The sequence below is a fragment of the Prunus dulcis genome, chromosome 2 (genome assembly GCF_902201215.1).
Source record: "Prunus dulcis chromosome 2, ALMONDv2, whole genome shotgun sequence".
Taxonomy (NCBI): Eukaryota; Viridiplantae; Streptophyta; class Magnoliopsida; order Rosales; family Rosaceae; genus Prunus; species Prunus dulcis.
Genome location: NC_047651.1, coordinates 15,174,373 through 15,316,304, shown reverse-complemented (window position 1 = coordinate 15,316,304; position 141,932 = coordinate 15,174,373). Strand labels below are relative to the sequence as shown.

The 141,932-nt window shown below is 36.7% G+C and overlaps 14 protein-coding genes and 1 non-coding gene across 33 annotated transcripts; 4 read left to right on the top strand and 11 right to left on the bottom strand.

Annotated features, from left to right (window-relative positions):
* Positions 1-2,532: 2,532 nt before the first annotated feature.
* Positions 2,533-5,259, bottom strand: LOC117619452 (SPX domain-containing protein 3). The gene is made up of 3 exons (XM_034349416.1): positions 4,904-5,259; positions 3,758-3,923; positions 2,533-3,104 (listed from the first exon to the last, which is right to left on the bottom strand). The coding sequence occupies exons 1-3, from the start codon at positions 5,150-5,152 to the stop codon at positions 2,728-2,730; spliced, it is 792 nt and encodes a 263-aa protein (XP_034205307.1). The 5' UTR covers positions 5,153-5,259; the 3' UTR covers positions 2,533-2,727.
* A 1,656-nt stretch (positions 5,260-6,915) lies between these two features.
* On the top strand, positions 6,916-17,423 carry LOC117617842. 11 transcript variants are annotated; one of them, XM_034347430.1, is made up of 18 exons: positions 6,916-7,894; positions 8,173-8,712; positions 8,794-8,913; positions 8,992-10,986; positions 11,066-11,182; positions 11,347-11,529; positions 11,614-11,676; positions 12,171-12,242; positions 12,341-12,604; positions 13,578-13,697; positions 14,346-14,405; positions 14,866-14,906; positions 15,101-15,178; positions 15,276-15,360; positions 15,501-15,664; positions 15,785-15,848; positions 16,609-16,696; positions 16,796-17,423. In XM_034347430.1, the coding sequence occupies exons 1-15, from the start codon at positions 7,049-7,051 to the stop codon at positions 15,627-15,629; spliced, it is 4,713 nt and encodes a 1,570-aa protein (XP_034203321.1). In that variant the 5' UTR covers positions 6,916-7,048; the 3' UTR covers positions 15,630-15,664; positions 15,785-15,848; positions 16,609-16,696; positions 16,796-17,423. The 11 variants fall into 11 exon arrangements, with proteins under 11 accessions (XP_034203321.1, XP_034203320.1, XP_034203317.1 ...); XM_034347429.1 differs by having other exon boundaries at positions 16,585-16,696; XM_034347426.1 differs by having other exon boundaries at positions 15,769-15,848; positions 16,609-16,663.
* A 329-nt stretch (positions 17,424-17,752) lies between these two features.
* Positions 17,753-20,958, bottom strand: LOC117618624 (putative pre-16S rRNA nuclease). 5 transcript variants are annotated; one of them, XM_034348278.1, is made up of 7 exons: positions 20,845-20,958; positions 19,436-19,822; positions 19,282-19,341; positions 19,070-19,182; positions 18,777-18,845; positions 18,302-18,353; positions 17,753-18,124 (listed from the first exon to the last, which is right to left on the bottom strand). In XM_034348278.1, the coding sequence occupies exons 2-7, from the start codon at positions 19,727-19,729 to the stop codon at positions 17,987-17,989; spliced, it is 726 nt and encodes a 241-aa protein (XP_034204169.1). In that variant the 5' UTR covers positions 19,730-19,822; positions 20,845-20,958; the 3' UTR covers positions 17,753-17,986. The 5 variants fall into 5 exon arrangements, 3 of the variants coding, with proteins under 3 accessions (XP_034204169.1, XP_034204171.1, XP_034204170.1); XR_004584478.1 differs by having other exon boundaries at positions 18,016-18,124; positions 18,283-18,353; positions 19,011-19,182; XM_034348279.1 differs by having other exon boundaries at positions 18,016-18,124; positions 18,283-18,353.
* LOC117618623 lies at positions 20,614-24,330 on the bottom strand. The gene is made up of 2 exons (XM_034348277.1): positions 23,708-24,330; positions 20,614-22,485 (listed from the first exon to the last, which is right to left on the bottom strand). Exons 1-2 carry the CDS (start codon positions 24,233-24,235, stop codon positions 20,941-20,943), a joined length of 2,073 nt encoding a protein of 690 aa, XP_034204168.1. The 5' UTR covers positions 24,236-24,330; the 3' UTR covers positions 20,614-20,940.
* Positions 24,331-25,055: 725 nt separating this feature from the next.
* LOC117617669 (protein transport protein SEC16B homolog) lies at positions 25,056-33,432 on the bottom strand. The gene is made up of 14 exons (XM_034347146.1): positions 33,210-33,432; positions 30,967-32,959; positions 30,285-30,605; positions 29,511-29,627; positions 29,270-29,392; positions 28,996-29,157; positions 28,625-28,750; positions 28,391-28,525; positions 27,905-28,032; positions 27,695-27,803; positions 27,321-27,620; positions 26,602-26,733; positions 26,196-26,494; positions 25,056-26,089 (listed from the first exon to the last, which is right to left on the bottom strand). The coding sequence occupies exons 2-14, from the start codon at positions 32,773-32,775 to the stop codon at positions 25,558-25,560; spliced, it is 4,293 nt and encodes a 1,430-aa protein (XP_034203037.1). The 5' UTR covers positions 32,776-32,959; positions 33,210-33,432; the 3' UTR covers positions 25,056-25,557.
* An 11,645-nt stretch (positions 33,433-45,077) lies between these two features.
* LOC117618816 (zinc finger protein ZAT9-like) lies at positions 45,078-46,738 on the bottom strand. The gene has a single exon (XM_034348551.1). The coding sequence runs from the start codon at positions 46,488-46,490 to the stop codon at positions 45,315-45,317; it is 1,176 nt and encodes a 391-aa protein (XP_034204442.1). The 5' UTR covers positions 46,491-46,738; the 3' UTR covers positions 45,078-45,314.
* Positions 46,739-55,724: 8,986 nt separating this feature from the next.
* On the bottom strand, positions 55,725-57,522 carry LOC117619186 (zinc finger protein ZAT9-like). The gene has a single exon (XM_034349075.1). It carries the CDS (start codon positions 57,439-57,441, stop codon positions 55,960-55,962), a length of 1,482 nt encoding a protein of 493 aa, XP_034204966.1. The 5' UTR covers positions 57,442-57,522; the 3' UTR covers positions 55,725-55,959.
* Positions 57,523-69,881: 12,359 nt separating this feature from the next.
* Positions 69,882-71,404, bottom strand: LOC117619535 (putative expansin-B2). Its single transcript, XM_034349516.1, has 4 exons — positions 71,169-71,404; positions 70,929-71,041; positions 70,605-70,792; positions 69,882-70,343 (listed from the first exon to the last, which is right to left on the bottom strand). Exons 1-4 carry the CDS (start codon positions 71,356-71,358, stop codon positions 70,016-70,018), a joined length of 819 nt encoding a protein of 272 aa, XP_034205407.1. The 5' UTR covers positions 71,359-71,404; the 3' UTR covers positions 69,882-70,015.
* Positions 71,405-79,257: 7,853 nt separating this feature from the next.
* On the bottom strand, positions 79,258-80,352 carry LOC117617255 (cyclin-U2-1-like). 2 transcript variants are annotated; one of them, XM_034346558.1, is made up of 3 exons: positions 79,963-80,352; positions 79,810-79,857; positions 79,258-79,715 (listed from the first exon to the last, which is right to left on the bottom strand). In XM_034346558.1, exons 1-3 carry the CDS (start codon positions 80,235-80,237, stop codon positions 79,451-79,453), a joined length of 588 nt encoding a protein of 195 aa, XP_034202449.1. In that variant the 5' UTR covers positions 80,238-80,352; the 3' UTR covers positions 79,258-79,450. The 2 variants fall into 2 exon arrangements, with proteins under 2 accessions (XP_034202449.1, XP_034202448.1); XM_034346557.1 differs by having other exon boundaries at positions 79,810-80,345.
* A 7,279-nt stretch (positions 80,353-87,631) lies between these two features.
* Positions 87,632-91,071, bottom strand: LOC117617254 (transcription factor UNE10). Its single transcript, XM_034346556.1, has 6 exons — positions 90,791-91,071; positions 90,037-90,682; positions 89,778-89,885; positions 89,335-89,400; positions 88,024-88,362; positions 87,632-87,879 (listed from the first exon to the last, which is right to left on the bottom strand). The coding sequence occupies exons 1-6, from the start codon at positions 90,889-90,891 to the stop codon at positions 87,796-87,798; spliced, it is 1,344 nt and encodes a 447-aa protein (XP_034202447.1). The 5' UTR covers positions 90,892-91,071; the 3' UTR covers positions 87,632-87,795.
* A 2,167-nt stretch (positions 91,072-93,238) lies between these two features.
* On the bottom strand, positions 93,239-95,536 carry LOC117618238. The gene has a single exon (XM_034347838.1). The coding sequence runs from the start codon at positions 95,534-95,536 to the stop codon at positions 93,239-93,241; it is 2,298 nt and encodes a 765-aa protein (XP_034203729.1).
* Positions 95,049-95,155, top strand: LOC117620432. The gene has a single exon (XR_004584769.1). It is a non-coding gene; the product is annotated as a small nucleolar RNA R71 (small nucleolar RNA).
* Positions 95,537-98,759: 3,223 nt separating the features above from the next.
* LOC117617252 (F-box protein At5g51370-like) lies at positions 98,760-102,780 on the top strand. The gene is made up of 2 exons (XM_034346554.1): positions 98,760-100,146; positions 101,935-102,780. The coding sequence occupies exons 1-2, from the start codon at positions 98,924-98,926 to the stop codon at positions 102,206-102,208; spliced, it is 1,497 nt and encodes a 498-aa protein (XP_034202445.1). The 5' UTR covers positions 98,760-98,923; the 3' UTR covers positions 102,209-102,780.
* Positions 102,781-103,371: 591 nt separating this feature from the next.
* LOC117617253 (protein transport protein Sec61 subunit beta-like) lies at positions 103,372-104,831 on the top strand. The gene is made up of 2 exons (XM_034346555.1): positions 103,372-103,503; positions 104,376-104,831. The coding sequence occupies exon 2, from the start codon at positions 104,379-104,381 to the stop codon at positions 104,628-104,630; it is 252 nt and encodes an 83-aa protein (XP_034202446.1). The 5' UTR covers positions 103,372-103,503; positions 104,376-104,378; the 3' UTR covers positions 104,631-104,831.
* Positions 104,832-110,610: 5,779 nt separating this feature from the next.
* LOC117617516 (CCR4-NOT transcription complex subunit 1) lies at positions 110,611-130,068 on the bottom strand. Of its 4 annotated transcripts, none has more exons than XM_034346917.1 (51): positions 129,757-130,068; positions 128,371-128,668; positions 128,010-128,238; positions 127,546-127,885; positions 127,332-127,445; positions 127,105-127,233; positions 126,821-127,012; positions 126,542-126,736; positions 126,200-126,337; positions 125,977-126,099; positions 125,635-125,885; positions 125,063-125,166; positions 124,434-124,528; positions 124,121-124,357; positions 123,160-123,348; positions 122,901-122,985; positions 122,742-122,809; positions 121,741-121,886; positions 121,516-121,624; positions 121,256-121,402; positions 121,087-121,134; positions 120,876-121,004; positions 120,543-120,776; positions 120,321-120,461; positions 120,046-120,131; positions 119,862-119,967; positions 118,689-118,784; positions 118,215-118,367; positions 117,541-117,720; positions 117,269-117,447; positions 117,030-117,165; positions 116,817-116,942; positions 116,603-116,647; positions 116,319-116,396; positions 116,000-116,116; positions 115,294-115,420; positions 115,114-115,214; positions 114,909-115,046; positions 114,729-114,812; positions 114,274-114,420; positions 114,060-114,191; positions 113,928-113,957; positions 113,695-113,841; positions 113,539-113,600; positions 112,945-113,098; positions 112,655-112,846; positions 112,460-112,564; positions 112,122-112,256; positions 111,517-111,750; positions 111,042-111,146; positions 110,611-110,948 (listed from the first exon to the last, which is right to left on the bottom strand). In XM_034346917.1, exons 1-51 carry the CDS (start codon positions 129,853-129,855, stop codon positions 110,799-110,801), a joined length of 7,185 nt encoding a protein of 2,394 aa, XP_034202808.1. In that variant the 5' UTR covers positions 129,856-130,068; the 3' UTR covers positions 110,611-110,798. The 4 variants fall into 4 exon arrangements, with proteins under 4 accessions (XP_034202808.1, XP_034202809.1, XP_034202810.1 ...); XM_034346918.1 differs by having other exon boundaries at positions 114,909-115,034; XM_034346919.1 differs by lacking the exon at positions 123,160-123,348.
* Between the last annotated feature and the right edge of the window lie 11,864 nt (positions 130,069-141,932).

Sequence of the window (141,932 nt, the reverse complement as noted above, 5' to 3'; positions counted from 1 at the left end):
TTCACTAGATCAGTTGGGCATTGGCGACATCTATGCACCAACGTGAGGGGGAGTGTTGGCGTGACTTGTGGATATTGACTTACTTTCCTTACACACCAAGAATTCCTTTTATAATTGTAATTGATTTACTTTAATTCCTGATTTCCTACTGCAAATAGATTTAGGAATTTATTATTTACTTGCCCATTCAGGTTTTGTTGTATTATAAATATGACCTCCTACAAGGAGAAGAATACACAGAAAATTTCCACAAACAAATATTCTCTCATAGTTTTCATATTTTAGCACCCATAACCACCAAACTGATCTTCCCACACAAACCCAGTCACCGCCTTTCAATTCTGATCTCCAGCCGTCTTAACCCAACACTTACCCCGGCCATGCGAGACCCAGTTGCCCCACCCTCTATCGAAACCCCAACCTAGCCACAGCTCCCCTACGAGATCCAGTCAACCAAGGTGGAGCAGCTTGGTTGGTAGGCTGGAATGTGGAGTGGCGTTGTGGTTATGGAGTGGGAGGAAGAGAGAGATGAGCAAGGATGAATCTAAAAAATGGGTAAAGGAGGAAAAAACAGGAGTGTTAAGGGTTGTGGGCCCATTTTTATTTTCATTTTTTAATTCTCACATAAAATTGAACTAAGGTTAACCATAGGACATGTGTTACCTTTTAAGGATGATAAGCATACACCTTTGGTTAATTATTTTTCTAATGCCGTTAATGTGGTGAGTAAAAATGCTTTCATTACAATTTAGTATCTAAGCTAAAGTAGGGATGGCAACGGGCCGGTTAGTGGCCGGGTATGGCAATACCATCCCCGACCCCGCTCCCCATCCTCAGCCTAGTTCCCGGCCCCATCCCCAGTATGAAATTTCGGGGAATCCATGTCCTCGTCAAGGGATTATATCCCAAATTCGGCCCGAATCCCCGATTATATATTTAAAACAATATAAAAACTATCCATTCATATTACACTTCAATTTCACCTTAAACTATCATTAACTCAATTAAATTGAACTATAAAATTTCACTCAACTACTCAAATTCATCTCAATTCAATTTGACAAAAATAATAAAATCATATAATTTTTTTTGAGAAAATGGGATAAAAATTAATGGAAATAATACAACATATTTTTTTCATTGACAATTCATCATCAAGATGAATGTCCTCACTCAATGGAAAACGAAAAAAACTTGCGCAAGAAAAGGATATGTGGTTGTACATATAGCTGCTGTATTAAGCGGCCATGCTACTTTAATAGACTAATTTAACTTAACTTAATATTATTTAACTAGTTATTTATACATTAAAACTTTTTAATTGTTATATCTATTTGTTAATTAAAAATAAATACATTATTTATTTGGTCGGGTTTGAGGATGGGGATAACAATACCATCTCCGGTCCGTCTCCGATCGAGTATTTTTTTTTAAATATGGGATCCCCTTACCCGCTCCTGTTTTCCCCTTATATCTCCCCCTGTTAGGGCAGGAGACTCGATGGGGACTCGACCCGACGGAGATTTTTGCCATCCCTAAGCTAAAGTGACTAATAAACTATTAATATAGTGATACTTCTCAAGATTTTATTAGAAGATATCCTAAATTTGGACTTCATCATTCCAAACAGAAAGAAATAAGAAACATAAAAGATGAAGTGCCCAGGTAACTTTTTAACATCACCTTATTACACTATCTTCCTATCTCAATATCCATTTGCAAAATCTTCCCCTATATAGGGCTCTTTATAGCATGGACTGATTTTGACTATTGTTATTTTCATCCCACTTGTCATTCATTTGAGGATAAACTCTAGTTCTATTATCTCATCCAAAATTATATCTTACAAGCTCTTACTTTCTTCTTTGTCACTCATCACAAGGCATAATTTCCTTTTTATATTTAAACACATTATTTAATGACAAGTTTCGTTCTTTTCAACTTTATTTTTTGCTTAGTGTGAGTATTGCTATGAGAACTATGCCACTATTTGATTCATATTTTGAGGTTGGGTGATATATTGTGCATAAAAAATTGTGATAGTATGATGAAAGATTGCAATGTTTTGCTTAAGTTTCACTAGCTAAGCAAGTGCCACTCAAACATTCATTTTCTTATCTCTTATCCAAAAGCATTTAGTTGAAGAAATTGAACGATACGAGAGATGAGAGCTGATAAATCTACGGATTAATGAGTTTAGATGGTTGTAGAGTGGTGAGAGGATAAAGTAGGATTACTTTATTTTTCTTCGTACTCCAGTCATTCAAAGTCTTTTTGCAGAAGGGTAAACTTGACATTAAATGAGTGAATGGGAAAATATGACATATTGGTGGAATAACAACACTCCCCATTTTTGGGCAAGTTTTTTTTCTCCCAATTGCTAAGCTTGTTTTTTTTTTTATTTTTATGTTCCAACCATTATGAATAACAGTCATCATGTTAATCAAATTATTATTTATCCATGACTCTAAATGATTTATAATATTGAATTATCTTCATATATAAAAATGAAAATACTAATCACTGAGCACATTAATCCTTCTCTCCTTTGCTAACCCAAGGGTAGCAGATATGCTAAAGTATATGACCATAGTCTGTTCCCCAAAAAAACACAAAAATAGTATGATTATTTTCCAGTTCCTGTGCTATGTATTTTATATATATATATATATATATAAATAATATTATACCCAATTTGTCTGCTTAATCAATTCTAGCTACTATAACTTAGACAATAGGTATAGGAGGGCTGAGTTGGAACAACTGGATGAGATCATTGTCTGCAGGCAAATTGAGAGGTGGCAGAGAATACTGGCTGTAAGTGGAGCTGCCTCTTCTAATCTCTTGCATGGTCAGCAGAGCTGCAACTGTGTTCCTAAATATTCCTTCTCCAGCAACTGTTATGGCTTCTTTCACTTCTCTTTTTCTCTCTTCTTCTTCTTCCTCCACTGGGAACACTGCATCTATGGTGTTTTCGCATTCCTTGACAAGCTTTGAGATGTTATCAGTTGTAAAAAAGGGCTGCTCCAGAATTTTTTGAATGAATGGCAGGCGCAGTAGAGCACCTGTTCTCTTGTCATACTTCTTCAATATTTTAGCCAATCCTACAAAACTCAAAAGATAGTGTAAGTGTGTATCCAATCATGAAGGTAAAATTTGTCATCCCACTGTGGCTTTACAAGGCCTGGTTTTAACTGAACTATATATATATAACTAGTGAATAGTAAATGTTAATCCCATTACGCCTTGAGATGGCGATGACCTTGAACTGCTGTTAATTGGTGTAGAGAGAGTTTTATCTACAACACGAATTATGCTACAAACAGTCACCCATGCACATATGGGCGACTGTCTCTAGCTATAGCATCTCTTTTTACAACACTCATATATCATGTCGTCGTGTTGATTCAACGAGTCAACAATAAAACGACATGTGAACATTATTGGTAGGACCCATTTAAATTTGAATTCAAAATTTTGTAGGACCACATGATAGAAATGATATTGGTCCCACCAATACTTTGTTGTGAGTATCTATAACGGTCCACATCAATCAACGACTAGCCAGTTATTCATAAACAAGTAATGCTACTATTTCGTTAAGTGTAAGTACTTCTTTGTTAGAAAAGTCTAAACTTAATCAAAATTTTAAATTGACGGAATGAAATTGATTGGAGCTGGATTGTAACTTCTTCAAGGTTTGCTGTATGAGTATTGGAGAATGAGGAGCTAATTAGCTTCATCAGCCATGGACTACCTGTGTAATTGATATTGCTGTAGTTCACCAAGAGCACCATTTCGCCGTGGAAATCAACAATGTCTTTCCTAACTTTTCCCACTTCTTCTTCATATATAGCCTTTGAAGGCTGGCTTCCATTCGAACCCCATCTATCAATCACCTTTTGAATTCTCTGCTGTAATTCCTACACATATATCCTGCAGTTAGTTTTTTATTACAAAATACTCTTCTTCTAGGATAAAATAAATAAATAAAACTATTCAAAAACTTCCATCCAAAATTGTAACTAAAACTTTTAGCACTTATCATTTAGCTTCTAGCAACTCAACTTGAACATTATATTAATTTTTTTCTTCACACACATGATTATGTCCATGAAACTAAAATGAAGTGCTAATAACACTTGCCAAAAAAGATATTTCGACTCTATACTAATAAGTCATTTTCAACCCTTTTACATGAGTTGGACCCATAATATAGTGGAACTAAAGTGATAGATTTTTTGTAGGACCCATAAGAGCTTCTTGATCTTTTTGTGTCACGTTTATAAAAAAAATCTTAAATTCTAATTTTTTTTAATATAAAAATATATGTGTTATATTTACTGATCATGCTCACGTCATTTATACACATGTAATTTACAAGTAGATGAATCTTTATATTTATAAAGAATTTAAGAAAGAATGTCATTAGTAAATGCATAAATTTGTTAACATAATTACCAATTTTCCTTTATAAAAAATGAAAATAAAAAGTAATCGTCTTTCTTGGAGACATGTTTCCAACATTCTAAGGGCAAGATAACTAGGATAAAATTCTTAATTGAGAATTTAATTGCTTCTAGATGTTAACTTAAGACACTTGGGATTAATTTTAAAACAACGTTCATAGTGGGACCCAGATTTGTAATTTATCTTAAACTTTGATCTTAGCAGCCTTGTTCTGGTAGCCGGAAATAGTCCCACCTTTAACCGAGTTATCCTGACACAGTCTATACCGAGTCAACTCTACTGAGTCAACCAAAACCAGGCAAACAAAGTAATGTTGGTCTCTCACTCAGACAAACTATGTATGCATTATTTAAGACTACACATAGCAGATCCCACTAAAACCTTGTTTGGAGACAGCAGAAAAACTATAACACAATCAAGAACAAAAGCATACCTTATTCCGGATAATGAAATCCTCCTCCTGCTCCACAAAGAAAGCATTGAACTTGTCAATCTCATTGTTCAAGAGGTACACAAACTCAGCCTCAAACTTGCCATACTCCAATGATCCATTCAACAACATGGGCGCTGCAGAAGCAATCAGCTTCACAATCTTCTTCAAATGCTTATACGACAAGAACTTATCACGCCAACCGGGCAAAGTCCCCTGCATTTGCTGCTTCAATCTCTTCCCAAACTTCATTGAAAACTTGGTCTTGTTACAAAATTTAGTTGTATTTTCAGACCCAAAAAACCAAAAACCAGAAAGAAAGAAAAAAATTATGAAACAAAATTTGAGAGTGTAAAAGAGTGAAGGGTTTGGTAGTGGGTAGGAGGAGAATTGGGAAGGTTTTTATGAGGAGGAAGGTTGGTAGAATATTAGGGAGCATATGCTTGGCGTGATGAAGTGGCTGTTGGAAAAAGGTATAAACGAGTCGCTGAGTGAAAGAATTCTTGAGCATATTCGGTTTACTGTGTTGGGTCATAGTTATGAAGTGTTATTATTTATGACCAATAGGACATTGACTCACTCTATTATTTATTTTATATGAAGGTATTGTGCCAAATAATATACCATGATTATTGCAGCAACTAGGTCATCAAATCAAGAGGATGCACTACAATGCATGTGATTAGTGCCCTAGAACTTGTGAAGTGGGGTCCATGTTATAGTTGTAGATTTCTTATTGGTGCCGTACACTTTTTGAAAGTGGGTCCAAGTTATTGATCGTAGGGTTTGAGATGAGACTAGCTGTCACTTTAGAATTGTTGGTTCTCAACACCAACAAAGAAAAACAGTAGTGTGGGGGAGAAGGGTTTTGAGGAGAGGATGATTCTTGGGAATCTTCCGAGGATCAAGTATGGAAAAGGAAATAGGGACTATTCTAGTAATGTGACTCTTTTGTTGTTGACCTTGGCAAGTTTGTGGTGAGATAGCATGACTTACCCCTATGAAAAGTTGATTTCTACTATACCAACCAAGAGTGTAGCTCACAAACGTCGCTATGGTTTGGGACTAGGGTCACAAGGTTTGAGCCCCGTTTGGGCTAAGGTCTAATAATTTGGGCTCGAGAATTGAGACCAATACGTAGTGTTGGAGACTTTGTGCTTGAGGTCCAAACTCAAATGGTCGGGTTTCGCGCTTGGAGCATGATACTGAAGCTCCATACTCAAAATGAAAACTAAATGCCACTAGATATTCTTCAACAACATAAGATATAACATTCGTCGTTAATGTATGAAGTGTAGGATGAAAATACTTTCTGCAAATTACATAGTCTTCCATGATACTTTAAAATTTTGAGATGTGCATGAAAATACACTAACCCATACAAATACCAACCATAACCCCTAATCTTTTTGTCCATCAGTGAAGCCATGCAAATACTAACGAAATCCCAAATTCAAAAGCCTAGCTAGGCCATTTTGCCCCAATCTTCAATCTCATCAATGCCATCATCTTTGATTTATCTTCTTAAGTGGACAATTTTGTGCTATTTCTCCTTAAGAGTATTTTAAGATGGGTGCACTGAGTTATTTATCATATACTTTACAAATGTTCAATATTATATAATCAACTAGCTTCTGGTCTAGTGTTACTTCTCTTCTCAATATTGAAAGAGTTCTCAAGTTTGAAATTTCAAAACCTCTATTGATAAAATAAAATAAAAACATTATATACCCTTTTTAGGAACATAAAAATTATGTCGGTAACAAAATTCACAAAATGTTTTATTTAGATAAAATTCGCTAAGCCCCTAATTTGGATGAACTTCATTGATAAACTAATGTGGAATATGACTTACAGTGTAAGTGAAAAAAGGTAATTTGACCCAAAAATTTCATTGGAAATAGAAATTGTTTTTGGTTGAAAAAAATAGAAATTTTTAGTGTATGATCAATGATCGTAAACTTAAATTAGGCCTCCGGGGATTGGTGATTGACAGTTGACAGTTGACTGTTTACGCACCGGAAAAGTCTACCATCTGTCTACCTGAAAACTCAAACTCGTCTCGGACCCCCGAAACCCGCATTTCACAACCCGAAATTCCCTCCCAATTTCTCTCGCCATTTTCATCTCTCTCTGAACAAAAAAAACATGTCGAATCGAAACCCTAAATCCCCTTACGATTCGCTCATGACTCAGGACCAACTCATTGACTCGCTCACCTCCCACGTCTCTCTCTACCATTCTCACTCCAATACCTCAGACCTCAAACCAAACCCTAACCCTAGGTCCGCAATTCTCAAATGGTTCTCATCTCTAACCGTCCACCAGCGCCAAGCTCACCTCACCGCTGTGGATTCGAAGTTCGTACGGATCCTCATCCAAATGCTCGGCAAGCTCCGCACCAATAGCCATGGCTTCTTCATCATCCTCCCTGACCTCCCCTCAGGTGACCTCCCCACCCTATGTTTTAAAAGGTCGAGTGGGCTTCTGTCTCGGGTTTCCGAGTCGAACGAGCTGGAGAGGAGGATATTCGAGTCGACTCGGTTGTTTGCGTCGAGAGAAGGAGAGAAGATTGAGGAATGCTCGTGTTCAGTGAAGGATCTTGATACAGTGTCGGTGAGCGAGGGTTTGGTTGAGAATGTGGATAGGTTTGTGGCGGTGATGGATGAAACATCAAATGGGGGCTTCTTGAGAGGTGAAGAGAGTGACTTGGGATTGGATTGGGTCGAATTCAAGTGGTTGAAGGACAAAGGGTATTACAGTATGGAAGCATTTGTGGCGAACCGGCTGGAGGTGGCTTTGAGGCTGGCGTGGCTGAGTTGTAGTAATGGGAAGAAAAGAGGGGTGAAGCTGAAAGAAAAGATGAGTGCTGCGGGCTTGGCGGCCAATGTGTATTGGAGGAAGAAAGGGTGTGTGGACTCGTGGGGAAATTTGGATTTAGCAACAAGGAGGAATGTATTGACTTCGGTGTTGGGAAAATCAGCGAAACCTTTGGTACATTTTCAAACTTAACGTTTTATAGTATTAACTTTTTTTTGGACGATATTGTGTAAAAAATGTAATAGATTCTGAATGATTGTGTTGATAGATTAGGTTTGAGTTATTGTGTTAACAAATTGGTAATAAAGAAAGGTTTAAAGAGATTGATGCATTAATATCCATAAACTGGAGTTCTCAAAATGGAAAATCTTTATACTGCAGGTCACAATCCGGTGTTTGATTTTTCAGATATTTTTGTTATTTTAGCTTGACGTAGTTCATTTTAAATTTAGATTCTTGAGATTCTGAAGGGGACAAGTAGTGAGGTGGGGGATGAAATGTGGCTCTTCAATACAGGAGTAGAACAGCCATTGAGGTACAACCATAATGTATCTACGCGAAAGACTGTTCCAAAACTTGTGGCTGACACTGAATTTGGGTCAAGCATTATCCCTGCTTCTCTTTCTGGGGAATCTGCTTCCCTAGTCGGTGCCTTTAATAATCTCATTTTGCTTCAGGATATAGTAATGATGATATCCTTATGTCGCCATAGTGAATATGATAAAGGGAAACTCTTCTATAGCACGTTGAGTTCAATTTCTACCATTTCTGATTTTATGCTAAGAAAAGTACGTGGATTTCTTATGGTTATTTTGCTTGACTGCACAAAACTGGAACTTTTAGCAGAGGGTGACAAATCCTTACCTAAGAAATCAAAGGCAAAGCCTAGTGCTTGTAGCCGAAAAAGTAAGGGGAGGACCCGCAATATGAAAAGGCCAAATCCTGGTCGTAGCCCGTCTGCAGATGATTTTTTGTGTGAAAAGTCTCTCAAGGTACTCTTTTAGTTCGCTGATGTTCTTTTGGATGCACCACACATTTTGTGGATAGTTTTAATTGCTTCAGTGTTATGCCAGGATCTTAATTGTACATTGGCTCATAAAGAGAAGGTAGATTCGGTGGAGTCCAAGAAGATGCATGGTATACATCAGGAGACCGAGACTTTCAAAGAGGCATCATCATCAAAAGATGAAATGGTTGTTCTAGTTTTTTAAATTTGGATCACATTTCTCATTGATGATTTGAATGGTTTGTAACTCGTAGCTTGTCATCAGGATCGTGCACAAGCACTGGTTGTTGCAAAAGCTCAGACTGCTGCAAGGAAGGGTAGGAAAGATAAAGGAAAAAACAAAATAACTGGTTGTAAGAATGCCGTTGATGTGAGAAAATTTGAAAGATCAGTCATGGAAGCTTCTTCTTCCTCTGTCATTCCTGAAGATTACACTGCAAAGTGCGATCCCGTTTCTGGTGATTCAGCCTTCCAGAACATCACAGATTGTTCAGCTGGTTGTAACATCCTTGTGACAAATTCGATGCCTCCTGATTCTGCAAATGGGTCGACTAAGGATGAGGATGCCGCCCAAAGCATTCAAGAAAATTATGTTATTGGTTCTAGTGCAAGTTTCTGTCGTAGAATTTCAGAAGAATACCAGTCATCAGACAATATTACTGAAATTCAAATTAAATCCACCGGATCAGAAACTGGAAATTGTGAAATAGTTGGAAATGTAATACCTTCTGTGCCTGTGGTGGATGATAATGCTTTCAGCCATAAGGATATTGACTTTCAGAACACACGTGTTGGTAAATCTGATGTAAAAGACGTCTCGCCAGACAAAGCAGTAAGAGCTGCTGATATTAAAAAGGAAGCTATTCTGTTTCAGGACCAAGAGCATGGAAATCCTATATGTGATACTGGAGCTTCAAGTTCTTTCGAATGCCTTCCATATGAGTGGCCTGGTGTAGCTTGTGCCTATTTTCCACCTGTCAACTCACATCTCCCACCTGCCACTGATCGATTGCATCTGGATGTTGGTCATAACTGGCAGAATCACTTTCGCCAGTCTTTTCTACCCACGATACATCAGGCGAGAAGTTGTCCAATTCAAGGTGGGTGTAATCCAGTTCTGACTCGACCATTGCCAATGAGTTTAGATTGGCCTCCAATTGTTCGAAGGGCTCGCGGATTGGCTCTGTCCCGGACCTGTAATTATGATTCTGGATTCTTCTCAAAGAAGCAGTGTAGTTTTCCGCAGGGTTTTTCCACCCACAGTGTCCAGATTAATACAACAATGGACATCGAAAGGAGGTATTCTTGGGATTGCACAGACCTGCCTGATCCAATAAGGGCACATGAACTAGCAGATGAATATGACAGCCACTGGATATCAGAGGATGAAGTTGAGGTGCAAGCATTTTCTGGGGTAGACTATAATCAATACTTCGGTGGTGGTGTGATGTACTGGAATCCTTCTGACCATCCAGGGACGGTTTTCTCTCGCCCCCCTTCCCTTAGTTCTGATGATAGCTCATGGGCTTGGCGTGAAGCTGACATGAATAGGGCTGTCGATGATATGGTTGCATTTTCTTCTTCATATAGTACAAATGGTTTGACTTCACCTACTGCTTCTTTTTGTTCTCCTTTTGATCCTTTGGGATCAGGAAACCAAGCTCTTGGCTATGTTATGCCGGGGAATGAAGTACCAGGCAAGGTGCTACATTCCTCATCAACAATGACAGACACAGCAGCAGATGAGGAATCATCTGGATCTTTGGCTGATGTAAGTGGTGATGTCGAAGGGAAGATAGGAGATTCACTTCCTTATCCCATTTTGCGGCCAATCATCATTCCAAACATTTCAAGAGAAAGGTCAAGAGAGTTTAAGCGTAGTTATGATCGTAAAAGCCCATGTGTTCCTCCTACTAGGCGAGAGCAACCTCGGATAAAGCGGCCGCCATCACCCGTGGTGCTTTCTGTTCCACGTGCTCCCCGACCACCTCCACCCTCTCCTGTGAGTGATGCCAGGAAACACAGGGGCTTTCCAACTGTTCGATCTGGTAGCTCCAGCCCAAGGCACTGGGGTATGAGAGGATGGTTCCATGATGGAGCTAACTTGGAGGAAGCTTGTTTGCGCATGGATGGTGCTGAAGTTGTTTGGCCATTAAGAAGTAATAATATTTCTGGCCGCCCGTTGATTCAGCCTCTTCCTGCACCTTTGTTGCAGGATCGACTGATTGCTATTTCTCAACTAGCTCGTGATCAGGAACATGTAAGCATCTATGTTATGAGCTTAAATTTACGTTGAAGTTTTGGAAGCCCTTTCATCAGATGGTATTTTCATTGTACAGCCAGATGTTGCATTCCCCCTACAACCGCCTGAGTTGCATAACTGTCCTATGAGGAAGGCGTCTCTTCCTTTGATGCACAGCCTTGTCCACGATGATATTGATTTTTTCTGCAAGCAGGTAGAATAGTTGATCGGTCATCATTTGTTTTTATCCCTTCTTACTGTCATCACTAGCTTTTATTTTCAAGTTCTCCAATCAAAATGTTTGTCAAATATTTGTAGCCTTGACCCTCTTCCATGTGTTGTTACATTCTACTGAATGTTTGATATGATGGATTGAAGGTTGCTGCAGAGAATATGGCTAGGAAGTGCTACATCAATTGGGCTGTCAAGCGGGTTACAAGGTCTCTCCAGGTGCTTTGGCCCAGGTCCAGGACAAACATATTTGGTTCAACTGCAACTGGTTTGTCACTTCCAACAAGTGATGTGGACCTTGTGGTTTGTCTGCCTCCTGTGAGGAACCTGGTAAAGTCTTTATTGATCTAATCTCTCATTTACATAGACCACTACTTTCATGGAAAAAAAACTTACGTGCAGATATATTTGTAGGAACCCATTAAAGAAGCTGGGATATTGGAGGGCCGTAATGGTATTAAAGAAACATGCCTTCAGGTATGTTGTACATTACTGTTGTAGTGGAAGACAGTTCATGTGATTCATTGTGTCTATTGGATGTCTGTGTACTGAAACTGATTGGTTTTTCCAATTAATGAAGGAAATTATGTTGTACACTAGCTTGTCACTGTTCCAAAGCAGTAGATGAACATTATTTTTCTTTATGAGCAGTTTATGGGCTTACAAGCTTAATGTGCATGTATGTACACTCAAAGAGGCTGCATAAACTTGGACACTTCACTCTGTTCCTGTTGGATCATTTTGAATCCTAATTTGTTATTAAACTTTTCATCTAATTTACTTCCATGTTTTTTACATCTTATAATAGAACTTCACTATACCGGACCAGTTTTCCTGGATGCATCCCCATGAACAAATAAACATTGTTTTGGTTATCTGAATTGTTCCCTCCTGTTTAGTTGTTACAGTGCCAATTGATACCTATAATTGTTTTTCCTGTTTCCTGGGTGACACTTATTTTGATGTTCCAGCATGCCGCCAGGTATCTCGTCAATCAGGACTGGGTAAAAAATGATTCGCTCAAGACTGTGGAAAATACAGCTGTAACTCCTGTTCTTTTAAACTTTTTGTTTTTACTTCTCTTTCATTTAAGCCTCTGTTGTTTTCATGGATTTTCTTACTGTTTCCTCTTTGGTCTTAGATACCTATAATAATGCTTGTGGTGGAAGTTCCCCGTGATCTCATTGCCTCTTCTGCCTCCAATGTCCAATCCCCAAAAGAAGAGCTACCTCACATGTCGGGCGAGCAAGGCAGTCATGTGAATTCTAGTGTGGTTGTTTTAGAAGAATCTGCACTGCCTAAATGTTCACAGATAAATTATGATGTTACAAAGGATTCAGTATCAGTTCGTATTGACATCAGTTTCAAATCTCCGTCTCATACAGGACTCCAAACTACAGAGCTGGTCTCTCTCTCTCTCTCTCTCTCTCTCTCTCTCTCTCTTGTGTGTGCGTGTGCATACATGTATTGCATTTTGTGTGTGAAATATAGCACTCTCTACTTCCATCTTCTGATCTTATTTAACTAAAGATGTCTACAGAGGCTGGCTCAAGTATTCTCTCATGTTGCAAATTAATGAGATGTAATGCTAACAGCTTCTTGACTTGTCATTAAAAATACCGATGTTGGACCTTTATTCAATAAGTTAGTTTGAAATATTTCAAAGAGTGTCACCCAAACACACAATATCCCTCTGTCAAAGATATCTGTCGTCAGAATGCCAAGTCTTGCTGGACAACACCTAAGTGTAATAAATTTCATTAGATTGTTGCATCTGTGCTAAAATGGGCCTTTATGTTTGTTGATACATAATTCCGGGGTAGTTTCTTTCAAATTACTATTTGTTCGCAAATCCATGTCAATTGTGTGCTAGTAGGTTAAATTATGCTTATTTGACATTTGTGGTTGGGGTCCTTTAGCATCCATTCTGTGCACGGTCCTTTTGGATCTCAGGGATGCCCTTTTTTTTTTCATTCTCTTGAGGCATTTAATTATAGTTTAAAATTTTATTATCCAGAAGTATGCAACCATATTTTGTTGTTGTTGTAGGTCTCTTGCATATTTGTTGCGTATGAGAATAAATTAAATGAAACTTTCATGCCACTAAATATCTCTGTTATTCTTACCATTTTGGATAGTCTACAATTTTCTTTTCTTTGTGATTTATCCCTTAGGTTTTTCTTTAATATATATTTTTAATATAATTTATTGAGGCGCTTTTGTTGGCATTTATGGCTCAAGTTGAAGACTATTATATGTTTCATTCTTTATATCTTATTTATGCACTTTTGTTGACATTCATAGCTCGTGTTGAAAACTATTATATGTTTTATTTATATTTTATTTATCTTTTATGAACTGTAGTTGGTCATTTGCAGGTTAAGGATCTAACAGAGCAGTTTCCAGCTGCTGCACCTCTTGCTTTGGTACTGAAACAGTTCTTGGCAGATCGTAGCCTGGATCAGTCTTACTCTGGTGGCTTGAGTTCCTATTGTTTGGTGAGTAATGCTACTTATTCCAAGGCTTAATATTAAAAAATAATTTGATTTGAAGTTTTTGATTTCACCATGTTCCAGTTGGGACAGATGTTATGTGGAACATTGTGCGTTCTCAATGAATGTGCTTTAATACTTCTTTTTAGGCAGGCTGCTAGTAGAATTGAGATCTCTAATGCTTCCATAAGAAAGTATTGAAAATTTGATGCTTTAATCTGGCAGCATCCAGATTAAGGCCTAAATTATAATGCATTATGAACGTATAGAAAGTGCAGTTTGATGACCAGTCGACTAACTCAAGTATAGGAAGCATAAACATGACAAGAGTATTCAAGCAACACGTTGCACGTATTGGCTTGTCAGTTTTTCTTGATCCATGTCATTGCCTAACTTTTAAACATAATGCACGTAACAACCTACTGTCACATGCTGTTATTGACTGTTGGAGAAAGGTGAACAGTTGCATTGGCTCCTCTTAACTGTTGTGTTTTGTAACCAGTGATTCTACATAAATATGTTTTAAATTTTGGAAGTTGGCTGCTGTGTACCTGGATTTTGTTTCTAGACATCTCTCTTGTAAAAGAAAAATGCAAATAGTTCAGTATGTCCTTTACAGTAAATAAGTTGTGCTTCTCACTCTTTTTGTTTCAGGTATTACTAATTATACGTTTTCTCCAGCATGAGTATCATCTTAGCCGACCTATCAATCAAGTAAATCTCGATTTTCAAGTCTAAATTTGCTTTGTTAGTATGTTATGTTTTCCCTGGGATGATATATTCTACAAGTATTGTGGAGGACCTTTGAACACCATAGACATGCATCAAATTAATGTGTGACATCGGTAATACCTTGTTTTTTTTCTAATTGAAGATCCAAGTAATGTGCATAGATTGAATGTTCCTCTCAGTACTGTTCATTATTAAAGTTCTGCATGGTTGCATTTAATTGAGGGCCTCATTTTCCTTAAATCTCAAGAGAACCCAATTGTGTGCATCACTTAGAAATGGAGGTATCCTTTGCATTTTGTATAGATGTTCAAATTTCATGTGGCTGGGTTAAGTTCAAATTTCTCATTCAATCTTGTTCTTTTTGCCCTTTTTTGTTTCTCAGTTTTGCTGATGATTATTACTAGATTGCTTTCACTTAACCGCTACATTAATAATCTTGCAGAACTTTGGAAACCTTCTGATGAATTTTCTTTATTTTTTTGGGTAAGCCAACCACTAATAAGGATTTTTATTTCTTTTTCTAATGATATAGGAGTGCAAGTGCTTCTTGGAATTGACTTTACTATGAGGGAAAAATTGTTTAGCTTATTCTAATATGATTTAAATTACATAGTGATTGTTTGACGTTTGATCTCTCTCTCTTTCTCTCTCTCCCTCCCTCTCTCTCTCCCTTCCAGGAACGTGTTTGATCCTCGCCAAATGCGTATATCAGTACAAGGAAGCGGTGTTTATATTAAGAGGGAAAGAGGTTGCAGGTAATACTATCACCCTCTGTTTTTGTTATTCGTGCATGACAGATAAATTTCTAAAATTTCATCCATTGTTTATATCTTGATATTCTACTCCATGTAGCATTGACCCAATACACATTGATGATCCTCTTTTCCCAACTAATAATGTGGGGCGCAATTGCTTCCGGATACATCAGTGTATCAAGGTAAGCTGTGTTCTTTTTGGATTAGTTATCCTGATATTTTCAGGTATATTCAATGCTTATGTGATAACCTGGTGTTTGTCTTTAGCTAGCCGCTACATATGTCTGTTTCTTAATTTCAAGACTATCGTTGGATGATGCAGGCATTTTCAGAAGCATATTCTATTTTGGAGAATGAGCTTGCTTCTCTTCCCAGTGATGATGGTGATTTATGTTCAAGGCCCTCATATAGAATGCTTTCTAAAATCATCCCGAGTATTGATCTATCATAGCGATGCTTATTGTGGAAAGTTGTATGCCTTTGAAGGTAATCTTAGAGTTTGACGTTTTCTTTTGCTTCACTTTTTTTCTTTTGATTTTTCTCTTTTATTGTGGATAGTGGGTGTGAATTGACAATTTCAATCGGATTAGTCTTATGTTAATCTAGGGGAAATCTAAATCATTGATCAAGCTAAGGTGTTCTTTTGGTGAAAACTGGAGGTTGCAATATGGTAAGCATCTTTGGTTTTGATTCTCTCTCTCTCTCTCTGTCTCTCCCCTTTGTGGACTGTCTTTGACCTAAATATTTGTGTACCAACATTTGCTATCATTTTTCTTAAATTTGAAGCTTTACCACCTCTTTGCTTTGAATGGTTACATCACAGACAAACCCTTGAAGATGCAAAATGACTTTCCTAGGTGATACAGAGGTTTTAGAACTTTATTGATGACTAAAATTTTAGTGGATCTAACAGAGGTGGAAAGTTTTGAAGTTCCAAGTGGAATTCATTTAAAAATAGAAATTTTCAACAGTAGAAAGATTATTGTTGCTTGGTTTTTAGTTTTGAAGGTGCAACATTTAGGCTTTAGAAAATGGTATTGCATCTTAAAATGGAGTTTGTGTCAAGTTGTAGTGACCCTAACCTACTAATTCCATGTTGGGTTTGTGGCGTTTTAACTTGTTGGGTTGAAAACTGCGACCCCTAATTTTGGGCACCAAGCATGATTAAATTTTAGTTAATTATGTACGGGTAACCATGTAAGTTTACTTGATTTTGTTCTTTTATATTGGAGGTTTTCTATAATGGTTGTTTCTGTTTTACTTAGTTAAGCAATTTTCCCACACATGCAGTGTCTTTCCCCTTTTCGTAATTGATTTCTTTTGGTTTATAGGAAATTTCTTATTTTTCTTGCTAAATTTCTCTGTATATGTTTTTTAGTAAGATGGATCTGTAATTTTCACCTCAGATTGCCTCCCACACTTTGGTGCAGATACGAACTCTCCTTGTTACGGTTCTGCTACAGGGTTTGTCCAGAAAAAAACAAGGTTCAGCAAACCGCCAAATCACTATGAATTTTTGTATGCCTCCCATGCAGTTGTTTATCGGCTGTACTCTTATGATTAAGGTATTCTTTAACCAAAATGTAATTAACTAATCTTCACTTTTTACTTTATCAGTCACAGGTTAGGTGCAGCCATATTGTCGTTAAAGACTGGATTTTCACCTATCATGCAACTGTTCCAAGTTCACTTTTGTAGCCGAATTTGCTTGATGATCTTGACGTCATGTGATTGGTAGTTTCCTGAGATATAAACCCCAGAGTGGTGAGGATGGCCAATAAAGCTGATCTTGTGGAGGGGACCAGGAACAACCTGAAAACGGGCTCATGTCCGATTCTCCATGTTAGCCCTCAGGCTCGATTCTGCAGGTCACTGCACTGAAAATGAACATTCGAGCTGAAAAAATCTTAAACCAATTGTACACATAGGTGTATAAATCTTATACCAATCGTACATATGTTTACATCAAAGTCAGGTTGATATCATCTGACTAGCATATATTTTGTGTACTCATCAAAAAACAAAACTGTAGATTGTGTGTAGCACTAGAGAGAGGTCGGTCAGTAGTTAGATGATTATACTTTGTGAAGTAACAGAAATGTATTATGATTAGGATCATAAAAATATTCAACTGTACTTTGTGTGTGGCGATGTGCTTGAAATTTGTACACCGCAAAGATTGTGGATACATTTTGAGTTCAGTTGATAATTTTTTCTTATATGCGATGATTTTGGTTTCATGAAACTGGAAATTGCTTTATAGAAACCTCCATTCTTTTTGGATGTCTTTTCATTTATTTATCCATCACGAATGTAAATTCCTTCACTGAATTATGTTAATGGAATTTCTGATCCTTGGATAACCAAGGTGCCATGAAATGTGGCTAGTTTTGTTGTTGTTGAGTACAAGTGAAAATCTAAACTACAAGGCGGGAGGGGGTATTTTCTCACACTATGCATTCTCACCTTTCTTCCTGCTTATCCCTTCTCATTTTAATACAAAAATACCTGCGCATTTTACCTTTATAAATTATATGCAATCACTTCTAGAAAAGATTTAGAAAAACAAATAGGTGATAATAATGAAAAAATTCGTATATAATGCGATATTTACAACAGGAGAATGCCCCTCGAAGGATTTACATATTTGCATATTGCTCACTTAATGACCAACAAAAGAATGAAGGAAAGTAAAAAAGAAAGATTAATCGCAAATGGGATTGCAAAACCATTGCCTCTTCTCTCTTGTTTATGCTCCTCTTGAAAATGTGTTTCAAAGAGTCGGGTTTTACTGTTAATAGTGAATGGTTAATCCTCATAATCTTCGGGGTAAAAGTCAATATCTTTAGGAGGACCTCTTCGAAGTTTGTCCTGCAGATCCAAATTCTTGGGTACCACAAGCTCAGTGCCCTCTCCCGACATGGAAAAATATCTCTCCAGCACCATCTGCAACCAGAAAAATAACAAAACATACTTCAATTTATATCCTGGATTGCTCCTAAAAAAAGAACAGAAAACTGCATTGCTCCCTTCTTATACATGCACCAAAGACGAACAAATTTATAAAGCTTTAAACACTTAATAAGACAACGTATCGCACAGACATTATATTTTCTTGCATACCACGGCAGCGTAGGCATCGACTTTGCTTTGCCGATCAGACTTGCCGAGGCCCCTGAAAAGAAACTTGATCTCAGGCAAGAAATGGCAAAACATCCTACATTGGGTGCAAAAATAAATTCACAGAAGGAAGCATAGAAAGAAGATGAAGCACAAGACTCCTAATCTGATGAACTAATACCCCTTCAGTTTTGCACATTTTCTGACCTAAAGGTTTTCACGCCTCACAAAGAGTTAAAGAAGTCCAATTCACAAAGGACGCGAATTTATGGATAAATTTTGTTTGTTTTAATATCATAATGAGCTCATGCTGTGTTCAATTTTGTTTCCATTCACATTCTAAACGCCATTTTACAGTTCAAACCAAACAGAAGCTACCCAAGAAACGAAAACATGCATTATAATAATCGATAGCCATCTTTAAACAAAGCAAAAAGTATTCAATCATTGAAAAAGGTGATTTGGTAGAAAGGATTACACGTTAATCATGCGATCCGTGGCTTCGATGGACGTCCCGTTTTCATCCTGCAGGTATACCCTCCAACCCCTGCAATTAAAAGTTCCGGTGAACATTGCACTATCTCAAGCACACACAAAAAAACACACTAGAGTCCTCGTATTTGAATGAAGCAAAGCATCCAAAACAAAGAGACCATAAATTTTCATTTGAAGCAAGCAAACCAAAAAGAAAAAAAGAAAAACAGATACATACATGTAATACTTGCATATCTACATTGCATTGTATAGATGACCAAATGCTTGATTTTATACCTCTGAGCAGCACTAACAGCAAGCCTCCCAGCAACGCTACGAACTTTGTTGGACTGAGGCGTCTCTTTCCCATCACTCGATTTCGGAAGTCCGACTATAAACTCATCTGCCTCCTACAATTTTTCTTCTTCATTTAATTCTTTAATCCCATATTATTACCAAAAACAAAAGAAGAAGATTATAAGTTTAAAAATAAGTAATAATTTTAGGACCTGCTGCTTTGCAATCTCAAGGAGCTGATCCTCAAGCTTCTGCCCTCTCAAATTCAACACCTAAACACAATGAAAAACGAAATTAAAAGATATTTTCAAAGAATAAAAAATGAGTTGTTTTGAAATCAGGGGCATGAGGTTGGGGGATAATTACGGTGAGAGGACGAAAGTTGAACCCTTTGCTAAGAGCGAGGCCGGTACGTGACATTCCTAAATCTACCCCTACGCTAAACCCGCCTCTCCAATTGGGGTCACGCTTCCGGCGGAGGGCATTTGGAGGAATTTCATCAGTGGAGATTGCACTTATTCGAGGGCCGTTTTTACGGTTTTTGGTGAGAGGGAGTTGAATGGACGTGGAGGCATTTCGGACTTTGGGAACGGTACCGATTGGGAAGGGAAGGAAGAGGTCGGTTTGTGCCGGTAGAGCTGCCAGTCGCTGACAATACATTTTTTAGCGCTGGAGGGAGAGGGATAACGAGAACGCAGCGTTTTAAACTTTGTCGAACTCTCCCATCAAAACGGCTCGTTTTGTTGGATCTGTCTTGAAGACATGTTAAAAAATAAATTAGTAATTTAATTTTTGTTTTTCAACATAACGATGTTCTAATTTCTAACTATTCTAAAGTACCAGAAAAACTTATATGAAACGGAGACAATATTATTTTGTTACCTTTGGCCAATTACGCTATGTGAAGTGAAAAATTTATCACATATGATATAACATAATTAATCAGGGAGTAAGATTAAATTCGGATGCAAGGAGGTGGGAACACCTGTCTTGGCCAACTCCGCAGATGCTAAAGAGACATGTTCTATACTATATGCAATGCAAAAGATTAGTAGGTTATTATTGATATTTATTTTCTCAATGTCGGAATATAATTTTGTATTTATATGATATGTCTTCTTTCCAGTGCCGGAATATGTTGAACAATGTTATAAAACTAAGTCCACACTACATCGTTACATTGGAAAACTAACCGTGCAATGAAACCCCATGAAACAATGCCATACTAAAGAAAAAATAGCAGAAAGGAATATCATTGTCCGAAAAGAATGAAAGTTACTAAATTTGTTCTACCAAATAATGTTCCATTTCTTCAATTTAAACTCACTTAAACTGCAATATTTCATTTGTTTAACTTTCCAACAAGCTATTAACATATACACGGATGCATTATCGGGAGAACATAATCGATGAACATAAAAGACAACAAAGATAATTGATCTGTTCCTGTTTTCATATCATATGCATAAAAAAACTGTTGTTAGATGATTTGCAAATAGTCCATGAGTTTGAAATAAAGAAAAAAATCCAAAAACGGGGAAAAAGGAAAAGAAATGGGAACTTTGTCATACTAAAGAGGCATCACTTAACTAGTCAGCGTACATACATAACATACCCATAGGGCAAAACAGCTAAATGGCTAATCGATAGATGCCAATGAGATGTATATTCAGCAAAAAGGTAAAGACATATGGGTAATTCTGAACGTCCCACAACGAAACATGTGTTATACAAAAGAAAATAACCATTTAGTTCAATGCAAAATAAAACTGTACCATGGCTGAAATGAGTGTATCTTATTCAGTCATTGAAGGGCCTAGCTTAGGACCTCACTTTGCTCAGTGGTTTCCCCAACAAATATGTAACTACATCTATTCAGTTCGCTCTTCTTTCTTGGACTCTGGTTCCTGCATTTGGTTTTCAGCTTTTGGCTGAAAAATTGGATCTGAGGGGGCAGCTCCACACTCTTTATCTGATGCTGTCTGAGAAACTTGCTCGCTTGTGACTGGATTCTCTGCTGGCGCCACAACTGACATACTTATAGGAATGCTTACCTCCTTTGCTTCAAACTCTGATGTTCTACTTATAGGAACGCTTACCTCCTTTGCTTCAAACTCTGACGTTCTACTTATAGGAACGCTTAGCTCCTTTGCTTCAAACTCTGATGTTCCATTCCCAGTGTTTGTTTCTGGGTTCCCAGCTGCTGCACATTGCAGCTGACGTTTGAGTTCCAAGATAACCGCATTTTGGCTCCCATCTTGACACATCGTTTGCAATCCTTGAATCAACTCGAGCTGATTGTGGGTTCCGACTGGTGCAACTGCAGATGCAGGCGCTGGAGCTGGTGATGACCCTTGTGCTTGGGTTTGAGTGAGCACATAAGTCATCAACAATTGGGCCAAGAGGGCCTGAGGATCATTGTCACCTTGCAGGACAGTGGGGGCAGCTGAAGTTGGGGCGGCTGAAGTTGAGGCGGCAATGAAGTTAGATGGGTAAAGTGCTTGAAGCCCCACTTCTCCATACAAAGCACGGTGGCCATGAAACCTTTTAAGGGTGGCTAGGTGCTTTTTACCACTCAAATGACTATCGAAAACCACCTGTGACTCACACTTGATATTGCACAATTCACATATAAAAGGAATCACTTGTTTCGGTTTGGGAGGCTCAACTGGTCTTCGTGATCCTTCATTAGTCCTCATATACTTACCCCCTCGCCCCCCCCTCATCCTACGCTTGAAACCACGTCCCCGAGCTGCAAAGTGATCCCCGGACTTGTTCCCAGGTCCTGCAGAAGCTTCAGAATTTGCCCCAGTATCTTTCTGATCTGTTTCAGTTCTATTATTATCAGTAATTACTTCAGAAGTAAGATTTTCTTGTAAGGGTTGTTTTTCCTCAAATCCCTCAACTTCCACAGGTTGACCAACTTCTGGTTTTAATTCAGTGTTGGGCATTTGAGCATTCTGCTGTTCAGTTTTGACTTTGTTGAGTTTCTGCAACTCCTCATATAACTGCATATATTTTTTGTGTCGCTTTCCATTTTTATGCTGCTCAAGGATTTCAGGAGTGTTGCAGTCAACCCTACAAAGTTCACACCAAGCCATACGAGGAGGTCGCCAGAATGAAGTAGAAGACACTTGTGTTGGTACAGGTAATGGTGCCTGCCCAGGAACCAATGCTGAAGGCGGCTGCATTAAAGCAGCTACACCTTCAGCAGGTACAGATGCTGAATTTAGATTGTTTGATGCAGCACCATACTGTGGAAAGTGTCTACCACCACCCTGGCCACGTCCCCTACCGCGGAAAGGGTGGGCTGAGCCATCTGGTCTAGAACCATGGTAACCAAAATGGCCCCGACCACCCCCTCGGAAGGGCCTATTGCCCCTCCTACCTCCACCTCTATATGGAGTTTGCCCAATCTGCAGAATAGCATTTAAGGATAAAGCAATCCATGTAATGGTTTTATTACTAATGCTACCATGAACAGAAAAAAGTTACAGAAATAATGAAAATTTTGAAATAAAATGCACAAAGATAGATATAAACCAGTAATGACGATAAGACTTAATATATAGAAAGAATGGAAAGTATATAGATGAATTAAATGCTAAAATTAATCTGACCGAACACGTTAAGTGATTTCTGATAAGAGATTGCACAGATTGAAGTAGCAATACATGAATAAAGATTCAACCCAGAAAGGCAAACCACATAAACAACGGGACCTGAATAGAGAAGCTATGAACCAGATCCCTCAGATTCGTTAAAGAATTTTAAAAAATGAATTACACACTAAATTAAAAAGAAAGTATGTTATACAGAGATATCCAATTACATATCTTTTTCTTAAAGCAAAATATCAAATCCAAAACATCGTCAAGGCTACACTAGTTTTCTGAAAAGCATCCTAAGATGCAATTTTGGGGAAGAATGGAAGACGCTGCCATACTTAAGAGAGATCCTGATATATGTCAAATACACTCTCTTATAGAGTTTTTTATTGCTTCAACATGGCATCTCCTTCATGGGATAATAAGGAAAAGCACATACACAAACACACACACATGAAGACACTAAACCACCATCTTGCAGACGAGTCTACCGTTTTACCATGATTGCATCCCCTCAGCAAGTGTTTAAAAGAAAAGCATAAGCACACACGAAATGTCAACTCACATGCATGTGTCCCTAGCAACTTGTAATGAGTTTTTGCTTATCTTCTTGGCTTGGAGGAACGGCCATCAATTGATGAAGAAAACTTTTTTTTATTTTTTATTTTTTTGTTCTTATAAATATGCTCGAGCCATTAAAGAAAATAGAAAGATAAGAGAAGCTTGATGGAAGCTTGATGAAGAACACAAGATAGGTTTGAGGAAATGCCATCAAATTTTTTTCATTTGTTGTACTTCATTGGTATAATTCTTCCTTAGTGAATTTCTTATATCAAATATATAACACATTTTGCAACAATGTTTTCAAACTCTACATATCAAATCAAATGCTAGAAACATGGCCAACTCCAAGTAGATTATAAACACCAGATTCATAAGATTGGTCAAATAAACAAAAAAAGAAACACATTAATTCACAAATGCATAATTTCAAAAATTGCAATCAAAGCCAACAAAGCAAACCCCTTACCGGCGGTTGAGTGGCCCTCTGCGCCGCATCCATGTTCGCAGAAAGTTGCGTCAGCTGCGAAAGTGCAGCCACAGCCGCCGGTATCAATCCACCCGAACCCGAATTCATTTGCTGCTGCTGCTGCTGCTGATCTTCAACAAACCCATGTGCATAATATGCATTCTGCAAATGGGTTTGCCCGGGATCCGCGTTGTGTGGCGGTTCAGGCGGGATTGGGACCCCAGGAGGATGAATCGAAGTGGGTTCTTGATGGAATTGATGTTGGGTGGTGGCGGCGGTGGTGTCGTAGGAATTTCTGTAATCTTGAGTGGGATTGTAATATTGCTGGTATTGGTGGTGGTCATATTCATATTGTTGTTGTTGATGATTGTAGGCATAATAGGATTGATATGAGTGGTCGTAGGCTTGAATTCTTGATGGGTCATATGCTGCTGCTGCTTCTTGTTGTTGTTGTTGTTGTTGGTATTGTTGGTATTGCTGGTATTGGGTGTGGTCTTCTTGAATGGTTTGTGGGTAGGAGTATTCCATGGCTGGCTCTCTCTCTTTTCTTCTGCTAACGGATGCTTCTGTTTGCGCCCTTTATAGTAGGAGAGCTTCTGTTTGGTTTTTTGTTACTTATTCTTTCTTTTCTTTCACTTTTTTTTTTTTTTTTTTCTCTTTTCTTTTCAAGAAGAGGGAGAGGGGACATTTCGGTTTCCATTATTTTATTACATTTTAATAAATTGGTGCTTTTATAATTTTCACATTCCCATCTTTTCATTCTGCACTCATACTCTTGTTTACTTCTTTTTTTTTTTTTCTGAAATATTAATTTGACAACATGGTTGACAAATTTTTCTTCATTTTTATCAATGAGATAATGAATTTGGATTTGGGAGCTCTTCCAAAATCGGGTAGAGTACTAAGAAGTTGAGAAAATGTTTGACATTATATCTTGAAGATAAAATGAAGTAGCAAATCCCTTCTTCCACAATGTTTAAATTTATTTCCTTTTAGTATGGGGTGTATACCTCAAGTGGTTAAGAGCATTTAACATGCACCGGAGGTCCTAAGTTCGATTAAAAGAAAAGTTCATTTGCTTTTGGTGAGAAATGTTTAAAAGTTATTTAGACTATTACAATTCATGAAACTTCGTAGGCTGTAGGGAGACAAAAAGAAAAGGATTGGGACTTTGTTGGGCTTGAGTGCTTTGAGTGCAAACCTTGGTGCGATGCAGACACATGTCACTTCAATTTGGGAGAAAATAAACTTACACAGTGCAGATGTGGTGGGATAAAAAAATACAGGTGCACCTGATCCATAAAGGAAAAAGTATATGATAACAAAAGTTTTAGGAATCACTTCACCGTGTCAAATATAAATCCTGTCATTATTTGTAACAAGAAGAAAATAAGGGTAAATGAAAGGAGAAATCTTAGACAATAACTTTCAGACTCTCATTTCAATGTTATTTATTGATTCGACAAAATTCTGAATAAGATATGTGAATGGGAGAAATGGTATATCTTATATTTGCAATTATGCTAAGCAATTTTCCCTCCCAAATTGGTACAAGGGCTGCTTACTTTCTGTTTCAAGGCCCCTTTCGTTTTCCTCAGGGCAATCTGTTGGCCTGTACAGAATGCCATCGCATGTCCTTTCTGGTTTGAGGACAAAGGCAACATATCATTCAAACTAATTGTTGGTTTCAGGTATATATGTAATTCCTCTAATGGGGTTAAAGGGGCTTCATCAAAAACCTGAACTCCCCATCTGTGTCGTCCCCATCACCGAACTTGCAGAAGGATCAGGTGACACCAGCCCTGTCTAATGCAACCCTTTCTATAGATTTACAACTATTCCCTAACACTTCAAAGTTCAACTTCATGAAGGTCGTCTCCGAAACTACCACCACTTCTTGAAGACTGCAATGATGGCGGACCACTATGCATATGCGACAATGGAGACCTACCAAGTGCTTCTCCTAGAGGTTTTATTTCATTCCTCATAGAAGGATTGCTAGCATGATTAAGGCTTCCACTCCATGATGCTACACGGCGCGATTCAGGGGGAACAAAGCTACTGCCATTTGCCATTTCTCCTGCTCTCTTTTGTACAATGTTGTCCATGCTAGGAAACCGTTGCATAGTTGTCATTGAATATGATGTTGATGTTTGTGGAGTGGGCAATACATCCTGAAATGATTTTGGGGGATTGTTGATGGTCACCAACGGCTCTTGCTCGCTCTCTCCAGGTGTTTGAACTGTCTTCTCATAAGAAGTTACAGCAGTGGGGATGAACATCTTGGGATTGGGACCAACCCCAGGTTTAGCAGATGGAAGAGATGGTGACTGAAATAAGCTTCCTGGGGTCCCACCACCTTTGTTGAATGTATCAACATACCTAAGAAAATTTGAATAAATCGTATGTTAAGAGACATTACACTTCTTGTCGAAAAAATACAATGAAAAGCAACAACGAGAGAGAGAAAGAGAATCCAGGAGTCTACCTTGAGCGAACACCTGTACGTCCACGTGCAGAGAATTGGTTTGAACTGGGTGGGATGGGTGGTATTCCTGAACTCTGCTCAGGGGGCACCGGGCTTTTGATTTGTGGCCCAGCAACTGCATCGAAACTTTTGGTGGTCAGTGCGTCATTTATGTTGTAATCTTGAACTCTATTCGGGAAGGCTGCAGTTGGTGGTGGAGGTGGTAAGGCTGCTTCCTCGGCTGGAGGTTCAGCACCTTCTTCAACCCATCGTTTAAGTTTCTCATCATAGTAGAATTTATTCTTTTCACCCAATTTAGCCTTCAGAAGAACAAAAACAGGACAACTTATGAGGCTAAACTGAGATAATATAATCTCTACGTAGGAAATCCCCTCATTCAAACTTAGTAACAATAATATTTAAGTACCTGCCGATCTGACTGGGATCTTTTGACAAATCCCAGAGTCTTTTGGAATATCTGTGAGCCAAAATTACCAAAACGAGATGTTGATGCCTTTTCTTGTGTTTTAGAAGAGTCCACTTTCTTGGATGCATCAACCTGATTGAACACCAAATAACTGCTGTAAATTTCTTTCTGCCTCTGTCTCTCTTCTCTCTCTCAGTAAAACACAAGCCAGCTACTGAAATCCAGTTTCTGCTCAAATCTAAAAAGAGCAAGGTTCTAACTTCTCATGCATGTAACTGATGTTTTACATTCACATTTTATAAATTTCTTCTATATGTCCATTCACTTCATATGCACGAGCACCTCCCAATAACCCAAAACATACAGTAATGAAAAAGAAAATATAGACGTGCTTACTTGTAACCACAAACTTCGATATTTTATAAGTTTAAATTGTTGATCTCACTAGTAACTCAGAAATTATAAAATTTGTCCAATCCTTAATTACTTATCCAATACTGTAATGCACAATGTGTGAAGCTAAGTGGATTACTAATTTTTTTTGCTCTTTGATTGATTGAACCAGAAGGGATCTGCCTTGTTCAGTAAGTTTGGCTGAACTTCAAGACTGATCACCCCCACCCCCCCAACCAAAATATATATATATATATATATATATATATATAAATTCATGACACGGTTGGTCAAAACAAGGTCTAATGGCAAAAACATTTATCTACCTTTCCCGGGCTTCTCCCAAAATCTGGCTCCGAAATGCTTCTATTGGGGATATTCAGTTGATTGCTCTCAGCACTCCATTCACTTATTGGCTCCATTGATGCTGAAGGCATTAATGAAGACACACCCATTGTTGATTGATTGTTGGATACGCTTGGGCCTCCTGGTTGATGAGCATGGCCTTGTGATGTTGCAGGTACAGGTGGAGGCAGGCCTCCGACCACACGATGAGCAGTATTATCAAATAATGTAAACAATTTTCCCATCAGTTTGGCTGGGGCCAAATTTGTATTGTAACCACCCTGTACAAAATGTCGCTGTAAGAAAACGTATAGACAGAAAGACTTGATAAAGGAACTGAATGTTGGAGAAAAACCTGTTGGTGGGCTCTTATCCGCTCTTCCAGAGATGACACTAACTGTCTCCATGTGTCCAATTCAGGTGCTCGACCATATTTTAAAGACTTTAAAATTGCTTGACAGTATCTGACCAAACATAATGTGTAATAAGCTAGAGGCAGATTAAAAAAACAATCATTTTCAGTCTACAGATAAAAATGGTCTAGATGAACAACACCCATACTTACTTCAGAGCATCTCCAACTTTTCCAACTTCAGCCAGCATGTGGGCATAAATAAGCTTATATGGCTGAAAAGGAAGTAGGAGAAACTGAGAATTTCCAAGAACCCTTGAGTATTCGTACAATTCTGTCCTCTGCCAACATATGCAAAAGGTTGATTTAGTTACAACAAAAAGAACAGCCATAGTAATAACAATAATGAAAACAACAATAACAACAACAACAACAACAACAACAACAAAATAACAATAATAATACAGTGAAACATTTTCTGCTTTCAAACGGTTATGCTACATTCTCCAAAAGCAGACTGCCACATACTTCTGACCAAATACAGAGGAACTATGAAAACAAAACTTTTGGACTCCACAACACAATGAGTAGAACGATCAGTACATGTCAATCATAAGTGTAAGCAAATCATGCATCAGTTAGTGAAATAAAGCATATCAAAAAATGGAGCAAAAACACAGGACTGATAATGTAGACCACCTGGATAGCCTCAGGACTGGCATATGTTCGTGGAAATTTCCAATGATCCGCACCAAGAAGACACAGTCTTGCACTCTCTGAATATTGCTCAAAGTTCGCTTCTGCAACCAAATAACATATGTGTGCAGCAGTGTTCTGCGCAATTGCTTTCCAGTCAGGATAAAACCAGAGAAGATAACACTTTTCGAGGCATAAAAATAAAAGGGAACTCAATCCAAGAAACTGACAAAATACCTGGCCCCTTTCCTTCCATAGGCAATCTCCAAGATGGATGATAACAAGCTCATCATCTGTTGTTCTGTTTGCAGTTAAGATTGCTAAATTCTCTTCCCATCCATCTAACATGTAATTGGCCCCAATCTGTAGTAAGGAAATAATCAATATCTTAGACAAAAATATACAAGGAACTTCAATAACATAGGATCATGAGCATGACTATTACACACATGCCGTTTCAGTGTTCTATTCAGTAGAGAAGCAAAAAATGAATTTGGGCGAAGAAAAAAAGGGAGTCCCAGGTCTAAGCCTGAAGATATAACCCTTTTTCACGACACAAAGAGATAACCCTTTTTTTTCTGCACAAAATAACCGAATTTGTAAATCACCTGTGTATGTTGTTGTGATATATTCATAGGTAGATTGCTATCTGTAGTGGCATTGGAAAACACGTCTGCAGGCTGCCTGGCAATTAACAAGCACAACGTCCTCAATGGTGATCCTGCTACTAACTGGTTTAGAGCCATATGCTTCACAGCATCACCATAAAACTGCATGCAATAATGAACAAAGCGAACAAACATTAGCATAAAGAACAAATTCTGAAATTAGATCAGACACGTTTCCTTGGTGTGTTTTGATAAAAAAAATGTTTTTGATAACCTGATCACCAAGCTGCGATGCAATGACCAGTGCTGGACCCCACAATTGACCTTCCTGTGCGCATTGTAAAGCCTCTTTCTTCCTACCAGAGACAAGAAGCTTCTGTACCTCAAGAGCAGTAGCCTAAAGCAATAACATATATTCATTATGGAAGGTACTGATAAATTTCTATAGCCAAAAAGGAAACCCATAATTAAAAACCAAATTTAAGAGAGAGAGAGAGAGAGAGAATATGACATACTTGACTCTGTGCTTCAGAAGGCAAGTTATGTAAGCAGCACATAAGAGCACCATACTCGTTACTTCTCTTAGCAGAGTAAAAAAGCTTAGCAACAGCTGACTCTGGACTATCAGTTTCCTAATTTTATGATAACGAAAGTGGTTAATAACCATACCAACCGGAGAACTGGTAGATGCTCTTGAATATATAAAGAAAATCTCTGCAATTTCAATCTTCAAATGAATCAATAAATTGCAAGGATTTAGGGTTGAAACAGATATTTTAAACTAAACTAACCTCACACCCAAAAAAAAAAAACAAAAGAATTCCAAGTTCATATGAAATCATGGACTGCAATAAATTTAGGAAGGAGAGGACCACATAGGAAGATAAAACACTAATAACAGGTAGTAGAATCAAGCCATCAGTAGAATTCTAAATTTCTAATGATGAAAACACCAGATTTATGGAATTGCAATTTTTTAATCTATATGCTTATTACACTGCCATATGGTTATTTAAATATAACTGAGGGGCCATTCTGTTGCATTTAAATTTAAGAGGCAATTATCAATATCAATACAAACATCTAATTTGAAAATCTGTCTACTGATCACGCCCCATCAAGAAAGATGTAAAACCAGCATAATTAATGTGATAGAATTAAATCTACGTGCTCATGAAATGCCCAGGTTTTGATATTTATGACTGAAATACAATTAAAATGTGATATGGCGTCCAAACAGTCAAACAGGTCATAAATAAACAGTTTACAAACCAAAAAAAAAAAAATACCTTCAATGCCAGGTCAGTGCCAAAGGGAGATCGAAGTTTTCCATAATATTGGCATGCTATTTTTAGTAAAGAGAAAAGCAACCTCAAATGGTCCCCCTTTCTGAAATCCATGCAAGGAGTTTCGCAGTTTGCAATCTTGTCATCTATCCATTTGTTTAATTCCCTACTTCCAGCATTTCCCCCAACCAAAGGGCCAGGAAAAGATTGTTGGCACAATGCATGGAAATAATCATGACAACCAGTTCCAAAGCTAGCAGCATCAGTTTTGTCTACAACAACTTCCATCAGATTGAGAACATTAATCACACCTCCTACAGAGTCCTTCACATTACAAATTGAAAGGGAAAATAAATTAGGGCCTACTACAGCATTTATGGCAACACCAGACATACAAGTATAAACATGTACGCATCTACATATATATTTTACACACACACACACGCGCACGCGCACGCACACGCACACACGCACACACACACATATATATATGTATATCACGCACACACACACACATATATATATATATGTATATCACGCACACACACACACACACACACACACATATATATATATATATGTATATCACACACACGCACACACACACATATATATATATATATATATATATATGTATATGTAGGTATGTGTCTCAGGAAATTGAACTCAGAAAGTAAGGCCCGACCTGGCTTTGATATGTCATGTTTGCAGGAGAATAACTATTATCTTTCATGACTATAAGTTTCCCACCAAATCCAAAAGTAACTAGGGCATGTGGAGGTCGTCCTGCAGATGACCTCCCCATTCTGGCCTCATGAGAAAACTGACTTCCACTCTGGACTGGCTGCTGTGAAAAATGTACTGGCTTCTGACAATCAAAGTTAGCTGGTGAGAAACTCATCACTTGGTTTGGCTCCTTGGCTTGATTGTGATGCTGAGAAAAGTTTCCTGCAGGATGAAAGCTTTCAAACCCACCAACCCCACCACTGATACCATAGCCATGACTTACCTCTTCATTAAGAGCAATTGATCCAGAAGGATTGAATCCTGTTTGTTGATTCACAGAATTAGCTACATGCTCGGCTGAAAAATACTGGGTTGCATACTGCTGTTTCTCAGGAAAACTAACAGTGTCGCTCTTGGCAACATTCTGAGTATGCCACATACTCGCACTTTGCTGATCATAGGTGCTCACAGATCCACCCCAGTTTGCAACATTTTGTTCATTGAGCAGACTCTGTGACCCATGATTCTCAACATTGGTATTGTGATATTGCTGATTATGCTCCACGCTTGTTGACTGATCAGAAGCTGGAGCAGAAGACTCCAACTGCTTCCATTCTTGAGCAATTGTATCATAGTACCACCCGGGGTACTGGGGATCAAAAACCATATGTGCAGGGTAATCTGTGTTCCCGCAAGAATGCTCATTCCAGTTAGAACCAGTGCTAGTTTCACTTCCCTGGGCCACACTCTGAGAAACAGACTGCGCTGGTTGCTGGAAATAATAAGCATCTTCTTTCTGGTCTGAAAAAACCACATTATCTACAGACTGAGAATTCACATTAAAACTCTCTTGAGTATTTGCATTAATGTTCACATCTGTATTTGTATTGGCACTCACATCATAACCCTCCAACTGATACCATTGCCCAGTATTTGGATCAAACCTCCATCCCGGGTAAAGATTTTCCCAATTCTGACTACCATTCAAGTCCTCCCCATCTAAATCTTGTTCCTCAGTAGCCCCACAAGGCTGACCACCTTGATTCTGCCCGTAACTAGAAGCACCTAAATCAGCAACTGAGTTCTCCAAAACACCATTAGTGACCATAGACTCAGCCCAAGATTTTTCTGTATTACCCAAATTTGCAAATGGGTCTTCCGAGTAATCTCCAAATTCACTGAAAAAATCCGAGTTCCCAGCAGAAGGTTTCAAATCTGAGTTAAACGAACTCCATTGAACTACTTTCACACCAGTTTCCGCCGATACAATACTAGTACTCCCTGCCCCATCTACCGCACCTTCCTCCCCTTTATGCTCCAGTGCCTTAGCCTCATTTCCATCACCGGCTTTATCATCCAATGCACTAGCCTCATTTCTATCATCTGCTTTATCCTCCAATGCCCTAGCCTCATTTCCATTATCGGCTATATCATTCAATGCAATGAACTCATTTTTAGAATCAGGTGTCGGTGACTTGCTTTCTTTAACAACTTCTACAGGGTCCTGAAGTGGATCCAACGATTCCAACACAACCCTATCTTCATGACCCAATTCACCATTAACCCCAAAACCACCATTGCCGCTGATGTCTACTCCTAGAGAACCGGCTTCTGAAATACTCAATTTTGAAAAAGCTTTGACCTCGTCAGGCTCACTGTTTTGTACAGAACTAGGCACATTTCCAGTAAAATCAATGTCGTCATTAACCAATCTGTCAAAGAAATCCTCGTCTGTCTGATCCTCCAACTCAAACGAAGTGGTGGCCATCTAAAAAAACGCAGACCCCAAACCCTCCAAATCAACCTCTCTATGAAATCAAAAACCCAGTTCCCCAATTTGTTTTAGACGACGAGATTCAGTTTACCAACACCACAAAAAAAAACCTTTGAAGAAACAAATCATTCAATCACTGGAAACTTCAGAATTCCCAAAAACTACTACCAGTTATCATCTGAAACCAAATTTATCACAACCAACAAGAAGAAGAACAAAATCAGGGCTCTATAAGTAAAAAGCAAGACAATTGAAAACTCATATTGACTTTTCTGTAGAGAGAGAGAGAGAGAGAGAGAGAGAGAGAGAGAGAGAGAAAGCGTGTGCGTGCCTAAGGTGGGGCTAGTTGGATAAGAAAACAATAAACAATAAACAGAGTACTAAATTGATAAAAATGAAACCTCTGGGTTAAGGAGAGAGTAACTTACTTGTTAAACCCTAATAAATTCTGGTGACGAAGACAGGGAGAGAATTAGAGTCTATTTGAAACGAAGCATCATCCATCTTGTAGAGCAAAAAAGCAGCCTAAAGATCACCGCACCGCACCCACCCTCCAAAGCTTGCATGTTTTTATTAGTCTCAGAGTTCGGTGTGTAAATCTTGACCAAAGAGAAAAACAATTGCCATTGGCCACGTGCCAATAGTGACAAGAGTTCTTTACGCGCACGTGATGGGCTCTACCCCTTCTATCGACAAGAGAATACCAAATTCAATATTTGTGGGGGTTGGTCTTTGTGTTCTGATTCAATATTTGGAGAATGCCAAATTTACCAATTAAGGATTTGGTTGACTTTGTTACCTCTTTTTTACTTTTGTTTTCTTTCTTTGTTCAAAGTGAAAATAGTGTCCTAATTTCTAAATAATTACCACAATTACGGTAATGTGATATGAGGAAAATATGAAGTGCGTTTTGGTACTTTTATCATATTTCCATTTAGTTCTTGTGAATTTGGTCAGAGTTTGGTCATGAATTTGTCTCCGTAGTAACATTTCGTTAAATTAGTGTGAAAAAAATGAAACTGATTAGCTTTTTTAACTGATGTTTTTTATCCCTTTTGATCGTTGTATTTTACCATATTCACCGATTTTGGCATTGTACTTAACTTCAAAAGCGTTATTTAATGTCAAAATATCCTACATTGGCTTTCAAAAATAAATTTAGAAGCAAATTGACCGAATTATAAACAGGGCGGAGGAAGGGGAGAGAAAAAGGGATGATAAAGGCACTTGGGAATGAGGTAATAAGTTGGTAGAGGATAAGTTCTACATTCAATGGTACATTAGGACTTGCACTCGATTTTTCAAAGTTGTTTGCCACCTTATTAGATATCGTCTTCTTTTTTTTTTCTTTTTTTTTCTATATTGGTCTTTTCTATTTTTTTTTTCTTTTTTCTTTTTTTTGCTAGGCAATTTCTTAAGGAACATTTCTTTAGGGATTTTGTTTCTTGAACATGCACGGAGACAAATTATAAACGAACTGAATGAAGAGTTTTTATCATAAATAGTCAAAATTTACTTCTTAAAAATATAAATGTCCGTTTTTATAAAAAAATTTAAATATAGCAAAAAAATACGATTTAAAATACTTAAATGCTCTTAAATGTAAAACCGAGATAAAACCCAAAAAACCAAACCAGCTCTTCATTTTCAATGTTCTCCTTCTTGGTTTGGTTGCTACTTTTTTAACTTGTTTCTTCATTTCTTTAACATGATTGGAACTAGGAATTTATATATACATTAATTTAGGCGTCTTTGATGGCTTGATTGGGTGGTATAGTGCCAGATATTTGATAATGTGCGTTTTTGATGGCTTGATTGGGTGGCATAGGGCCAGATACTTGATAATATTGCTAACAGTTGCAGCCTCTTCTCTGCTTTCTGCAGTAACCAACATATAGATATAGGCAAGCAAATCAAACATAAGCTTTAAACTTTCTCATATAATCTACATGTTAGAGTTAAGCTGAGATTAATTAGTAATTAGTTAAGGCTGTTTGTAAGGCCATGTGCTATCATGTGAAGTGGTTAGAAAGTCAGAAAAGCTAATCAACTTTAGTGCTTAATCAGTAAGCAAAAAGCTAAGAATTTATAAGCTTACAATTGTACTGTTCAGATTTATTGAGAAATATACAGAAGCTTTGATTTCTATTGATCTCTTTCTCTCTCTCTTCCCTTCCTTTCTTCTGTTCTTGGATAATCAAGCCTTCATCTTAACCCAGTTTGTGCTTACTACAATATATATATAAAAATGTTCATAATTTATAAGAGCCAATTTTAACTTGTCAGTTCTAAAGAAAGAGAAACGGGTTGCAACTTTGGTGACTGAATTTGACAAGTCTATTTGCGAGAATTTTGTTGATGTGGCTCACCTATTTTAACATTCTGAAGTTATTGAAGAGGCTATTGGAGATGCTATAAGAGCTTGACCATCAACATTAAAAGTATGACATAAAACATAGTCCACTCTTTTTTAGTATGCTTTGGAAGAGGGGTGTTTACACATATATTTATTGGGTGTATGGGAGTTACGAACCTCTGCCTACATAAATAGAAGTAGAGAAACTCAACCAACTAAGCTATAATTTTCATATATATGTTGTTTTATTATTTGTTTTTGTTAATGAGGTTTTCATAACATAACTTTTCATAATAAATTACTATAATAAAATTCTATGCACTTTAGTAAATTACTGTAATAAAATACTAGAGTTGTATAAAATTTAAAAAAAAGGCAATGTAAATGCCTCTTCATCGTATTCTCCTCTTCTTCTTTTTTTTAACGTAGTTGTGGGCATGTCGTTGGGCAAACCCACGACCATGAAGTCCATCCTTTTATGGGCCTAGGTGGGCTCTGTTTCACTCATTAGCCCAATGTATATCTAACATTTGAGATATTTTCTTGCTTCAAAACTTTGTTGGTTATTCAGAGTCAGACGACAACAGAAAAAAAAAAAGAAAAAAAAAAGAAAAAAAAAAAAAAAGAAAAAGAATTTACTTTGTTAGAATAGGTAGCTTGAATCTGCTTCTTGCCCTTTATTAAGGCGGTTTCCGATCTGAATAAAACAAGGTAGAGTTTTGGACTAACATTACATACGTTACTTTAACATTTTTTGCCTTTAATCTCTTTCACCCTTCACCCTTCCACCTTTATACGAAAATGCACAATTCGTACATGTTGAGACTCGGAATCCCTTCTTTTTACGGCCCTATTCTCTCTCTAACCCTCATTCTTAAGAGTGACAACGAGGCACAATCAAGAGGGTTCGTGAGTTTGTCATTTTACGGCCCTACTGTCATTTATAGCCCTATCCTCGTTCTTTTTTTTTATTTATAGCTATGGTCGTGATGCAATTGCATATATAAACTTCTTATAAAATAAAATTTTACTTCGTCCTCAAACTACAAAAGATATAAATAAAACAAGTAATCGTGTATTTCTATAAGGAATCATACGACATTGTATCGAGAAATGAGAAATATAAGAAAAGAAAAAATGATATAAGAGATTCTATTTCAAACCTTGAACTGAAATCCAACAATATCAGATTCAAAGACAAGTGGGACATGTTGATGAAAAATGACTCAGTCAGTGTACTCCTAGTCTTTTAAAACCACAAATTTGCAGGTGACAGTCTAAGCGCAGCTAACAAAAATATACTAAGTCCAGACAATTTCACAATCTGTTACATCAATGCTAGCATATTTGTTATTTCGAATTTAAAGCATTAGTTGAATTCCTTCTCACAAATTTACACTATCAGTGTATACATCCTTTTCATGTAAGTTTTTCTCCCGAACAATAATCCAAACCCCTTCTAATATAGTACTATTTGCATGTCATCGAGGAATCATTCCTAGAAATTCATTTATTCGATGGCATGTTTTAGGGTGACGACAAAAAAAGAAAAAGAAAAAGAGGCATGTTTTAAGGTGGTGATTATCCTAGTTTAATAATAGTTAGGATATTACTTGCCTCCTTACTGGTAAGGAGATACTCCTCATTCATACGAATCACAATTTGATACATATGCAAAAATAATTCATCAAAAACACAAAAAGAAAAACTTTTGCAGATATCTCACACTACTATTGACAGGAAGTTAGGAACTCCAACTTACCTGATAAAGAGGGAAATATTTTTCTAATAATTATTTATCTCGCTAAGCCGATAATTCTTTATTAAAATCAAGATATATTCTACATCACACAAAAGAATAGGAAGAATATAGTAGTCCACATGAGCAGTTCATAAGAGTCACAACCATGCGCCAAGGTATGGGCAACCAAAGTTAAATGATGTGTTGACTTTGTTGGCTAAGTTATGCCCAACCTAGCATTGGTTTGAAATCATCATTTGTTTATTTTCCACTGTACTGGTCCACTATTTCATCAATATGTTATGATGAGAGCTGGGTTTTTAAATCACTGACCAAACATTTTACATGCACTCTCTCTTGGCATGTAAGAAACCATGACTTTTGGAGTTGCTTAAGGGTCACAACAGTCATCAGCTTTGCACCTTTTAAAACGCCCAAAAAAAAGAAAAAAAAAAAAAAAAAGGAATTGGTCATATAGGCCCAGATCTATCATTGAAAATCCTTCTTGGAATTAAAAGCCCAGTGAAATGTCCAATCAATTTCAATGGAATAAATACCAGAATCGAAAAAAGTGAAACACAGGGAAAAAAAAACATATAGGAACAAGGGAGATACATATATGTTTTGTTTTTTGGGTAAAATAAGATGCATATATGCTTTAGGCTTTGTCTTTGGTTCGAGTTTCATTTCTCCCCCTTACTTTCACAAAGATTATGTAAGAATAGTTCACAAAACAACAAAAACGCACGAAAAGTTACATTGATCGCCACTAGATTCACTTTGCGGCATATTTTGCATATAAAGGATATTCAAGATTCGTTATAAAAATAATAATTAATCTCATATAGTGCCGACTCACATAGCAGTTGACTTTCAATTTGAATCTGTCATTTATGTGTATGTGGACGACTTTAAACTGTTGATTAGTAGACGATTTATTATAAAAACCACATGTACGAACGGCTATTAACCGTGTCTATGCAAAATAAAATCCCAAGGACATTTCAACAGTGAGCAACTGTTTGTCACAAGTTTCCCACTTACTGTCCTAAACGGTGGCATGATCTTGTTGTTGATCTAGCTTTATGGAAAATTCATGGAACCACAGGTAAATTTGTAAGTGTCTTAAAGGACAAAGAAGACAAAGGGAAATCCAAAGCATCTCTCTCTCTCTCTCTCTCTCTCTCTCTCTCTCTCTCTCTGTGTGTCTAGTGAGTCAGTGGGTTGGAGATCACATGCGAGACACACACCACTTGGTATGTAGTGTGAGGCTTTTGAGTGCCTGTGACTTACTAGGAGGGGCATGGAATCATGGTGTTTGTAGCGTGAACCAAAGGTAATGTCGACAATACGCATAAAAAGAATACCCAAGTAACAATAAAATAGTTAGCAAGGAGGGTTCAGAAAAAAAGGAAAGGAAGGCGAAAAATGTGTGGAAGAATATGAAACCCTAAAAAAAACAAAGCTGGTTGGATATATAGGCTTTCTTGAATGCCCTAATTTGTGATGAGGAGCCATATGGTTAATTCACAAGTTGAGCACTGAAACTCCACAATTTTTTTTTAATTATCACATTTCTCATTGCAACGGAACTTATTTATGCAAATGAGTCTTACTTTATTGAAGAAACGTAATGAATAAAATGATCAATAACTTTAATTGTTGGTTTTGGAATTATTAATCATCATGTTGCAATTTTGTGTTAGCCTCTCAAATCCAAGTTATGGGTCGCTAAGCTATTATTTCTATCATTTAGCGTGATTCAACGGTTGCTCACATGTTAGGTAAATGTAATGTAAATTTACCTACAAATCAGAAAAAGCATTTGCAATTGAAGCTATTTGACTTTTCATGCTTAATATTGGGAATAAAATTTGTAGCACTCGACCTAAGTGGCTAAATATTTATAAGGCAGCTTGATAATCAACTCCTATATATGGAACTAGTCCACCAGCCTAAGCGCAAACGAATGGTTGCCATTCTCTATGGCTTTTGAGAATGACAGAGCCAATGTCCTTTCTGCCCAATCTTATATTTATCTGTTTTTCATGATAATGGAATGTAGCGGAATCTAGACCTTCAATAGCTAGGTGATCAGTTGGGACTAAGAGACAAATGCTAACTTCGAATCGATTAGGGGTCTTCATAAAAACCCAGTTTGGTAGATCTTAAATTGAGAGACTTGACTGAGCTCATGAAAACTTATAGCTTTATGAACATGCATGGTTGGTGTAGTGTAGGTTTGGCCATGCCATCGATGGCCTTGGACTTTGGCCTTGCACTTAATTATCTCTCTATAATATATAAGGTTTCTTGTTTGGTGACTCGGTTTAAATTTAAACTGTACTGGAATTGAGTTTAAGTTAGTTCTTATCACTCTCGTCCTTTTATGTCATTTGTAAGACACAATACAGTGGATTGTTTTCTAATTTAATATAAGTTCATTTATCATATATAAGTTCGATAACAATCATGACAATTTAATTGAAATAGTCAAGTCTAGGAGAAAGACTTCCATGAAACATGAATAATATTATTTTATTATTCATGATCAATAAAACTGTAACATACGCGTGATAACACTTCCACATAACATAACATTATTGATTAGAAATAGCAAAACAATGGTATTATGTTGTAACTATCTTGAAATCTAGGCCAAGTCACCAGAGTTACAGGTGTTGTGTCGCCCTCACACTGATCTTATCTTCACAATACTAGAGCTAGGTTAATTTGCTAAGAATTCGATTGGGCTCAAAAGTCAAAACCAAGCTTTTTGGTTGAGACTTGGAAATTGCTTAGCGTAGTAATCAATTAGCAAATTGTTGATGCATGAGTGACGTCACTGGCCTGCACTGCACAGAAGTCAACCTGCAGCAGCAGCCACGCGGATTAAACCAAAATTCCGGTCACGACCCGCACTGATCAAATAAATATAAATGTTGGTTGAAAATAAGGGTTGGAAGAAAGACCGAAGATGGACGAAGGTCATGGCCGGTTATTTTGGTCTTCCAAGTCAGGCTGTGAAAGATGCGACTCTAAATTCAAATTCAGTTAATTGGTGGAGATTTATTTTTTATTTCTATACAAGTGGTGATATAAATTATTTAAAATTAATTTAATTTACGAAATGGAGGATTCAAACTTAAATGCAAGGGAGCGAGTTCACTGTCCTGACCAACTGGCCTAATCCACGTCTGCAATTGATCAAGAGTTTTATATATTGATTAATGAGTATATGTATTGAAACTTCTAAATACACCACAAGATCTCTTTAGTTTGGCTCAATATATACATTAATCACTATTTTTTATTTTATAAAATCATATTTTTAGCTATATGCACCCTTCATAATCCCAAAATAACTCTAACCAGACCATTTCTTTTTCCCTTTTGGGGGGCCTCTACACATACCCATATCTCTTCTCTCTACACTCATTTTCTTGATAAAACAATCACAAAAAGTTTGGATAACACACAAGATTTCATCACATGGGTGGATGTATTATATATAGAGAAAAAAGTAGAATTATATATTGCCTTTCCCAAAAGTAATCTAAGCAAATAGACTACACTAAATATATCCAGAGAAAAAAGATGTGCTGCAGCGAGCTTGAAGAAGGAACACAAGTTCAGAAGGGCCAAAGGGGCCAACTTTATTTTATTTACTTAGAGTTTGATGTTTTCTATTGTTAGCCCTTCTTTTCTTACCCAAGTGTTTGGAATTATAAGAGTGGGGAAGATACATGCTTGACCCTGTTTCTGGTCTAGGCCATTCTCAGACTCTAACTCAATGCCATCTGACTTGGTTTGAAGTTTGTCGTTAAAGTTTGGATATGAAAGTCCCCCCAACCAAATTTATATAGTCAAGACTGATCAAACTTTCAAGGTTTCACACCCATATTCTTTGGACCAAATTAATTTCTACTGGAAAATCCATGCATTGCAACATTATGGCAAGCTCAAAAAAATATTACTATATACTTTTATGTCATAGTAATATTTCTTTCTCTGGCTACGTGATATGTCATGTGACGAGAGAGACAGATTATTGTTGTATACAACTGATTGCAGGTAATAAAGTTTCTTAACTACATTGATGAGATCCATGTAAAATCCATCTATGCAAATGAATATCGTATCGATAAAATATGTGATTAAGGATAAAGTGTGGTATATGTAACATGAGCTTATACACATTTGCTTCTCTCAAGTCTCAATCCACATGGCCAAGTGCAATGCTCGGTTCCTTAATCAGCGGATCACTAAATTACTTTTGAAGTTTATGGCTTTTGTACTAGTGGCCAATACCATTGGGAACTTTCAACATAGATTTGTGGTTACTACTACACCAAATTGCCCAAGAAGTTAGAGAGAGAAAGTTCATTTTTCATGAGGATAATGATGAATATGAGGATGTTTTAGTGTGCTAAAACTCTGAAAAGAAAAAGAGTGGAAAAGAATCAATCAGAGATTGTTGACTCAATCTTTCTTTTATTGGGCCTTTTTGAAGTCACAAGCCGTCTAATTTAGGGTGTTTTCATTTGTTAGTTTTTATATCTTCATTCAAACTTCCACAATCTTTCCACCACTTGGAATGTGAAGAATATGAAGTGGCAGTGGCACTCACACTCACAAAAACCTTACCCTTTAAGCCTTTACAATGTCCTTTTTAATTTAGATCGATCCTCACTTTCTTTAATCTTTTGAATGGAACATAAACCGACCCACCGACTCTACGGCCCTCTCAAATTTCTCAACTATATATATAAAGGCCAGCCAGCCAACCAACCAACCCAAGCTGTCCTGCCAACATTGCATTATCGTATGCAAATGTACCTGGTGATTAGGCAACCATTAGAAATAAGTAACACAATAAATAGTGGTGAATAGGAGACACACCATGAGGACTTTTTACCAAAAAAATGAAAATAAAATAAAAATCGAAAAAGCATCTTGCCAATAATATTATAGTGAAAGCCAACGGAGTCTGGCGAGTGAAAAATGACCTTGATTTGTAGACTAGTTATGATCGTTGAAAATGGAAAAAAAAAAGAAAAAGAAAAAAAAAGTGTAAGATGGAAGAAAAGCAAGGTGCAGGAGATTCTACCAACTTGCTTATATAGCTTTGGTTGTTGGTTCATACATGCACTTTTTGATTTTTTTTTTTCCCCTCTTTATTTTGCCTTTAGATTTTGGGATATGATGTGCAGGAATATATGTGGCATTATAGGTAGAATATTAGTATGATAAGTTTGACATAATGCAGTGGGAATTCATGGCTGAAATGGATCAAAAATTGAGAGTAGAATATATATAATATCTTTACGTGTAAAATTTAATGTAGTAGCTAGTAAAATCAGCAAAGTATATGCTATATGGACATCTTTAGTCAATACCTGAGTTAGCTTTTCTTGCTTTCTAAAGGTCTACAGAAACAAAGCTGCGATATTATTGCCCAAGAAAGCAAGAAAACTGTTTCGCTCTTCTTTCTTTTTTCTTTTTCCTTTTCATTTTTGTAATTTTTTATAATAACCGTTGGGTATAAATCAAACAAATAATATATGATAAAAGTAATAACATAATTAAATGTGTCAACGAAGTCTAACTCAGAGAAAAAGAGTCTTAACTTACAAACTAGAGATTTCAAGTTCGAACTCCCATGACCTCTTAGTTGTGAACTTATATGTGTGAGAAATCTCCCTTCATGTAATTTAAACTATCCCTTGTACTAAAAAAAAATATAATTAAATGTAAGATGACATCTAAAGAGAATACCATGGTTTATTATTTTTGAAAAAAGCAAATTCGTACATGCAAGCTTTTTGCAAGAAATCTTGACTTTGATCATAACTTCCCAGTTCTTTGTTACTAACTCTTCTAGAAATTACTAAGATCAAAGCAAGTTCCACGTCATTTTGGACACTAACTTTAGATCAACACAAAAAACATAAGCAGATTAGTTGCACCAACTAGCCTGTAGTTTAATTGTAGTTTTTTTTTTTTCCTCAATAACGTTGAAAGAGGTTTCGAGTTCGAATTTTCCAACCTTTAGAAAAAGAAAAGATCAATATGGCTCCTAAAGGGGGAGAATAGTACTAGAGTCAGACAACACAACAGTTCCAATTACTAGACTTTTTAATTACTCTTTTGAGCTAATTAATCAATTTCTTTCATCCTCCCTCCCAACCCTCTTTCTCACCACAGGTTCCACAGGTATATTCCTAACATATTTATTTTAAATTTCCACATAGAATTGATGGATGCAAGTTGACTTTTTCTAGAACTACGAAAAATATTACAAGAGGCTCAGAATATTTATTGTGCAAAAGCCATATCTATTATCACTCAATAATTTTGTCACAATAATAAGATTGAAAATTGAGTGATCAGGAAAATGAATGCTCATACCATGTTGTAGTATAAGCTGTAAGCTGTTACGTGGAGTTAATTATGATTTTATGCATGGTAAATAACAAATTCGACTACTAATAGTAGCGAGATCTTTTATGATAAATTTTTTATATAAATAGTTAAATTGAGAATAATATCGGTCTTGAATAATAAATTTGACTAAATCTAGAATATTGTAAGGGGCATCCATCAGTTTCATGAGACACTGGTGGTTGGCTCTTTAACCCTTTTTGCAGACGTTTATAAAAATGTAGTGCCACAACAAAGTGTGTACTCAAATGTTATTTAAATCCCCCCAATTGACAATTTCAGAAAAATGGTTCCTGAAAATTATGTGTGGAGCTTCTTTGAATATTCATTTTGTTGCTTTCTTCCCTTTATTTTTCCCTTTTTATAAAATATTATTCTTTTCTCAGGAAAAATATTTGCATGCTTTTATTGCTATTGAATAATCAAAACTCCGGGACCTCAGTACCATATAATAATTTCTCATCTCGCTCTTCTCAACCCCAAAAATATCCAAAGAAAGCAAATTAACTGGCAATTGTGTCCTATTTTCTTTTTGGTCATTGGTTCTAGCTCTACCTTAATGACAAACCATAGCTAGCCTTTTAGGTATTTTCTTCCTCATTAAATTTTGTTGGTGATCTAGCCAGTATAGATATACCCTAGCTAAAAATAGAAAAGAAAAACTAATTTAGCCAATTTTCTGTTTTCTTTTGCCAAATAAGCACAATTTTTTAAGGGAAAACTTTGTTGGGTGCTTAACAAATAAAATTCTGTCGCCTTTTTATATATATAAAAAAAAGTAAAACTCTCATAACCACCTCCTTCATTCTGTAAAAAAACTCTTATAATAGAATACTCTTATAATAGAATTTTTACTACTCAACCCTATCCTACAAACAGTAATAATCCAAAAGAAAGAAACAAGGTGGTCTTGACCTTGGATTAGCATCTTCTTTTTTTTTTTAGGACATTTCCTATTCAGAGGGGTGATAGCATACTAAATTCACATACACTACGCGTATGTTAGGACTCAAACCCAGGACCCTGCCTTAACATCCTTATTAAAAGGTCAATTAAGTAGCTAAGATACATTAAGGTATTCATTAAGAAATGGAAAGAGAAAAAAAGGGTGAAAACTGCCATTTATGTCATTAAATACAATTAAATGAATATGACCAAGACTTTCATAATTTCAACTGAGCCTGCTCTGTCTGGGCAGATACTTTGGGTCACGCCAAACACCAAACACCAAACACCAAACGATCATAATAGTCTCAGTAAAACTAGGATTTCCACTCATGGAAAACATAATTTAATGGGAAAATTCAGATTTTTTTTTCTTTTTCTTCTTCTGGGTAATCAATGAAAAATCAGATTCATTTCAAGTCATTAAATGGTGTCAAGCTCTGTTTCAAATCTCATTGGTTTGTGCAGATCTCTGTAATGTATGTAAAGCTTGCAACAGGAGTATCAGACAGACAGAGAGAGACAGAGTTGTACAGTGGCAGGCAAATAAGAGAATTAGCTTCCCCCTCATCAACTGTGAAATGTCAGTTGTAAAAGAGGTGGGATTTGCTCAACCTCTTTTGAGAATGACCTTTTCTGAATTAAATAATAATAGTAATATTTAAAAGAAAAAGAAAAGAAAAGCTAGAGCAGTTAGCTTGAACTGCTTGGAAACAGAACACATGACCAGAATCAATGCTAATATTTTTTATTTTTTTTTCCAGCAACAGAAAATGAACAAAACCCAGAAAAATTTGAAGTAAACATTTGTAGTTCCTGAATTGTTGGATGTTGTGAGAAATGAATTACAGTTAGAATTATGAAGGAACAATTTTGATGATTATACAGCAGAAACCATGTAATCAAATCCCATTTGGCATAACAAGTTTGGCAGAACAACAGATCCAAGCAAAGCAATACCCAAAAAACTTGACAAAATCTTGTACCTTTTGATTCAAAGCTATGCCATATGTGTAAAGAAAACTCATTTGGCAATTAACTTCTTCTTCATCTTCTAATGGGGTTCACAAACTCAGCATCAGAAACTGCAGATAGCTCAATTTGGCTGATCTCATCATCTTCAACAGGAGCTGGAAGATTAAGATCTATCAAATTGTCACCAAGCTTGTTTAAATTTTTCACATGGGTAGCAGCAGCTGCTGCTGAACCAGTCACATGGGATCTTTTGTGCCCACCAAGAGCTTGACCAGATGAAAAGACTCTAAAACAAACTGGGCATTCATGGGTTTTCCTTTCTGCTACAGAAGAAGCACCTGCATTATTTTCTTGCTCCAATTCATGTTCATAGATGGGGTTAGGATTGGAAGCTTTGATTTTCTTGTGGCTGGCCCTGTGCCCACCTAAAGCTTGATAGGATTTAAACACTTTGTTGCATGTTTCGCATTTGTACTTCCCTCGAGTAGTTCTAGTTCTTGGAAACTTCACCAGCTGTTCCTCGGATTCATCACTGTCCTCCATTGATCTTTCAGCTTCGTCGTCCTGATCTTGTTCTTGTTCGTGTTGATGTTGTTGTTGATGATGTTGTTGGTCTTGTTTTTTCCATTTGTCCCTTGAGAGCATCATGAGGCAAAAGGCAACATCTTCTTCTGTGGTGGCATCAGAAATTGAACTAACCGGTTCGGGCTCGAAAGAATCGGTCTTGCTGCTGCTAATGACTTTGTTTTTTAGCTTAATTTTCTTCAAAGCTTCAAGCTTTTGATGGTGGTTTTGGTATTGATGATGAAGCTCTAACATGGCGGATTTCCGAGTCCTTTTGGATCGTCTCCGAGTTGGGTTCTTAGACGACTCAGTCTCACTCTCTCTATCTTGAAGAACAACAGAGCCAGCATCCACAGCAAAAGAAAACTCAGGATCTACTAGCCTTATGCTTCTCTTTGGATTCTCTCTGAGCCCATAAAACATACCCTCTTCCCCTTCTTCCCCTTCCTCCCCATGTTCATCTTCTTCTTCAGAAGAAGATGAAGAAGCTGAAGCAGACTCGGCAAGTTCATCAATGAGAAGTTGGACTTGGTCCTGGTTCCTACCTGGTGGTACTTCTTCCTCCTCCTCAAGTTCTGGTTTTGCAGGAATTGGAAGGTTCATCATATGAGACCTCATGTGACCCCCCAAGGCTCTGCCATTGGAGAAGCTCCTCATGCAAAGCTTACACTTATGCCTCTCCATTGTAATTAACAAAACCCAAAACTCTGATCAACCAAAAACAGAGCCAAAATATTTTAAAAAACAGAGCAAATTTTTTTCTGTACCTTTCTTCCTCTGAAGAGCTCACAAGCTCTTCTTTCTTTCTTGGAGAGAAGATAGTGGAAACCAAAAAAAAAAAAGAGTAAGCGACAAGCATTCCTCCACCAAGAGAGAGATATATACAAAGCTACAATTTGTTTTCCTTATAAAGAAAATGAAAAATCAGAAATGAGTTTTTTTTTCTTTTAAATTTTGATTTATTTTATTTAATTTGTTCTCATAAAAACGGCAAAAATTACAATAAATTAAGGTTTTAATCAATTAAAAGCGTATCCAGGAAGGTTGAAACTTGAAAGAGAGACATGTAACATGCGAAGCTTGCCCGTTTCTGTATTTATTCCCCCCCATCTCTCTCCTTTATTTTTTCACCATTTATTTCCCTTTCCCAAGATGCCCTTCCCGACCCGTCATTTAATGGCCAAGGAAATTGGATTTCCCCTTTTACTTTAAAAGGGTATTTCTGGGAATTTACGCACTAGGTACCAGAATAAACCGGTGGCTTCCTTGTCCAAGTCAAGGAAACTGCTGGGTTTGTTGTAACGACGAAGCCGAATGAAAAACCATGGTGTCCTCCGGAGGAAAAAACGACCCCACTTGTTTTAAACTCACCAACCGGTGACCCGAAAACAGTAACAGACACAAAACACCCACGTGTCGTGATGGTAGCCCATCAACACCTTGTGGGCCCCATATGAGCGAGCAATGTTTTTTTTAGTAAGCAGTTACTAAAAAGGAGAAAACTGAATCGGATTTTATTTTTATTTTAAGATTCTGTAACCTTTTTATTTATGCCGGTGATGTTAGGGCCAACTGTCAGTGTGGTAGCTTTAGCACGCCGGCTGGTCTATGTACTTATTTATCTAATTTATTTTCACTGATTTCCTCTCAAATAGAAATTAAATGAAAAACCCATAAAAATAAATAAATAAATAAAAATCAGTTTGAAGCATAAGTTTTGTTGGGTCTTTGTGCGTGCTGATTGGTATTAGTTTTCCATCAAAATTGGATCTTTGGTTGAAACGTGTGATGGGAATGAAGAGTGGGGAAAAGAGTTGGAAACTAACCTCCTTTTGAGAAGGGAGTTTTGTATGGGGGGAGAGAGAGAGAGAGAGATAGTAAATGCCGTTTTGTTAGGGGCTTTGTTTAGACCAAGTCCTCCTTCTATGTGCTCCCCACAATTTGGTTTCCAAGAAGTAACAAATCCCTGCCCAAGTGGGTATTTTAATTACACATTTTATTTTCTACACAGCTGGGTAAAGGAAATTCCCATGAAATTCAATGGCATTTCTCCTTGTAGGGATATCAAATGTCTTTGTTATCTGTTTGCATATAGGAAGGATGACCATTGGAGTCGTTGACATTGTTAGACTTGCCGACTGCAACTGCATGTAATTTAAAAAGTTAGGCCAAGTGAAAGCTAAGTAGTGGCAATTTAGAGATCTTTTTGGAGAAAAATAGAAATGAGTGGTGGTATATTCTAGCTAAAAGATGGTATCGTAAGTCTAAATTTGATGATGGGTTTTATTTTTTAAATACATGGCCTCTTTTTCATGGGATTGTACTGACACGCAAGATTGCCATAGGACACGAACAACATTATCAAAGTTACTATTTACGTTATGAGTAATATGGGTAAGTATCGACATAATTTAACAGTATCAATTTTAATACTTATTTATCTCAAATTGAAAAGAAAAGAAACCATTGGGCATTTAGCATTGCATCATTTTATTTGTTTTAACATGTGCTGTTCAATTAGATAATGTGAATGACCGCATATGTAAGTTAAGCTAGTTAATCAAGATAATGTGTTGGTCCCCTTGCACTTGAGTCCGATTCCTTCCTTTCATGACATGAATGACCATAAAAGTGGTAAACACGGTGCTCTATGCTGAAACAATGATGATAAACAAGAAGAACTAGTATATGGTCCAGGCGTCCAAAGGGCCAATTAGGTGTAACCTAATAGCAGCATGGCTAGGTACTAGTTTTATGGTTGCGGCTATTACAATTGAAAAAGTGGTACCTAAGAATTCATTGCATAACCTTAGTGATCATATAGACTTTGGTACTAGCGACGGATGACTAGCGGTAACAATCCATCTTTCATGTTTCAACAGTGAAGGCAACAATATTGATTTTTGAAGTTTTAGTCTATCACTAAACCGGTGATTTCTGTCGATTTTTAAAAGAGAAAAATGTAACCTTGGATAGAATTAAATTAAACTGCAATTCATTTGATTCGGTTCCGTTCGGTTGGTTTATACGGAAATTACCTCGAACCAAGTCACATATAATAACCGCCTAGACTAATTCTATTTTTACAAAAAAAATTTGCCAAAGTTAGAAAGAGAATGATGGATTTCTTACACACATACAGACAATGTGTTATAAAAGTTCGAACCTGACACCACTAATCTACAAGTCAATGCTCTTTTTCACAAGACTAGATCCCGTTGGCAATTCTATTTTGACAATTAACCACCTAAACTTAACGTCGTATAACAATTTGGCACCTCCGACCACTTCTATCCACCTTTTTCAAGAGCAAACTTGTCATTCCTGTTGATTAATAGGGTACCTAGAGATATCTTCCTTGCAGTGAGCTTTGTTAATAGCATCGGGACATTTCCATCTGTGAGTCTTCACTTGAGAACGACATCTATGTCGACCTCTTTTCTTTCTTGTGCTCCAGTTTTAAATCTTTTGGGGACAAAATCCCCATTTGATGGGTTGATACATTGAAAATTATATTTGATGAATCTGTTTTCTTCATAAAGTTCTTTGTTAGTTTTATAATCTTTGGTGGAAAGATCCCTAAAGATGAGCTATGATCAAGAGCCTTTACAGGTTTTTTTCTTTTTTTTTTCTTTTTTATGAAAATTTTATGGGGGAAATTCTAATGACAACAATATTAATGCCTGATGTAAAGAACTTATTTTTTCAATAGAAAAAAGAGATATTTAGTTATATATTCATTTTAAATATTAGTGATATAGATAAACACTACACCATTTAATTTTTAAGCTTAATTACTACAATGCACCATAAAACATTGGTCAAATCCCACTTAACCCCCTTAAAGTTAAAGTGACTTACTTTTCCCCCTTGACCAAGGTTTGATGTTCCATATTGCCCCTTATCGTCAACTTCATCCAAAAGTTCGTTAAGTTTGATGACATGGCAGGGGTGTTTTAGTAATTTTGTGCACCTAGGTCATTTACTCACCAATTTGAGTGGGTGATGTGGCAAAGTGGAGCCACCGCCATAGATAAATAAATAAATAAAAACATTATTTACTTTTAAAAAGTAAAATACAAACATAAAATTTAGCCTTAATTACACCAATACCCCCTGAAACTTCGATCAAATCCCACTTTGTCCTTCCTCCCCAAACTCAAAATGACCCACTTTCTTCATTTGACCGAGATTTAGTGACCCCATTTGCCCCCTGTCGTCAACTCCACCTAAAAATCTATTAACTTTGATGACATGGCAGGGGTGTTTTTGTAACTCCATCTAAAGCATAACCATCCTCTTAATCACTGCAAAAATCCCACAACTTAGACCCCTTAAACCCTACATTCCATACCTCACGTCCTCTCCATCCTTAACTCCAAAACCCTAGTAAACAAGCCCATCGCTCTCCTCTCATTCTTCCAATAAGCCCAGGCCCATGCTCATTCCTTAACCCAAACCCCTCACCCCCTTCTTGACCTCCTCCACCCTCTCATATGCCACCACAAGTACCACGACACCAAAACCTTGCCCGTCCAATTAATCGACTCTGATCGCCAAAACGAACTCCTCCGGCTTATCTCAGAGCTGGATTCTGCAGGTGGGGCTAGAAGGACAGGTTTGTTTGGGTTGCAGTAGGGAAAGAGGGGAGAAGAGAAGAAATCGGGGGAGGGGATGGGGGGATGGGAGGGTTTCTAGGTTTTGCATAGGGAGAGGGTAATGGGGGAATGTTGGAGAATAAATGGGGCCTACGTTTGAGTTAATGGTCCCATTTTATTTTATTTTGTTGAAAATTAGCGAATTTTTTTCTTCAATTGTTTCTAAAAATATATATACTTAAAATTATTTAACATAAATTAAATTTTTATTTATGTTTTAATCTATGCTGGAAGTGAGCTCCATTTTGCTACATCACCCACTCAAATTGGTGAGTAAATGACTTAGGTGCACAAAATTACGAAAACACCCCTACCACGTCATCAAACTTAACGGATTTTTGGATGAAGTTGACGGTAGGGGGCAATGTGGAACATCAAACCTTGGTTAAGGGGGTAAAGTGGATTACTTTGACTTAAGAGGGTAAAGTAGGATTTGACCAATATTTTAGAATGCACTGTAGCAATTAAGCCTAATTTTTATAAACCAAAAAAAAAAAAACTCAAAAATTACAGCTGGCCCTATTGAATATAATTTTGATTATTAAATTACTTTGATGCCATATTGGGGATTTTGGGTTTTTTTTTCATGAGGTTTTGAGGTTTGAGCTTATTTTAAGAAATCAATGGAAGTTTTGAATTTATAGAAAGTACGAAGCCTCTTTGTTATATTGTAAATGAACTTTAGATGTGTTTCTAAAGTCTATTTTATGTAAGATTTTTTTAATTATAATTTGGACCCCCTATATTTGGTATAATAGTGAATGTCCAAAAAAATTATGTTTTCAATGTAACATGTAGAGAGGAATGGTAAAATAAGAACAAAAAATCATGTGCTATTGACAATAATATAAGAGCTCATACTTACCTGATAAAGAGGGAAGTATTTTCCCACTTAAAATATGTTATGATGTGCAGAAAATTGGAATTCATTGGGATCTGTTTTATACGAATTTTTTTTTCCCAGTGTTTTGTAAGTTTTATTCAGTTAAGAAAACAGAAAGAACCACGTGGTTATTAAAGAGGCTGATGTCCAAATTACCGTATGGTTATTAAAGAGGTTTAAAAAATATTTTCAGTTTGAGATGTGTGGCTTCAAATGTTGAATCAGTTTTGAATGTGTGTGAGAAGATAAAGTTACTTTTAGTTGTTTGTCTAATCAAATTACAAAAGCTCGAGATAAAGCTTGGTGTGCTCCTAAGTGAGCCGTTTACTCCTGATGTTGCTGTACATCCTTAGGTTTTGTCTCCAAGCAATTATGTGATCTTTTTGCCACTGGAGGCGGCTTTATAAAGTTTAGAATTTCAGCACATCCCCTAATTTCTCCATGGAATGCGGGGCTCTTCATACATATTATTAAAGGTGATGGTCTAAATTATATATATATATATATTATTAAAGGTGTTATAGAAGTTCGAACTTGAGAGTCTGAGACCACTGGTTTGCAAGTCAATATAAATTTTCACTAGACTAGACTCCGTTAGTGGCCTCATCATACTTCATTTGCGTTTGTGCATGTCTTCTCAAATGCCTCATCTCAGCCCAATACCCTTCTACGAAACGTCAGAGCACACGAATAATATGTGTACTTTTTGTAAAATAAAAAAGAAGTATTATTCATGAAAACATGTACGTATATAATACTTGAATACTATGCATATTTTTCCATATAATTTAGAAGTGTATGAAAAACTAGAGTCTTCTTCAGAAATACGTACATACACATATATAATACGTAAATTGAACAAGTTAATATGGTACATCTTAATTACTCTAGTAAAATTAATGGTTATTAGGATAGAGTTTGGTGGCTTACCACTATTCCCAAAACTCTAGCTGTTACAATGTGGACCAACATTTTCTAATACTCCTCTAAACTTGTGGGTATTTCTCCATCATTAGATTCCACAGTACATGTGAAATTAGTTTATATCATGAGAATGACCAGAAAGATAAATCATTCATAAATTAATGAAAAATACTATCCAGTGGCAGTATGTGTTTTGCTTTAGACACACACACAGAGGCACACTTTTGAAGTCAAGGTCTTGGCCAAATTCTAGTAAAATATGAATAAATAGAAGCCAAATGCAATTGCCTAATGGCTTAGAAACTTGTTTACTTTCTAAGCTAAGTGGACAAAAACTTTGAAAAGTCATACCTCTAATGGCAGGCAGTGTGTGGAAAGATTCTACTCAAAGAATACGACCCCTTTAATTTCCGTGACTGAATGCCTGCCCTTAAATATGAATGCTAGGCACCGAAGAGGCCTTTTGGCAAGTCTCAATCATTAAACCCTAGAAATTTAAGCAAACCCATGAATAACAATTTTGCCATGAAATCTTATGGTGATGATCGAGTGGCTGGTTGGTGAAGAAAATATGATGGTTTTGCTACCAACTCTGTCGAGCATATCGTCGGTTGTAGTGGTACTAGAGAGTGGTTGTTAGCTAGGTCTTGACAGCAAAAAGGGAGCTGTTACTTTTTTCTTTTTGTGGCTAAGTAACCAAGCAAATGAAGCTAACTTTGTTGCGTAAACCGACTAATGGACTTGATATATATGACTCATGAGATGAGAGGATGGTTAATGTATAATGTATGCAGGTTTATTCGAGTTTGTGTATTAATTTGTAAAAGTATGAAGTTCGGGACCAAGTTGAAAATAATATAAAATATCTCATTATATATATATATATATATATATATTTGTTTGAATATATGATCCAAGTGGAATGAATAGATGATCACCATAAACTTTTACTTTTCTTGCTTCTAAATCATTAAACTGGTGATTTAGAATGAATCATTTAGCATTTTTTTTTTGAAAATAGAGATTGTCGAGAAAGCGAAGGACGAGAGTCTTATTTTTATATTATGAATACAAAATAAATACTTTACTATTTCATGCCAAGCAGATTTGATCCATGGCTTTGAATAAACGTGTTTGAAATATATATATATATATATATATATATATATTTCATGTAGTTGTTAGGCTAAACCCATATATTATTGTGCCAGAGAAATTGCACTAGCATATTGTGTTCAAATGCAGAACTCTAACAGTAGCAAATTATTTTAGAGTCAACCCTCAATTACAAAAAGACCTCCTGACATATAATCGGGTCCCCCTAAAAGAAATTTGTAACACTCAATCAACCCCATGAACTCTTTTCCGTGTTCCAAAATTCCTTACAACTTCGTTACAATTTTCCCCTTCTTTGTCTATATGACAACAATTTCAAGCTAAAAACAACCAATAAATTGAAGCTTCATGCCCAAAAATCAGAGAAGCCTCATCCTTCATCGATCAAGGTTCAAATAGTATAAATACTCAGTTCAGATGTATCAATTGTCAAGGATGAGGTCATACCATAGTATGCCTGAAATTCGAAATACTTGAATAAGGTTTTCTTGAGTAACAGGTGTTGTTCATGTTCTACTTTCATTCTCATGAAGTGAATCAAGAGAAATCCAACATGCACCCTAAAAACTTGAGACCTGATTACAATATATATCAAATGATCATGAAAATTAAAATTAAACTACTTTTACAACGGATCAATACACCTACAATAAAGTCATACTAAATATCAAACTCATTACAAATATAATATATATTGTCATCACTATTTATATGAGCTGTACCTGAAACCTCCTCTAATCAAGTTGAAGTAAATACCACTCGATCAAAAGGCAAATTGATTAATTCCAAACCAATTTTCGAATATCCAATGTATTGTCTTTAAAAGCACTAATATGATAAAGATATAACATTTCATGTAGTCAAGCGAACAAAAAAAAAAGTAATTTGGAGAACAAAATGCCAGCTTGATCATAATTTGAGGTGTGTATATGTAATTGACTTTTTTTCTTTTTATGTCAGAATTTTTTATTTTTTATTTTTTATTTTTTCTGAAACCAAATCATTTCAAATATGAGCAAAGATCGATCCCCCAAGACACTTTGGGAAAATTCTAGAGAGATTAAATTGAGTAGGTCCGATTGTGACCACAAAAAATGGTGGGCCCCTCGTGACCAATAGAACCGCCCTCGTCTTTGTAGGTCAGCGCTTAGCCAACTTAAGGGCGGTGCGCGAAACATGTCAGCACAGCTTTTGTCCACCTGACACGTGGCAAACCCAGCAGAGCCTATGTCAGTCAAACGTTTTTCTTATCCATTGAGGCATCCTGTCTTCTTTCTTAACGATTTACCATAACCTTACATTTTCATTTCTATTTTTGGGAAAAATTTAGCAAGAACCTTGAACTTTTGGACATTGTTCCTCTTTGCCTTTGGAATGTTTCAAAATGGTTTTGAGTCTTCTACACTCTCTGTTCTTGCCAATGTCCTAAAGACTGTCAATTATATGTCACAATATTCCGTTAGTTTCCATCATGTGCAATTCACATGGTTATGTTTTAAGAACATATGCATCAATTGACATCGCAACCAGTCACGGAACCAAATTTGGGAGTTGGGAGTTTAGTTGAGTGGTAAAACATGAAGGAAAATTTTAGTGTAAGGGGCATAGTGAAGTTGGATCAATAAAGCAAGTCCCAATTTGAATGGACGAAATGACCTTTAGTTTGACAGAATAATTGACATAACAAACTATCGGCATGAATTGAATGTTCTGGGGGTTTCAGAACCAAATTGAATGTTTTAATGTTTAAAGGACAAAGTATTGAGGGGGCATTACTAAAGTTTCTTTTATTTTTATTTCATATCGAATGAGGATACATTGAACTATTGAACTCTTTCTCGTAAACGGGGATAAATATTTTACAGAATCCTAACCTTAAACCAAATGTGATAATCTGCTGATAATTTTAATGTTGATGTTGTACTGATGTATAAACCCACGTACTTTTGTATTTTGAAGTTTTTTAAAATTTTGTTTTAAGATTTATGATAAAAAGATAATTAAATGAAAGTTTTAAAACGAAACATTCTTAGACATGAGTATAAGACCAGCACCAAAAACATCAGCTCATTGAGAAAGAAAGAACTAAACTATAATTATTTTCACCAACTGTGGTTTTTTTTTTTTTTTTTTTTGGGAATTCTAAAGCAGATTACATAGAGGTCCCCATAGGAACCCAAGATTCATAATTTCACGAAGTTTGTGTGTGTGTGGTGGTGACTGACACTAATGAATTCTTCCTAGATATCATGACAGTAGTCTTGGAGCCTTTTTTTTTAATCAAATAATTTTTCAACAAGAAAAACTATATAGAAAATTACAATGTTTTATTAGAAGTATAAATGCCATGCATATGCATGAAATGAGATTGGGGCTTAATTAAATTGACCCACTATAATGTACATTTAACAATTCAAAAGGAAAATTTAAATTTTAAAAAGAATCTTGAACTATGAGCTTGTTTTGTTATATAATTACAGTTTTTCTTGATACGTACAAAAAATCTTTGAGGAAAAAAAAGAAAAGAAGAGAGAGATAGAGCTGAGAAAATCTCACTTTCCTTGAGATGAAATTATGGTTCAGCTCCAACATCAGTTGTTGAACCAAGCCCCACCTGCAACCATGGTGAGGAGCCCCCACTGGTATTGATATCCTTTAGTTCACTTAGCTTTGCTAACTTCACCTTACTGTCTGCTTCATCAACCACATTCTGCATTGAAAAATCATTACTAGTGTTATTATTATTTGTATTGTTGTTGTTGTTATTGTTGTCGTCGTTGTTAATGTTGTCATTGTCGTTTTGGTGGGAGGAGTGAAGATGGGGATTGTCCTCCTCTTTTGTCCCAATCCATGGTAGTAAAAAGAAATCTGTCGAGACTTCCAAGCTTGATTGATTGGGACGTTCTCTTCTTCCTCCACCATTCTCATCTGCCGGAGCTGGTAGGTTAAGATCAAGCTTCAGATCAAGTGGATCCGAAGAAGCATCAAACTTAGGCCTTTGGTTCATCATTTGCTGCTCCAAACTTTCTTGAAACTCATGGAACTTGGCTAATGTAGACGTGTCTGTCGCGGTGTTGGACGTGATCCAATGGCACCTCTTGTGTCCGCCCAATGCCTGCCCGGAAGAGAAAACCCGGTGGCATATCGAACATTCGTGCACCTTCGCTTTTCTCTTCGAGGTATAGGCTGACGGGGTGTTAGAGCCGTGGTCGAATTGTAGGGTTGAATTAGGTTTATTGGGGAAGAATTCTTCATGTGTGATGACATCATCGTCGGCCATACTATCTTCGAGGTGATCGAGCCGAGCGGCAAAGCACCCTTTAACCTTCTTGTGGCTAGCCCTATGACCTCCCAAGGCTTGGTGGGAATTGAACACTTTCTTGCATGCTTTGCACTCAAACAAGCCTTTGTTGGCAACCCCTTTGGCCTTATTGTTGTCTGTGGCCACCCCACGTGACATAGGAGCCATGACGTTCATAGGGTCTCTTCTTTCCTCTTCTTTGCTAGCTGAAGCACAAGACTCCTCCGGCTCAGCCTCCATAGGATCAACCGTGGCATTGGACAACATCATTAAGCAATTCGCAAGGTCTTCTTCCTCATTTGATGGGCAGTGTGAATTGAAATTGCCCACTTTGGCTCTCATCGATCTCTTCCTTTTCGACCACCCACATCCTCTCCGACCGCTGGCCCCCTCCTCCCCATCGGAGCACGGGGAGGACATGAGGGGTTCGGCATCTATGGAGCTATTACATTTTCCATGTTCAAGGAAAGATTTCCAAGACAAGAACTCTTTGCCGCAATTCTCACAAACCCGGCAGCTCTTTAGGCGATTAGGATTTGTTCTTAGGGCATACATGCACTTGTTGGTTGATGGAACATTGCCGCCGAGTTTGTCCTCCCAATCACTCGGAGGATCGTCGTCGTCGATGTGACCTTCATCCCCTATTCCATGTGCCCTCATGTGCCCTCCTAGCGCTCTACCACACCCAAATCCTTTCTTGCAAATTTTACAAAAGTGTTTGAAGCTTGATTGCTGGTCCACAATCAAAGCCATTAAATTAAAAAGACAACAACAAAAAAAACCCCCAAAAACAAGGGAAAGCAAATTTAAAACCAAAAAAAAAAAAAAAAAAAAAAAGGCTAGAGAAAAGGGGTGATGATGGAAGTGGGTCAAGAATGGAAGAGAAAAGGAAGGTGTTTGTTCTTGTAGTGTACGGAATCGTGGGGTTGTATGGTGATAATTAGGAGTTTCTAGTCCTAGTTTTTAGTTGAAAGTGTTGGTTTGGATTGAATTTGTGGATATGGGAGAGAGAGAGAGAGAGAGAGAGAGAGAGAGAGAGAGAGAGAGAGAGAGAGGGGAGGGGGGGTGTGAGAGTTCTTGATGAGCTTTGGATGTGATGACATTGTGACAAGTGGACGGAGGGTTAGATGGGTAGAGACTTTTTCTGTGGAGGTGGCGCCGCCGAGTCAAAGCCACAACCAAGGGATGGACGTCCGTACATCGAGAGTACGTTTTTGAGTTGTGTTTGTGTGAGTGTTTGTTTGTTCGTTCATTTGTGTGTGAGAGTGTGTGTGTTTGTGAGAGACTTAGAGAAAGAGTGTGTGTGTGTGTGAGAGAGTGAAAGAGAGGAAAGGAGAGAGTGGTTCTAACTGCCATACCTATTCATATCCCTTCAATTCCAAGCCAAGAAAACTAATCTATGCTTCTCCTTCAATGTCGGTTGGTTCAAGCTGCTTTTCCACACATTAAATTAATTATTTCTATTATAGATAACTAATCTTTTTAATTAATGTTTGTTTGTTTCTTTTTTCTATTTTATGAGTTGCCCAAATACAGAATATTCCCTTTAACTTCAGAAGAATGCTAACGATAATTAGGCATTTGATCCTAAACTTAGATGTCAAATGACTGGATCAGCTATTTGAAGTGACACTAAATTTTTTTTCAATGACTTTTGTACATGTTATTTACTATTTTATTACATTGTATTTTTCCAATTTTCTAACAGCTAGTACTAGGGCGGAGTGTTAGGATCTCAAACTACGTATATTAAGCTAGCTTGTCATCAATCAAGTCATAAAATTAGTTCAGTTGATCTGATTACCTCTTAACTTAATTATTCGACCCCAACTCATCACTCGTTTAAGCTTATTCCACAATCATCTTGTAATCCAAACTACTCATTTCTTAGGGTATTATTTGTGATTATTAGTTACACAAAATTATACTCGAACCCCATGCATGTTTTATTTATTTATTTATTGTGTAACATTTTAGTTTACTATTTTTTCCTATTTTTAAACAGGTTTAGGGTTGTAGAGCCAATGGTAAATGTTTCTTCATGTAATGTCTCCACCGGAGTGTTGTTGGGATCTCAGGTGGGTATAATGAGCTTAGTTGAGTTCCTAATGATTCAATCCCTTAAACTGTTTTCCTTGAGAAAATGTACTATATGGTTTCTTAAGTAAAGAATCGTATTGAAATGAGAAAATTTAGCATCATCATGTCTTTGGTGCAAAAATAAGTATGAATCAAATGTATTTGTTATCGACAAGAATTAATGGAACTATTCGAATTCGGACGATAGTTGGTGCTTAGCATAATGTGGTCAATAAATATGGTACAAATAGCATTATTGATGTCAGTATAATGTGGTCAATAAATGTGGTACAAATAGCATTATTGTTTCGAAAATGACAATTAAAAAAATGAAAAAGCATAAGTAGGTCGTCATAATATTTCCATCATGTTAGAGTGTCCAATATAATCAGGTCAAGTTTCCCTAATGTCAGAATTTTATGAATATCTGTATTGAGTGAAAATTTTGATATAACTAGGACCAGAATAATTCGTTGAATTTTGTAATTAAGGCATTAATTATTAGTTAGAGTTTGTACTTCCTAAATAGTTGAGATCTCAACGCAACACAGCTTCTGGGTCAAGAAGGTGCACTATGACTATTTCAATTCGTCAGTGAACTCTTGGTTAAGCAAAGACATTACTTTCACAAGTGAAGTGGGATTAGTCACAAATCAATCATTTCTCATTCTGGCATTGCTTTTGCTTTGATTCAAAGCATTCACAGAAACAACTAGTAGCTGAAGTAGTGAGAGTGATTAAGCAAACAAGTACACGCTTAGTTCAGCCTTGGTGAAGCTCCCTTAGATACTTAAGTAAACTTGACTGCACCTTACCTACAAATTAAAGCACTAAGAAAAAGTTGGATAGTCCATTATTAAACTCAACATGTATGGCATGCACTTGGATGTGGGTTGTAGTTTAATGTCTTTTATAAATTTTTGTTACAAATTTTTTAAATAATATTGAAAAAAATTAACTTAATTCATAACATGTGAATTTATTAAGTTATCCTACATATTATATTATTTTGATTAATGAGGTTAATAAGTGCATCAATTAAGTCTAAAAAAAGAAGGGCCTAAACGGGTTGGGCCAGGGGTTTCAAATCCTAAGTTCCAGTCTTACTCAATACAAGAGTAAGTTGGGCTGAACGAGCCTAATTAAAAAACAAGTCGGGCCGGTCTTTGGCCCATTGGGCATCGATCTACCCACTTCGGCCATGAACTTAAGGTCAATTGATGATGTATTATGAATGATATAATAATGTTTAGAAAATTTTGGAATATATATAGGAAAGTTCAATTTCTAATTATCAATTGCTATTTACCAAGAAAAGATTTATTAGCATATGTATGGCATCCTCTGCAAGACAATTAAACAGCCAATTTGGGCAAAGCAACACCCAAGAAATGAGCTCCTCACTTCTTAGACACAAACGCCCCCACTTCATCCTCCGTTATCTTACGCATAAAATGGGCCTACTTTGTTTTTATCTTCTTTTATCCTTCTTCTTTTTTTTTTCTTTTTTTTTTCTTTCTACGTTTTGCTGTGTTTTATCTCTCTTTTTTCCATGATTCTCTTTCTTTGTGCTAAGTTGTCTCCCTGTTTTGATGTGTTTTGCCGAAAAATATTATGGTAATATTCATAATTAAAAAAACACAAATAATTTATTAAACTTCAACATCACAACAAAAATAATTAAAAACACAGAAACAATCTAATCAATTTTATAGAAGCATCCCGCCACAGTTATGCTATCTTACATGCCTTTAAAATTTGAATTTATTGATAAACAACATCTCTGAAACAATACCCAAATGCCTCAACAATTTTACTACTTTGGCTGAAAAAGGAAGTTCAAGCCAAACTATCCAGCATTCCTATAGAATTCAGTTGGGAAAATATTTATATGATTTGCCTTATGATGATGAAGCATCTTTAACATGGAAAGGAGTAAGGTCTAAATACAAAAGTACACTTGGACTTCTAAAGAGTATTGATCTCTCAAGCAATAAGTTGATTGGAGAGATTTCTAGTGAAATCACTTATGTTGTTGGCTTGATTCCTTTAAACCTGTTGAGAAACCAATTAATAGGTGACATACCTTCATCCCCTATTCCATGTGCCCTCCTAGCGCTCTACACACCCAAATCCTTTCTTTCAAATCTTACAAAAGTGTTTGAAGCTTGATTGCTGGTCCACAATCAAAGCCATTAAATTAAAAAGAACACACAAAAAACCCCAAAAACAAGGGAAAGTAAATTAAAAACAAAACAAAACAAAATGCTAGAGAAAAGGGATGACGATGGAAGTGGGTCAAGAATGGAAGAGAAAGGGTAGGTGTTTGTTCTTGTAGTGTACGGAATCGTGGGGTTGTATGGTGTTAATTAAGAGTTTCTAGTCCTAGTTTTTAGTTGAAAGTGTTGGTTTAATTGAAATTGTGGATAAGAGAGAGAGAGAGAGAGAGAGAGAGAGAGAGAGAGAGAGAGAGAGGGGGAGAGAGAGGGGGTGGGGTGTGAGAGTTCCTGATGAGCTTCGGATGTGATGACATTGTGACAAGTAGACGGAGGGTTAGATGGGTAGGGACTTTTTCTGTGGCGGTGGCGCCGCCGAGTCAAAGCCACAACCAAGGGATGGACGTCCGTACATCAAGAGTACGTTTTTTAGTTCTGTATGTGTGAGTGTGTGTTTGGTTGTGAGAGAGTGTGTTTGTGAGAGACTTAGAGAAAGAGTGTGTGTGCGGGAGTGAAAGAGAGGAAAGGAGAGAGTGGTTCTAACTAACTGCCATACCTATCTATTCGTATCCCTTCAATTCCAAGCCAAGAAAACTAATCTATGCGTCTAAATGCTTGTCGTGAATCAAGTGATGATTACTCGAGTTTCTAATTATTCAAACCCTTAAACTGTTTTCCTTGAGAAAATATAGTTTATGGTTTCTTAAGTTGAGAGTTTACACTTACTAAATAGTTGAGATCTCAACGCAACACACAGCTTCTGGGTCAAGAAGGTGCACTAGGACTATTTCAATTAGTCAGTGAACTCTTAGTTAAGCAAAGACATTGCTTTCCTCAGCGAAGTGGGATTAGTCACTAATCAATCATTTCTCATTCAGCCATTGTTTTTGCTTTGATTCAAAGCATTCACAGAAAGAAAAGGACTAGTAGCTTAAGTAGTGAGAGTGATTAAACAAACAAGTACACGCTTGGAGAAGCCTTGGTCAAGCCCTTAAGTAACTTGACTGCACCTTACCTGCAAATTAAATCACTAAGAAAAAGTTTGATGGTCCATTATTAATTCATAAACCGTATCATAACAACTACCTAAAATTTTCATTTCCAGTTGCAAACTAGCTAATCATTTTCCATTTTATTTAACATAGGGGTAACAACTAATGTATTGATTCCTAACTCAGTGAACTTGAAGGTGCTCCACTACACTTCTATTCATTTATATTTGTGTTTGATAAAGCAGGAGATCTGGGCTGGATTTTAAGTTCCATTTGGATGCTCCCAGTCCCAGCCTCGAATTTTGTATGAGTTTGGGATTTTTATTTTATTTTATAAAAGAGATATTCAGGAGGATGGATTCGAAAACATGACCTCAGATGTAGGAGTAATTAAAATTTTATTTTTTAACCACTTGAGCTACGAATCTCTTACAGTGATACTATAAGATTCAAAAATCAGCATAAAAAGGATTTTATTTTTTAAAATTTTATCTTTTATTATTACTAGCCCTTTAGCACTTGGTTTTTTAAAATTTTTTATTATATTTTTAGAATTAAAAAGGATAATGGGTAATTGTGTTTCATAAAAACACGACCCATTCTCTAATTTTGTTTTGAATTTTTTTATTTTTTTTAAATATGAAAAACTGTGAATTTATCATATATATTATCCTTATTTAAGTTATAATTACAATTCTTAATGTTTACGTTAACCAATGACGTTTTATAATATTTTGAATGTTTCACAATTCTCTGCCTTTGCGCTATATATATATATAGATTGGACTGAACATGATAAGGACTTCTTGAACCATATTGTTGGTGGTAGAATTCTATAGTGAGGGCTTTATCTAAGGCCCTATCATTTGACCCTTGGATCAAATTTGTTAGCTGTTGAATCAAATTTGGTTAGTTTGATTCAATAATTAAGATATAAGACCTTGTCTAAGGACCTTAGATAAGACCTTGTCTAAGGACCTTAGATAAGACCCTCACTATAGAATGACTCATTGTTGGTAACCACAGTATGTTTTGGGCTAGGTTGTAGTAAAAGAATCTCAAGGGTAGGGCCTGGATTAGAGTGGTTTGGGCCTTCTTGATGCTTCTTGCCCGTCGGCTAATCTCAACTTGCCTAGTTTCTCAACTTTGTCTCATTTCCCCCTTTCTTAGACTCAACATGCATAGCATGTGTGATGAATGAGATAATAACATTTAGAAATATATTATTTACCAAAAAATATAGATTAGCATATGTAGTTATAGTCAAACAATATGGGTAAAATATTTTTTAGGTTGTATTTCATTCTCCAGAAGAATGTATTTATAGTACAAGGATGTAATCCTAGTAGGGTCAAACTAGGAAACAAGATAAAAACCTAATTACACAATATCTATACAAAAAGGAAAGAAATATAATCCTAATAAATTAGGAAATAAATATCCTAATTAAACTAGGATCTCGCTAACACTCTCCCTCAAGTTGGAGCAAAGATGTCACGCATGCCCAACTTGTCAAGCGAGTTGAGAAAGACCATAGTAGACACAGCTTTCGTAAGAACATCTACCAGTTGATACTCGGATGAATATAAACGGAAAAGAAATAATTTCAGCATCCAACTTCTCTGTAACAAAATGTCGATCAACCTCCACGTGTTTTGTACGATAATGTTGCACATGGTTATATGCAATTGCAATTGCAACTTTATTATCACAATACAAATCCATGAGTTTCTGGGGTCCAAACCCAAGATCTCTCAACAATCTTCTCAACCATAGTAACTCGCACACACCTTGAGCCATCCCACGGTACTCGGCCTCGACACTAGACCTAGATACCATTTTTTGCTTTTTACTCCTCCAAGTAACAAGATTACCACCAACAAATGTGAAATACCCAGACGTAGAACGTCTATCAGTGACTGAACCAGCCCAATCAGCATCTATATTACCTTCCACATCTGTAAGACCATACTTGCAAAACATTAACCCATTTCCAAGAGTTACTTTCAGATACCTCAAGATGAGCATCGCAACACCCATATGATCTTCACTAGGAGAATGCATAAACTGACTCACTACACTCACTACATATGCAATATCAGGACTTGTATGAGATAAATAAATCAATTTCCCCACAAGTCGTTGATAACGCTCTTTATTTGTAGGGACTTGATCAGGATACAACCCCAACTTATGATTCTGTTTACTAGGGGTATCAATTGGTTTACAATCTAACATTCTAGTCTCTGCAAGTAAATCCAAAATATACTTTCTTTGAGACAGAAAGATACCATGTTTAGATTTGGCAACTTCAATCACAAGAAAGTACTTCAAATCACCCAATGACTTCATCTCAAATTTTGAAGCCATATACTCTGAAGATTTTGCATTTCTGCCTGATCATCTCCAGTCACAATCATATCATCAACATAAATAATTAAAGCTGTCAATTTACCTTTATAACGTTTTAGAAACAAAGTACGGTCTGAGTTACTCTGCATATACCCAAATTTCTTCATAGATGCTGCAAATCTCCCAAACCACGCTCTTGGAGACTACTTCAATCCATATAAAGACTTCCGCAACTTACACACAATATTCTCCTTAGAGGTTACAGGAACACCAGGAGGGAGATCCATGTAAATCTCATCCTTGAGGTCACCATGTAGGAACGCATTTTTTACATCGAATTGTAATAAGGGCCAGTTGTGGTTAGCAGCCAGGGACAATAGTACACACACAGTATTGAGCTTTGCTACTGGAGCAAAGGTCTCTAAATAATCCACTCCATATGTCTAAGTATAACCCTTTGCTACCAATATAGCCTTGTAACGGTCAATGGAACCATCAACTTTATGCTTCAAAGTAAACACCCATCTGCATCCAACAGCTTTCTTCCCTCGTAGCAAAGGAACTAAGTCCCATGTTTTATTTTTATTCAAGGCATCTATTTCAACATTCATGGAATCCATCCATTTGGGGTTAGATAAAGCATCCTGCAACTTAGTTGGCACACGTACACTAGATAATTGACACAAATATGATGCATATGACTTAGACAAACGATGAGTTGACACATAATGGCTAATGAGATATTTAGACTTGGCATGTATATCAGGAGAATATTATACTTTAGGTTTCCCACGAGTGGTTCGTGGGGGTAACTGATAAGTTGACACAGATAGATCATTAGAAATCACCTCACTTGATTCACTATCACGAGTAAATTAGGGCACTGGCAGGGCAGGGGGGTATTGCATTGAACTCATCCATACAAGAATCACTGTCATTATTTTCAAATACAGGCGACTGGTCACTTGCTTCAGTGTGACCGGTCGTTTCGACACCGAGAGCACCTACTTCATTTCCAGATATGGGCGACCAGTCAAGTTCCAAATGACGATCACTCGTTTGTTCTTCACAGGGACCACAAGTTTCATCTTCAGATATGGGCGACAGTCACTTGCTTCAGTGCGATAGGTCGTTTCCTTCCCGATAGCAGTATCTTCAAACACATCATTCTCCAATCCAGGACTCTCCAATTCAATCCCCCTCTCCCCTTGAATTGGAGAGGAGGGAGAGACATAATAGGGCACTTCTTCATGGAAAGTCACGTCCAAAGTAACATGCACCTTCTGGGTAGGTGGATGATAGCACTTATGACCTTTCTGAGTAGAAGAATAACCAATAAAGACACATTGCAGAGCACAATGATCAAGTTTACTCCTTTGATGAGAATAGACATGAACATAGGCAACATACCCAAAAACTTTAGGGGGCAACTTGGAGACTGAGACAGGGGAAACATAGTCACCAAACACATCATGTGGAGTCTTGAAATCAAGAACCCGACTAGGAATACGATTAATCAAATAGGCACCAAATAAAACAGCATGTCCCCAAAGATGATGGGGAACAGACATGTCCAACATAAGGGAGCGGGCAACTTCAAGTAATTAAGGATTCTTGCATATTCAGACACACCATTCTGCTGAGGAGTAAATGGGGTTGTCGTTTGGTGAATAATACCTTGAGCACAGAAGAAAGATGCCAAAGTGTTATTTACATATTCACCTCCGTTATCAGTCCGGAATATTTTGACCCGAGTATGAAACTGAGTAGACACCATAGTACAGAACTCTGGAAGGATGGAAGCAACATCATGTTTATTTTTCAATAAGAAAACCCAAGTGAGTCGGGTACAATCATCAATAAATGTGACGAACCAAAGAAATCCGTTCGAAATAACACGAGCTGGACCCCACACATCAGAATGCACTAAATCATAAGGCTTTGCAGCTTTACTGTTACTCAAAGGAAACACAGTGCAATGACTCTTGGCCAAAATACATGTTCTCACACTTAAAACTGGACTCATCACAAGAACAGAATAAAGATGGAAATAGACGCTTAAGGTAGCCAAATGACGGGTGTCCCAAGCGACGATGCCATAACCAAATTTGTTGTTTGTCTTTGACACTACAACTTTAAACAATATTAACGAGACGATCACGAACTGGTGCAGAAGGCAATGTCAAATAATATAACCCCTATCCGTTTATAATGCCCAATCGTCTCGTGAGTCTTGAGATCCTGAAAAGAGCAATGCGTATGATAGAAAGTAGCAAAAGCATTAAGTGTATCAAGTAATCGACCAAACGGATAACAAGTTACAATGGATATTGGGAACAAGTAACGCACGAGACAATGACAGAGTAAAAGTGAGAGAGATTGTGCCCTCGCCAGTAATTGGAGAGGGCAAGCCATTAGCACTAGTTATGTATGGGTCACAGGTGCTACTAGACAACTCATCAAAAAATTTAGCATCATAAGTCATATGATCAGAAGCACCAATGTCAATTATCCAAGTATTGGAGCCAGTACCTGGAATAGAATCAGAAACACACAAATTTGCATAGGCAACAGCAATAGCACTAATAATGGAGTTATCACCCATGATTGCAACAGAAACTCAATAGATTACGGCAGAATATGCAACGGAACACAGCAGAGGCACAAATACGGCAGATGCACGAAGGCAGGCACGAACACAGCAGAGTACACAGCCGAACACAGCAAAATGCACAAATACGGCAGATGCACGAAGACAGGAATGGCACAAACACAGTATAGGCACGAACAATACAACACAACACACAAACCTAGGAGGACACACACGGCACAAGTAGAGAAAAAAAATGGGGATAGAACACAGGTGGGCACATCACACAGGTCACAAGAAAAATAGGCTCTGATACCAAGTCAAACAATATGGGTAGAATATTTTTCAGGTTGTATTTCATTTTCCAAAAGAAGGTATTTATAGTACAAGGATGTAATCCTAGTAGGGTCAAACTATGTAACAAGATAAAAACCTAATTACACAATATCTGTACAAAAAGAAAAGAAATATAATCCTAATGAACTAGGAAATAAATATCTTAATTAAACTAGGATCTCTCTAACAGTTATCGCCGTTGGTCATAACAGTGTACCCATTTCTTTACACTTAAATTTAAATCTCCCTATTTGTATATATTAATTTAGAGTAATTAATCTATCAAATGTTTTTTTTTTTTATTTTTTTTTTTATAGGGTGGGGGTTTTGGGGGAGATCCAGTTCCTAATGGGAAGGGAATAATTATGAAAAGTTACCCAACTTGATACCGCAAGATCCATACCCATCCAAAATGTTTTTAAAGATTTCAAGCCTTTACATTTAGCATTCATACATTTAAGAGAATGTTAATCATACCATTTACACCTTATTATATCTCTTCAATAACTTTGAAATTTAAAAATAAAAAAACAATTATAAAAAAAAAGGTACCCGAACAAGCAGCAACCATCCCTCCTACCCCCGCTGCCATCCATGGCAGCCGCCCCTCACTCTCTTTTCCTCTCACACCTTTTTATTTATTATAACTTGGTTCTTTAGTTGGCAGGCACATATAATATTTTTATATGTAGTATTTGTGGCCAATTAATTTTCAGTTATGAATTTGCATATTTAATTGCAGTACTCTGTTAAAAAGATCTGAATTTCATAAAATCTCTTCCTAGGCCTTGTTGAGAGTCAGTAATCCCAAATAGAGAGAGAGAGAGCGCCATGGTTGTCCTTGGCTGTGTGTTGGGGTACTTTTATTTTATATTATTTTATATTTCAAAGTTATTGGATAGTTATGATAAGGTGTAAATGGTTGTTTTTGGTTTAATACAATTATGATGATGTGGACTTATTTAAATTTATTAGATTAATTTAATGGTTGATATTATCTTAAATACGTGTAAATGCACGAATACTAAATGTTGAGGCTCGAGATTCCCTTTTTAATATTATGCCAAAATCTTATACCAAAACCCATTCAAGAAATTTAATACTATAAAAATGAAAAACTTGAGAACCAAATTCTTATGCCAAAATGTTAACCAAGAAAAAAAATTCTCATGCCAAATACAATAAATGGAAATATTAAGCTATCTAATTAAACCAGTGACTCTCCTTTCAGACTCATAAATGATATATTTTGTGTGGTAGGTAGGCAGGTTGCTCTATATAAGTGAGTTATTCTCGTATAGGGTTTTCCAATCCATATACAAGAAGAAGAAAAACAATGGGACTACAAAAAATTATTGTGCTCTCTTTAGTTGCCATGGCAATGGCTTCCCTATTAGTTAACGCAGGTACTCCCCCCTCTCTTTCTCTCGAGTACTTTGTCCTCTTTGTTTTTGGGAAGTGAAACTTTTATTTATATTTTCAAATATCACATTTTTCAAGCATCTTTGATCTATCTAGTTTACTAAAATTTTCACTTCGATCCATGTAGTTTCAATTCTAACAATTTAAACTTGTAGTTTGACATCAGTTTATTTGATTATATGAAGTTTATTTCAATGAAGTATAAATTATTGTCACTTAGTTTTATTTTTTGTTTTTTGTTTTGGCCATGCATTGTCACTTTGGCATTGATGCTATGTATTTTGAATGTAGATGTGGGAGTGAAGGAGGCACCTGACCCCTTTTGCTATGAAACCTGCGGACCGTCGTTTGGAATGCTGCAATGTGTACAAGATTGCGCTAAGAGGCAATTTAATAACGGACGTTGCATACCCATGGGAGCCGAGACACTTTGTTGTTGTAGCCCTTCAATCTGAACCCCTTAAGATATTTGTTCAAAAACTCATTTTAGCATGAAATATTATATAAAAATTCATATAGAGCTTATTTGTAGAGAAAAACTCCAAACTAGTCATTTGTTATTTTCCAATTGGTTCTTAGTGTGTTAAAATTTTATAAGAACCAATTAGAAAATGACAAGTGACTAGTTTTGGATTTTTCTCTTCAATAGGTTCTATAAAAAAATTTTTGTATAATATGTCATGTTGGAATGGGCCTATTTGTGCAAAGCCCTAAAATTCTAGGCTACAAAAACATATTATTTATTCAGAAAATAAAATGCACACAATTTTACTGATGTAATGGTCTTTGGCTTATAAACCTTTGCTGAAGTATGCAATAATAAACAGAGACTTCTGCAAATTGATTATTTTCTTATGATTTTCCTTTGGAATTTATCTATCTGGTTTATGGGCGCCCCCCTAATCATCCGTATGCACGTGAATATACGAAGCTAAATATATATGAATTAATAGTAATGCTAGCGACACCAACTTAAATCCTAATTTTTAGTTATGTGACAAATGACATGTAAATATATATGTAAGTTGTCTAATCATATTGCAGCTCATGACATCTTTCACGGTGGTAAGTGATCCAATTAAGTCCAAATGTGGCCTGATTCATTTTCAACGATCTATAAAATCCTCAAGATCATACTACTAATTAAAATAATAATAAATATGTCTAAACCATGAAGAAAAGGTAACATATTTTTCCACAATTGGCAGCTTACGGAATTTCTTCATAAAGACAAACCGATTTCAGTGACGAACGATCAATAATTAAGTTGACTACTGGCAACTAATTAATCTTATTTATTAAATCATCAAACCAGTACAATATCCCAGATTTTATTAGGATTAGAAGTTTACAAGGGATCGATAAGTCTGGCCGGCTTGCCAACCATCCGGAATGACATTGTTTGCTACAAGGGCTTGGCCGTCGCTTGCAGTGAGCCTAATAGAGAATGGGGCTTGCAATGCTGAGCCTGAGTCAAGTTTCCAAACAGCACCCCAAGATTCCTGCATGAGAAGCCATGAGTCCGAGTCTCCACCACTTTGCTTGAGATGAACTTCAGTTAGGTCACCTGCTCCATCTTCATACTCGATTAGGGTAGCAAAATAGTTAGGGTTTGAACCCGAGTCGACACGAAAGATGAGGGTCACTCCAGGATAGTTGCAGTCCACTCTGTACATATATTAAGAATAGGGGTAATATCATTTTGCAAGTCTGACACGTTGCGTTACAATAAATTGTAGATTCAAATCACATATTTAAATGGCATCCATGTAATTAATAGTTCAAATTGACTTTTGAATGACATGTACAGACTATTTGGTAAAAGAATATTCTTCTCGGTAATTGAAATATAAAACGGAAGAAGATTGACCATAGAGGACGGTATAGGAGATTCAGCTTTCTTTTATACATATTATTTTTTTATTTTACCTTTTATATTGAATCTGCAGGACTCCAGCATTCCGTAGTTGTCCCTCCTGGCCGGAAACTGCCATGGCTCCAAACGCAGTGCCGCTCAAATCAAAGTGAACCGACTCTGAAGTACATCCGGGGCACTCATCGGTTATAACGACAGTGGCCGAGTTCCCTGAGCATGCAGCATTCGTCGTGCACTTCACCTGAAATTTGTGTTATTAATTTTAGCTTCGTAATATATTCTTAAAATTGAAATTGAAATTATTTTGTATAAGCACATAAATTAATTTTCAATATTTGTGTCACATCCATATACATAAGCCGCTACATATGTTTGACCTGATAACAAGCTCCACATCCTTTGCCTGATTTGAATAAAGAAGGGCCTCCAGCAGACACCATTTTAGAGAATGGAGAGTTTTCTACAGCATTGCCATAACCACAAGCACCCCCTATACACAAGATCAATAATTAAAATGTATATTTCTAATGTAAAACCTAAAATCATGAGACAAAAGTCACGTATTTTGATATGAACATAAATAACCAAAATAATTTTTCTATATATATATCCTTTACCATCAGTCCCGGCACCGTCGGGGTTTCCATACCAAGTTGCACCGGCTGCCGCCCAGTCAGCGTCAGACTGAAGCCTTGACACACTGAAGAGTTTTGGGTTGAAGCATGAGCTAGGGTTTAGGTTCAGTAGAATAGAAAACAAGGTTACAAGAGTAAACATGGACAATGAAGGTTGAAGAACAAGAGCCATTATCTGCTTACTTAATGAGTCTAGTAAACCAGGGGCAATTGAAGTCTTGGCTTATTTGCCAGATTTGAATTTGAATGGATTATTGGCTGGTATTTATAGAGTGTGAACAACTGAAGCAGAGGCTTATCACTTTCAAACGCACCCAATTATTGAATGCCACGTGTGATAATTTATTTTCTTAAGAACCAACCCAGATTTTATTTATTTATTACAAATAGAAAGTCAGTTTGATTTTGCAATTACAAACATCTCCTTCACTTCACGTATGCTCTTCATTTGAGGTTCTTGGGTTCGTATATATATATATATATATATATATATATATATATATATATATATATATATATATATTCGCACTTCATAGATTGTCATCAGCAAACATGGAGTATGGAACTTTTAGCCACCCATCCTCAAACAAATCCAATATCAAAAGGCGAGCTCCAGAAACGATTTCGATGAAATATGTTTCTAACATGAGATCAATCAATGATTTACAGTCCTCGTCGTGTTATATAAATTTAATCAATACATAAAAGAGTTCCGGTGAACACGGTTAAGAAAATAAGAGGTCACAGATGTGTGGAAAGAAGCTTTTAAATGGAAGACTTATGATATCCTTAGGAAATTTTCTACAAGTCCCAATGAACACGGTTAAGGTCATTGCACTGTGTGTAGCCTCATTAGTGTTCGAGTCTAGCTATCCGCAGTCCTCGTTGGTCCGATCTGTAATTTCCTACATAAATTCATACCCATAGCAACTGGCAATTGGATACCACAAGTAAGTCCTTCCGGTTCAAGGTTGTGAGTATGCCATGGCGCTGGTGGTGAGAGTAACCAATCTCCCCCTAAACTTTTCTTCATTTAAAAATAAAATAAAATAAAATAAACTTTAGATCCCACAAGCAAAGTGATAATGTATTGTCCCACCCAAAAAGAATAAAGATTAATTTCTTAGAGAATTATACTGTTTTTAATCCATGACTTCTATTAAAATCTTACCACTAAAATAATTATTGCCGCAAATTATGTGCTCCATGAGCATATTTGGTATGGGCATACTATGATCAGTACTATATATATATATATATATATGTGACAACATGGGTAAGCAATCACGTCAAGAAATTTAAAACCAATGCCATATACATATGAAGATGAAGTATATATTCCATGGGCACAGACAAATCATGAAACCTTTTTTATTTCCTCAAAAGATTGCATTCATATCTGTATATACAAGTGAATAAAATACGCCGGAATGCTTTCTTTTCTAGTACTTCATGCAATTGAATTGGTAGGTGTTATTTTTCAACCGAGGTTGATTCTTTCTGTAATTGTAGAGATTATTCTTTAAACTGTACCGAAACCCCAAATGATTTTTTATTAATTTAATGGCATAGTTTAATTTCGTACCTAGGTATTGTGCATTTGTAGTTATGCTATATTGCTTGACTTTTAATTTGAATTTAATAGTACAAGAATGGATTTGTAATCCAACTCTTCATATTAAATATATTCATATTCCGACGACATAGCCCGATTTTTTGGTACTGTTACTTATCCTACTATCAATAATATACTATCGTTCTTTTTTCAAAAAAATATCTTCATGAAAAGAAATTCATATTAAAAGTCAAACAATCTCTAAATAACCCATATCTTTATCTGGCACTAATCCAACATCCAATTTATCATTTATACAAGTTTTTTTTCCTCTCTTCTTTATAATTATACAAATTATGTGGGATATTTACAAATTTTTGTTAATGGGTGAACAATGGATTAGTCACAATTTGGTATCGAATTCATAACAAATACATATTGTTCTTCTATTCATGTGAGTCGAATATAAAATTCTAAGTAGAGATTAGTACCACCAAACAGTAAGCTAGTTAATTTCTTTATAATGACTAAATTAACCATAAATTTCGTTACTAAATAATTGTTGCTATTTACGTTCTTAATGTCAATGTGGTTAATTAATTGAACAAAACATATTAAAAGTTCGAACTATAAAAGTAAACCCGAGTCTACTTGGTGGGGTCCAACGTAGCTTCGGACCCACCAGATTATTGCAGTCCTTGTAAATAATCCATAGAACCCCCCTTTCAAGGAGCTGAGTACATAATAACCTCAAAGTCCAAGTACAAGATTTCCGGTTTTTCGGTTTTTACTAAGGTGAGAGCGAAATGAGTTCGTTGATGCAGCCGTTAATGGCGGTTTGTTGACAGTTGAAAATCGATCACAGCCCAACACGTCATATCAAGTGAGATCACACGGTCGGAAATATACCCATTCCTCCACGTGCGTGTACACATCATTGAAATTCATATTACGGGCATTTGGCGAAATTTGGGCACGGATAATTCTTTTTATTTTTATTTTTGGTCAAAAGTACGTAATTCTAGCCAGCCTTATTTTTCCAAAGACCTAATATGGCTTTTGTCTTATCTATTTTCGTCAAGCATGGGAATGGTTGTTGGTTGACATGTTTGCTTGCTTTGCCATGATCTCAAGTCGATCTCTTCTTTTTTCACCATTTTTTCTACATTATTTGGGTTTTGGCCTAAGGCATTAGTGACCAATTTGGCTATTGACAGGACTGATTTTTAGATTTTGACGACTTTGTGTGAAACTTAGATTTGACACTCATATGATCTAACATGAAAATATTGTATCTTTCATGAATTGATACCATAAAACAGTAAAAGTAATAAACACAGTTATCTGTCATGAAGACACGTTTAGTTCAGTGATGAAGTGTGATAATGTTGTTTGATTGGACATGGATTCGATGCTCCTTGGTTCGCACTGCCCAGGACTAGCCATGCTAATTGGGGTGATTGATTTTGGTTTGCTAGCACCATCATGTGAGAAAAAGATATATATCTAAATTCAATGCATTGAGGGAGGCACCACATGATCTAGATGGCTATCACTTTCAGAGAGAAACTAAAAAAAGAAAGGTTTAAGGTGGGAAGGAAAATCCGAAATGGAAATGGATGAAGGTTCTAGTAGGTGAAACAGAATGAACCACTTTGCTCCTAAACTGAACATCTGAACAAGTTTTGTCCTTGAATATATCATTAACTGAAAAGGCTATCAAAGGCATATTCCCATTTTAATAGTTAAGATAAGAACATGCAATTTTGAGCCAAAATCATGTGGAACCCAAATAGTATTTAAGGTCCAAAATCATGAGAAAGTCAGATGCAATAACTCAAGAAACAAAATCACCAAACCACTCAACATATCATGTCATGCATGACTGATCACCAAATACTAAAAACTAAGGCCTCGTTTGTTAGGAAGGACTAGACTAGACTAGTAAAATGCCTACATTTCATGTGCATTTAAAACATAATATGGATATTATTGTCTAACTTTGTGGATAAAGGATGACTATTCATAAGAAGTTGATGACTAAAACTTATCCCTTCTAATCTTACCATTTTCGGAGGAATAAGTTTTAGTCATCAACCTCTTATAGATAATCTTCCCTAGCAAACAAGCCAATGTATTGTTTGTTTGTAAGGTTAGGGAAGAATCAAACCCCCTTGACAAGGCCGATAACCAAACACAATAGAGAAAGGGAAGTTATGAAATTACAATATAACCCAAGTCCATTCAGCCTTAAAGCCTGTCTTTAAATTCCACTAAAGAGCCCATGCCCAAATTCTCCTAAAACCCATATCAAATTCTAATTTTTTAAAAAGTGAATTTATCATAGTATAATTTTACTCAATTGACCTTATTGAATTGTGTATTTACGGGCCCAAAATAGTAAAGGCCTAGTCAATGGACCAAAGTATGACGACATTGTCCTTCCTTGTTGAGTGAAAAATGAATATTCAAAGGGCAATTGAAATTGTGAACCACCAAATTTTGGTCATTGTTTATGGGCCAACCCTTGTTGATTCTAACGGACCAAACCACCAAATTTCAGCCAGTGTTTTTGGGCCACAATGTGTAAGATTTCTAAATGCACCAAAATATATTTAGTTACACCAACACCCTTTGATGTTTTTGATTCTTTCACAAAATTCCTTGAGATTTATGAAATTACACAAATACTTTCTAAAATTTTAAATCATTTTCACAAAATCCATTTTCCGTTGATTTCAATATAACTAGTCTGAGTTTGGTTTTGTTTTGAATTATACTAAAAGCCATTTTCAGTATTTTTCTCCTTTTTTTTTTTTAATGTGGACAACTGACTTGATTAAAATTAAAACTGAAAACTTGTCAAGGAGAAGATAGATCAGCAGCTTTTTGATGGACTAGGAGATAATTCGGAACACCCTAAACCAATCTCTGTTCCAACCAAAACCAACCACTCATTTCTTTGATTCTTAATCATAATTAGACAAGAAATGGCACCCATAACCTTAATTTTGTTCACCAAAAGAAATTAAGAGAGAGTTAAATTAGGTCAGTGATCATGGACATGGGGGCACAAACCAAATTAAGATCTGATTACATGTCTGTTTAACCAAAAACAATATGTTTATATGAACAACTAATCTGGTTCATATATGGGTTACTAAATCCTAATCTCCATACCTTCCAGACATTGAGCTGGCCTCATCATTTAAAGTAAAATAAAAATAAAGTAGAAGAGATTCCCCTATCATTGTCCCTCTCACCTATAACTTATTTTTATACAATAATTAAAAAAAGATTACAGAAAACATCAAATCCACCTTCTCTTGTATTTTAAATTGTTTTGTTAGAGCCTGTTTTTCAAGAGCATGGAGAAATAAAAAAAGTACCCACAAACAGAAGACATAAAAATTATTAGAGCTCATGCACTTTCTGGGCATTTCCACAAACTTCCAAAATCTTGCATTTTCTAGACTTTGATCACTAAATAATATCTAAAATTAATTTATAATGTGTGACTTGGGAGCTGAAATTACAAGAGGGGGAGAGCCTTTTACTCTCTCTTCTTGGGAAAGGTGGATCTTGTAATATTATAATTTTTATACACTCCTGCAACCTGTTTTGTAACATGGAAAACTGGTTCTTTCTTGTGATATACTATACAATATTTGATTTTAAGGAACCTAATTAATGTGAAAGCAGAACTTGAAGGACCCAAGAATTTTTTATTTTTTATATTTAAAAATTGTGGGATTGTATTCATAATTCAGTTATAAAAAAAAAAATCACTAATAATAAAGGACCAAACCAAATTAACCATAAGTTACAAATGATTATTACAATAATGAAGCAATCTAACATCGAAATTAAGATAATTTAGTGTGTCTCTACTAATGATCACACAAAATTTAAAAAATTCTAACATTAACATTCTAAAATTACAAACTCAGAATAATAAAAAAGATATAACGTATCATAACAATAAAATAAAAAAACTCAAAAAAAGAGGTGGATAAGCTACAAGTATCAACAAGTCAAGTGAAACTTTGCATCTAAATCACTAATGAGAGAGAGAGAGAGAGAGAGAGAGAGAGAGAGAGAGAGAGAGAGGGTTTCAGGTGGGGGGGACAGTTTTTGTTGTATATATGATAAAGTAAATGCAATGAGGATTTTAAAGTGTATTTGGTCACTTAGAAAAGCGGTGGTAAAGAATGGTGCTGCCAAATTATAAACACAATCCCACCAATTCTGGCTCACATATTATATTTAAGCTCATAAGCAACAACTAGCTTATTTTATGAGAGCTTCATCCTTCTTTCCTTTTATCTTTTATATGTTTTTTTTCTACTTCTGGTTTGGATATGTTCAATAGCTGGAATTGCATTGTGTATGAAAAAGTTGACTATCTGATCATAAAATTTCAGGTCCATGACTGCCCTCAGAATTTTGTAAGACTCACCACCTAACATATTCTTTTCTACCCGTACACCCAATATCATCAACAAAATGTTGAGGCATGGCTAGCTGGTCTTTTTTTACCAACCATGGCATCCATTATCTTAAGTCCTTATAATAGTCAACTAGAAAGTGGATCGTTCAGTCAATGCGGTCTAATCCCATGGAAAAGAGTTTTGATTTGTATACAATTTGGCAGTTTTTGAGTGAGAAAACATTCATATCCCCCAATATCTCTTATATAAAAATAAAATAAAATAAAGATAGATCGCTCATCCCGTTTAACCCTCAGTCGATATCTTAGTATGTCACTGAAAGTCATTATCAAACTACTTAGTAGTCGCATCTCTATTCTAAAAAATGTATATGTCATCTTCCTTCCAAATAATTGTGTTCCAGGGGAATCTATGATTACCAAAAATCTCATCCAAAGTTTTAGCTTTAGTAACATGTAGTTATAGTTGTAGTCATAGTTGAACACAAAATCCTTTTAAAAAAAAAAGATGATTAGTAGCTCTAAAGATATATAGATGGGTTAAAGTAGAACCACAATTATGTCTTATTGTGATTAGGCCATAGCCGTTTTATTGAAAGGTCAATATTACCACAAGGATCACCAAACCTCTCCTAAAGAAATATAGACAAAGAACTTGCATGTCATGCTTTTTAACCACTTTCACTATGTCCCTTACCCTATGATTTTCCCACCAACCTAGTTGCAACGTCGATTGACATATATACGTTAAAAGGTTAGTCATGTTTGTTGCACATGATGGAAACTAACAGAAAATTTTGACCAAATTGGTGATTGTGGGGAGATTGGCATGAAGGAAAAGTTTAAAGGGTAATTAAAACCGAATTGAAAGTTCATAGGTGAAATGGAATAAGGTTCCAAGTTCATCATCGTTTGGTAATATTGTTTAATGGAAAAGAGGAAAGCAAAAGTATACCTAAGAACATGTGGGGACAGTTAAATTTCATTATCAAGGAAAATAGTGTTTAAAGTAGTCATTTGATCATTTCTAAACTTGTCTGTCTTCTTTCAACCACTTGTTGTCCTCTCCTCTCCACCGCTGCGATTGCTTTCTTTCACCCACTTTTCCTCCCACTTTCCTACTTATACTTGTTGTCTGTCGCTCGCTGGTAATGATGCATCATAATCTTGATCCTTTGCCACTTTGTAAGGCGTTAAGTATAATATTAAAGTTTAATTAACCAATTCAAATCCAAGATTATTGATCAAATGAGAAGGTCAATTCTTCAAATATATGCTTTATATGCTTTACAAATGGCCTGTCGTCCTTTCTTGTTTACTTTGATTAAAAATATATGGATCTGCATGTGCCCATGTGTGAAAAACAAAATCTTTTTATCATACAACAATTTCGAAGTAATTAAAAGGTGTAAGATCTTTTGGGGGTAAAAAGAAAGAAGAAGGTAAGAAAAGTTGGGTGGTAGTTTTTTTTTAAATATTTTTTTATTTAAATAAAAACATTCTTATCATGTCTCTAAGGTAAAACTACCAACATAACTAAGTCAACTTTTTCACTCTTCGCAGAAATTTTAAAAAAAAAAATTAATGTCAACTAAGTCTAATCCGGTGAAAAATGACATTAACTTATATATGCAAGTCCCATGTTCAAACTCTCGTAATATTATGCAAGTCTCATATTCGAACTCTCATGACATCTTTCTACTTAACTTGTCCCCTTATTGACCCAAAAGTAAAAATCCACTAATAACCCTTAAAACACCCTGGACGGCAGCAGCGGCCTCTCAAAATAGGGTTATCTTCCCCCAGCTGTTAAATATGTGTAAATGGGTTCTGCAAATTGCTTTCAGATGGAATATCCAATCACTTCCATGGTCCGTTTAAAAACTTCCAAAATGTCACATCAAAAGCAATGATGCATTTCAGAACACAAGAAAAATGCCAATAGTTTTGCAGGCTTTCTACATTGTATTCAGAGTTACCAATTCCCTTGGATGCAATCAAAGTTTATGCATTTTTAAAGCTTACTTTACCAAGAAAACTAATGTTACGTCTGGATAAACAACCAATTAGGCCAATTTGGAAAATCATACTTTTCTTACTAAAAAAGATATAACAGTTTTACACATCACTCTGTGTCGGCTTCCCTAAGTAAACCCCCCAAAATTACATCGCAGATTATACAGAAATATGTACAAAAGAATTGGTGGACTAAAATCCCACAAAGAGGAAAGAAAAGTATTGGAAATTGTTTCATTTGATTTATAACAAAAGACCAGCAAACTGATTATATCTTCTCTCTTCATTTTGCCTGGTTTTGATTTCTTCTGCACATCTCAATGTGCTTTCTATGTGGTAGCCTCCTCCAATACTAACTTCTCTTTCCAAGTGACAACAGTAGCTCTCAAACACACTCACATTGACGTGCAATTTGAACCCCATCAAGAACAAAAACTCAAGCTCCAACTTGTTCAATTCATTGGTTGTCAATCCTCCAACTCTTGCAAAGTAAGAATTTCTGTAATTCCTGTTCAAGAATCAAGATTACATATCAGAAACTGAAATACAAAGAGAGAGAGAGAGAGAGAGAGAGAGAGAGAGAGAGAGAGAGAGAGACTTACATGTCTTCAACATACTTAGAAGCCACCATTATAGTTGTGATGAGAAGCCTATGAACATTTGTGACATTGATCTTAAACCCAGGATTGTTCTGGCAAAACCGATCAATATAAACATATGCAACCACATACACAGAAGGTCCAGCTCTGGTGTACCTGAAAATCCTCTCCAGATAGGATTGGATTGTCATGTCCAGGGTCTCATGGCACTCAAAAATCCGAGTCTTCTTCATGTCCTTGGACATGTACCAAGGGCTGCTGCAACTCTTGGCAATCCTCTGGTTCCTGGCCATGCTTCTCTCAATCAGAGAAGCAAGAACATTAACCACCAGAGGGGTAGTTGAATCTTCTTGGTATGAATAAGAATACAAATCTGATCTGAGCTTTCTTGGAGAGATTATGAGAGATGTTGATGTCGATGATGAAACCATGTTTGCAAATTGTATTTTATTAAACTTGAGTGAGAAGAAGAGAGAAGAGAGGCTTATAAGATTTTGGGGGTTTTGTGGTGAAAGAGTTTTGGGGTTGAGAGTTTATATACAAATAGGAAATTTTGAGACTCGGGTGATGCCAAGTGAATACAAAAATAAATTTAGAGAAATGAGTCAAGTGACATTGGTTTTGAGGAGAAAGATTCCCAAGAAACGAGAATATCATTATTTTATTATTTTCGATTAATAACACTATAATGCTTGTTTTAATATTTTTACGTAACATAGTATTATTAGTCGAAGATAACAAAACAGTATTATTTCCGTTGTAACTAAATTTTTCTCGATTTTGAGACATTTGGAAGGTGGATGGAAGCTAAAAGATGAAATCAAACAATAAGATATGTGCCTGCTATTTGTAAAGGCAGAGTACAAACAAACAGATCAGCTTTCCCATTGTATATTAACACAAAACGCATATACACATTTGATTTGTTATTATTATTATTGACCCTTCTTTTTTCTATTCAAAACAAACAAGATTTTGATATTTATTATTAAATTCCCGCCGACAGTCGGTTGAAGGACAAAGAAAGGCATGGGAAAGAGAGGGCTGAGTGAGGAGAGAAGGAGAGGGAGGAGGAGGAGCATTCATAGCTGGTAGGTCTTTGAGCTGGTGTATTTGGGCCCAGAGAACTAGACGGCATTTAAAGATTGACTTTTCCTCGAGGTTTGTGTGATTGTACAAATCCAAAGTGGCACTTGCACTGAGTAGAAGAAGAAGTTACACGTGCATATGGGGCTTGACTCATCAGTGTCACATATCTTGGTTTGCAGCTGGCGGTACGGCCAATATCTTTCTCTGCTTTCCTTGCAGAAAATGAAAGCCATTCATCTTTCTCTTTTCTTTCCTTCCTTAAACTGATAGACTACTATCTGCAAAGAGAGTACTATTAAGTCAAAGTGTGCATTTTACCATGTGTTGACATATATAGGTGCTGAAGAATGTAAAATCCCGTACCAGAAATTTCACAAAATAAAATAAATAAAATACATTCATTTAAGATGGTTCTACTACTAAGTATTAAGGTATTTTGTATAAAATCTCACATATCCCGGATTATGCATGTTTTTAAATTGAGGACGACATCAATATTGGTTGTAGTAGACTGCTAGTTCGTCCTTCTGCAATCTTAACAATAGAAATGTGGCAATGAAGTAAGGATGACACAATATTTTACGAACTATCATAGTATTGTTGACATAAACGATATTGAAAGAGGGAGGATTCAAATATAGAACTTCAAATGCAAAGGTAATTACTCTTAACAACTTGAGTTACAAACCTTTGCCGAACCTTCATAATAACATTTTAACAAATTAATTTTCCAATAGTATTTTATGGGGTTTTCAAAATCGTAGATGAATTTCAGTCTGAAAAATCTTTCAATACATTTTCATGTACCTTACTCAGATTAAGAAATCACAAGTGGCTTGGATGAATCCATGGAAGCAGTACATGATAATTGTATTTCACACTATTATGAGGCACAAGCACTAGTAAGCAGAACAGGCCGAACATACAGCCTTTGTTTCGGTACCAAGAAACAAAGCAATGGGTCCAACTGATACAAAAACAATGGGTCACTCACGATATCCTCCCAGATTTTGTGCCATTTCAAATATCTTTTCACAATAATTGAGATTTTGGTTTTTTTCTGATTTATATGCTGCATGAGATTGAGTGGCCAAAAATAATGTATATCATTAGGAGCCGACACCAAAATTGAAATAAAATAAAATAAAATATTTTTTTTAAATAGTTAGGAAAGAAAACTCGACTTGAGCTCGATCCTGTATTCCATTGGGGGAGGAAGAATCCCCCACCATTATGGTGGGAACCCATTAGCAAATAAAATAAAATCTTCGATCTCATTTTATGTAGCCATTTTAAATTAGAGTCCATACTAATTGCCAATAAGACAAAAAAGAAAAGAAAAAGAAGGACCGCATGCTAAAATCTTTTTGGCTCAAGAAATTAGTCACACCGACACTCACAATATGAACGGAAACATCCAATCCATATGCAAACTATTTTTCCCTTTTATTATGATTTGTTTTCTTCGATTTCAATCCAACAACATTTATAAAATCCTATCTCACTTTCCAGAGATAGTGCTACTTTTAGCATGTCGACCAATTGTACGGTAGTATTCTTTTAGGGTTAATTACAAATTTGACTCCTCAACTTTTTCACTTGTCCACTTTGGTCTCTTTTTTTTTTCTTTTTTTTTTTCCCTCCCCAAGTTAGCCTTCAATAATTATTTAAAAAATAGACAATTTGAATTAGCGAAATACAATGTAGAATGAGTCCTACAAAAGTATCCCTCAAATAAGTTATTTGAGAAATCCCTACAAAAGTATCCCTCAAATATATATATAAACTTCAAAAGTTTAAGAATCAACTTGGAACAAAAGTGATTATTGGGATTGGGACCAAAGTGAGAGAAACCAAAAAAAATAAAAAATCAGAGGGTAAAGGCCGAAGCCCACAATAAACAGAACTCATTAACAGCTGAATCCAGAACTCTGCTTCTTAAGCTAAAAGCCAACCTTCAGACCAAAACAACAACAAAAAAAGCTAAAAGCCAACCTTTCTAGTGAAGCCCTTTAACAACGACCCAACTCATACCTTATGACTTTAGAGCCCATTTCCATAAGCAGTGCCTTTGGTTGCTCTCAAAGCAAAGGCCCATCTATGGTGGTTCTTCCCAAGGTCTTGCTGGGCTTCGCAAATTAGGCATACTTATGGACTATGCACATCATGACGCACGTCTCTCGCCCGACTCTCATGTATCATAATCTACCAAAAAGTCTTTGTTTAAGAGTGCTGTTATTTCTACTCTCTGTTTTGTTTCCTTACATAGTAAATTTGAAAAAACATAATCATATCTTTCCATCCACTATTACTTCTAAAATATCCTTTAATTATTAATTCAAGCAAATTCTCTTTGCTAAACATTAGTAGTTGAGATATAAAGAGGATCAAGTTGTGTTTGACGTACTATATAAATGTTTTAATATAATATTTTGATTTTCTGGATCCTTCAGTTTTTTATTATCTGCCTTGCAAGTTTTGAAAACATTTTGGATAAATGAGTTGAGGTTTTTTCCCTAAGTCCTTAGAAGTCATTTTATAAATGATAAATTTGTTTTGAAAAATTTGAAGATAAGATGGGTAGAGAAATATGACAAAACGTGGAAATGGCAGCACTCTTATTCAATTCCTCTTTCATTAATCGAAAGAAAAGGCCTTCAAGTTGCTAAATAAGTTATAAGATAACTAGCGCTTATAAGTCCTGCGTTCAAAACCCCTCCTCCAATACGGTTTGATAAATAAAATGTTCATAAGGTGTAAATAGAAAAACTCATCTTTCTCTTAATAGGCAAGGCAACCTTTCATTGAGCATTGTAGTTTAACCTCTAACAAGAGTGACAAAGGAAAATCCTCATGTTCCGTATTAGATATCTGTTAACCCAAAATGGGCAAATCCCATTGGATGATTCAAAGAAAAATTTAAACCCACATATTGCACAAGAAAATGACCATTTGTTTTTCCTTTGATAGGAATGGAAAACAACAACCCTGAAAGAAGCCAATACAAATGGTCCTAAACCTAAAGGCATCTTTCCTATGTGAAATCTATTCAATGATTGTGGTCCATGACACTTTTTTTTTTTGTTCTTATTTATTTTATATTTGTCATTTTAATTGCAGTTAGAAAATTTGAGGGATTTTAGGTTTTTCCTCCAGCTTACAAAATAAAATAAAAAACATTCGGAAAAAAAAAAAAAATCGTTATATCAGACAAGATGTGATTCGCCGGCAAAAGTCTAATTCAACGCGTGCTCATCCAATAGTCGCATCAAATGCCTTTATAGACTTTGTCGCCAAAAGCCACAGGTGACAGCAACAAATCAATCATGCAAATTGCTAGTAGAACGCTGACATTAATTTTTTTTTCCTTACAAAATTAAAGCTAAAAGGTCGGTCACAATCACATGTACCTCTGGGTTGATTCTATCCGTTGTTACATTCTTATGAACGCTGATGCATCGTTGTTGACTCAAAGCTAATGCAACGACGTATTATGATGCGTGTGTGAGTAAACGAAAGTACTTTGATAAAAATAGTAAGTGAATTAACATTCATCTACAAATACCTGATTAGCATTGTAGATAACCCTGAAATAAGTTTACAATAATAGAAAGAAGTTAAATCATAATTTTGTGAAAGATGAAGGGAAGATGAAAGAAAGTGGAGTTCAAACCAATCAAGTCACTGCTTCCTTTTGTTTTTTGGTGATAGTCGGCACCTACTTCCTTTTTAATAGATCGTCGTGCTTGTCCTTGAAAAAAATTGGACAAGAGTACTCTTTCTTTCATACTTTATTTCAACGTTTCTCACTCACCCAATTTACTTTTGTTCTTCTTTATATGCATGTTGTATGTCTAATAATCTCATGCATATTGGTTCGTTGTTGTGTGCAATTAGATCGCTGGAAATTACGTTTTTCTTATATCTATTGAATGTTCTACATTAGCTTAAAAGTTAGATGCGATGGATTTGACGACGGTAATCCTTCAGTTGGCTGTGGTAGTCCTCAATTAGGCATCTTAATTTTGTTTTTTTAGTGTGTTATTTTATTAACCTTTTCAGCTTGACACATAAAGGACCAAAAGTGATATTTTCATAAACCTTAAGGATCATATGTGATAAAAAGTTTAAAATTCATGTCGAGTTTGAATCTTATTCAATCCAATCCCAGGTTACCTCCAAAACTAATCAGTTTGCATTTTTCTTTATTGAAAGGACATGCAATACATTTTGATTCGACATGACTAAAAGGATCGAATAGGATGCTACGAGCTATAAAAAAATTAAAATTTTTTTTTAAAAAAAAAAGTATAAAAGAAACCTTATGATTTTCAATAGAAGGTGTGTGGTGATCTCTTAGTCCAAGCGTTTTCCTCGCTCTTCAATCATTTACCACTTCTCTCAAGTTTCCTAATATTTCAGAAAAGGTCATAAAGTGGCCGGCCTCGCATTCACATCAACACCAAACCCCATTGATGTATCCTATAAGTACAGAGCTAGGATTGTATATATGGGGGCCCAAACTATAACACAAGTTTCTGAAAGAAAAATTCAATCCTACAACAATAAATAATAGACTATAAAAAGGGCATTGATTTTCAGTATTATTGGAGAATTAATCGGCTAATATTGCTTTACTTTCCTTTCTTTACTCTATATTAATTGTGTAAAGTGAAACTATAAATATGTGTTTGGTGTATCCTACATAGGGACGGAGCTAGGATTGTATGTGTTGAGGGTTTGGTGGTGGTTGTAAAGGGTATTGATTTTGAATATTATTGGAGGATTAACCGACTAATATGGCATTACTTTCCTTTTTTTACTCTGTATTAACTGTGTAAAGTGAAACTATAAACATGTGATATATAATTGCATCTAATCACCCAACAGTAATTGCATTGGGAAGGACCACTACAGTGGTTATATGGTCTGTTATTCTTCAAAATATGAGCTGCAACTATATAATCCAATATGTATAGGAACAATTGTGGGGGGCCGGGGGCCAGGGCAGGCCCCAAGGTGGCACCGTCTTGCTAGATTTGTCTACTGAGGTCCCATGCATATCTAGAAAATTTAGGCCCGTCTCTGGTTGATTAGAAAGAGCAGAAGCCTTGAACCTCAATTATCTACTCCTATACTTTCCTTGTACCATGCTCCTTTATGCATAGAAAGTATGGCCCTTTTAGCCAGTCACATCTGGTCTTACGCCTTTGTAAGTTCGCATTACCTATCACACATGAATAGAGATAGAAAGATAAGGGATATTTGCAACGGTTAAACATAGAAATGCTTATCTCAGTGAAGGACGGAATTAGTAAATTTTCAACGGGTGAATTAGCTAAAGTTATTAGCTGCAAATCTATGATTATTTTTTTTCAAATGTACTTACACATTAGTTCATAGCTCTATTGACTAATTTTCAATATTATTTTTTTTCTCTAGACACAAGTTATACTGGGGAAGGGAGAAATCCAACCTAGGTCAAGGGTAAATGATTTTAACTATTTGAGCTATAAAACTCTTGCAATTTCCAATAAGCTTTAGCATAAAACAAATACATATTAATACAACTGGAAACCACATATTATCAAAATGAAAATATGTTCAACTCAACAACAAAATTGAAAAAGTACTTAATTTAATGTGTATTTTTATTGCTGTCATGCAACTAAATTCATAAAGAATTAAATTTTTTTGAACTCTGATAGGTTAATACACATTGAGCTATATTTAAAACAGGGCAAATATATAAGTTTGATTATTTTTTTCCCAAAAATCTCCAAGGGCTACAACACTGATCTCAGCCCTCGTTTGAGCAGGAACGAAGCTAGAATTGTAAAGTTAGGATAACCAATCACTGATCTCAGCCCTCGTTTGAGCAGGAACGAAGCTAGAATTGTAAAGTTAGGATAACCAATATATAAAGATACATAAGTATTCAAAAACTACATGTTAAAGCTAATATAATTAAGTTATTTATGTATAATTTGTTGGAGAGGAGCCATTGACTAAAAACTAACAATGTTTCTTTAACTATTTACATCTCATAACATATCAGAATGACTATTTATCTAAACAATATCAAATGAGCAAAGAAAATTTGATCACCATAAATTTGAAGTTCATGAATAGGAAAGTTATATATTCTGAAAGACTGATAATTGGTTGGATACTGGAGCCTGGATAGTGGAGCTTGGCATCTTAAGCACCATAAAAAATGTGGGTACTTTCAAACTAAAAATAAATAAAAATGAGGGTACTTTATTAACAAGATTTTAGATACACAAATAAACTGGGCAGAGTCATTCGAGCTACAGTATGATGATAACATGAGAGGAACCCTTTTTGACGAATATGGGAGGTGACATGTTGATCAAAGTTGACAAATGAGCATCCAATTAATCATTTAAATGTTCATCTTTATGCAAGCATGGCATGTTAGATGTTGGCCATCTGTTGCTGTCAGAATCCAACCCAATCAAACTGGGGTGTGTTTTAAATTTGATGATTTCATTCCTCCAACTTCTCAACTCAGTTTTTAACTATGTTCTCATCCTTTTGCCTCGTACAATAGTTTCTTCTTGCTGAACTTGCACGTTAATTGATTGATACAATACGTTGGATAGTTGTTCAATTCAATAAATCGAGTCACATCATTTGTGAATTCATTAAATAACGCTTAAAATGTAAGCTTGATGTAATTGAAATAGTCCAATTTAGATTGAGCCGTGAAACGAATTTCCATGAAGTCAAAAATATTATTTTCATTAAATGTTCCCATTAAATACCAATCATATACAGTAACTATCGGTCGCACCAAAGCATTCGAAACTTCACGGGTTGAAACCAACTCTTGGCCCTTCTTAAAATCAATCAATATATGGAGCATGAATTTAAAGCTTAGCTCTTAGAACTAGATGCTGGCGGTTGATGGAATTGCTGATACATGGCTGCCATCATGCTGTACGCATCCATGGTCATAGGCTGAAAAGAATGTGCACATTTAGTAAAGAAGGTAATTAAGAATGCTCATTTAAAATCTGCTAATATAACATGCAAGATTGATAACACAACGTAACTTTATATATAAATATTCAAACTCTCCATATAGTATAGGCATAAACATACCTGTGATTGGCATGCAAGGAAGGCGGACAAGGGATCAGGCATTACTGTTGCTGAAGCGGACCTATCCCCACCGGAGCCATCCCATGAGGCCATGGGCATGAATGCAGCCGGGTGAAGAACCGGGGAGATGCCCGGGATGTTGGGGCGGACCATAGTGTTCATGTCCATTCCCATTCCCATGTTTCTTGGGGCTGCGGCCATCATGGACATTTGAAGTTGCTGTTGCATGGCCATTGGCAACATCATGGCTGGCATGTTCATTCTGCTCATCATTTGGATTTGTGCTTGCAAATTTTTCAAATACTCAATCACTTCGTCTAGCATTGAAGCTTTATCAGTCTGAAATAAAACGTTAAATGTCAAGCTTAAATGTTGCCCCCCATGTTTCTAAATGTAGCTCACTTTATCTTGAGATAATACACTCAATTAACTTTTCCTAAAACCGACATCAACAAAATACAAAATATTCATTTCACATTCAATTTCGGATTTTTTTCAAAGTCAATCCAATGTTGATTAAATGTGAATCTCACAGTGACCTACGGTCAAAAATCGTGAGCGACAGTTACAGACTAGTAGAACAGGCACTGACTGAGACTGTAGGTACCATAAGTAGATCTTTTATCCTATTTTTGCACATCTTCGGTCTACAAGTTACAGACTATATGCGTAATATTCAAAGGAAGTCACTGCTTATTTGGGACAAACACAATACAGAAGCATTAGGGCCTACCACTTGGGAAGATTTATGTGGAAGCAGGGAGTTGTCCCCATAGCGAACAACCTGCTGGCCAATTTTACCTGGTTGCAAAATGGATATGTGGACTAGGATCATCGAATTCACCAAAAACACCACAACCATGTAAATGCAAAATTCAATTTTTGGACCACATTTATGGCAATTGGCAGCCCTGCCTGCTTATCAATCAAACTCTTAAACCAAAGTACCTTGAAAGTGGCTTTTTATTTTGTCACTAGCCTGGAACATGCATCCTCCCTATGAATGAAGACAAACGGTGAAATCTTAAGTGATAATTGGTATCTTTTTTCTTTGGTTCAAAAGATGTGGACGACGAGAACGGTACTACTCTTATCGTGGGTGTGAGGGTAAATTAGTAGTTCATTAATTATACGTTCTTACATCATATATGAGTTACGATTAGAATAGGTTAAGGTTTTTATTCCTTACAATGAAACTATACATATGAATAAGTATTCGATATTTTTGAGATATTTTTTGGTTCGTAATATTATTCGATAGAACTAAAACCATAAAGATAGTGCACAAAACCCAAAAGTGGAACATCATACCTTACTGGAATTTGGGACCAGTTTCTGCAGCGTCTTCATCCTTTGGTTGATCTTATCTCTCCTTTTCTGAAGGAAAAAAAAAAACAAAGAACTTGATTATTAAGAAAAATTAATTGCGATATTACGAAACAATCCCCATCTCCCCAAATGATAATTTCTTTCCGAAGATGGTCAAATACTTTTGTTTCCTTGGACTGTTTTGATGCTATCTATCACCTACTTTATACTACCCAATCATTTGCTATGAGTTCTGTATCTCTCTCCTCATGGAAAATACAATTTTAAATAGGTGGTATTAAATTGTAAATTACGAATAGAACCACGTCTTTTCGTACAATACATTTGATTTTACAGTCCAATAAAATAACATGTTATGTTGTGTATAAAAGATGATTGAATTGGATGCAAAATCCACATAATTTGAATGAAGATGTATAACATACACGTTCAGATTGGTTATGAATAGCAGCAGCCCTACTCCTCTTTGTAGAAACTGAGGATTTTCCAGTACTTCGTTTCTTTCTGTCATCTTCATCATCTCCTGCCTCCCTCTTCAAAAATAACAAAACAACAAGTAATGATAAATAAACAAATAAAATAACTTAAAAAACAATCATCAGACGAATAAATACGTTAACTTATTTCTTAAAATCATTGAAAATGTTTGTATTAATTAGCAGAGTAAAAGTAGGGAGAGTTTGCCTGTGGTCTACTGTGACAAACGGAGTCATGGTCGCTTGCCTTTGTACTGTCAAGTGTGACAGGGTGACTGTCCATCCCAAACGTCGCGCTACCGCTCACGCTCTGGGATCTGCTGCTCCACTCCGGTGTTTCGGGGACACGTGACAAACTCCCGTGTTTCCCTGAAAGCATGGTGTCGTCATCCTGGGTGGCGGCGCCTGTAGCGCCACTGCAGGACTCCACTCCAGTGGAACACCCAACCACGTCCGAGCCTGAAATCACAACAGGCATGGACATGGACTCCATCATATGACTACTTGAGTTATCGCTTTGGTTTCTGCAAGGAACCAAAGCGTCCATAGTCATAGTGGTGGAGGGCGTTACTTCTGTTGAACGAACAGCAGTAGCGCGATGGTGATCAAACCAGCTTACTAGTTCCCCATTAGAGCCGCCACCGGAACAATCGAAGGGGGGTTTACTGGGAGGGGGCAAAGTAGAGGTGGCTTGGTTGACTATTGACTCGAGGGTGCCACTTGCCCGGGGCTTGTCCCAGGTGGTGTACTTCGCAGTGGTTAATGAGGGCTTCGCCGGCAGGCGCGGCAGACCTAAGCCGTGCATGGCTACCTGGCCGTTTTCCCATGTCAGCTCTGCTACTTCATAGTTCAACCTGCATATACATACAATTAATTTAAGTGCTTCACTTGGATAATTAATTAACCAAACCATGTACATATATAACAAGGAGAGAGAGAGAGAGAGAGAGATTGATTCATACATGGGGACATCAGCAGATGGAGTGGAAGAGCGAAGAGAGAGCCTAGGAGGAGGTGGAGTAGAAATGTCATCAAGATCCCAGCTGGGAACACACTGGTTCATTTTGAGACCAAGAGACTTCACTTAATTTGAATTTCTTGTGTTAATGTGTAGAGCAGAGAGAGAGAGAAGAAGGTAATATATTTCTTTCTTCTTCTTCTTCTTCAATTATTTTGTGTTAATTTGTGTGAAACAGGACCGGCTCCAAAGTGTTTGAGATTGAGAAAAAGGGGCAATGAGAAGTTGCTGAGAGAGAGAGAGAGAGAGAGAGAGAGAGAGATAGGGGCCGGGTCGGTTTTTTATGTCCCAGTGCTGGTGGCTAATAATAGCAATGGAAATTAAGGAAATGTCTGACAGGCTTTATTGTATACTAACTGATATTAGGAGAAAATTACAGGTACCGAAAAGTTGTTGCAGCAATAAAAAGAAAAAGAAAAAAATAATAATAAAAATAAGAAGAAGAGTTCATTCAAAACAAAAATCTTTGAGTTCGTACGTCTCAATGTGTGTGTGTGTGTGTGTTTGCATAGGAATGGTACATTGATTTTATTATAGGTGTCTGTAATGTAATAATGTAATGTGTAGATTAAATGATGGGAAGATGGGGACGTCTCTTGCTTGATTTGTACAATGAAGAATTACCACCTAAGACATGTTACATTTACATATATGCTCAATTATGCAAGACCGTAGGATGAGAAAGAGAGAGAGGGAGAGAGGCCTTCTTTTGTTGGGGAGTTAAGTAGGATATAAACTAATATACATCATATTTCATCCACTTATAGATTTATACAATACCTATAATTTACAAGTAATGGCATGTATTCGAAATTCAACTTAAATACCTAATAATAATTGTGAGAGAGGGTGGGGTCATGAGGGTTTCCCATTACCAAGAGAAAGACAAAGGCAAATTAATGAAACTTTCTTCCCATCACAAACTGAACATGGAATAGATTATGTGGTAGAGAGAAAGAGAGAGAGAGAGAGAGAGAGAGAGAGAGAGGGATATATCAAGGGGTGAATTGTGGTGTGAAATGAATTGAAGGCAGAGTTCTCAGCCTAACAAAAAACAAACAAACACGTAAGAAAGTTTATATTGGAAACTGCGCGTGGTGGGAAACTGGGTTTTTTGGTCAAGGGGCTGCCTAGTGAGTGAGTGAGTGAGTGAGTGAGTGATGTAAGGATTTGTACGTGGATGATGTAGTGCCATTACAAGTAAGCTTCTCTTTCAAGACATTAAATGCTTCCAAACACCTTGAATCAAAATTAAATTCTACATCTTTAAGAAGGAGATTGCATAAGGGCTTCATGATTTTGGAAAAATCTTGGATAAACTGCCGATAAAATCCAGCATGACCCAGAAAGCTTCGAATCCCCTTTACTGTAGTGGGCGGTGGCAATTTCTCTACGGTATCAATTTTTGCCTTATCAACCTCTATGCCTTTAGCTGAAATTTTATGCCCCAGGACTATCCCTTCTTGCACCATAAAATGACATTTCTCCCAATTCAAAACCAAATTGGTTTCTTCACATCTTTTCAAAACTAATGCCAAATTATGTAAACAAGAATCAAATGATGAGCCAAAAACAGAAAATTCATCCATAAAAACCTCAATGAAGCGCTCCACCATGTCCGAAAAGATGCTCATCATGCAACGTTGAAAGGTGGCAGGGGTGTTACACAACCCGAAGGGCATGCGCCTGTATGCAAAAGTGCCGAATGCGAATGTGAACGTCGTCTTTTCCTGATCTTCAGGTGCAATTGGAATCTAATTATACCCAGAATATCCATCTAAAAAACAATAATATGAATGCCCAGCAAGTCTCTCCAACATCTGATCAATGAAAGGCAAGGGAAAGTGATCTTTCCTTGTCGCAGTGTTCAATTTCCTGTATTCTATGCAGACACGCCATCCCGTAGTTGTTCTTGTCGGGATCAACTCATTCTTATCATTTTCACCACTGTAATACCCCCTTTTTTCGGTACGACTTGAACTGGACTCACCCAACTACTATCTGAAATCTGGTAAATTATTCCAGCATCTAATAACTTTAATACTTCAGCTCGCACAACTTCTTTCATATTCGGATTTAATCGGCGCTGATGCTCAACTGAAGGTTTAAAATTATCTTCCATTAGAATACGGTGCATACATATGGAAGGGCTAAGTCCCTTAATATCTGCAATAGTCCATCCTATTGCCGTTTTATGCTCCCTCAAAACTCGTAGTAATTTCTCTTCTTCTAGTTTACTCAAATTTGCAGCAATAATCACAGGAAGAGTTTCAAAATTACCCAAGTATGCATATCTTAAGTGGGAAGGTAGGGGCTTCAATGTGAGGGTTGGTGCAGTAATGACACTGGGTTGTGGCTTGGAGGTTGTGACGCCAAGCTCCTCAAATTCGCGTCACCTTCCAGGGGGACGCAGTTTCATTGCTTCCAAAAAGTACACCATCTCAGAAATTTTAGGATCCTCATGCTCAGTAGTAACAGAATGCACAAGGCAAGCCTCCAATGGATCACATGGATGTTCTTCTTTAAATTTTTCAGAGACAACTTTTTCCACTATATCCACTCGGAAGCAAGAGTCTACTTCCACTGGGTACTTTGTTGCTTCAAAGACATTGAAGGTCACCTGCTCATCAGCCACTCGCAAAATTAATAAACCTTTGTCCACATCAATTAATGTCTTCCCGATTTTTAGAAAGGGGCGGCCTAAGATAATAGGGGTTTCGGCATCTTCTTCCATGTCTAAAATCAAAAAATCTGTTGGAAAAATGAGCTTATCAACTTTGACTAACACATCCTCAATTATGCCTCTGGGATATGTTATGGACCTGTCCGCCATCTGCAAAGAAACAGTGGTTGGGTTAATTACCCCCAACCCAATATGTTTAGCAACAGAAGAAGGCATTAGATTAATACTGGATCCTAAATCACATAAAGCTTTTTCAAAGTAAATGGTTCCAATAGTGCAAGGTATAGTAAAACTCCCTAGATCCTTTAGCTTAGGTGGTAGCTTCCTCTGCAAAATAGCACTGCATTCTTCGGATAATTTCACTATCTCATGTTCGCCCAATTTCCTCTTCTTTGATATAATATCCTTCATGAATTTGGCATAACTCGGCATTTGCTCCAAAGCATCGGCAAAAGGAATATTTATTTGTAATTTCTTGAAGATATCAAGAAATTTCGAAAATTGGGCATCCACTTTGTTTTTTCTAAGACGTTGAGGGAATGGAATTGGCGGTACATATGGCTTTACAAGGGCAGCAGGTTGAGATAATTTCTCTACAATAGCATGTTCAATTTCTGGAGAAATTTCATCAAGTTGTGCAGCAGTTCCAGCAGTGATAGACGACGACGACGGCACGTTAGTAATTTCTGTTGTCTCTGCAGTTTGTTGCTGGATATTCTTTTCTTCATCCAAGTCTACTGCTGTTTTTATTGGCCTCCCATTCCGAAGAGTTAACGCCTTCGTATGTTCTTGGTTTTTCGGATTAATCTCTGTTTGGCTTGGCAAAGCCCCATTTACTCTTCCTGTCAATACATTAGCTAGCTGGCCCATCTGAACCTCCAAGTTTCGAATAGAGGCAGCTTGGTTCTGAAGGGTCGTCTCGGTTTTGCTCATAAATTGATTTGTATTGACAGAAAGAGTGTTGACATTTCCAGCAAGTTGAGTAATTATATCATCCAATCCATGCTTCTTTTCTTGAGGTGTGAAACCAGGTGGAGGTCCCTGTACATTTTGGTTATTACTCCATGAAAAATTCGGATGGTTCTTCCATCCTGGGTTATAAGTGTTGGAGTAAGGATTATTCCGTTGTCGATTAAAATCAGAGACTTGGTTCACTTGTTCAGATGGTGATGTGAATGGACTAGCTCCACACTCATTGCCATGATGAGGTCCTGCACAAAATTCACAACTTAAATTAGTAGACTGAATAGCATTAACATTTAAAGTACCAAGTTGTTTAGACATAGTAGAAATTTGTGCAGTTAACGCAGATATGGCGTCAATCTCATGAATTCCAGCTTTCTTTGGTGTTGATCTCTCACTAGGCCATTGATAGTTATTTGACGCCATCTCTTCCAGCAAGTTATACGCTTCAGTTTCTGTTTTTCCCATCAAAGCTCCTCCGGCTGCAGCATCAATTGTTGTTTTGCTTGTATTGTTCAAACCATTGTAGAACGCTTGAACTTGCATCCAAGTAGGTAGGGCATGATGTGGGCACTTCCTTAGCATATCCTTGTATCTGTCCCATGCTTCATAAAAAGGTTCCATGTCATTCTGAGCAAATGACATCATGTCATTCCTGAGTTTCGCAATCTTTGCAGGAGGAAAGAATTTAGCTAAAAATTTATTGGCCAAGTCATCCCATGTAGTAATCGAATTAGGTGGTTGAGAATTCAACCATGACTTTGCCTTTTCCTTTAATGAGAAAGGAAAAAGCCTTAAGCGAACAGGATCGTTGGTAGCTCCATTGCACTTAAATGTGTCGCATATCTCCAAGAAATTAGAGATATGGCTATTAGGGTCTTCTTGAGGTAAACCACAAAAGATGGAGGATTGCTGAATCATTGAAATTATGGCTGGTCTGATTTCAAAATTATTGGCATCAATGGTTGGACGACGAATGCTCGATGGTGATGCCACCACAGATGGGACATCATAGTCCCTTACTGGTTTTGCTTCCTCAGCCATAGGTGATGGCTTTTCCAATATTGCGTCCTTTCCCCTTTTGAGTTTGTTAAGCTTGTGAAGCATTCGCTCGATCTTGGATCTAATGATGAGTGAAGTGTCGTTCCCACGAAGAGTGATTTAATTTACCAAGTACCGATTGTGATTAACCCAAGACTTTATTTGAACAATTGATGATGAGATTCGATTGATTAATTAACTAAAACAATGAATAAAAACAAGCGTAGAAAAATAAAGTAGTGAGATTCAAGTTATGAGAGCACTAGAGCTTCCGATTTCACCATAGCCAATTCTACCCAATTCCCTTAGCATGTTAATCCTAATTATTCTCCATGTTGACAATTGATTTTCCCTACTTTATTCGATACTCCATCCCTGGTTATACCAAAAGTATTCTTATTACCAACCCACTCTATCCCTAGTAATGGAATTAAGATAATAAGAACCCATTAAATTCCTTGGAAAACCTACAAAACAACCACATAAGTCATGACAAACATCCCTGTCTAATCATGTAACTCATGGCATCTATTACAAGAAGCAACCCCAAATTGGATATTCCTATCGTCAATTTAGCATCAAAACAATTAAATGTTGGCCAAACATTCAAAGCATTAAGCATGGTAATAGATACTCAACATGGAAAAATACTTGGAATTAACATTGACTAAAGTAATTGAGTATTCATGGCTAGGCTACATCGTAGCCCTAGCAAGAAGAAATTAGTTCATGACAACTTTAATAAAAACCATGATAAATAATATCATAGGAAAGAAGTAACCAATTGAAGATTTGATCTCTGCACGATAGCAACTCTAGCTCCAGGTTGTCTTCTTTGTCTCTCTAAAACTCTCTCTCTCTCTCCTTTGAGTGTTTTGGCTATGAGTATGAATGTGTAGGAATTTTAGGGTAGATGATGGAGGATGGATGATGGGTAATGGATCCTTTCAACAATGACCTAAACTCCCTATTTATAAAACTCCTAGAAATCCTACCTAAGGAATAATTACAATTGTTATAAAAATAGGATTCCTTCTAAAATAAGGTCTTCTTTATTTCTCCTTGTTTGACTTGATAAGACTTGCACCATCTTGAACTAGGAAATTTGACAACATTCCTTGCAACAAAAGGAATGACTTGGCTTCTTTTTAATTGATCTTCATCTTCTTGCCTTTTTTAGCACACTTTCTCCTATTTCACAATTCCTTCACAAATCTCACAAAACCAATTAAAAACAACCAATTTAAACCAAGAAATTAATAAATAAATAAGCAAAGGAGGCATAAAATATATATAAAATATAGACTTATCAGTAACCGACGATTTTCTTAGTTAGAAAAAGTATAAAACCATATATTCTTAGCGTTGTAGTATTTTAGCTCTTACTATTTTGAAAGAAGTCTTAAGTTCAAATTTCAAAGGCCTTAAGCACGACACTAGTGCGACAAAGCAAAAATGAGCTTTGGAAGCTCAGGTCACTTCCCATAATACCATATGCTTCTCTCACCAAAATCCATATCCAATGGGCCAACGGCCCGAACATAATACATGGACCAGTGTAACAAGTAGATGGGCTTATAATGGGCTTTGCATCCACTTCTACCGATAGCTTTTTGGTATCCATTTTGAGGTGGTGGTTGTATTTCATAACCAAAAAGAGGAAAAGAGGAAAAGAGGAAGTAGAGATCATGGAGAGAGAGGTTGACGTTTGCTGCTTTAGAAATAGGTGTTGTATTGGCAGTTTGTTTACAAGATAGATATTGCTTTTGGGCAGATATCACGAGGAAAGATATAGCTTTTGGGATATCACGAGGTCACAATTTCAATCAAATAATAATCACTCACATTTCCAAGTCATTACTAACAAAATGTCAGCTGTTGGCATGATGAGCTGCAAAATGTCCAAACAATCACATTCTCAAATTAGGGTTCTTGTTACATTCTCATATATCTAGTTTGATTTTCTAGTTTTTCCCACACCCAAAGGTCGTTGACTGAATGTTACCATACCCAAAAATAAAAAAAGTAGTTTTGACAAGTTTATGGGAAGTTGTATTTGAAGGGCTTCCAAATTTAGTTAAATGATATTAATCCTTTATTGTTGAAGAATTCATACTTGTTTACCAAATACTTGTTATCAGTAGAAATAAATAATCATTACTATATTATATGGCAACAGCTTTGGTGAATGAAACTTGAATAAGTTTGGTGATTCGAACATTAATTATTCATAACGTCACGCTATCAAATAAAAGTAGCATGCCCTCAAATTATTATTCAATAATCAAATAATGGGTTGATAATTAAGTGCTTCACTTGGAGTTACTAATTAATTAACCAAACCATATGTATATAACAGAGAGAGAGATCAAAAAGTTACATGAGAGTCACGTTACAATCTATAATTCAATATCTGAAAAATTATAAATTAAATTGATTCATATTATTGGATAATAATCATGGTTGAACCCAATAATGATATCAAAAAACTTAGTTGAATTTTTTTATCTAAACTCTTATTAACACGAGCGATCATCAATTGAAATTGTAATCAAAACCCAACCAAAACACAACTCTTTTGAGTAATATCTCATAGATTTAGCATTCCAAAATTAAATGATCCTTTCCATATCCGATCATCAATCCTAAAATGCAATCCAACAACAATGATATAGGTTTCATTGCTCACTTTACTCTCTTCTTGATTACACCTGCAAAAGAAAAAAAGCACAAAAAGGAAAAAAAGAAAAATGCAATTATTATATTATTACGTGGAAATAAAGGGCAAAAGATAGCATGTTTATCCTTAAAAAAGTAATTTGAGGTGTACTTGTTTTTATTTAAGGTAGGACTTGGGAGTTTTGAGTTGTACTTTCCAAACACAGCCAAATTTTGTTACCCCTCACATGAGACAAACTTTTAATTTGTTTTCAAACTCGAATGATTCTCTCGTTATCGCCTCCGAATTATATGATGCCAAGGACTCATTTGTTGATCATTCCCAGCCCAAAACCAACAACAAGATCACAACTGATCCTCTACCAACTACTCCACTCGTTATAACTACATCCTCCAATGATCTCGTTCCACGTCATCAATACTTCGTTTTGGCTAATGAATTTCACCTCTAGTTTTAGTTAACCGTCGGTGGCGCTGCACTGGATAACAGAATCGTTTTTCTTCCTCACTTACATTAACATTTCACACACACTTCATTTATCCAAAATCCAATCTTTTTTCCAGAATGTAGAGAGAGAAAGACAGAGAGAGAGAGATTGTGATTAACAAAAGATTAGAATTTTTGCAAACCCTAACCCTAATTAGTGAGCTTTTTTTAATTAATTTATTTGCTTTTACTCTTTTTCTTTGCTTTCTCTTGAGCTTTGATAAATGTCATATTCACCAGACAGAAAATCTGGTAGCCCAACAAAGTCACAAGTTCTGAAGAGGCCGAGGCCATTGAGTCTCCCAGACCAAGCTCTCAAGTATGTTATCATGAAGATGCAGCTTCAGGGCCACCACCACTACAGCTCTCTCTCTCCTTCAACTGCTTCACCTTCTCCTCACTCTGAGCCTGACCTCTCTTCTGGGTTCAATTCCCTTACCCTAGACCCTCCCGGACCAGATTCCACCTCCCTCTTATCCGATGAGCTTCTCCTCTCCATCTTCGCCAAGCTCCCAATTTCCCAGTACCTCCCCAACTCCCTTGTCTGCAAGCGCTGGCTGTACCTCCATGGCCGCTTGGTGCAATCTGTAAAGGTCTTTGATTGGGGGTTTTTGGACTCGGGTCGGGTCTTCGCCCGGTTCCCGAACCTCACTGAGTTTGATATCGTCCATGCTTGCATTCGGTCTCCGCGGAATTCAGGGATTCTTGTGACGAGGAAGGCTTTGACTGTTCATATCGATTCGCTTTTCAGCCCAAATGGGTTTATTGAGGAAAGTGATGTGTTGAAGAACAGTGTGGTGGATGATGGGCTCAGGTTGATTGCCAGTTCGTACCCGAATTTGCGCCGAATTGCGGTTATAGGTGCGAGTGAAAATGGGTTGTTGAGGATTGCTGAGGATTGTCAAACACTGCAGGAATTGGAGCTGCATTGTTGTGGAGACTTGGCATTGAAGGGAATTCGTGCGTGTAGGAACTTGCAGATTGTGAAATTGATTGCTTGCGTTGATGGGTTTTACAAGGCAGTGATTTCGGATATTGGGTTGACAATTTTAGCTCAGGGGTGTAGGAGGTTAGTGAAGCTTGAGCTTTGTGGGTGTGAAGGGAGCTATGATGGGATTAAGGCAATTGGGCAGTGTTGCCAAATGCTTGAGGAGTTGACTCTCAATGATCATAGGATGGATGGTGGGTGGTTGGCTTCTCTGCCCTTTTGTGGGAATTTGAAGACTTTGACGCTTCAGTCTTGCAAGGACATTGATTCAAGCCCCGGCCCTGATGAGCACTTGGGATTTTGTCCCACCATTGAGGAGTTGCATTTACGGCGGTGTCAAGTGAGGGATAAGCATGGCGTGAGAGCATTGTTCTTGGTGTGTGAGGCTGTTAGGGATATTGTTCTGCAGGATTGTTGGGGGTTGGAGGATGAAGTATTTGCATTTGCGAGTATTTGTAGGTACGATTTTTTTTTTTCTTCCCCCATTTGTGCTTATCTCTTTTTGTTGTCTGAATCATTCATACCATGCAAACCTTTTAATTGATTTTAGATCTGTGGTCCATTTATCATTAGCTCTTCCAGTGAAAGATTGGATTGGAACTTGTGTGAATAATCTCTGCCTTTAAGGCTACAACTGCCTTGAAAAGGCAGGCCCATTTAAATCTGGGACTCCACTATCTTGTCCCACCTTTGTTGTGTTTACTGAATGCTTCTAATCCAGTCATCCAAGGCTAACTAAGTAATGTTAAATAGATTTGAAATGTGAATAGTTTTCGGGAACGATGATCATGAAAATCAGACTTTACACTAAGTTTTTGTGGCCTCTATCTCCCATGGTATTTGATCCAGGCACTTGATCCTTGTAGAGTTCCAAATATCAGAATGTCTCAAATAGCTTCACTAAATTCCTTGTTTAGACCTATTTTTTATGATTTGAATAGATTCCTTGATAATTACATTTTATAATCTTAATCATAGGTAATGCACGGATTTTATGAGTTATTATGAATTGTCAACTCTAAAGTTTTAACGTGTGGTGAATTGTTACCTGTGAATTGGCCAAAACCCAATTAACTCTTAAGTTTTAAAGTTCTTCCATAAAACTTACGCGGTTCTGAAGGTTGCACAATCAGGAGTCTGGTATCAAATATGTTTCTGAACTAAGAAAGTTCACGAGAATAAGGACAAAGTTTATGTCTGTTAATATGCCTCATCGTAATTAGGGTATAATTAACAGAATTCAGATATTCCTTCTCGTTTATCGAAGGAGTTGCCTAGTGTGTTGCAGTTTTTTTCTTTTTCTTTATCAAAGTCTGTGTTATTACTAACAAACTTGTAGTCGCTTCTCCATCCCAAACGACCTCTTTTCTCCTTATCTTTCTAAACTGCTTACCCAACTTGTTTCTCACCATCCCAAGCACGTAGGATTGTCAATTGGATGAGCTGGTAAAGTAAACCCTGTGACTTTTACACAATCCTGAAACAAGAGGACATCAGCTAAACCATCATTCCAAAGAAAAGCCTTTGTTAGAATAGTCAACATTACATTGGCTGTAGAAAACTATAGCTCGAGATCAGTCTCAACTCAAATAAATCTCAGTCCAAAAGAAAATTGGAATTCACACTAAGCAGTCCAATTGAAAATACTATAAGCAGAAGACTCTTAAAAGTAGAATTCACAAAGATGTCATATGTCGTAGGTTTAATGAATATACTTTTTATTTGACGAGTTGGAGAACCTAATTTGCTATGATTACATAATTATGTGGTGTAATTCTTTTCCTACTACAAGTTATACTGCAATTATTTTGAATTTCCATAAAGAGACATAGCATACCTGGAAAACGAATCAATGTGGAATAAGTTTTTAGCGAAGTTGGTACTTGGAAATGCATCCGTCAGTGGCCCATGCATGGTTCCATGCATTACGCGGAAACATCAGAACTTTCTTCAGAAAACATCAGAGCTTTTCCCCAGAAGATCCGAAGTCCTTCTTTCTTTTTGGGTTTATGAGAAGGAAAAGGAATCATTATGCACAAAGCTTTCATGATTTATCTGGACACCAGCTATATGTATGATTATCCATCATTCTTATGTTTGAGTCTGGTCTTCCAATCAATGGCTGCTTGAGTAGATAAGTATAATGATTTGAGGCATTGTCTAGCATGAGATTAATGTTGAATAACACCTATTTGTTGATTTCAATTTTTACCCTTCATAATGGTTTTACCCTTTTTCTTGACATAGGAGGGTGAAGCTGATTTCTCTGCAAGGATGCTCACTGCTGACAACAGGAGGTCTGGAGTCGGTGCTCCTTTGTTGGAAAGAGCTTCAAAGGCTTAGAGTAGTATCATGTAACAATATAACAGACAGTGAAACAACTCCTGCCTTGGCAACCTTATTTTCTGTTCTGAAAGAGTTGACATGGCGACCAAATACCAGATCTCTCTTGTCATCAAGTCTTGCTGGGACTGGAGTGGGACTGAAAGGTGGCAGGTTTTTCAAGAGCTTAAAGCCTTAACTTCTTGATGGGAATCTTGACTTCGGTTGAATGAGCATCAAATCACTTGTCAGTTGTTCAGTGTTTGGATTAACGCACAAAATATATAGGTTGTAATCATCATCTCTTATTTAGACATCCATCATTATGATAACAGAGGATGGTTTGCTTCCTCGCTTACAGCAAGACTGCCGAAAGGAGTTTGTCATCATTTAAAGACATTCTAGTCCTCTCTCTCTCCCCACTTGTGTGTTGATAACCTGGATGACCACAGCTCAGCATCAAGTTGTCATTGTGATTTAAGCCTAGTCCTGTTTCTTTAATGTTCAGCAAGGTTAGTTATGCTAATTTTCTCATATTAAGTAGCTGTACTAACTTGCTAGGAGTTAGAACAAGCAAAAACACGAGTACAGTTTATCTCCTCTTTCAACATCATTGATATGTAACGTGTTCTAGGAATGAAGTTATTTTTTCACAGAATGTAATGACATATTCTAGGAATGAAGCTCATTGTGGTTTCATGCAACTGCTATGGTGTTGTTGAATTTGTTTCGTCGCTATTACGTTAATGTCTCAACTGATTGGAGTTTTGAGTATAGGTTCTTCGACAGCATCGCAAGTTTCTGAGATATTTTCATAAATTTTTACACTCTACAAGATATGTTGATGGATGAGGTTGATGGAAGTTCTTTAAAATTTTCGTAACTGTCCCTGTATTTTGCGATATGCATCTCAAATTTTTTTAAAATATTTATTTTAATTTATCATTTTACTATTCAAAATAGAACTCATGTTCTCATTTTATTTTATTTTAAATTAATTTTTCCTGGTGATTATTCTAATTTGGCTGATATCTATACAAATAAGTTAAGCAATCGAAAATTATTTAGTCATCCAAATTTGACAGAAATTACCGTTTAAACTGAAAATGAAAATGAAAATATCCACACTTGTCTTCTCATGAAACGTCAGCAATTTTCCCAATCGGTCATCGTATTTGAAGGCTGTCTTGGACTTTTCCTCTTCAAAATTTATACGTAAATGTAAATAAAAGATATAAATATTTGAAATAAAATCAAAGCAGTGATATTTTGGAACGACTGCATACGTCATATTTGACGTGGCAGGAAACAATTGGTGGAGTAGGCGTGGAAGCGTCAAGCGGTCAAGCCACGTAGACAAAAGGAAACGCCAACGCGTTTGCGTTACGCAATAAAACGGATTTTCAGCCCATCGGAGTCAAAAACCCTTCTCGGATCTTCAACCTTCGATACACGCCAGCATCTCAACTCGTTCTCTTCACCGAGTCGACTCAGGTAAGTTCTTCCCCTTCATCTTCTCTCCTTCGATTTGTTCGTGTAACCTTGCAGATCTACTGCATGCAATCTTCAGTTTCGTGTTTTTTTTTTGTGGGTAATTCTGATTGCAGATCTTTTACTGCTTTTTTCGTGATTGTGTTATTGGATCTGATTTGTTTTGAAAAATCGAAACTTTTCGTTGCTCAATTGAGTATTAGGTTCTCTTAATTTCTGTATAATCATCTGAATTTTCTCTTTGTTTTCTGTATTTTTTAGTTGTTTGAAGTTGAACTCGACGGATTAGATGAACTGCGGTAGTGAATTTTCGTTTGGATTAATATTTTGTTTCTGCTAATATTCCTATTTTTCTTTCAAATTGCCCTATTCTGTAGATCTCTGCATGCATGTTATCATTTTGATACACAGATGGGTGCTTTTAGTCTAAACTGTAAATATGTAGAAATGGAGTTGATGGATTTTGACTACAAAAGTTTTTCAGCTATGAAACGGTTCTGCTAGTCTCTGAACCCCAATTACTGTTAATGCAATTCTATACGCTCTTGTTTGTTTTTGTTTGGCCTTTAAGTTGGTTATGCTAATCATTCTGGTCAAATCTGTTTGGAATCAAATTCATTGAATTGAAGAACAAAAAGCTTTGATTTTGCATATGTTGGATCTATTTATAAAACTTTTTCTTTATGAGTTCTATTCTATATGTTCACGGAATTGTCAAAGCTCCATCTAGGTCTGTTCTTAAATAATGCCAAACTCCTCTCCTAGAAGCTTTTTTGTCCTCTCTTTTTTTCTCCCTATGTGTGTGGATTTGGTCATTTATTTTTGTACCATAAAGGTTGGATTGAGGTTCTAAATGTCTGTTTTGGTGGTAACAGAAAATGGTTCTAGGCGGTGGAGCACCTGCCCCAAGGGGAAGTGCCGCAGCTACTGCGAGCATGCGAAGGAGGAAGACGACAAGTGGAGGTGCTTCAGGCGGTGCAGCAGGGACAATGCTCCAGTTTTACACTGATGATGCCCCGGGACTCAAGATCTCCCCGAATGTTGTTCTCATCATGAGCATTGGTTTCATTGCCTTTGTTGCCGTTCTTCATGTCATGGGTAAGCTCTACTTTGTGCGCAGAGAGGCTTAGAAGGAAGGTTGCTTTGCTAACAATAGGAAACAAGACTCAATATGGTGATTTATGAACGAACTTCGGTTTTATAAGCTTTCTTTGTAATATGCGAATGGTTGAAGCAGAGTTTTAGACATTTTTGTTTCAGTGTATTATAACTAGAGCCTCCTTTACTTAAATGGAATTCTAGGCCCTCCTCCTCTTCTACAGTTTGATCAATTTTTTGAATGAATGCTGGCCATTGGGGGAATTTTAGATAATGAGCACAATTTGATATCGATCGCTTGAATATAAAATGGACACGGTGCAAGACTTGGGACTCAAAATTCTTGTGTAAAATTTTGAGGCTGAGCAATCACTTGATGGTAAATCCACTGCACTGATTTGCAAAGGCTTTTGTGTGGGGGAAGTAAGATGAACTTTGAGAATGCGTACCCAAGTACCCCCCAACCCAGAAGGACCCCAGAAGGATGAAAAATTGTGAGCTTCTTTACTTATTGGGGGATTGGGATTCTCTGCTTTTTCTCGGGTTTTTTCTGGTTGATGGAAAACTGTGTCCGTGATGAGAGACAAATTCCAAATAGGGCAAATAGTTTGTGAGAAGCAGCGTTTGGTCCCAGCTCTCATACAAAGACCAGTCCTTGGTCTGCATCTATCCTTTTCAAAATTCCCCAAATCTCTCTGTTCGGACACACCAAAAACTTGATCGAATTGATAAAGAATTTAAACAAATTGATCGAAGCATGTTCATAGTGTAAGCAAAGCAAATCAAGCTGTCAAAGACAAAGAAGCATAAAATAAAAAGTAAAGATGAAAACAAGCAACACAAAGAAAGAAAAAAAAGCAACAACCATTTACATGACGCGCAAACCTTAATAAGAGTAGCAATCGGAGAAAAACAAATCAAACCAAACCCTGAATTTGAAACAAAACTTTGCGAGACTCGAGCTGCTGTGACAAGATTCGAAGAAGATGATTAATATTATGAAATAGGAGGAAGCATAGGGGTGGCTGTTTTTGATGAACTCCCTAGCAGGTTGTTTCAAGAAAGAAAAAAAACCCGATTTTGTGGGGTGTATTATGAAACAAGTTCTTCGTTGGATCCGAAAAAAAAGCCGTTTTAGATTTTTGTTAACCATTTGAGTTACAAACTCCTTGCAATTTCTATTTAATTATAGTTTTCAATGTATTCTCTAAACATTAACGAACTCCTAAACCAAAATGCTTAACCTTAATAAAATCAAAACAAATCAGACAATGTAAAAGATAAAGACCTCTCACTACTACTTTTATTCTAACTTTTAGAATAAACCATAGTAATTTATTGATAAAAACAAATACAAGTCAAAGCAACTATAGTCCCGAATATGTTTTACTTTTCAAACTATTCAGACAGCATCCCCTCTTCAATATGGTCTTATTATCTGAATTTTCAATACAGTTATCATTTCCTTAATGGAATTTATTATTACCCATTCAATTTGCTTACCATCTAGGAAGAATTTGTACTAAATTTTTTTGTCACTTAAATAACTCAAATTTATATGTATATCAAAAATAATTTTTTTTAAATTTCTTTCTTAATTATTGAACACTTTCTATAAACTATTCATAATTATTATGAATAAATAAAATAATAAACTTTTATGGTATTCATAATATACATTTATATTGCAAGTATCTAGTGACTTTACTAATCTTTATAGTTAACATGCAATTCACGGTTAATTTTATATAATACATCATTATTTTCCATTGAATGTGTTGATACATATCCAAAAACCTGGGGTTTATTTTTCTTCTATCATTTATAGTAATCATTTAAATAGTTTGTTTGGTGAGATTAAATATCATTGAAAGGAGAATTAATTCACCTGAGACCAAAGGAGAGATGATTAAAATGTATAAATATTCACAAAGATATCGTAGCTCAAGAGGTGAAGATCATTTGTCTCCGTAACTAAGGTCTTGTGTGTTCAGCTATCTCTCTTATTCAATTCCGTAACTAAGGTCTTGTGTGTTCAGCTATCTCTCTTATTCAACATCGCTTGCATCAAAGAGAAAAAGATGGATAAAAAATCCAACAAATTAACAAAACCAAATCTTAAGACATTAAGGACAAATCTACATAATTCTCGAACAGATACCAACTTCCCATAGAAGTCGCTTGCCATAAAAGAAGTTTCTATAAGGGCAGGCTACTAAACCATATAAAAGCGCTTTATGAAGAAGACAGCTTATCAATTCCTAATGGTCAATAACCCAAATAGGAACCAGAGACTGGAATAATTCTCTCTTCCCCATCAACCTCCTCCTCCTCTCTCTTACTGTGACAGCCAATAGCAGTAAAAACTAGGCCACATTTCAAGAACCAAGAGACTCCAAGAAAATGATGTCCCAAACAAGAAAAAACCCAAGCTTCTCCAAAACCGACAGCATGAGGACGAAACCCAGCATGAGGACGAAACCCAGCATGATGAATCCCAAGGGGGCTGCTACGAAGTCGTCGGAGTTGAATAAAAACGATGACACTCGTTCCTTATCAGCCAGAACCTTCAAAAACTCAAAGGCAACTTGGAGCATGAACCCTCTCATGGATGCTTTGCCACGATCTCCACCACGAGGTTGTAGCAGTGGCCCACTTAGCAGCTCTGCAACTTTTTGCACTCTCAAGGCAGATAGTTTCTACTCTGACCTGCCCACTACTGAGCCTTCCACTCCCAGAACCCAGGTATATTATATACACAATATATATATATATATATATATATGTGTGTGTATGTGTGTGTTCTCTTAATTTCAAGATATTATAGCCCTTTTGATATTCTTCTACAATGGCTTTATGCGCTTATCTCTGATCATTTCATTGGTAGTATTATGGATCATGGGAATGCAGAATTTTGCATGTGTAGCTTATGTTTCATTTTAAATTTTCTAGAACGATTATTTCACTTCTCTGGCTCTGGGGAAGTGATCTACATTACCTGTTATGGTAGTGGTACATTTTCGATATTTTGTCAATATTAACAAATTTCAAAAGATCATAATAGATATCAAATATCGATGAGTCCTGATATTTTCATCAACTTTTCCTATTTTCTCACTCCCTTGTATTCTCACCCCCTATTCTCATACCAAAATTTTCATCTTACAATAGCTCATGTCTTTTCTTTCTTCTTTGTCATTGGTACCAAGTATGATATATGTGATTGTGTGTATATATATACATATATATTTTTATTTTGGAAAATGGATTACATATGTCTCATTCTTTTTCAACGTTTTTCTTTTGTTTTAGAGTGAATATCACTGTGGGAAACATATTTTATTCATATATTTCTCTTTGGATTCTTATATTTGATTCACATTTTGAGGATGGGTAATATTGTATATAGAAACTTGTGAAAGCATGATGAAGTACTATTTGATTCAATATTGTCATTAAAATATGAGTGGGGAAATAAGACATATGAGTGGAAATAGCAACACCAATATCAACTGTACCTGCATATATTGTAGATTCGTACTTGTTATTTTGATTATAAAAATAAATAAATAAATAAAAGACGTGGTTAAATAGCAGCACAACAAAATGAGTGTACGCCATAGAGGTTCCTTTTGGAGCTATATTTTTCGTTTGTATGCTAAGTATTGCATATATCCTCCGATTGTTGTATTTTTTTTTTTTTTTCCATTTATTCCTTTTATCCATTAATTTTTTTTTAACTGTCTATGATGAGAAAAACTCATGCCAAAAAAGAAAAAAAAATATCATGATGTGAATATGATTATGTGCTGCTTCAAATGTCCCCAAGGGCACTGTTTCTGGTTTTGAAGTGAAGGAAAGGATGGAGAACTCCAAAGACTTTGGTCGTTTCTGTCACCCCAATTCGCAGAACAAAATTTCTAAAGGTTCCTGCCTGAGCAAGTTGTCAATGCGTGAAAGCATATTCTCAGATCCTCACCATGAATTTGATCATGGCCGGGAATCACCTTCAGAAAGAGAGAGAGAAGACAGCTCAGTTTATAATGAAGAGTATAAACATGTTGTACAGTCTGCTGATCAGAGCAGCCATGAAGAATCTGATGCTGATGAAAACCCAAACGCTGAAGGAGATAAGCAGCTGATGGATCGGCCAAAACCCTACCATGAATTCTTAGATGAGTTCAAGCAGCAGGAGCTCAAGGCTGAAATAGAAGCATGGACAAAGGCTGAGCATATGAGACTCGTGACCAAGTGAGGAAGACTCCATGTATTTTGAGCATATATTTATGAAAGGTTTTTGTAATCAATTACCATGTTTGAGTCTTGGCAGGTTGAGAGAAGAAGAGGCTGCTATAGACGACTGGGAATTCAAGCAGACCAGCAAGGCCTTGAAGGAGATTAAAAAGATTGAGGTATGAAATTGTTTGAAGGTTAATCTGCTTTAATCAAATGGAAGTTGTTTATGCCATGTTGACTGCGGTATGAAATTGTTTAAAACTGAATCTGCTTTGCATGCTATTTGGGGGAAACTTTTGTATGTGACGGATAGTTTAGGTCACATCATTTCATTAATTCACCCAAATAATTACACGTGTTGGGAGACGGATTTCTACTTTGGCTTTTAATATAAATAATATACACTCATTATAACATGTGATAGTGTTACGGTTACATACAAAATTACTTATCCAAACAATAAAACCATTGTTTTTAGACAACACTACAGATGCCATCTCTAATAGAGATAATGTTAGAGCCAAAAAATAATGATTCTAAACTTTGAATTTGGAAGAGCAAACTGGAGAAGCAACGTGCAAAAGCAGTGGAGAACACATGGAAGAATATGCGCATAGCCAAGGAAGAGGCACACAAGAAGAAGATAAAAGTAAGACGATCCACAATCGGGAAAATATCTGCAGTTTCAGAAACTTACCAGAGGGCTACCTTCTCCACCAAGAAACTCATATGGCACAAAGTCGCTGCCTACTGCAAGTCTATGTATCTCAAATCTGTCCGATGCACTGCGCTAACATCAGAAATGCGACGATCCTAAACCATTTGCTTTCTCTGACTCCTTAAACATAGAAGATAAAATCACAGAAGAAGCTATCTGGCTTCGGACACAACCGAAACATATGTAATTGAAATCAACTAATCTTTCATGTCATGCCATGTTGGTCTAGGAAAGTATAGACTCTGATGATACTTTTGTTATCTAAACTGCAAGAAATGAACTTGGGTATTATTTCCACCAGAAGTCATTGAACCCTATGGTAATAGTGATAGCGCAATCCCTACTATTTGTTAAACCCCAAAAAGCTCCTCTTTCTCAACACTCAGAAACTCTTCAAATGAATTACACTCAACCCAACACCACCTATTTTAGCGGCAAATCTCAATAATCCATTTTCGGAGCAAATTTGCAGGTGAGCCTACTTGTATTGGTGGATCCTACCTCTACAAGAGGTGGTACATATCCACCACTTTAGGTGCAAAAGAGGTGCGTAGTGCTTCCTTTGCAAAAGATCAAACTCTTTGCCATAATCATCTTCAACACCCCAAGAAAACTCCCAAAACGTGAAAAAAAAAAATACAATTACAATAACCCCCTTTTACTGAGAACAGTTAATTAGTTCTCTTTTTCTCTTTTATCCACTGTGCATAAAAGAGGGACACGCATAATCGATGCTAAACTGTATTTACCCCAAAATTTAAATATAAAAAAAGAGAAATATTGGTAACTTTCCGGGTAAAGCACGTTTTCTTTCAAAGATCTAGATTAAAAATGAAACTTCCCTTTCTCCTCGGGGCAAAAAGAGTTTTTTTAAACCAAAAGCAGGAGCCTAATTATCTTTTGCTAATAAAGTAAATCGCCCAGCCACTAGCAGTTTCCTGGGGTAAGATTGACATCTCATATAAATTTTAGGGTTAATGACATTTTGCATCCTGGAGTTTTGGGGTCATTTTCAACATGCCTGCCTGTCGAGCAACCAATTAATGAAGGCAGCAAAAGAAAAAGAGAGTGAAATAACTGCATTAAGAAAAACATTTACAATGTAGGTACCTATCTAATTACAACAGATCAACTACAATACAATAATTACAAGTACATGCAGCTTGCTGCTGGTTATAGTACTGGCCATGCAAAACAATCTGTGCAAATTGGAAATGATTCACAAACCGAGAGGAATTGCTCTTGATCAGTGTGCACTCTCGGATACCCAACCTGAGACCATGCTTTCATCCACAGGTTTTGGACCGCCGCAAGATCTTGAGACAGATTCAAAGAGTTTTTCAATCTCTGGCGCACACCGTATGAAAGCTCGGTTCCAGAACTGGTATCTAGGGTTCTGAAATAATGCAACATAACGATTAGAACAAATCTGCAGCTTGAAAAATTTAAGCTTCTTTCTATTTTCTTTTTCAAAGGGATGGACATTCACCTTGATAAGCTCAATGAAGGTAATCAGAAGACCCCATGGATGCGGTCGATTAACAATCAGACGTTCCAACAGTACTCTTGTGATTTGCTCCTGGATAATTTCATGCTGAAGCATAAAAAATGTTGGCAGTTAGAAGATGTATGCAGCTGAATCATAATTGATATGAAAGCAATCTAGAAACATGCATTGGGGTTCTGTGGCCAGTATCAAAGATTATCTGGTAAGAATGAAACCCTACATTAAGGATCTACCCGCCCATAAATATGCTACATATCGCGAAATGTGCACATTTAACTTGTATGTTATATATGGCAGTCTGCATGTTTAACAAATTGATCACAATGCTTTCGCATCCAAGACTTGTGAAATAAGTCCCCGAAAACATTAAAACAAAGTGCTCCGATTGCCCATGGGACTAACCACAAGAACAGACAATGAATATCATAAACAAAAGCAAACATCTAACTTGTCTCACCTGGTTTGATTCGGCAAACAAGTAAAGAACAATGAACGAAAAGTAATGGGTATGAGTGTTTGGATAGCGCAGTTGGTTTGCAATTGCATTTAGGAAAAGGTAGCGCCCTTCAGTATCTAGGTCCACTATCAGAGTCTGAAAAATATCCAAAGCAGCACCCACCAAATAGACAGCGAATGGAACACTTTGGGGAGACTGTGCATGAGGTGTTCTAGACTGAAGCTGCTGGATAGCCTGTAAAATTAAACCAAAAAAGTAAGCACTGGACCATCCACTTTCTACTCAGGTCAAGACCCTCTCCAAATACCGAGTCAGAAAGATCTTTAGAATTCGGATTTAAAAAATTCCTTAATGCCTCTTCTTCAGCAAAGCATAGCAGTCAGAGTTCACTAGAACGTGGAAATCAAGAAAATCTTACAAACAAGTTGTGAACTTTATGAAGTGGGAACTTATGGAAAGTAATGGATTCTATGTAGGTTCCAATATTGCAAAACAAGAACACTGATCTTAAACAAACAAGTATTAGAACAGTCGGAACTTGTAGCATATGTCACCTTAGAGACAAATGATATGTAGGGGCATAATATTAGCATAAGAACAAGTACCTGCATCCCAACATAAAGCACAAGGGAGTTGATGAGAGGTACGTTGTAACGAGTACCAGCCAAGGCAACATCGTTTGATGGAAGTAGCAATTTTTGCTTCAGTTCAGTCAGAAATGAAGAACCTTGTTGCCTTGTCTGCAAATTTTCAAACAACATTTAATCTTAATAAAAATTTGAAATAAGAAAAGCAGAATAGAGAAAACTGTAGAAAGGGGACACTAAATGGGGAAGGTCAAAATGTCCACACAAAAGACGTATCAGTCCACCTGTACATAAAACCTAATTAGCACATGAGCAATAAAACAGTATTCAGTCTACAAGTTGAAAATTGTGCATACCTTGAGATACTCGTCCACATCGGTTTTCATCTGCTTCAATTTTAGAGTTGCATCAACCTCGGAAAGAATACGTGGAGACTGACTGATTTCAGCAAGCAAATCAATCTGCATATATACAAGGACAAACCAGTCCCCACCAGATTAGTTTTCATACCCATAAATGTTACAGAGTAAATATGCAGGATCGTCGGCAACCTTTAAGTTTGGAGTAGATGGATCCGGCAGCCTCATATTACGGGGAAATGCACTGAGAATGATATTTCGCATTTGAATGCAGCTTGGAGGAATAACATCACAGAAGGTAAAGTGATAATCACACAGAAATTCTGGGAAATCATGAAGTAGCACTAGCAGCACCCTAAGCGTGCCTTTATACAGGAAATGAACCTACATGGATAAAAATACGAGAAAATGCTGTGAGACAGAAAACAATTTAAGCAACACTGCAACATACAATCAAGCCCAGCAGGAAAAAAGGGGCAGACCGGAACTCCTAGTTCAGCGTTCCTCAAAAATGGCTCCATGAATTGAAACAAGTGTACCAGCAAACGTTGGATAAGGGGCCAGCCCTTCTGGCCATTCCCAGCGAGCATTTTTGGCATAAAACTCCTATGACTCACCAACTCGAGCCATGCAAAGCTGATAAAATATTTATCAGTATAGGAACGCACAAAGTTCCAAGGAATAAAATATCACAATTTATTCTTACAAAAATATCATATCTAACTTTTGTACACCAAGATTGAATGATAATCTTTCCAATCATGAATTGCAATGATGCACAACCAATAGAGAACAGAACAGAGATAGAAATAGAGAAGGGATAAGAAGAAAAAGAGGGAAAGGAAGAGACAAAAGGAGTAATTATAGGGGCCAGTGCAAAATCAACTCCAACCCAATCCGTAGTTAAATAAAATCCCTACAATATCATCCAATCACCTACAAGTTCATAATCACAGAGCTGGAAACCTAATAATATACAAACTCAACCATATAAGCTACCATTTCCTTGTCTTAAGAACTGACATTTCATTCCCTACCAGTGACAAAAGAGTAATTAATATAACCAGGATGCTAACCTGAATGTAGGAACTTTAACAGGCTGCAAAGCATTAAATGCATTTGCAAATGCTGACAAGATCTGCAACATAGACAACCAAAATTAGTGAGTCAGCATAAACAATAATGACAAAACAAAGGCAAAAGACCCTAGCAGCAATCCACTTGATCCAGACCTGAAAGTTAGCACCATCAACCACAGGATCCAGAGAACCAAGGTCCAGCAGCCAGTTAACAAACAATCTAAAATATGGTCTTGGATTGAAAGATGCTTTCTTTTCCTCTGCATCCTTTTGAATGAATCTCACTGTGACTGTTAAAATCTGCCAGGGGCCAAATCATGCAAAAGCATTATTGGATAAGCAATAAAAACAAGATTCAATCAAACACAAAATCTCCTTGTGCTCACCTTAGTCAAGAGAAATAGTTTATTCGATCCCTGCTCAATCAAACAAGACATGTAAGTTTCATAAAATATAAAATAAAAACTTTGTATATGAATCATTAGGATCATAAAATAAAATTACGACGGAATAATTACCTTCAAAATTGAGAAGACAAGTTTAGCATAGATATCAATGGCAAGGAAGGAGAGACTCTGCACTTGTTGTGGTGTTTGCAATGTGCCTGGATTCATCACCTCAGAAGACACGCAATGTGCAACAGAAAGCTCCTGCAGATGAGTAAAAAAAACACATGCTTGGTAACTCCTCATATCATTCTGTAACATACCATTCTAGAAATTGAAAACTTACTGTGAGGACACGGAAAAACCGCTCTGTCATTTCATCCCCCTTCAGCAGACCATTTTGATGCAACTGTAAGATGAAATGGGCACAAGCTGCATCATTTGCACCAGGAAGTTCACAAATCCGGTACCACTCGGCGAACAACATTGACACCTACAGCATATTCAAAGAAGTTGAAAACACATCAGAGAACAACTTTACATGTACCACTCTTTCATCCATAGACATATTTGTATTTGTGCTATAAATACAATATCAAGGATGGTACCCATATTTATCCACCTAAATTCAAAACAACAATACTCCTCCCACCCTTATGTACCAAGCAACCAAGTCATGTCCCAGTTACATCCTTACAAATTTTCTTTAGTTCAAATATTCACTGCAAATAATAGGTCTGTTGAATATCCTCAACATCTAACAATGTGCAGTTCAGGGTTATAAAGAATGTATCATGGTACCTGCTCACGGAAACCAGCAGGATCAGGTTCCACAGACTCCACATTACTAAAGTCTTCCCTGTTCACAGGAGAGTGAACAGGAGCCTGTTTCAGCCCAAAAAAAACAAATTTATTATTATAATCGAGTCAGAAGAAAATACACATAAAGTAGGCCGAAATACTAAAGACATCTCCACTGACCTTTTTATCTCTAGATTGTCTGGCCTTGTCCTCCTTTCCAACATTAATAGCAGATGGAGCAGCCACATTAGAAGCAGGATTCTTCACCATTTCAACCAGCTGCTGTAGTGACTCAGGAGATCCAGGCTTTGCAGCGAGCTGTGTATCAGAATCAGTAAACAAACTGTACTAATGTAAAACACAAAGCGCAATTTTTTACACAAACCTTTGCCAAAGCATCAACAAGATTATGAAGTTCTGATATAACTTTAGATTCTTCAATCACCAAAGTTTGGAGAAGGGAAATGGAAAACTCAGTTGCAGGCTCTGCGGATTTTAAGATATCAGTAAGTTACATCAACTGCAGTAGTATTAATATTGTAAACAAAACAGCCATTTTACGTACTATTCCTGCCACCGTCAATAAGTTTGGCCATATGAACATTGTACTCTGCAAGGTTTAGCAATTCACTGTGAATAAGGCCAACAGTAATATCTTTGTTAAACTTCCGCTCCTCCTCGGAATAAATAACCTGCAAGAAGTAGCAACCCAATATATTAGAATGGGAAAATGTGACATGAATAGAAGTGCTATTAATATATCTAGATCGTACTATTATCTAAGTCTAACTGCTACGAATAGAATTGACAAGATCATAATAATAAAATCCTAAGTACGGACAATAGTAAGGAAAATAATTTTTTATATAATAGAAACAATATTATTAAAAAGAAACTGAAAAGAAACAAGAAGTGGATAAGGGATCCACTACGCCCAAACAAACCCGCATAAACCAAAAGCAAAGGAAACAACTGCCTCCAAACAGGCTACGAGCTGACGGAGGAAAAAGACTGAGGCAAAACAAAACAAAAAGGCCAAACAACCCCAAAAAGGACTGGAGAAAAACCACAAGAACCATAGTAAGGAAAATAATTAGAAATTTATAAAGTTATGCTCACCAAGAAAAGCCGAAATTTAAGGATCATTAAGGGCAAAAAAGTTGTACGAAAATTAGGTAACCCAAATATGATCCAAATCAAGAAATAATTATGTTCAAAGGAAAACATAGACAAAAATATCTCTCTCATAACACAAGTACAATGGTGCATACCCAACTAGTGAGCTCCTTAACAACAAGCTTGCAAACATCACGAATGGCAGTCAGGATTGCAAGATGAGCACCGACATGAATATGGTTGGATGCATTCTCGTATAAACCCTTGAAAACCTGTTTCAAGATTAAAAACAAACTCGAAGCATTAAAATCAATGGACAAATATTTACCAGAAACATAAATTTCTGTCCAGGGATAATCAAACCAGTTGCTTCACATCAACAGAGAAACTCCATAAGCATTCAAGTTAGCTGTAATGATTAACTATTCAAAGGAACAAATAACACAAAAGCTTCTCACAAAGGATAGCACTGACCTTTTGAGCCACAGCCAAGGCAGCCTCATCTCGACTAACACATCTGAGTATAATCTCAGGAACTTCACCAATGACTCCCTGGATAAGACATGCCAGAGAACATTCATCTCGTGTAAAATATACATGTCATAGTGTATGTACTTATGTATGTATGACTACAAAAGGGAAAACACTTTCAAGGTTTATTCTATACCAACTAGTTTTGATGCATGTATATATGGATAATACCCTTCAAGATACAATTTGGAGGAAGAAGATACCATAAAGACGAACAGATACAGTACCTGAATTTCTACATCTCTAGCATCACTAGTTACCAGAGCTTCCAACTGAAAACAATACAGAAGATTAGGTTTCCATTAACTCATAAACACTAAAAATAAAAAGTAAACAAAAAATATATATCGATGAAGGGTACATCAAGAACTCATTTGCTATACAAATAAAGACGAGACAAACATCAGAAAGAAAGGACAAGCTACAAAGGTTATTTCCAACCTTTTGTGCCACAATCTGGTATTTATCCAATGCATCCCTCGTGTTGAGAGAAGGTTCTGAAATGTTACTTCCAAGACGCTCAGTTACAGCAGGTGAAGGTAGTGGCTGTGAAGAAACTCCAGACTCCTAGCCCCAAAATGTAAGTAAGAATAAAGTTTTTTCATGTAAAAAGTAACTTGAGAATTATAATATCATGTAAAAAGTTTTTTCAACCTTTACAGCATCAGACGACTCTACTGATTGTAGCTCTGGGGCAGAAGCAGCAGAAGGAAATGAACCAATGACAGAATCATTTTCAGAACTCTGCTGGGAAACACCATCACCCACCCCGACATGAATAGAGGAAGCACTGAAACATTACACCAAAATTACAAACATTCAAGCAACTAATACTTCAAGAAGTACATGAACTACATAACTTAAAAAGTAGAAACAAAAAATATAAAAGAAACCTAAGATGCAGAGCTGAATTGGGTTCAATGCCCTCATCCAGCGGACGAGAAACTGCATCAAATTTGCTTCCAGGGCCTGCTGAGTAGCCTGTGTTAAGTTGTCCTGATGCTGGAGTACCAGCAGGAAGAACATGCGAGTTCTGGCTAGACTGGTTCTGCCAGGGTAGCCGAACAAAGTCCTATATAATAAAGGGGAAGTGTAAGAAGAAATCAAATTGCTTGACATTCATCTCATCACCAGACCATATCAGTACCAAAAAGTAGCGCATTACCTCATAAACTCGCTGTTGAGAAAGGGACAAATGCCCAGGTTTAGGGCGAAGGGCCTCCGGCACGACGCCCATGGAACCTTGAGTATAGATGTTAGTATCAAAAAAGGTTGCACCAACACCATCTCTCTTCCTTCTTAATGAGAGCTGTTGAGCTATTTCCCCGTCAATTGTTTGTATGGCCTGCAAGCAGTTAAACACAAGTGAACAACAGCATAATTGAATATCCATGTTATCTCTACATGTGGATCATTTTGAATAATTACAGATCAGAACTAATTTATCTAAATTCAAATTTCAATCTTCCAAAGCAAACTTCTGTCAGCATATAATTCTAAAACATATTTCACTTCCTTTCGAATTGACCCAGAAGTATTTTTGCTTTAAGTTACATCCTAGCATAAACAAATGTGTAGTGAAATGTTTTCAGACTGGCAGAAAAATTCTCAAATATTGACATTAACCTGCCAATGGTAACACTAACATCAAAACACCATTCTTTGCACACATTCTTCCTAATATGAGCAATACAAAAGCTTTCTTTAGTTGTTTCACATTTTGCCACCATGGTAAATCAACACAAAAAGAACTGATGTAAACAAACAATAACAGTAACTTTCAAAAACATATACATATATAGATATTATGTGTGTGCGTGTGTATTCATCAAGCCAAACCTTATCAGTCGCAGCCTGTTCAATAACTGCACAGCCAAGATCCAGATTATCATTAGTAACAAGTTGTACAGCATGTTCTAGAAGATCACTGGCAATATTTAATCCCTGAAGGGAATTCCTGAGCTGAGTTGATATTGAACTACGCAAAGGTTCCTGCTTCCAGAAACACAAACCGAAGATGAACACAGGGAAATAAAAGAAGTCCTCACACCAAGAAAAGGCACCCCAATAAATTTGCAGCAATGAATAGTATTTGGAGTAGAAATTGTTATTTGTATCAGACACAATGCGTGGCGTTCCAATGTGGTGTTACAAATCTACCCAAATAATGACACGCATATGTATACCCTGAATGATGAACCCTTAAACCAGCATACTGTGCTAATGATCGTACATGTGTTAAAATAATAGGTCGCATTCACAATACAAATTTTCCCAAAACAATCCCAAGAAATTTATTGTAAGAGGAAATACCTTGCATGTCACATGAGCTAGACTTCCTGCCAAACTCGCAACCATCAAGTGAGCTGCATTAAATATTCTCGTCTCATCTGATTCCATGGCATAATCCTACCAACACAAGGAATTGGAAAGAGAATTAGGATAAATTACTAGACAGATTACTGTTTCAGAAAACTCTTTAGTTGGCAACCAAACTAAACATTTCCAAGAATTGGCACTACAGCAATATACTTCCCAATCACAACCCATAGAAACAGTGTAAGGAGCAATAACAGTGCAGGGTAGAACAGTGGAAACAGATCTACATCAAAGACACTTATTTTTGACATCCAACCCATGAAACAATCTTTTACAGTGCAAATGTTCTCGCAGTTCAGTGCCCCAAATTTAGCATCAGATGAGAGCAGTAAGGGAGGCTTTCCTAGAATGGTTAAGTGTGTTGAAATTTTAACCTTGGAAATGTGACTAATATTAAACAGCAATACAAAAACAGAAAGTCATACAGGAGGACTAGTTTTTCTTGTAACATTATTCCCTCATTATTTAGATTAAAAAACACCTATAAATCTTTTATTCAGGCATGTAGGATGCATGTACATATCAGAGTCGTGAATGGACATCAACGCCAACTCTGGATTGCACTGACTCCAACCCCATTTATACAAACAAAAGCAAGAGGAACATTACAATATCAAAATATTACTTCAGAAAAATAGTACATAGAATTGAAATAGCAACCACACATTCTTTTAAATTGCCACCAACAAGCCAATTCAAGATTAGAAATGGAAATGCATAATGAGTCCCAATGCAAAGACCAAAGTGCAGAAATGCTTCTGAAATTTGACATAACTGAACAAGGCCCACTACGCTTTACATAAGAATACAGTTGGCCCTCAAGAATGAGCATATACAAAATATAAAGTGCATCTGTAACATGGATATCAATGGGGGAGTGGCAAAACAAGGATTGATTGAAGGAATGTGTTGTAGAAGCTAAAGTAGAACAATGGGGGTACAAGAAGATGAAGTTCGAGTCATCAAAGAGCCATAGTGACGAGGTGGACATGAAATAAGACATTATGCAAAGATGACAAGATTTAACCAGGACACAGCCTGAAAGATAAAATAGCAAATTTATTCAAATAATAATCAACAGTGGCAAGAATTATTCAGTTAACTAACCTTTAAAACAAGCTCTTTAGTGGTCTGGGTAGCTATAGAAACACTGCGCTGAACAATACCAGATACTATCTCTTTGATAGCTCTGTCCATTGCGATTGGAACCACTCTGCAATATATTTTAAAAATGAGTAATTCTAACAAAGTGCTGGTCAAGGTACACTGTAAGAAAGGACTATCATAGAACCTCTGAAAATGCAGTTGCAATCCCAAGCCAGTTAGCTTCTGGTTGATGATTACGTGAGTTCCGATATTAGGTATTTGTGTGGGAAGCTGCAAATGGCCAGAGGCCAAGCCAAGTAGAGGATCAGAGGACAAAAACACTAACAAGTAGAAGGAGGCAAACATCCCTACTAGACCATACTTGAACATACACACAACCCAACCCAACCCCCCACCCCACCCCCCACCCCCAAAAAAAATAAAAAACCAACAACAAAAAATGAAAACATTGAGCTGCACCTGACTCACAGAAAACGGTGATTGTGATGGAGTAGCTTGCAACAGTCCTTGAGCAGAAGGAATCTGATCAGACAACCCTAAAGCAGCCAGCTTCTCATCCTCGTTAAAGGTACCAGGTGGAAGATGAAGAGGAGTGCCATACTAAATAGAAAATACATTAAATTGTCAAGGTTAAAAACAACCCAACAAGATCTCAATTCTCAAGAAAATGTTCTGACAAACCTGAGGTAATAGATGTGTATGGCTCCCAGAAGATGGCGCAACCTCAAGTGGTAGATCAACTTGATTTAGTGGAGATATGATTCCAGATTTCACTTCAGCAACCATCTGTGGTTGGGATGCTCCAACATCTTTGTTAGAGAAATCAGGATTCCCTTCAAGTTCTCTGTTGCGATCCTTGAGAAGAGAACTTGGTGTTATCTCCTTCAAATCCACACCAAGATTCTTGAATAGAACCTGAAATTCCAAAATAATAAGGCAGATACACTAGAAATTCTATAACGAAATTATGGAAGGCAAGCTTCAATAGATAACCAAATGAAAACGTATGCGTACCTCTATGTCAAACTTCAGGTTCATCTTTAAGTTTGGCATTGAATAGATCTCAGCAAGTAATCCAAGAATACCCATTGTCCAGGGATTTGGTGGTTGGTATGCCAGGCTACTTTGGCATGGCTCCAGAATCTGCAGCAAGTAAAAGAGCATAAGATCTTCATGCCCCTTCCCGTCAGGAAAAAAAAAGAAAGCAAAACAAGCATAACTATACCTTTGAAGTAAAGGGTATAACTGCAATCATCAACCCTTTCTCATATGCCTGTAGGGGTGGGGGAGGGATAGATCAGAAAAAACCAAAAGGTAACCATTTAATAGGTAGCATAAGTCTGTACCACTAAGAATAACCAAATCAAGAAGAACAACATTGATCAAACTCACACCTCTATAATCAAAGACTTGGGATCTATTTCACGAGCCCTTAAGACTTGATTCCTTCCAATTGTAAGCTTCCCAAGCCAGCTCCCTAAATTTTTTAACAACGAGCGCTCTTCTGAGCTTGATTTTATAAGCTCTGATCCAAGAAGAACCTGAGACAATGCACAGGCATTAAATATATAATCATACTCAAATGCACAAATATCATACATGTAAGACAATAAACCGCGCATCTGACCAGAAGAAAAATAGAAAAGACACAAACCTTGCAGTTCTCATAAGTAGCTTGAACAATCTCCTTATTCAAACCCTTAGAATTAACTTTGTCCAGAAATTTCAGGTACAAGTCGTGAAAATTCGGCTCAATGCTTGCCCTGCCAATTGGTTAGGTGGGTGCACCACATGTTAAGACAATAACCAAAGGGAAATGAGACAATCAAAATACAAACAAATTTATCTATGCATATCTCATTTCCAAAAAGTTCCTAACCTTTTCATAACCATATACTGCGCAAACCAAGGATGGTATTGATCTTTCATTACTTCTGTAAACTCCTTTGACTTGGCTTCAACATTAGCAACTGAAATATTATTAATTATAAATGATATCTTGTCCTGAACCTCTGATGCTGGAGCCTGTAAAAGAGAATTGGGAACATGTAAGCATTAGTATCAGAAGAACACATGACACGGACAAGCTGAATACTTTGCCCGGAAACTTCAAAGTTCTAACATAATATCAACTTCAGAAAATTACAATTTTTTCAAAAACATACAAGGCTGAGACTTTGAAAACACAGAATAAGAGAGAAACATAAAAACACAGAAACTCGACTCTTTTGCTCCCTGTTCCAGCAGCATCCCAAATCAATTCAGTAAACAACAAAAATGGAAAAGTATATAAAGTAGCCATATTAGATACTTCTTAAAAAAACCATAAGCATCACCCTCACTATTATACAGAGTTAAAGCCCTTAACCAAGAGGTAATTAAAATTTGAACCCAGCAATCGGATAAATTGGCTAATTAGTCCATAAGAGCAAATTTTCTGTAAGAATATTCAAACAGGGCAAAGAGAAGAAGAAGACTAATGACAATATTAAGATGTCATATTTGCAGTAGAAAAAAACAAATGCCATCACAGTCTGGGCCCTCATATAAAAACAATCTGATCTGATGCATACTTATGTCAAAAACACTTATCGAAATAGAGAACACACTGAATAAGGAGTATTAATGTCAATCAAATATGACGATAAAGTTGTGAAACAGAAGCGGCTACAGCAGCTAAGACCACTAAGAATAGGTAAGGTGGAGTTGGGCCCCAACGTAAGTTTTAGAAACCTGACTGCAATGTACATATCTACACCAGACATGTGATAGTGTGAAAACAAAAAGATATACGTATATATATATATGTATAATATATCAACACACACTAACTCACAGCATCTTGCATGAATACGAGGCCTATAAGATGGAACACAATACCTCAATGGGAGTTTCTCTTTTCTCAGCAGCAGCAACTAATGTTTCGATGTTCAAAGCAGAGCCAAACCCTGTATTTGTATTGCACATTATTGTAACATTCACCAGGAACTTAATTATGTATGGATGAAATAATGACTTGGCAAAGAAGTTGAAAATTACTTGTAGAAGTAACTCCTCGTGAAGGACGAACAAAACCAGGGGAAGAAGAAGACAACATTGCCGGAGCACTGACTGCACTTTGTGACTGCAATTTTATAAGAAAATGAGGGGGAATCAAAATTTCATGATACAAGGAGCTGATAGAATATAGTCCCAGACACCACCACACCCCCACCCCACCCCACCCCACCCCCCACCCCCAAAAAAAAAAAAAAAAAAAAAAAAAAAAAACCCCTTTTAAAAATGTAAGCAGGCATGCCTTCTGAATACTAGGAGCATCGCCTAAAGGAATAACCGAAGGTTGCACAGCAGAAGATAAAAGTGGCTTTATGTCATTGGATGAAGTTGAGGCTTTATGACGGTCATCAAGAGAACTTTCATGTCTCTGTTGGAGCTGGAGAGGAGATGATAATTGCTGCCCAGTATGTAAGATGCTCGAACCATTTAACTGCATTAATGACTCAGCATGTAAGCATATGTGGGCAACAATAGCTCAGCTCGCTCAAATAAATTGAAATAACAAGGCATGGTTAAATTCAATACATGTATCCTAAATGTATGAAATTAATAATTTCATAACAAAAGATTTAAAAAGAACAAACAAATGGCATCTGACACATAATCCTAAGAGTGTAAGAGACAATTTGGTGATGTAAATATATCCAAAACTTCCAGCATGATTTTACTTCTGATGAGCCTTGGAATGAAGTTCTTCTGGTGTAAACATCAAAGGGCATTACATAGCTGTGGAAAATTGCATCCAGTACCATTAAAATGTGGACTGATCAGATATGTGATTACATTTGTTGTAGTTAAAGAAATTAATATTTCAGTGATGTCCACTGGAACATTTTGGGCATGGGAGAAGGATCATGGTGAAGACCCGAATTCTAGAATAGATGTGTAAAAGAAAATGAAGAAAGAAAAAATAAAAGGACACAGCGAGAAATCTATGGCCTAATGGTAGTAATTTTATACTTAAACATCACAAATTATTCACTGCGATATGCAATGATTGAAAATTTACACAACTGAGAACCTGGATGTGTAAAAGAAATTTGGTTCTCGTACTGGTAAATTTCAAGAGTAGAAGGAAAATGTATAACTTTTTTCTCAATTGCAAAAAAAGGTTATAAACTGCTTTGCAATGCATCCTTTTCTAAGTATTTTGATAAATTTTTTGAATAATGACACATCACAAATCCAAGTACACCACTGACCTCCACATTTCCTGAGGAAGCTTGACTGGGACCGTGGTGATGAGCAGAAGCATGGTTGCTTCCATCTGAGTCTGAATGGCCTGATGAAATCCTAGCAAGAGCCTGTTCAATGAAAGCCACGAGCTCTGAATGAGTACTACGCAGATGTGATATTTGAAGAATGTGATTGCAATACTGCGGCCACTCAATCAGACGATCCACAAACTGCTCCAAAGCCTTAGTTCCAAACACAAACATCTGCAAGTAGAAAGATCATCAGCAATATCATGATATGAAAAACTAATGAGAGAAGTTAATGAGAAATATTACGAACTTTTGAATCCGCAGGTTTGCGTAATGCATCTAAAACACCACGCAGAGCAATCCCAAGAGTCAGATGAGTTACAAGCTGGTGCTTGATGACAGAACCTGAAACATTGCATACAATAACAATGAAACAGGCATCCCTAAAACAAATTAGGGCATACGAAACCATATATTTAAAAGAAAAAAATCTGTCACACTATAGATTTCTTAGAAAAGCTAAGGGGACAGACAATGGGAAAGAATCATAATTATATATATCGCAACTAACTCAAATCTTATGAGTTCTTCTACATACGCACAAAAGAAAACTTTAAAAAGGACAAGAATCACATCTGGTTTATTCATTAACAAATGCATGCTCTCGACATGTCAAATAATGACCATCAAGTTGACCACATAATTAGAAAATAGTAGATACCAAAAAAAGTTTATTCTTAACTGTTTCTCATACTACCTCCTAACAGATACCAAATATGTGGCTCCCCTGCCCATTTTAAAAAACAAACCCTCAGCTCAACCAAAATGTATTATACTGAACTCTGTTGTACATTACTCTTTACAGTCTTTAGACAAATTAAAGTTTTAGGGCAAATCTGGAAATACAATTTGGACTGAGGAGTCATTAAAAACACTCACCAAAGAGAACTGCAGCAATTTTGAGCTGTCTTTCAGGATACTTGGGGAAGAATCTGTACTCTTCAAACAGATTAGCAATCATGCACTCAAAAATTGACTGTTCCCTGTCAATTCATGCAGCAAAGAATTGTTAATTAACTCTCAATTTTAAAAATAGTATAATGTGAAAGTAAGAAGCTTCAGCAGATTTTAGTACGGACCTTCCCTTCTACTATAATTAAACCAATAGAAGAGTAAGAAGTGCCAAAACAATATTACATCAATATTACATACATACGGCACGTAAGAGAATGAAACTATCAAAAAGCAATTTGGGTTCTCATGCGTGAGGTGGGGCTGGGGAAAAGCAAGACATCATACAAACTGTACTAACTCAAAGATGCATAATTAGATTCTTTTAAAAGTCAATCCTAACTTTGACCAACGAAAATCTAGTATCATGTGTACTTCACAAGATCTATGGCCTGCAAATGAACAAGATAAAAGTAGGCAATAGTTGGCTTTTGAAAAGATGAGAGAAGATTGAGGAAATAATATTAAAGTATCCTGATTCAAAAGCTCAACAGACATACCTTTTTACAGAAGATTCCTTGAATCGGGCAAGCATTTGGACCATTGAATCAATTGTCAACTGACCAGAAAACATTTGATGGAAGTAAGAGTTTGCTTCCGCTTCAATATCATCTGCATATCCATCAGTTGATGACTCTGTAGTGCCACCATTCTGCAGCCTTGGATTAGAATCCATAATTGTTACAGACAATCTTTCCATCTCCTCAGTAAGTTGGCTAGAGGTAATCAAGCCAACATGAGCTTTAAGAACCTAAAATCAACATTCAGATGATGAAATTCTGCATGATAGATGATGAAGCTCTACATCATAGAAAACAAAATCACATGCCAAGTTGTCGAACCTTAGAGAATGTAGTAGCAGTGTCCACATAAAGATTTGACACAGCACCAGAATGTTGGAAAGGTCTGGTGGAAAAATCCTGTGATCCACCAAATTGAATATCCTTCAAGAACTTGACGCACTCCTGAAATTTTGCATTATTCGTATAAGACAGTGATATGCATGATTTTAATATTATTGCTACCTAAATTTGTAGCAGGGGACAGAGACGAAAGTTACATTACCTCAAAGAAAGTGTCTTTATATGTATTCAAATTATTACTCAACCACTTCTCAAGGTCTATAAACTCTTTTCTGGAAGCAAGAGCCGCCAGTCTGATACTAAAAGGGGAAGGAATCATCTCTAAGACGGATGACAGAATCTGCAAAACAAAGAAGAACATACGAGAAATAAATGGAAATTCCAGTAACATTAATACAACCCCAAAAAAAAAACAAAAAAAACAAAAAAAAACAAAAAACAAAAAACGCTGACTGACACAACACACACTATCTTGATTCTCAATTATACAGCAACAAGTGCAACAGACACTGGTTGGAAGATCATAAGTACACCCCAAACTTACCTTTAGCTCGTCACAGATATCCAATATTCTAGCCATGCTATCTGGATCACTATTGTGAGCATCAACGAATCCCCGCAGCACCAGCGAGATGTTAATATGCCAGAGGTGGTTAATCATGCCACTGCCCATGGAATTTTTTACTATCATGGGGAAAACAGTAAAAGACACTTCATATTGCAGCAGGTTGTATGCAGTCTGCAATGGCACGTGTAAATTTATCAACCAAGAGAAAGTATTATGAGAATCTAGTGTTTTTAAACATCAATTTTAGAGAGGTACATTTATATGTGCCATCCCAAGAAGCAGGACTTCAGGACAGTGTTTAAGAGGATACTCAAGCATCGATCGAACTGCAAGAGCATGACCCCTCTCAGCTAGTAGACACAGTACATCCAAAAGGTCAAGACACAACCACGCATGATTTGCATGTCCAAGTTGAAGCTTATGGCCATGCACAGCATCAATATAGGCCTGAAAAAATGATAGGTAACTCAGAATGGTCAAACAAATATAACATGAGGGGACAGGGAACATGTATAAGCTGGATGAATATAAGATTGTACCAGCTGCCTAACAGAATGAGCAAAGGTAAACACTTCAGGTGGTGCTGATACAGCATGTCTAAGAAAGGATAGCTGACCCTCGGTATTCTTCCAGACAGACCCACAGATGACATGGAGGGGAAAGGGCTCCTGCACAGCTCAAGTCCGGAGACCACAGATTAATATAGACTAAAACATCACAATTTGCACAATAGTAATCTAAAAAACTGCAAGAATACAAAACCTACCTGACACACATGCTGATATACAGACATGAAAAAAGAGAAAGCCTCCTGATTAGGAATGTAAAATCCCTCATGATCCAAATTTTCCATAACCCGTATCCAGTTGGTGCTGGGAGCCTGTAATCAGCAAACAAAATTAGGAAAAGAAAACGGATGCAGTTTCCTCCACTAAGTCACAACTCAAACAAAAAATGGAAGAAGATTTCAAGTAACTCACAAGTTGCTTGATTGTATCTACAAGGACATCAATATTCCAGGTGTTCAACATAGGCATGTCAGACAAAGTGCTGTCACCAAGCGCCAACCGGAAGGTTGAAAATGTATTCTGATTGTCCTCGAGACCAGCATGAGTACAGGAAATCATGCCAAGTATTTTTGAGATAGTAAACTCAGTGAGTGGTAAGAAAAGGGATAAAATCTCTTTACACTGAGATGAGTCAACTGTGCATCCATAACCTAATTCCTTCATTATATCTCCCATGCTCATTTCCTTCTCCATTTCTGCTAAAATAGCATCAAAATCATTTTCTCCACTTTCATGGAACAAACCCACATTGCTGCAGCAAAAAGCAAAAGCTATTGAGCACAGGATATAATTTGGCATGACAAATAGATAGAAAAAAGGCAAATAACCTAATACCAAGTAGTTCTAGCAGAAAGACAACTAGAAAATTACCGTACCTCAAAAAATTGGCATCACGAAGCTCATCTGAAAGCAATGGAGTTAGAACAAACAAACTGTCATCTTTCAGCTGTAATAAAGATAACATCTGCATAAAGGAATCAACATGCTTGGAAAGGCCATCAGACCGCTGGAGGAACATAACAGTGTTCTGAATTTGCTCAGAAGAGTTCATCGCAACAGGATTTTCACACAACTTCTGGATCTGAGCCATACAGAAGTTCTTGCCTGGAAACAAACAGTATTAAATTCTACATTGAAATTACGGCAAAATTATAAGATACTAACAGTGCAAAAGAAATTTTTTTGAGCAAGAATACATCAGTCAAACAGTTCACCATCATTTTAACTGAAACTTACCACATGTCCTGCTGTCTAGGTTTTCAGAATCTAACAACGCAAGACCAATGGCAATCTTCTCACATACAGACAGGTGTAATGCATTCGAGAAATTCTCTAGAATTCCTTCATTGATCTCTGTATTTCTTAGGGACTCACAAAACACTGTATTGAAATTAGGTCTGTCAAGAAGATATTTAAAAACTGAGGAAAGAACCCGTTCCAGTGCCACATTCTTCAAGTCTGTTCCGTAATTAGTGAGATGACCCAGACAGGTCTGGAGCAGCAAAATGCTTCCCTCAATTCCATATTCAGTAAACTGCCATGAAACCACAAACTACATCAGCAAGAGATCCAGTAAGATGCATGATTAGATAAGCTCAAAAAATAACCTTATTCAAGGGTACTTGTTATCAGCCACATTAAATATTTTCTTATCCAGAAGTATATCAAAATTTAAAAATTCAAGATTGGAAAGATTCTTCGCCCTCAGCATAGAAATAAACACAAACATTCAATGGTCATGTGTAAGAGCTGCAGATATTATAGACTGGACTAAAAAAAATTAAAGCAAACAGATCACATGCATGATAAGTAATTCCTAATCCAGTGTGTATTGTTAACCATTCACTCAACTGAAAATATGAATATCTTCACCAAAAAACAAAGAATATTCAGATTTCATATACTAAAGCTGTTAGTTGAAAACATTTCAACATCCAATGCCCGCTGGAGAAATGAATAAGGATGAGACTATTTCAGGTAAATCCCACCAGAAAATATTTACAAATAGAAAATACAAAACACAACATGACTTGGAATTTTCGCCTCTTCCCCCTACTTAACTTTCCCCACTTCTAATTCAATTCGTCATGGTCCTGCCACCCCACTCACCGAACACAATTTTATGCTAAACTTCTGTTTGAGTTGCAATGGGTAGTACAACTTTTCTGGTACAAACTGACACAGAAGCTTATGTGGCAATGCCATGTCAGTTTGACTTATGCCAGCAGAAGCATGGCACGCTAACTCAGCTGCCATCAGATTGTAAACTAAATTTGTGCAAATCTTAACACATTTAGCATTTCCTTTGATCCGCCCATTTCTTCAAATTTGAACACAGAGAAACACAACGGAGGCGTTGTGTCATACAAACACTATGAAGCTAAAGTTCAACACTGCATTCAAGCACCATACTGAGCAATCCAAAATTAAACTACGCGGCCAAATTTTAATCCTGTCTTCTTTTTTTCACTTCTATTAGTAGCTGAAGTCCAGAAATGCAACCGAGTGGAATGAGTTCGTATAAATTCCACAAAACTCCGAAATTTACAGAAAATTAGGCGTCCAATACATTATCACAAACAAGATGAATAAAACACAAAAACCAAAACAGAGCAGGAGTACCTGAGAGAGCTCTCGGAGCACAGAGTCAGAGTTGGCATCGTTGAGGCTTTGGAGGAGAAAGCGAATCTGGCTCGCGGTGGTCGGCGAAAACTTCAGCATCGCGTAGACGGAGAAGGATTTGGGAGGGGTGCTAGGGTTTGCTCAGATAGAGATTGCGAAGCAGAGGGTGCAGGGGAGCGAGATTTTGGAGAAAAACAGGGGCACTTTAGGGATTTCGAGAATCGTCGACAGAAGCGAAAGGTTGAGACTTGGTTGGTGGCGTCTGATCTGAATTTGGAGTGTGTATTATTATAGTGGTAGCGCACACGATGGTCTCTCCGCTGGAAACTGAACTCGGTTACCTGCGGGTTCTTTTTCATCGACTAATGTTTACCTTCTAGTGGAGCCACGTGTGTTGGAAAAACAAATAAGGGAAATAAGGGCTGTCTGGTGATGTTTTTAGAGAGCATTTTCAGAGAATGTTTTCTTAAAATGAAAACGCATTTTTAGGAAATGAAAATGCGTCTGGTAGATTCATTAGAAAACATCTTCAGATAACAAAAACCATGAAAACGTGTCTGGTAGTACAATTTGAAATAATATGTGAGTTATTTTTATGAAAATGTTTTCTATGAGAATGAAAACAATTTTTTTTCTGTTTTCTACAAGGACACATAAACTTGTTTTCATTTTATGAAAACATTTTCAGTGTTTTCTATTTTTAGGCCAATGAACGTGTTTTTATCTCATTTTTGTTCTCTGAAAATGAAAACAACCCCTTAAAACGTTACTAAACAGGTCTCGATAAATCTAGGGATGAGCATTTGTGGCGGTAATTATTTATTTGTTATCTATATTTTATACCAAATCGATTCGAATTGAAAGTCTCGATTAACATAATAGGTTGAATAATAACTATCCGAACTATATGTTATAAATTAATTCAAAATCAATTTGTGTTTTGTACGTGTCTTCCTCTTTTCGAAATTTTAAGATGGTATTGGACTAACATGAATCATTGCTCATTAGAACCAAATGGTCAATGCACCTTCCTCTTTTCGAAATTTTAAGGTGGTATTGGACTAACATGAATCATTGCTCATTAGAAGCAAATGGTCGATGCACCGAAAAACCATTATGATTGGGTCGGTTCTTAACAAGAAGTAGACATACAGGAAAAGAGAGAGATCGATGCTGGATTCCAATTTGAGCAACAACAGCTAGAAAATCTCTAAATATGAGTAGCAATGACGTTGGACTCCAAAGATCAAGAAGATCGAAAGAGAGATCAAGAAGATCGAAAGGGAGATCGAGACACAAAGTTAAGAGATTGACTTATGTTAAAGAGATTGACTTATGTTAAAGAGATTGAGAGACAAATGAGAGATATCGTGAGGTAGATGAGAGATAGGGACCAAAATTCGAGAATTAATAAGACGTTGCGAGAGAGAAAAAAAAAACAGGTGTAGGGTTATGAAAAAATAATATATATATTAAATGTCCGATTCAATTCAATTAAAACAAACATTTTAAAATCTCAAATTTTAGATCGGACGGAGGGGTATTGCAGAACATGTACAAGCCCCTTTTAATGGAAAAATACAATTTAAAGAGGATTTGGTTTATTCTTACAAGAGTAATATTCTACAACTAGCAATTCATTTATTTTCAAATTAACCCACTTACTATTTATTGTTTGATTGAATAATCCTTCATATTGGAATGAGTGAAGAGATAGATGAAATAGATGGAGGAAAGCTAGAGAATGAGATATGGAGGAGATACACAGTAGAGAGAGACTTGTGAGATAGGATGAAATCCTTATAGTTCTAATGGTTATTTCAAGTGCTAAAGCCCATTTTGTTAGAAGGATATGGACTTTTTAAAAGGGTTATTGATCGAAATGGTCTCTCAACTTTTGCTATAGTATCATTTTGGTCTACCAACTAAAATTTTTATTTCAATGACCCTTTAATTCTTCATTTGGTATCAAAACGGCCCTACCATCAAAGTCTGTTAATATTGCCATTAAATTTAGGCGTAAAATTGTCCATATGAATTAAAAATTAAAGGAAACTATTACAGGAACTTGTACCTAATTTTAAAATTGAAAAAATTGAAGCTCACCACTAATATGGCTTTTTTTTTCGGCTGACATGGACTTAAAAAGTAATAATTTTTTTCTATATTGTTTAAATTAATTAAAATTTTTAAAATCAGATAAATACAAAAATAAATAACAAAAAATTAAAAAAAGTAACCCCAAAACAAACAAACCCAGCATTACCCAACCCCACCTCTCCAACCCCGCAACCTCCCTCCTCTCAGCCTTCACCCACCGTCACCTCACCACCCCTAGCCGCTCTCACCGTGACCCGCACCCTCTCTCTCTCTCTCTCAAATCCACGATAATTACCACCCAAAGCTACGAAAATGAAAACCTATGAATAAGGGTGTTTCTCTCTCTCTCTCTCTCTCTCTCTCTCTCTCTCTCTCTCTCTCTCTCCCCTTTGTCTCTGTACACTAACTCAGATCTAATTTGGGAATGATTTTGTTGGGTATGGCTTATATTTGAATCGGGTTGGCCGGATTTGCAGGTCTATTTGGGCTTGAAGTTGCTACTTTATGCAAGAGATCGAGGGGGTTGGGGAAGGGGGGCTGGGTTGAGGATGAGGGAAGCTGAGATGGGGGAGGCTGATATATGGGTTGGAGTCGTGAGATAATGAATGAGTTTGGTAATTGAATATTGACAGTTTTACCCCTAAATTTAACAGTAAAATTGACAAACTTTGACAGTAGGACCATCTTGATACCAAATGAAGAGTCGAAGGACTATTGAAATGAAAATTTTAGTTGGTGGACCAAAACGATACTTGAGCAATAGTTGGGGGACCATTTTGATAAATAACCCTTTTTAAAAATATAAAAGAAGAAGGATATGGACTTGAATTTTAAATTTTCATATTCAAATTCATATATTTTTTAAATTCGTTGTTTGGTAATAGATAAGGAGAGGATAGAGGGTATAAATAAAAAGAATGAGAAATTTGGGCTTATCATATTCTAGTTCAATTTCAACTATGGTTAATTTCAATTTGGTACCATGGAGTTGTACTTGTAAGCCATGTTTGTGCATACAATCTTAATTTTAACAATTAAGTACCTCTGATTTGTCAATTTTTTTCAAAGTGATTTTGGCGTTATGGTTTCCATCAAAATTCTGGTTAGCTGCCTATGTGGTAGCCCTGAGATGCACCTTTTTGTTTTTTTTGAAGTCTATTTGAGGTTATTTTCGAACAACTAATGTCTTCCTACCCAAAATATCTATTTTGAGTATGGTTTTATCCTAAAATTAGGCTTGTTCGAAAGTACCCTCAAATTGACTTTAAAACATGGGACAAAAAGTGGGACAGCCAAATTATCACATGTTTGTTTTGTTGCTATGGTTGCCATGTACTCAACTACTGGGAATTTTGACAATTCCCTAAAGTCAGAATCACACTGAAAAAAAATATGGGATACTTAAGTGTTAAAATTGAGATTATAAGAACAAACAAGACTCACAAGTACAACTACCGGTTACTAAATTGAACTTTACCATTTCAAGTAAATCTAATTCATGCAATGAAAACTAAACATAAACATTTGGGTTCAATCCTTCAAATCCAAGAGAAAGACTTCCATGAAATGGGGATATCACTATTTTGCTATCCTCGACTAATAACGCTATGACATGCGTGATAATATTTCCATGTGGCATAACATCATTGGTTAGGGATAATAACACTTTATGGCTCTCCCTGTTGCAACTAAGTTTTTCCTCATATCCAAACCTACTCAATCAAATTTATATAAACAAACGAGCCCTTGATGTTTTAGCTTATGAAATTCTTAATCGATTTGGGTCATTCAAATATTTAAACTCAAGTTGGGCGAAACATAATTATTTGAATTTGAAGTCACAAAATCCAAATCCATCGCCTCAAATTCTCATATTCATCGCGAAGGGTATTCAATGTAGATTTTAAAAGGCAAAAAGTTATTTTTAGTCTAGGTAGGTTACCTGTAACAACCTGGTCCTAAATAAATTGGTAAATATTAGTTTATTCAAATAAAAGACCATTTTGCCCCTAGAATATTTTATTAGGTTTAAAGTTGACTTTTTGATCATGAAGAAATTTTGGAACTTCGACTGCACCATTGAGTAGAGCACGGTGAGATGAGTCCGTAGACACGTAGTGAGCCCGAATCGGAGTTGTAACGAGAAAGATATGATCAAAATACCCTCAGTGGCACAATCGTAAATATTTCAAAAAGGGGTTGATAAAAATCAGATTTTTTTTTTCTCCCTCTCTCTCTCCCCCCACGCGCTCTCTCTCTCTCTCATGTCACGAAACCCCCCCGGCTGCCACAGCCACGTCCAGCCGCCGTTTGGGCTGGGACCGGTCCCAAAATGACCGGCCAGACTCTGCTGTCCTTCCCCACCTGTTCTCCGACGCCAGCTGGCAGTGACACAACCGGATTTTATAGAAAACGGACCAGTTTCGGAAGGAAAATTCCAGCCGCTCGTTCTCCCTCATTCGGCCTCCGTTTCTGACGAGTGATATATGTTTCTCACCTATTTTTCATGATCTAGCTGATGATTTGATAGGATTTTGTTAATTTTGAGTGTTGATGGTTCGATTTACGAATTGAAATTCGATCAATTTCGGGATCGCGATTTCGGTCACTTTTGGTCCATTTTTGAGGTAGGTTCAAGAGCAAAAGTGACTCCAAATATGGTGTTAAACCTAGAGTAGGAACCTTGAGCCGTGATTTTGAGAATTTCTGGCGATGCCTAATCGCTTTGGACAACCACGCACTGTCGACGCGTGGGCACTGTAGTAAATGGGCATTGTGTCCAAATGCGATCCCTTTGTTGTCTCCAGCACATAGGTGTGCTCGGATTTCAATTTGGATACCGTTTGAGTCTCGAACGGATATCGTATATTGTGTGTTATCCGGGTTCAATAGGTTTGAACCGTTGGATAGTCTTAGATTTATAATATGTTAATCTAGACATTCTTAGGATCGTATGGGATTCGATGGATCGTGAATCGGAGCCCAAGATGTTCCGATTTAACAACTTGAAGTTTGTGTTTTATAGTAACCGTCCGATCGTGGGAGATCCGACCGTTCGATCCGGACTAAACTTGTAAGACGTGTATCCCAACTATTGTGGAACCCATAGGAACTTTCAGATCAGAATTTGGTGGTCGTGGGCCCCGAGGGCCCATTTGACCAAGTTTGGGTAGTTTGACTCTCGGTTGACCGTGAGTCTTCCGAGGTAGTTTCACCCTTCTGAAAGTATTAGGATAACATTTTTATCGAGTCTAAATTGTTATTTGAGGTTAAATTGGAAATTAATTCGATTTAGGATTTTCCTTAAAGGTTGTTACTTATTATTGATTAATAATATTTGATTAAAAATTCCTTTCTTTCCTACAAATGACATTAAAGAATAAAGTCTGGGTGTTCTTTCTTTCTCCTCCCGTGGCAACTTCGAGCCAGCCAGCCAGCCATGCATATAATATATATACATTAAGTTCCCTATAACTTCATAACATCAAACCAACTTGAATATCTATGTGCATGATCGTTGGTCTAAAAATAATATTATTTTTCTGATTTAATTACGTTGCAGTCTACTATAGACTGATATCACTAAATTGGGAATATCTTTAGTATTAGTTTAGATAATTGAGAGTATGTCAGTTTGAAGTGCTATACGCACTACCTTATGTACCTCCTCGGATATTGATTACACTGTGTAAGTTCTACCTTGTGATTGTTGGGTCCCACGTAGTGTAGGATTTTCCGGCGTGAGGACAGACCCTATACGTGGCGTTGGATGTTCCGGCGTATTCTAAGATGATATAATTGTTAGGTCACACGTGGCGTAGGATTTTTCTGCTTGCTGACAGACCCTATACGTGGCGTTGGATGTTCCGGCGTATGGGGAGATTTTGTGATTGTTAAGTCCCACGTGGCGTAGGATTTTCCAGCGTGAGGACAGACCCCATACGTGACGTTGGATGTTCCGGCGTATGGAAAGATGATATGATTATTAGGTCACACGTGGCGTAGGATTTTTCGGCGTGCTGACAGACCCCATACGTGGCTTTGGATGTTCCAGCGTATGGGGAGATTTTGTGATTGTTAGGTCCCACGTGGCGTATGATTTTTCGGCGTGAGGACAGACCCCATAAGTGGCGTTGGATGTTTCGGCGTATGGGGAGATGATATAATTGTTAGTTCACATGTGGCGTAAGATTTTTCGGTGTGCTAACAGATCCCATACGTGGAGTTGGATGTTCCGACGTATGTGGAGATTTTATGGTTGTTAGGTCTCACGAATGTCATGGGATTCTTCCGACGTGTGAGACAGGTCCCATACGTGGCGTTGGATGTTCCGACATATGAGGAGATTATGTGATTAACAGACAGATGAATAAAAGTTTTGTAGGTGGTTGGAACCAGGATTTAGTCGAAAGAACTACGTGTGGCTTGATCCCTCAGTAAGGGTACGTAGGCAGCCTAAGTGCAGCCGCGGGTTAAACTTTTGTTGAGTATGGTGCGGACCTTGTCGTTGATCCTGAAATTCAGGTGAAAATGAGATGTGATTATGTTAAGAGGTTAGAACCTCGTATGTTGGAATTGGGAAAGTTAGATGTTGTGAGTTGCGTTTGGTATTCATAATTCTTATTTGAGTTTGTTATTTGCTTGCTTAAGGCAATATTTGGTTTAAGGGCTTTGTTGGTAGTTTGGTTTCGCTTCGATTTATGTGAGGGTCGAAGGCTAAGTTTGTGAATTGCATGAAATTATATTGTGCGTGCTGCCTGTTGGGATATTAAATGTGTTTTATGCAGGTTAAAATTTTTGGGATTGTTCAAATTACAGGGGAGACTTTGCCAAAATATTGGTAGAAAGTCTCGGTCTTTAGTAAGTGGGTCCGGCATCGGAGTGATGTCAGAATTTCCACAAGATTCGTCTCGGGTTTCGGGAAATTTCGGGGTGGGTCCTGTCATTACCTATTTTACCACTTTGGTCCTTATAGTTTCAATTCTATCAATTTGCCCATTTAGTTTTAATCCATCGCAATTTAAGGACACATTACAAATTCTGTCAAATTCCTTCTAATCCTGCCAAAATACCCATCCACTTTTATGACACATACTTACTACGTCACATAATTAGATAACACTTTGGACATGTCTTTGAAATGCAAATATATTAAACTATATGGGCATGTTTGGTAGGCCTAACTGGACTGGACTGGGTTAAATAACACTTAAAACCCATGTTTGGTAAGAGAGGGACTAACTTAAATGAGACTATACAGTCCAACAGTGAAAAAAATGGCTCACTGGCTCCTCTAATATAGTGAGTCTGAAATGTGGTTCACAAAATAGCACCATCGCTAAACTGAACTAGCGAGTCCGACACACTGGACTGTCTTCTCTTCCCCGACGCCATTCATCATTTTCTCTTCCCGCAACTTCTCTACCTCAACAAAATTGGGGTTGAAAAAATGAAGCTCCAAGAAGTGTATTTTCTTGATTGAAAAAACTAAAACTCCAAGATCTGATTGGACCCAACAACAAAAAGAAAATAACGTATTTTTAGAATTTCTTTTGACCCAACTCTGGAAACACATCTCCTCCGACTCATCGTCGTCCACTGCACTACCCCCAACCCAGCAACATCAATGGCTCCCTTTCACATTTCTGCCCCCAACCCTAGCAACATCTATTTGTTTATTAAAAAACCCCATATATGAATTTGGTTGTTGAAGAAAGAGAGGGGAGAGAGAGAAAAATAGGGAGAGAGAAGGAGGAGGAGAGGGGGGCTTGGTTGTCGAATGAACAAGAGGGAGAGTGGGGAGAGAGGACGGAAGGGGTGAGGTTTGGGATATTTGTTTTGGTTTAAAAATATTAAAAATTAGCTTCTTAAAAAAATATAAGAATTTGTTTTGATTTATTATTGTTTTAAATCTTTGAATTGGGTTTCTTTGCAGAACTTATTGATTTTAAAGTCAAAATCCCTAATTAAATTTAAATATTACAAGAATTATTTTTTAGTCCGACACAGCACCAAACATAGGTCTTCACTATTTTTACAATTCAGCTTCTTAGTCCTACGTATCACCAAACGTAGGTCAGTACTTAATCCAGCTTAGGCCAATCCAAGTTAATCCAAGACAGTTTCAGGATTTAGTCCAGTCCATGACAGTCCGCCGTACCAAACAACCTATATGTGTCCAATTGCAAGAATTGAAACCACAAAAGTAAAATTAGAAAATTCGGCAAACTACATAACTAAAAGTAACTTTTTGCCATTTTAACTTTAAAAGTAATAGTTGGATTACCATGGCTAGGACTCGGCGTAGCCTTTGCTAGGGTAGGAGGGGGCCCAAGCCCCGTTTTGACGTTCTAGCAGGCTTAAGTTGCTCGGGCTCCAGCTGGGTCCCAGCAAATCGGGCCAGCCCAAAGGCAAAAAGAGCCCGTGCTCTAGCCTGCGGGGGTCAGCAACGAAAAATTTTTAAAAAATACTCAAAAATTCAGAATTTTTTTGAATAAATACTTAGTCATATTCTTCACTTCCCACACCAAAACTCTATATAAATTCATCTCTTCATATCTCATGTGAATAGTGATTGCCCTTGGGTTGTCATGGCAATGACGTCGCGCCTGACGTCATCCCCTTTCGGGCTCGAGCTCGGGCGAAACTAGCATTTGGGCCAGCCCGTCTTCGTGGTTCCTATTCCCAGCACAGGCAAGATTTGCCCACTGGAATTGGATTTTCACCCAACCCCCCTCCCCCAGCTCGAGGCAATGGCAAGGCTTAGGCGCTCTAATCTGCTTTTCCTCCTCCAATCAAACGGCTAGCATTTTTTTGGCAATAAAATTATGAACAAAAATTGAAATTTTTTTTAAAAATACCAAAAAATTCTGAATTTTTTTTCTTTTATAAATACCTATAAATATTCTTCACTTTCAACACCAATCCTTATTCATTTTCTTTTACTTCTACTTTTATTCACTCTTTACTCAACATTTTCCTCTCTTTCAAATTGTATTTTTATTTTTTATCTTTATGGCTTCTTCTTTCGAAACCGGAGGGGCGTGGAGCACAATGGAAGATGTTTTCTTGTCAGAGTCATGGGTCCAAATTAGTCATTGTCCCGTGTCAGGCAATGAGATGAAATTTTGTCATATGTGGAAAAAAATTTATGTCGAATTTTGTGAAAAAATTCCGGGGTCAACTCGTACCGAAATGGCATTGTCGAGTAGGTGGAAAATTCTCAATAAAGAGTTGGCAAAATAGTGAGATGCCTTGGCAAAAGCGAGGAACAACCATAGAAGCGGGGAAAATCTTAGTAGCAAGGTAAATATTTTCTATTTTTCATTTTAATTAAGTTTAATGTCCTAATATATATATATATATATATATATATATATTAGGACATTAAACTTAATTAATGTTTCTTGCATTTTCAATATTTTGTTAATATTTCTTGCATTTTCAATATTTTGTTAATATTTCTTGTATTTCCAGTTGTTTCTTAATATTTCTTGCACTTCCAATATTTTGAAAGGTTAATTGCATTTCCATTATTTTTTTTTTTTGTTACTTGCATATCCAATATATTTTAAATATTTCTTGCATTTCCATTATTATTTTGTTAATAGATGATTCAAGCACAGATGTGGTTTGGTGCAATTGGGCAGGGCAAAAAAACTTTCAACCATCATGAATGTTAGGAGGTGGTAAAAAATTGTAAACGCTTCTGAATTATTCCCACGGGTCCCGCCGTTAAGTTAAACAAGACGCCGCTCCGTGATTCAATGACATCTGATTTACCTCTCGATTCCCTAATGAGTCAAGACTCACCCGTTGAAAAGGAGCTGAGGCCATTGGCTGAAGGGCTGCGAAGACAAAGAAAGGGGGTAATTCGAGCAGTAATACATCAAAAATTTTGGAGGAAATTGCAAGGCAGAGCCCCATAAGAGTTGAAATGGAGCAGAAATGCCAAGAGAACGAGATGGCAATTCGAGCAGAATATGCACAAGAATGGAAGTATTTGCGCAAAAAAAAGATGGACAAGACGGATCGGAAACCATGACGATGGATTCAAGCTATATGTCCCCTGAAACAAGACAATTTTGGAAGCTAGAATGAAGGGATGTTATGAGAAGAAGACTTTTCCAGGATGATGGGCATAGCAACACGGATTGGTTAAATGATCAAAACCATTAAATTAGTTGGCATACTTTTTATGTATTTGTATTTTTCATGTTTTCTATTAAAGTTGTTGTAATTTTATTTTAGTAGTAGTAATTCTTAATGACTTGTATTGGCTTTCTTTATGTAATAAACAAAGCATTCAATAAAATACCTTTTTATTCAACATATTCTATACATCAAACAAAACATAATTAAAAGGAAAATCCACAACCAAAGCATAATAAAAAAATAAAAAAAAACTACAACCAAGGCACAATAATAATAAAAAACCACAACCAAACCATAATAAATAAAAAACAACATAATCAAACCATAACTAAATAAAACCTAACCAAAGCATCTATGCTCCATCATTCATCTTCATTGCCTTTCATCGCCCATAGATGCTCCATCAAGTCAAGTTGACTTCTTTCATGAATATACGAAGATTTCATCTCTGTATATCGATCTATCATACAGGCCATGAAACGACCATTCCTAACCAACAGATCCAGCTCAAACGGTTCTCCACTTGGCCCCATGGGCCTTTCATAAATTCGTGTCAAGGCCGTGTTCATGGGATCTGGTTCGTAGACCTCTGCAACATCATAATCATACTCATCCTCCACAATCATATTATAGAGGATGATGCAAGTCATCATAGTGCTTCTTAGGACCTCCTCATCAAACATACGCGCCGCACCTCGACTAATCAACCACCGAGCTTAGAGGATGCCAAAACACCTTTCGACATCTTTCCTGTATCCTTCTTGATATGAAGCAAATAATTTTTGCTTCTAGAATCGGGGATTCAGAATGGATTTGACAAATGTGGTCCACCTCAGGTAGATGCCATCAGCTAGATAAAACCCTGTATGGTACACTGTATTGTTGATTTGGTATGTGATATTCAGGCCTTCACCTCTCAAAACATCGTTGAAGACCCGGGATTGACCCAGCATGTTGAGGTCATTTTGGGATCCGGCAACTCCAAAGAAGGCATGCCAAACCCATGTATCGAAGCCAGCAACGGTTTCAAGGATGATAATTTTTTGGCCTTTTCTATTCCCGTAATCTCCTTGCCAGGCAGTTAGGCAATTCTTCCATTGCCAGTGCATGTAGTCGATGCTACCAATCATTCTTGGAAATCCTCGAGCTTCGGCTTTTTATAGAAGCCGTTGGAGGTCCCTGGGAGTAGGTCTGGGCAGGTAGGGATGGCAATGGGCCGGGTAGGGGCCGGGTATGACAATACCATCCCCGTCCCCGCTCTCCATCCCCGCCCCCATCCCCGAACCAATCCCCGTTTAATAAGTTTCGGGGAATCCCCATCCCCGTTTCCGTCAGGGGACTATCCCCCATACCCGCCCCGAATCCCTGATTTTTTTTGCACAAAAAATATTTATCATATATTTTAACATTAAATTTCATATTAAATTATCATTCAACACATCCAAATTAACTATAAAGTTCAACTAAACTATTCAAAATCACATCAATATGAAATTCTAGAAAAGATTAAGAAGAATTAGGAGAGAGAGGTTAACTTAGGGTCAAACACAAATATTATAATTATATATATATATATATTTAAATATAAACATATATATTTTCGGGTCGGATTCGGGGATGGGGACGCCAATACCATCCCCTCCCCATACCCGTCGGGGATTTTTTAAGTTCGGAGATCTCCATACCCGATAACCATTTGGCCCCGAAATCTCCCCCATTAGGGTCGGGGACCCGACGGGGACCCGCCCCTGCGGGGATTTTTGCCATCCCTATGCGCAGGTAGTCCCTAGTGCACAAAGTTTCAACTGCATCACAAAATCTTACCAAGGCCACCAATGTAGTGGACTTCCCCATCTGAGCAATCTCATCCACTTGATCAGCAGATGAACCATACGCCAACATTCGTATAACAACTGTAAACT

Coding starts and splice junctions, on each gene's coding strand:
- LOC117619535 (XM_034349516.1), bottom strand. CDS start 71,358: ATGGCTCTTGTTCTTCAACCTTCATTGTCCATGTTTACTCTTGTAACC. Junction 71,042..71,168: donor CGACGGTGCCGGGACTGATG/GTAAAGGATATA, acceptor TCTTGTGTATAG/GGGGTGCTTGTGGTTATGGC. Junction 70,344..70,604: donor CTGCAGATTCAATATAAAAG/GTAAAATAAAAA, acceptor ATATATGTACAG/AGTGGACTGCAACTATCCTG.
- LOC117617516 (XM_034346917.1), bottom strand. CDS start 129,855: ATGCTGAAGTTTTCGCCGACCACCGCGAGCCAGATTCGCTTTCTCCTC. Junction 128,239..128,370: donor CCTAGACAGCAGGACATGTG/GTAAGTTTCAGT, acceptor GTTTGTTTCCAG/GCAAGAACTTCTGTATGGCT. Junction 115,047..115,113: donor TTGTTGATGCTTTGGCAAAG/GTTTGTGTAAAA, acceptor TCTGATACACAG/CTCGCTGCAAAGCCTGGATC.
- LOC117619186 (XM_034349075.1), bottom strand. CDS start 57,441: ATGGCTTTGATTGTGGACCAGCAATCAAGCTTCAAACACTTTTGTAAA.
- LOC117617254 (XM_034346556.1), bottom strand. CDS start 90,891: ATGAACCAGTGTGTTCCCAGCTGGGATCTTGATGACATTTCTACTCCA. Junction 89,886..90,036: donor TTTGTCACAGTAGACCACAG/GCAAACTCTCCC, acceptor TTATTTTTGAAG/AGGGAGGCAGGAGATGATGA. Junction 87,880..88,023: donor TCCTTGCATGCCAATCACAG/GTATGTTTATGC, acceptor CATTCTTTTCAG/CCTATGACCATGGATGCGTA.
- LOC117617669 (XM_034347146.1), bottom strand. CDS start 32,775: ATGGCCACCACTTCGTTTGAGTTGGAGGATCAGACAGACGAGGATTTC. Junction 28,033..28,390: donor CCAGTCCTGAGGCTATCCAG/GTGGTCTACATT, acceptor ATATGTTGGCAG/AGGACAGAATTGTACGAATA. Junction 27,621..27,694: donor GGATAAGAGCCCACCAACAG/GTTTTTCTCCAA, acceptor CATTTTGTACAG/GGTGGTTACAATACAAATTT.
- LOC117618816 (XM_034348551.1), bottom strand. CDS start 46,490: ATGGAGAGGCATAAGTGTAAGCTTTGCATGAGGAGCTTCTCCAATGGC.
- LOC117617255 (XM_034346557.1), bottom strand. CDS start 80,237: ATGGTTTCATCATCGACATCAACATCTCTCATAATCTCTCCAAGAAAG. Junction 79,716..79,809: donor TCTAAGTATGTTGAAGACAT/GTAAGTCTCTCT, acceptor ATTCTTGAACAG/GAATTACAGAAATTCTTACT.
- LOC117618624 (XM_034348278.1), bottom strand. CDS start 19,729: ATGTATTGTCAGCGACTGGCAGCTCTACCGGCACAAACCGACCTCTTC. Junction 19,183..19,281: donor TTGAGATTGCAAAGCAGCAG/GTCCTAAAATTA, acceptor GAAAAATTGTAG/GAGGCAGATGAGTTTATAGT. Junction 18,354..18,776: donor ACGGATCGCATGATTAACGT/GTAATCCTTTCT, acceptor GTTTCTTTTCAG/GGGCCTCGGCAAGTCTGATC.
- LOC117617252 (XM_034346554.1), top strand. CDS start 98,924: ATGTCATATTCACCAGACAGAAAATCTGGTAGCCCAACAAAGTCACAA. Junction 100,147..101,934: donor GCATTTGCGAGTATTTGTAG/GTACGATTTTTT, acceptor TTCTTGACATAG/GAGGGTGAAGCTGATTTCTC.
- LOC117618623 (XM_034348277.1), bottom strand. CDS start 24,235: ATGGAATACTCCTACCCACAAACCATTCAAGAAGACCACACCCAATAC. Junction 22,486..23,707: donor AGAGGGCCACTCAACCGCCG/GTAAGGGGTTTG, acceptor GCTATTCTGCAG/ATTGGGCAAACTCCATATAG.
- LOC117619452 (XM_034349416.1), bottom strand. CDS start 5,152: ATGAAGTTTGGGAAGAGATTGAAGCAGCAAATGCAGGGGACTTTGCCC. Junction 3,924..4,903: donor ATTTCATTATCCGGAATAAG/GTATGCTTTTGT, acceptor ATATATGTGTAG/GAATTACAGCAGAGAATTCA. Junction 3,105..3,757: donor CAGCAATATCAATTACACAG/GTAGTCCATGGC, acceptor TGAGTTTTGTAG/GATTGGCTAAAATATTGAAG.
- LOC117617253 (XM_034346555.1), top strand. CDS start 104,379: ATGGTTCTAGGCGGTGGAGCACCTGCCCCAAGGGGAAGTGCCGCAGCT.
- LOC117618238 (XM_034347838.1), bottom strand. CDS start 95,536: ATGGCTGAGGAAGCAAAACCAGTAAGGGACTATGATGTCCCATCTGTG.
- LOC117617842 (XM_034347430.1), top strand. CDS start 7,049: ATGTCGAATCGAAACCCTAAATCCCCTTACGATTCGCTCATGACTCAG. Junction 11,677..12,170: donor TTAAAGAAACATGCCTTCAG/GTATGTTGTACA, acceptor TTGATGTTCCAG/CATGCCGCCAGGTATCTCGT. Junction 15,361..15,500: donor GGATACATCAGTGTATCAAG/GTAAGCTGTGTT, acceptor TGGATGATGCAG/GCATTTTCAGAAGCATATTC.